The sequence below is a fragment of the Pseudophryne corroboree genome, chromosome 12, assembly GCF_028390025.1.
Source record: "Pseudophryne corroboree isolate aPseCor3 chromosome 12, aPseCor3.hap2, whole genome shotgun sequence".
NCBI lineage: Eukaryota > Metazoa > Chordata > Amphibia > Anura > Myobatrachidae > Pseudophryne > Pseudophryne corroboree.
The window spans coordinates 37,634,696-37,778,874 of record NC_086455.1 but is presented as its reverse complement, the minus strand read 5'-3'; the positions used below and the strand labels follow the sequence as shown (position 1 = coordinate 37,778,874).

Here is a 144,179-nt window from a genome sequence, read left to right as displayed (position 1 = left end):
GGCACTTAGAAATGTTTAATTATTTTGAATTAGCCAATAATCACGTCATATTTGGGGACAAAAAGTTCAAAGTGATGGAAATTGAAGTGTTTTTAGGCTTGCAGGTGGGAGAAAGCTTTTTTTTTTTAATGTGGACATCTGTAGTTCAGTTCCAGTAGTGGAACTTCCCGCAACCGACTACATCTACTTCTCCTGTCAGACCTGAGGAGATATTTATTATTTATTTATTACCAGTTATTTATATAGCGCACACATATTCTGTAGCGCTTTACAGAGACTATTCAGCCATTTACATCAATCCCTGCCCCAGTGGAGGTTACAATCTATATTCCCTACCACATGTACATGCACAAACTTAAACACTAGGGTTAATTTATTTATTTATTTATTTTGGGAGCCAATTAACCTATCCGTACTGCCCTAGATGCAGAAAAGAATGAAGCAGAAACACATACATCAACTTGACTTTCGATCTCACGCCATACGTGAGCTACTTCTTGTACCATCAACAACAAGACAATTCTCAGCCAGATTTTTCCATTTTCTCCTACACTTTTCTCTGGTTTTGACGGCAAGAATTATTTGTAAGAATCCAGTTTTTGCGTATTTGCAATAGGATAGGTTGAATTGTGGGAGTGCGCAAATCCATGATAAGTGGCATTTCTCGGTCATTTTATGTCAATGTCCATGAAAAGTCCAATCGCTGTAAATTACTATGTTATCGCAGATAATTAAATTCCCCCCAAATCAGTTTTTCATATTATGAACATTATTGAATTCATTGCTATGTAATATGTACGATATTCAAGAGTAGCTCTAACAGACTTCTCTGCTGCGTCCTGCCACATAACCGTTAGTGCTACTGTGCATTTTTGTATTATACGATAGTGTGATCTGTGAGATTTTCAATGTTCTAGTAGATTGGATATGGATGGGTATTTCCATAAGACTCTGACCAATAAATACATCAGTGAAGACATCAACTAAAACCAGAATGGGCAAATCAAAGCAAGCTGCTGAGAGGTCCAATACCCCTTCTCCATCTACTGACTCATCTGTGGATAATTCTAGAGTTGGGGGGGTGATTCCGACCTGAACGCTAGCAGGCTACTTTTAGCACTGCTGCGATCAGGTAGTCACCGCCTACAGGGGAGGGGGGATTCGCTGTGCAGAGAGCTGCACAAACAAAAGTTTGTGCAGTTTCTGCAGAGTTCAGGACTTACTCATCCGCTGCGATGATCTTATCCGGAGCTGACGTCAGGATCCCTCCCTGGAGACGGTTGGACACGCCTGCGTTCGCCCGGACACGCCTTCAAAGCGGTGAGTAGACACCCCCAGCCGGCCTCTTCCTGTCAATCTTCTAGCGTTCGCAGCTGCGAACGCTTTCTTCATCCATTTCGTCGCTGCACGGCGACGGCCGTCGCCAGACAGCGTCGCGCCTGCGCATTGCCGCCCGAGTGCATGCACAGTTCTGACCCATTCGTACGGCTGCAAAAAATTGCAGTGTGCAAACGGGTCCCAATGATCCCCTTGGTTCACTAGTTGAGGATGCCCTGGCAGGACATTCGTCAGCGGTGGAAATTGCCCAAGAAATATCTAAAATGTTAATGCTGCAAATTGATAAAACACTAGAAAATGTAAAAATGCTATTTTATATGGCCTTAGTAAAAACAGAAATTAATAACTCTTAAATTACCTCCCTAGAGCAAAGGGTTGGTGATTCTGATGAACACACTCTTGCCCTTCAACATTCCACCGATTATCAGGACAGGTCTCTTCAATCCTTACGCACTATGGTGGTCATTCCGAGTTGTTCGCTCACTAGCAGTTTTTAGCAGCCGTGCAAACGCAATGCCGCCTCCCACTGGGAGTGTATTTTAGCTTAGCAGAAGTGCGAACAAAAGGATCGCAGAGCGGCGGCATAATTTTTTTGTGAAGCTTTAGAGTAGCTCAATACCTACTCAGAGCTTGCGATGACTTCAGTCTGTTCATTTCCTGTTTTGACGTCACAAACACGCCCTGCATTCGCCCAGCCACGCCTGCGTTTTTACTGGCACGCCTGCGTATTTATGAACACTCCCTGAAAACGGTCAGTTGACACCCAGAAACGCCCACTTCATGTCAATCACTCTGCGGCCAGCAGTGCGACTGAAAAGCTTTGCTAGACCTTGTGTGAAACTACATCGTTCGTTGTAATATTACTTTGCGCATGCGCATTGCGCCGCATACGCAGAAGTGCCTTTTTTTGCCTCAACGCTGCACAGCGAACGAAAGCAGCTAGCGATCAACGTGGAATGACCCCCTATGGTAGATGATCTAGAAAGCTGACATAGGAGAAACAATATCTGCTTCATGACCAATATCTGCTTGAAGACCATATCGCTCAGTGACACCAGGCCGCAGCCGGGCCGTGCATGCAGTTTTTGGATGATAGTCCAAATTGAGCTGCATGCATGGCCAATAGCATCGCTCATAGTCGGCATATACACTGGCCAATAATGACGTTGCTTAGGAAGGGTGAAACTGAGAGACGTCGTTTACTTTCTCTGCAAGTGTGTATGCACCTATAGGCATTCCTTAAAGTGTTAAGGGTCCCCAACTTATGGTCTTCCTCTATATTACTGTCCCTAGGGCCTCATGTATTGAGGATAACCCACTGCCCCTACGTATTGAACCAACCCATAGACTAGGCACTGATAGACCTAATACCACCACTAGACCAAGACGACTCATAGCTAAGGGGCATATTTAATAACAAATGATTCTCTTGTTATTACTAATCTTAAATGTTTCTCCAAACAATCATTTTTCAAACACATGACAATTAGGAGCTGACTGGTTGGAGCACCATTTAAGATTAGTAATGAGTGATAATAAGAATAACACTCAATATTAAATATGCCCCTATGTTTCTTGATTTCCACATTAAGGAATACATTTTAATTGCTTATCATAGAACTCAATCCTTGTATTTTACTGGCTCTACTTTGGTTAAAAGTTAGGATAAACACCTACAAAACATTATACAGAGGAAAAACATTGTTTATCTAATCACTTGAAGCCTTAAAATCAGTGAACAAGCATCCTTATTCTCCTAACCCAAGCTTCAAGATCATTATATATATATATATATATATATAATATTTTTTTTACAATTGTGAATGGTTGAATGAAAAGTCCTCCCTATTAGTTTGTCAATATGAAGAGGTAGATTCAGGACTGTAGTGATGGCTAAACAGATTCCCATCATGGCTCTGAATGTGTGGAGTTTGTATATTCTCCCCGTACTTGCGTGGGTTTCCTCCGGGTACTCCGGTTTCCTCCCACAATCCAAAAATATACTAGTAGGTTAATTGGATCCCAACAAAAATTAACCCTAGTATTAATGTGTGCGCGTGTACATGTGATAGAGAATATAGATTGTAAGCTCCACTGGGGCAGGGACTGATGTGAATAGCCAAATATTATCTGTAAAGCGCTGCGGAATATGTGTGCACTAAACAGGTTGAGTATCCCATATCCAAATATCCGAAATACGGAATATTCCGAAATACAGACTTTTTTGAGCGAGAGTGAGATAGTGAAACTTTTGTTTTCTGATGGCTCAATGTACACAAACTTTGTTTAATACACACAGTTATTAAAAATATTGTATTAAATGACCTTCAGGCTGTGTATATAAGGTGTATATGAAACATAAATGAATTGTGTGAATGTACACACACTTTGTTTAATGCACAAAGTTATAAAAAATATTGGCTAAAATTACCTTCAGGCTGTGTGTATATAAGGTGTATATGTAACATAAATACATTCTGTGCTTAGATTTAGGTCCCATTGCCATGATATCTCATTATGGTATGCAATTATTCCAAAATACGGAAAAATCCGATATCCAAAATACCTCTGGTCCCAAGCATTTTGGATAAGTGATACTCAACCGTCTAAATAAATGGTAATAATAACATAGCCATTGCTGGGTATCCGGTCTCTATGTCTACCACTACTGGTCGACAGTAACTAGGTTGATAGCGTCTCTAGGTCGACATGTTATAGCTTGACAGGTCAAAAGGTTGACATGAGTTTTTCACTTTTTTTTCTTTTTTTTTACTTTTTCATACTTTACAATCCACGTGGACTACGATTGGGAACGGAATCTTGTGCCGAGCGCAGCAGGATCCTGAAGCATGGCGAGGAGACGGGGTGCACTAATTGGGGTTCCGGGTCACTGTACGGCAAAAACGGCACCAAAAAAGATTAAAAAACTCATGTTGACCTGAAGACCTAGACCATGTCGACCAAGAGACACTGTCGACCAATAGTAGTCGACCTTCAGTACCACACCCCCATTGCTGCACCACTTTTATCCCATTTATTTTAAATGGGCAATGCGTTGTTTGCATGGGTAGTACCTTAGTAAATCACATCTACATTCAGTGCAGGAACCTATGGATTACTCAGAAGTGCTGTACTCCTACTCCACAGCTGCTATACATGTACCCTTACGTGTCATGGGCCCCGGGCCCCAGGCAGGAGCCAGCTACACCATACATCCCTCCTGCAGCTATACACAGCCTGTGAGGTGTACAGCCTGCTCTCCCCAGTCCTAACCCCGGGCCCACGCTCTGCACAGGAAAAACACCAGTCGGGCAAGGCCTACGCTATTTCCGTAGTGACCCGCATGACGCAAGAGCGACACTTCCGCTCCATCGAGGTGGCGGTGCCGTAACCAGTGAGTGACAGTCTGAGCTCTGCGGCTGCGGAGGTCAGGAGCGCCGCACGCACTGACAGACTCCGGAGCAGAGCCGTGCGTAGCAGCGGCACATACAGCGTCCTCCCGGGAGATGGGGAGACCGTGTGACAGGGAGACCCCGGCGCGGCCGTGCAGCTGCGGGACGGGGTCGCGCCTGGATCGGTGCTGTCGCGATGTCGAACGCAGCAGAAGCCGGCTGTAGAGTGGGAGACGGAGCCTGAAACCCGGCCTGGCTGCTGTCACAGGACCGAATACGGGGCAGGTTAGTCTCCGAGCTCTCCCGCATTGCGGTCACTGCATTCTCCCCTGCCCTGTGTGGGCTACGTGCTCTGCACTGCGTATTACTCCGCATTGCCTGTCCTGTGTGTGCTCTGCACTGCATATCACCCCGCAATGCCTGTCCTGTGTGTGCTCTGCACTGCATATCCCCCCGCAATGCCTGTCCTGTGTGCGTGTGCTCTGCACTGCATATCCCCCCGCAATGCCTGTCCTGTGTGTGCGTGTGCTCTGCACTGCTTATCACCCCGCAATGCCTATCCTGTGTGTGTTCTGCACTGCATATCACCCCACAATGCCCGTCCTGTGTGTGTGCGCGCTGCACTGTATATCACCCCGCAATGCATGTCCTGTGTGCGCGCTGCACTGCATATCACCCCGCAATACCGGTCCTGTGTGTGTGCGCGCTGCACTGCATATCACCCCGCAATACCGGTCCTGTGTGTGTGTGCGCTGCACTGCATATCACCCCGCAATGCCGGTCCTGTGTGTGTGTGCGCTGCACTGCATATCACCCTGCAATGCCTGTCCTGTGTGTGTGCTTTGCACTGCATATCACCCCACAATGCCTGTCCTGTGTGTGTGCGCGCTGCACTGTATATCACCCCGCAATGCCGGTCCTGTGTGTGTGTGTGTGTGTGTGTGCGCGCTGCACTGTATATCACCCCGCAATGCATGTCCTCTGTGCGCGCTGCACTGCATATCACCCCGCAATACTGGTCCTGTGTGTGTGCGCGCTGCACTGCATATCACCCCGCAATACCGGTCCTGTGTGTGCTCTGCACTGCATATCACCCCACAATGCCTGTCCTGTGTGTGTGTGTGCGCTGCACTGCATATCACCCTGCAATGCCTGTCGTGTGTGTGTGTGTGTGTGTGTGTGTGTGTGTGTGTGTGTGTGTGTGTGTGTGTGCTTTGCACTGCATATCACCCCACAATGCCTGTCCTGTGCGTGTGCTCTGCACAGCATATCACCCCGCAATGCCTGTCCTGTGTGTGTGCTCTGCACTGCATATCCCCCCGCAATGCCTGTCCTGTGTGTGTGCTCTGCACGGCATATCCCCCCGCAATGCCTGTCCTGTGCGTGTGCTCTGCACTGCATATCACCCCGCAATGCCTGTCCTGTGTGTGTGTGTGCTCTGCACTGCATATCACCCCGCAATGCCGGTCCTGTGTGTGCGCGCACTGCACTGCATATCACCCCACAATGCCTGTCCTGTGTGTTTGTGCTCTGCACTGCATATCCCCCCACAATGCCTGTCCTGTGTGTGTGTGCTCTGCACTGCATATCCCCCCACAATGCCTGTCCTGTGTGTGTGTGCTCTGCACTGCATATCCCCCCGCAATGCCTGTCCTGTGTGTGTGCTCTGCACGACATATCCCCCCGCAATGCCTGTCCTGTGTGTGCGTGTGCTCTGCACTGCATATCACCCCGCAATGCCTGTCCTGTGTGTGTGTGTGCGCTGCACTGTATATCACCCCGCAATGCCTGTCCTGTGTGTGTGCTTTGCACTGCATATCACCCCACCATGCTGGTCCTGTGTGTGTGCGCGCTGCACTGCATATCACCCCGCAATGCCGGTCCTGTGTGTGCGCGCGCTGCACTGCATATCACCCCGCAATGCCGGTCCTGTGTGTGTGTGCTCTGCACTGCATATCGCATCACCCCGTGTTTCTTGTCCTGTGTGTTTGTGTACTGCATCTGCATATCACCCCACAGTGCCTGTCATGCGTGTGCTCTGCACTGCATATCAGCCCACAATGCCTGTCCTGTGGGTGCCCTCCGTGCTCTGCATTGTATATCACACCGCAGGTCCTGTCGTGTGCTCCGCGCTCGACACTGCTTATCACCCCACAGTGCAGGTTCCTACACGAAGTTTGGTTGCCAGGCTGTGCATGGGGGCAGTGTCTGACTGGGGCATGAAGGGCGCACTGGGGGAATTAGAGAGTGAATGGGCTGGAACCTGATCCCTAGAGGAAGGTTGTGGGGCCCATCGGGGGTTTTCACCAATGTCCCTGTGGGTCAGTCCAGCCTGCCCTAGGGTCATACAATGTGAAAATGGGGCAACCGATCTGTTCCCCGGCTGCATAACCCTTTACTCACCGTCCCCGCAGCCCCCTGGCCGAGTGATGCCTTCACCCTCCGTGCTGCCCCCAGTCTGAACAATGTGCAGAGATAGACAATCCTGCCGTGCGCCCCTGTCATTATTGGCGCTGCTATAGTACAGTATCTTTTGAAAGCTACAGGTGATGTTGCCCATTCACCGCAGCAGAGACAGCGCTGGCCGCCAACTCCGGGCTGCGTGTGAGATACCGCGATGCTTGCGACATCTCGCTCATGCCCAGTGATCCAGTTCAGGGAGAGACATACAACCTGGGAATTTCCCTGCTCAGACCCGGGGTTTTTCACTTCAGCAAAATCCCAAGATTTTGCTGGAGACCCCCTTTCACACTACACCTGAGAGCAGGGAAATTCCCAGGTCGTTCCCTTTCACACATAAACCGGGTCTGCCCTGGCATTCTACATGCCAGGACTGCCAGGCTGCATACATGTCATACACACACATACATGTCACACTCATACACACTCGAGCAATTGCACACATGGGACGCTGCCCCCCCTCCCTGTGTAAAGGACGCGGTTCTTCCCCCCCCCCCCCCCCCCCCCGTGTAAGGGACGCTGCCCCCCCTCCCCCCCGTGTAAGGGACGCTGCCCCCCCTCCCCCCCGGTGTAAGGGACGCTGCCCCCCCTCTCCCCCGGTGTAAGGGACGCTGCCCCCCCCTCCCCCCCGGTGTAAGGGACGCTGCCCCCCCTCCCCCCCGTGTAAGGGACGCTGCCCCCCCCTCCCCCCCCGTGTAAGGGACGCTGCCCCCCCTCCCCCCCCGTGTAAGGGACGCTGCCCCCCCTCCCCCCCCGTGTAAGGGACGCTGCCCCCCCTCCCCCGTGTAAGGGACGCTGCCCCCCCTCTCCTGTGTAAGGGACGCTGCCCCCCCTCTCCCGTGTAAGGGACGCTGGCCCCCTCCAGGCAGCCGGCCCAGCCTATCAGAGTGTGACCTGGGAATAAAATCCCGGGTCGCACCATTCACACTATACCCTGCTTGTCTACCCGGGACAAAAGTCCCGGAAAATACCCTGTTTAAGATAGCAGGGGCGCGTTCCCGGGTTGGTGCCTTTCAGACATACAAAAATCCCGGTTTGTTGCGCGTTCATGTGCAGAAACCCGGAATTTTAAAGTATGTCTGAAAGGAGAATCCGTGCCTCGGCACAGAGTTTATGCGCTGTGGGGGGCCGGTTTGCCAGAGGTGGGAGTCTTCACTACCTCTCTCTCCGGCAGCTGAGATGTTCTTGCATATCGGTGCTAATGCTTCCCGCTTTGTCTTTGTAAAGAGGGGAAGTGATATATCGCCATGATATGTGCTGGTATGCTATATCTGGCTCATAGGGTGATGAGGAAATATACTGCAGTGGAGCCCTGCACACGTCTAATAATAATATTTTTTAATATAATGGCAGGCATGTTCTTCTGTGGTGGAGGAAGGGCTGGCTTGATGATTGGTACATATCTAAACTTTTACATTTGTTTTGTTTAGAATATATAGTTAAATAAAGATTTTTGCTTCTGTTATGCAGTGTCCTCGGGGGCCGGGGCTGTGTGTATACCCCCTTCAGATAATATAGCCTCAGATGGAATCGGACCATGTGAACTGCGACGGCAGGGAGTCAAGGGACACAAAGTGTAACCTCGTGACCTCACTTTGCTCGCCATGCTTCAGGCTGGGCGGCTTGCTTTGCTCACCACGGGTTATAAAGGGAATAGGTGTTGACGTGGATAGTAAACCTGCTAGCTCACTGACATTGCTCTTCCCCCTGCCGTCTTATTAAACGCTGTGGTTTAGGAATGAGAAGTTCAACAAACATGTTTGGGTGTCCACGTACTTTTAGCCGTGTAGTGTATAAACGCTCCTTTTATTTCATGTCTGTTATTCTGCTCCGAAATCCGCAGCCTTTTGTGTAAATGTGATGTGAAATACTGGATTTACTTGTTCAATAATTACTGCTGCTTTGGGTATAATGACTGCTGCACAGCAATGTTTATAAACCTTGTCCAAGTCCTGCGATGTTCTGTACTGTAGGCAGCTCTCTTTTTCGTTTTGATCGTGGTTATAGGCATAGGCGCTGCAGAACCCATGCGGCAGCTTACTGCATGTCTTATAGATATATCAGCATCAGCTGTGCAGTATGTCTGTGAATGATGTTGTTTACAGACAAATCGGGTATACACACCCACTGATCCACTCGTGATGTATGCTTGGTCGATATGACGTACGATATATCGACTAGTGTGTACCCAGTCATCTGTATTAAATTTAGAAGGGGACTGATTGGTGGAAGACCTTGCTTTGTGCATGGGTATTACTGTGTTCCTGCTGTCTCCTCCTGAAGCAAAGCATGTCTGACAGCTCAGGCATAAAACTCCTACCACCATAGGCCGATGTCTGATGCGTCTGCATGATAATGAGGTAACTGACACGCAGGGATTCCTGACCAGGAGGATGAGAAGATGTATTAAAATGCAGTCCTTGCAGTAGCTCCTGATTCATTTACATTTCTTCAAGGTGCCACCCCCAACTTGCACAGATTTGTCCTTGCAAGCCTCATGGCCCAAAAAATATTTGCTTGATTGTCATATGGGCGCTCGCATCTACATTTACAATGCATACTGAATATGTTAATGCAATAATTGCGGTAGGAATTATGTGGCTCTGTACGTTTCGGGAGTTGTTGGATAAACTTCAATAACAATCAACCACGTTAGAGGTTGGCTGACGCTGCCTGAGCTGCACCCAACCTCCCCCCACTGCTTTTACCAGCTTTGGATATGGAGAAAATCTGTTTTGCTTTCTTTCCACGTCTTTAACTCCATGCTATTCCATCAAAAAAAGGAAAAACAAAAACCTTTTCTATCCTTTTCAAATGACATTGCAGCTATCGGCGATCAACAATTGTGGGTTAATACATTTAGCTACCTGAGAAGAGACGCTAAAAATAAATACCGCCGGGAGATATGGTGCGACTCCGCCTTCCCTTTGGTGTCTTCCTGCCGTGGGGATTTTTTCGGTGTTCTGGCTTACGGTTCCCGATGAGTTTGGATAGTCCCCGCAACCCACATCTGTGAGTGCAGGCAAGAACAGGGTTGGCGCTCTGGGATGCCAACTGTCACTTCTGGGTAGCACATATTCTCCTGGAGATTCATCCTTTCTCCTCTTCTGCTGATCCTGATGCTCACGAATACCTCTGTGCTTTCTACCTTCTTCCTCTTCCGCTGATCCTGATGCTCAGGAATACCTCTATGCTTTCTACCTTCCTCCTCTTCCGCTGATCCTGATGCTCAGGAATACCTCTATGCTTTCTGCCTTCCTCCTCTTCCGCTGATCCTGATGCTCAGGAATACCTCTATGCTTTCTACCTTCCTCCTCTTCCGCTGATCCTGATGCTCAGGAATACCTCTATGCTTTCTACCTTCCTCCTCTTCCGCTGATCCCGATGCTCAGGAATACCTCTATGCTTTCTACCTTCCTCCTCTTCCGCTGATCCTGATGCTCAGGAATACCTCTGTGCTTTCTGCCTTCCTCCTCTTCCGCTGATCCTGATGCTCAGGAATACCTCTGTGCTTTCTGCCTTCCTCCTCTTCCGCTGATCCTGATGCTCAGGAATACCTCTGTGCTTTCTGCCTTCCTCCTCTTCCGCTGATCCTGATGCTCAGGAATACCTCTATGCTTTCTACCTTCCTCCTCTTCCGCTGATCCTGATGCTCAGGAATACCTCTATGCTTTCTGCCTTCCTCCTCTTCCGCTGATCCTGATGCTCAGGAATACCTCTATGCTTTCTACCTTCCTCCTCTTCCGCTGATCCTGATGCTCAGGAATACCTCTGTGCTTTCTGCCTTCCTCCTCTTCCGCTGATCCTGATGCTCAGGAATACCCCTGTGCTTTCTGCCTTCCTCCTCTTCCGCTGATCCTGATGCTCAGGAATACCTCTGTGCTTTCTGCCTTCCTCCTCTTCCGCTGATCCTGATGCTCAGGAATACCTCTGTGCTTTCTGCCTTCCTCCTCTTCCGCTGATCCTGATGCTCAGGAATACCTCTGTGCTTTCTGCCTTCCTCCTCTTCCGCTGATCCTGATGCTCAGGAATACCTCTGTACTTTCTGCCAGGAAGTAGTGTGCATGCTGAGAAGTTCTGCGCCACAGGGTGATTCGTTATTATAATTATTCATAGTACAGCTGGGAAGCCAGGTGAGTGACAGAGTAATCAGCAAAGGGTGGAACCAGTCTCCAATAGTAACGACACGGATAGCAGGCGTATGGCCACTGGAAGAGATGAACGGCTGTGAGCCAGAGGAATTCCAGGCTGAATGGCCACTGAGTAAGTGAAGGTATTCATTGAAGTGCCAGAGAAGGGGGCCGTGAGAACAGGAGGGATGAGAACCCTGCTCCTAGGAGCTTACAATCTAGGGGGAGCCTGGGAACCTTGGAGCATTGACCCACCGTCTTAAAAAGCCAAATGGAGGATAGATAAGGAGGATGCCGTTAAAATGCCGGCTGTCAGGATCCCACTGTTCAGGATCCCAACGCTGATATCCCGACAGCCGGCATTTTACCGGCAGCCAGAATCCCGGCCCCCACCCAGTATTCACACTCGGTTGGTAGGTCCACGCCACCAACCAAGTGGGAAAAGAACCTGTGGCAAGTGAAGTTCGCAACCGGGCCCGAAGCGTGGTACAAGGCAGGACTCACTGCTGGGGTTCCGGCAGGTGAGATTCTGCTGTCGCTATTCTGACCGCCGGCATCCTGTCTTCCGGGATTTTCTACCAGATCCATATAAGGATGTGCAAGAGAAAATAGTATTTATACAGAGCATTGAGTTTATGCTAAAATTGATTAATTTCATTTGTGAAAGGTCTTTGGATAGAATTTTCTTTCTCATCTGAAAGTTTGGCTGTAGCAGCAGTTGCCAGGAGAGCCCCGATGATTGCAGACCTACAGAACATGGTGGGAAAATGGGCACCATGGGCTAAATGTAATAGCTGCTGGAGGTGCGGGTATGCACGTGTTTGTAAAGCGGCAATCATTTACATGGCAAAACCTACCTGGATTTGCATGTAAATGATTGCTGCTTTAAAAATGCCTGTGGGCTTATTTTGTTTCTTAAATCCTAAACATAGTTTAAAAATAAATAAATAAATCACTGGGTGTTATTTGCCGCACTCCAGGATGGTGAGGTCTTTGGCTGTTAGGTGGGACCACACACTGTATAGGGAGCATAAGCCAGGATCAAAGTGATTGTTTATACCAACCTGTGTGGAATCCTGTGGGTCACAGCACTTGGCATTATGGACAAGGATACTATGCTACACTGGCCAATAGTAGTTATCAACCTGATCTCTCTATCACTGTTGAAGTCTACAATCATCCCTACCCCACAAGCTCGCTGCCTAGGTGTCATACTTGACTCAGAACTGTCCTTTGTTCCCCACATTCAATCTGTCTCAAAATCATGTTACATACATCTAAAAAACATCCAAAATACGACCATACCTTACACAAGACACTGCAAACACTCTAATCCATGCTCTCATTATCTCCCGCATTGATTATTGCAATAGTCTTCTTACTGGTCTTACTAAGAAGAGACTCTCACCACTACAATCCATTCTGAATGCAGCTGCGAGGCTAATCTTCCTTGCTAGACGTTCATTGTCTGCAGATCCACTATGTCAGTCCCTCCATTGGTTACCTGTATTTTACCATATTCAATATAAAATACTGTTACTTACACACAAGGCCATTAACCAAACTATACCAACATACATCACTTCGCTTATCACAAAATATCTCCCAACCGGACCACTTCACTCTTCACAAGATCTGCGTCTCTCATCCACACTCATTACTTACTTCCATGCACGATTACAGGACTTTCTTCGGGCTGCACCTACTCTGTGGAATGCCCTTCCACGTACAATAAGATTCTCCTCTAGAGAGTCTTCTTCAAACGTTCCCTGAAAACCCACCTATTCAGACAAGCTTATCAAATTCCAGAACCGCTCACATTACCTTCATAGCTTCATAGCTTCACTCTCCCTTCCTCCTAACGCTGGTTCATCACTGCTGTGATGTGATACCATGCAGGCCACCAAGAACCTTTACAATCTGGTGGACAACTATGCAATAAATAGCACCTATCCTTGTGTATCAATGCCTATTTCCCCATAGATGGTAAGCTTGCGAGCAGGGCCCTCCTACCTCTATGACTGTTTGTTTTTACCCAGTTTTGTCTTCTAATTGTGTCCAGTTGTAAAGCGCAACAGAATTTACTGCGCTATATAAGAAACTGTTAATAATAATAATATGCTCGCCACTAAAAATCAAGTAAAAGGTAGAATTGCACTGTGTATCCAGAGGAAATATTTTAGTTGAATTGGAGGCATTACAGCGCAGTCTATAGACTCCAGCAATGCAAGCAAAACGCCAGCGGCTGTAAAAATACTGTAGATAATTATGGTTTTGCTCCAAATTGTGAAGTGTAACGGATTATGCTGGCGCTATATTAGTAAAAGTTAATGAATATGTTTTGGAAACCAGAGCACCTTTATAAGGGATGAGGTCATGTGACCGGTGCTCGGGATCCTGAACATTCAAAATGCTAGCAGACGGATTGCCAACCCACAGCCTCTAGTACCACTCGTGGGTGTCCACGACACCCATAGGGGTCAATTCAATTCGGCAACTTATGAATAGCGCCGGGAATTAGCTCCTGACGCTATTCAATTCAGCTCCAGTTAAGTCGGCGATGTCCCGTTCTCGCCGACTAAACAGGTTGAATTGTCGGGAGAACGGGCATTCTCCGACTTAACTCCCCGGCGCGAGGCAGCACTTTTGTCAGGTTTCTTCTCTCATCCCTCGGGGATGAGAGAAGAATTCCTGACAATTGCGGGTAACTAGCAGCTGAATTGAATAGCGTCGGGAGCTAATTCCCTGCGCTATTCATAAATTGCCGAATTGAATTGACCCCATAGAGTGGGAATAGAAACTTGTGGCGAGTGCAGCGAGCTCGCAAGGGACTTCGTTGTGCGGCGCCCTCCCGGTATTCCGCCACCAGGATCGCGGGGTCTGTATGCTGACCTCCGGTATCCCGACTGCTGCTCTCCCAGCCCCAACACCTTTATAATAATAATTACCGGTATATTGTTTATTAAACCCATACAAACACAGGGAAGATTGGGACATGCAAACTCCACACAGTTCCTAGTTCTGTGAGGCACCCATATCATCCACTGTGCTACCCTGTACCCAGAATCCTCCATGCCAGGTGCTGACACATTGACATGAATTGGAAACGCTCCTTCCGTCAAGATTACACAGGCAGCATCTATCTTCACGGTTTCATTTCTACTCTGTGACCACAGAGCGAGTGTTCCAGCATTCCCTGAAGTCTGTTACCACGGAGCAATGGCAGTGCTATTGATTCATGCGCGTTTCAGAACACCATTGGCCACATGCCTAACATTGTTTAATGTCCATATGGCCATTTGTCTGCAGGAAATGCTCTTCCCCCTGTCTCCATCCTATTTACATTGCAATATAATTTATATCCTGGAACAACAAATGGTATTGGAAGTGTGTGGGGTTTTTTTGTTTGTTTTTTTACGTAGAACAAACCATCTTAAACCTTTGTGTGTGATTGATGTAAAAAGCGAGCATTCGTGTTGCCGCATAGCTGCCAGGCCGACAGCCAGATAGAATCACGGCAGATTGTTTACGATCAATTTTATCGTTCTGCAAGTGAAATCCTTATTCTCAGACTGGTTTTCGCACAGAAATTTTTACTGTCCTTTAAATCTTGCATCCAGCTCTGTTTTTTGCTCTGGGGATTTGTTAGGGAATGTGCCGGCAATAGATGTAATGAGGAAGCTTAAATGATTAAAAAATCATATTATTTAGGGCACTGCGGACGTCCCCGCTGCACTGAGATATTTTCGCCTGGATGCATCCTCATTCACGGCACACACTGGCCTAGAAGTGGAACACCGTGTTAGATTCTATTTTTAATTTTTAGGTAATATTTAACCAACGGATTGATAATTTGCGCTTACGTGATATTACAGGTTTGATACACTTGTGTCTTTGGCGTGTTTTCTGCTTCATGCAATTTAAATTGTGTACGATTATTCCTTGATGCTTTGGATGGGGTTTTTAAAACCATTTTATTTTTTCCTGGATGCTTTAGCGTACAAACATACTGCTGCTGACGGTTCTCACAGGAGCTAGACTGAATCTGTGTTTTCCTGCAGGCACTGGTTTATAAGGAGCTTCCCATCCACCCTATATAAGAAGCAGAACAGGACAAAGTGTACAGGAAGGACCGCAGAGCTCCGTATGCTGGTGGACCTGACGGTGATTGATCCTGCAGATGCTTTGCTGCAGCATTTTGAAGGTCAAGCAAGATCAGAGGACTCTTAAGACCACACGGCTCTCCAGTGATTATTCTAGACTGGGATCAGTACCATAATGGTAAAGGCTTTGGTAGAAATGTTTAACTGTTACGTCAAAAGGCATTTACAGTGCTTTTGGGTTTTATTTTTAACTTTGCTTAACCGTATATGGGGATTGTGTGATTCCTGCTGTTTGTTTGTTTGTTTGTTTGTTTATATGTGTGTATGTATGTATGTATGTATGTATGTATGTATATGTATATATATATATATATATATATATATATATATATAATATAAAATTTAGATTCTGTTTGCTGCATTTTGCGGCCTGTTTCTATACGTTCTTATCATTATCCAGCTAAAGCTGGGGATGTTGCGTGGGTTAATCTTAATTTAACGGTAGCCCTTCTTGGCCCACCACTTGTTACCCACCTGGGATATAGCATAAGGAGTAATTTTTTTTCTGACAGTCCATGTCTGATACATACAACGCTACAAATGAGTTTGCTCTGCTTTAATCATATACACCCCCTTTTTATTGTTTGGAAATGTATTGATCCTTGTCCGTAACTTGGGTTTCACAGAAACGTCTGACTTAGACTGTATGTAACCGATGCAGCAAACTAGATAGAGAACGGTAGTTATAAGACTGCCCCCTAGGGCTCTTCTATAGTCTGTGGTAAATAGAAACACCACTAACGAAGATGGACTGTTCTTGAAGAGAATACTGTAGGATTCTCGATCCTGTACTGCTATGGGCTTGGAGATATGGGACTAAAAGTGGCATCTTACTGGATGGCTGCTGCCCATGTTTAATGGCATGTGGGATAGGGGTGGTTTCCTGAGGGTTTATTCTAAATGTAACTGTCTCTTTCATAGCGTAACATGAAAAGCGTAGGCCTTTAAGGGAACAAGGAGCTATACAGAAGTTTGTTGTGCCAGCTAAGAATTGTTGTAAAGTAATGCATTTGTCTTTCAGTGATGATTGCAGAGCACTGAATACAGCAGAAAAATATTGTTTGTAGACGAGGAGACCAGGTTCTTTATGTAACTTGCTAGGAGAACATGTAAAGGGTTGACGGTTTTCTAGTAGAACTGCCTCTAAATAAGTAAGCTGGCTCCTCAGGGTGAGCCTTGGAATCCGGCTAGCTGTAACACTGGTTGCCAGTTATAGGGGTATATTCAATAAGAGTCGGAAAGACGGCAGTTTCTGACTGGAATAGGTCGGAAGGGGTTCTGACCTATTCAATACGGGCAAATTTTTTCCGACAAGTCGGGAAACCCGACTTGGAATGCTGTCGGAAAGCAGGTGGATTGGCGGAATACCAGCCAAATCCGACAGGTTTTGGCCCCCTTTCCGACAAACGCAATCTGACTTGAAAACAAGTCGGATTGAGGTGAGGAGATGGGGAGCGGTGCGGCAGACTACGGGGATTGGGGATGAGAGGTACCTTGACGGCCGTCTCCCGGCCAGGCACCTCTCTCCCTGCAGCGCCTCCCCCGCTGCCATAGACATCACCCCCGCTGCAAGCTCCGGTCGCCAATCTCAGCTGCCCTGCCGGCCGCCACACTGTTTTCCCCCGCCGGCCGCCACACTGTTCCTCCTGCCGGCTGCCGCTCACTGTTTCCCCCAACCCCCTCCCCCCGCTGCAGTTAGCGCACTCGGCAGCGGCGGCAGGACAAGACACAGGGAACGGCCAAATCCGACAGTCGGATTTGGCTGCTCTTTTAATAGGGGTTGTCGGGTCCATTCTGACAACTGCATGTCGGAATGGACCCGTCTCTTATTGAATATACCCCATAGTGTGGGACCTATTTATGGCAAAATTAGGATGTGTGTTGTAATCACGTAGGTCGATGGGTTCGGAGCTAAGCAGAAAGAGCAAGTAACTTTGCACATTAGCAAAACCATGTTACACTGCAGGTAGGCATATGTAAAATGTGCAGAGTGTGTTAGGCTGGGCAGACATTAGAGTGACAGCCAATCGTCCCGACGGTCCTGTGGAGATTGGCTGTACACAGTAGCTGATGTAATGAACGACATCTGGTTCCGTCCGTAGTTACACTGCACTGGATCGCATGCGATATCTTCTGGTTTGCCGTGCAGCCGACCAGAAGATCTTGCATGCGACCCGTGGAAACACGCAATCATGAGTACACATTAGGCAAAATGCGCAATTTGTCATCTATCTGATGGTAACAAAAATCTGGTAATGTATAGGAGCAAATGACGATCAACCATTTGCTCCCAAACGCTGAAAAATATCCAAAAAACGATTGTTCGGATAAACGGATTTGACCAATTTGTCTTAACGATCGTCTGTTTTCCAGTGTTTGGGAGCAAATGGTTTATTGTCATTTGCTCCCATACAGCACCAGATTTTTATATTGTATAGGGTGTGTCCTAGCTCAAATATAAATTAGTGTAAAAATAATGCTATCCAGCATTTGCGGGCTACATGCAAAATCAGGCAGTATTTACCCTGCATGCAAAATAATAGCTGTATTTCCATTCTTGCAGTGCAAAGTGACTTTCTTGTTTTGCTTCCAACTTGGAATCAGTATTGTAAAGGTGGGTACACACTAGGTGATGTGCTCTGTGAGCGACATCGCCTAGTGTTTCCCCTCCCGCGCCGCCTGACGGCGGGCATACACACGGACGTCTTGCCGCAGCCAGCCACAGCATGCAGCTTTGGAAGACCAGTCCAAATTGAGCTGCATGCACGGCCGAGACTGAGAGTCGTTAACGACCTGCGGGGCCGCGCATCGCTCGTCAATGGCTGCATATACACACTGGGCGATATAGTAAACTATCGCTCAGGAGCGGAATAATGAGCGATATAATTTAGTATATTGCTAAGTGTGTATGCACCTTTAATCTCATTGTGCTCTACTTTGCTGCCTAGAGGAATCATCTCCATTCTGTTGTTGATGGGGGTCATTCTGACCCGCTCGCTGCTGTTTATCGCAGCCTAGCGAACGGGTCTCTACTGCGCATGCGCCATAGTGCAGGGATGCGATCGCCTCTGCCTGATTGACAGGCAGAGGAGGTCGCTGGGCGGGAAGGGGCAGAACGGCGGCGTTTGGCTGCCGTTTCGTAGGCGTGGTCCGGCCAACGCAGGCGTGGCCAGACCGAACGGGGGGCGGGCCGCGGCGCCTGCGTGACGTCACACGCAGCCGCTGCGGCCAGCAGCAGCGACAAACGACTCCCGGCCAGCCGCAGGAGCTATGCTGGCCGGGAGTTACTGCTGAAATACAAAAGCTTTTGTATTTGTGCGGGGGAGGGCGGCACTGACATGCGGGGCAGACTAGCCCTGTGCTGGGCGTCCCCCCGCATGTCAGTGAAGATGATCGTAGCTGTGGTAAATTTAGCACAGCTACGATCATCTCGGAATAACCCCCGATATGCCGCCTTTAAGGATTACTTTGTATTAATAATGGAAAAGTGTGTTTGTGTTTCAGTAAAACCTTTTCTAAAATGCATTCCGTCAGATCAATGCTATGATCACTTGAATAGCGCCAATGTGTAAAATCTTTATCTTCTATTTTGAGGGTTTTTTTTGTCAAGACCTAGTAACTTAGCTCTTTCTGTCGTGTTTTCTGTGGATGTGACGGGAAAATATTGCTAGTTCTCCTAGCTGGATGTATTACACTTATCCTAAGTAACATGTCAAGCAGTCTGTTCATTGGTAGAGTTTACTCTCCGATTGTTTCTAGAAGTAAAATATCTGGTAACGGGCTGTGTGTAGGCTTCGTAACTTCATGGTCATTACAGTGTCAGAATCCTTTAGACGAGACCGTGGATGTTTGTGAGTTGTGATCTAGGCTGTTGGTCCACACTCTTGTGTAATGCGATTTCCACACAAAGTGCAGCTGGCTGTAGAGTCGTTTATTCCCCCCCCAGTATTTAGAAAGGAAACAAGCCATCCTCCTTTATACAGAGTAGTCTATTAGCCTATAATGTAGCCGTGCAGCTCCCAGGTAATCCATCATCCCAACACAAAGCTGTCTCTGCTCCTACCCACTGCAGAGGATCATGTTGGAAATGCAGATACGCCGGCTTTTGAAGGACTGGCTCCTTTGTGTTCAGGGATACAAAAGGAGTTTTGAGACAAATGAACTCGGCCGTGTCTATTGACTAAACCACGATGCTAAATTAATTCAAACAATGCGCAAAACAGGTCTGTATCTTCGTACGGCGCAATTAAATCGGATCCTCTCTCGTTCCAGCATTTTATATGATAACAACAAAGTTTTTTCGTTTTTTCTCTTAAATGTTACATGTTAGTCTGCATACAACGCATTAATGACTGAACTGTATTTCTAGATAAAAACAATGTTAGCAGAATAACATATTCAGACTGATGAACAATACCTGGGGGAAAAAAAAGAAGAGTAGGATGTGTAGCAATCTCTTTGGCTAGGAAGACCGGTTATCCTTTGTACAATGTATGCCGCAGATCTTTGTCTCTCCCCTCAATTTATACTTGTCAGTAGATGAACAGGCAACATTAATTATTATTTTTTTCTTTCTCTTTTTTTTTTTTTTTTTATAGGTCTGTCTGGTAGAAGAAGACTCTCTAAAGAACAAGATTACGTTTCTCAATGTGTAATGGCACCTTAGGAATATTTATACACGCTCAGATCGTCCATCCATTAGGTATGTCTTGGACACCTATACGGACACGTATTCAGTCACCGTGGAATGATATTGCTTGTTTAACAGTCCATTTGTTTCATGTAGAGTCTCCGCATTGCCGATTTTTGTCCTGGCGTCATCTCTTACAAGCAAGACTATTAACAGCGTTTGACTTGAGGTGCGAACATGAAAAGTGACAATGCCGTAAAGCTGACATTTGTGTAGCCGCGCCGCTACATGTGCTGCGGATGGTTTTAAATCTTTTGGAGTTATCCTTTTTTACTAGCTGCTCAAGAGTCATCGACAGCAAAATAGATGATCTGTAATGAAAGTGAATCTGTTTACGCCAGTTCTATGCTGTTTCTGTTATGAAAAGAGAGAATTATGAAAGGAACAGATGTATCCGAGTCCTTGTATAACCCACATCTCCGGAGGCTATCTTAAACCATCTGATCAAAGCTTGCGGGGTACTCTGTAGTATTGTCAAATTTTACTACAGTGCTCTTATATATACTGTAAGTACTTTTTTTTTTTTTCATGCACACTCAAAATAATTTTGAGTATTCATTAAATTGTGTAGTTACAACCTTGAAGTAGAGAAAAGTACGTGGATGTATTACCTGCATGGAAAGAAAAAAATCTATTATTAGTTCCACATGACATTTGGAAGATGCAGATAGCAAGTTAATGAAGCAAACTGGGATACGATTTGTTTACAGTATCCACTTTTTTGATATGGATCTGATAAAGGGGCCTATCCATAAAAAAGCAAAGCTTCAATTTCAGATAAATGTCTGAAAAATAGGATTGCGTGCGCTGGCTTCTCGTCAATAAATCTGTGGACTCCAGTTAAGGATGTAGACCTATATTTTTGTGTTTTTTTTTAAATAGAAACACATTATTTCTTTTTGTAGGAATATGAACAAGCCCTTCATTCTTTGCCAGAGAGCCCAAGTCTGACACACACTGGTTTGCAATAATTTTTGCTTCACTTCTCAGGTTTTGCACAACGTTTAGGGTGTTTTTTTTTTTTTCATTTAATTATACTTTACTGGCAAAGTCCCATTCTGGAACTATGCTCTGTATTTTAAAACCTAGGCCCTCCTCTCTCTTTTTTTTATTTTTTATTTCTTATCACTCCCCCCTATCCCCCCCCCCCAATCCGCAACAAAGTGAAGAATGATTAACAGGTGGGCATCATGTTTCTCTGCTGATGTATGTGGCCATCTGTGCTGGGACTCCGCCATTTGGAACTCTTACCCTCCAAATGCCAAGAATGTTAGAAAAAGCTATTTTATTTGTAAGAATTTGAGCAGTTAACGCATATAGACTTTGTCTTCTTTCTGGATAATGTTAGGAATGTCCAAGTTACTTCTTAGCACACGGGTCCTTCCATGTCCAAACAGATGGACAATTATTTGGATTCCATAGGTTTTGATATGGACCATGGGGAATACCCACATTTAGTTTAATCATTACTGGTGTTTTTGTTGTTGTTGTCATTTTTAAACTTCAGAAGGATGTGTAGAATAGAGCAGTGGTTCTCAAACTCGGTCCTCAGGACCCCACACGGTTCATGTTTTGCAGGTCACCTGTAGATTATTAAAATGTGATAGTTGGTGATGCACGCACTGTGCTGGGTGACATGGAAAACGTGAACCGTGTGGGGTCCTGAGGACCGAGTTTGAGAACCACTGGAATAGACTGATGAGGAACAGGATAAGTCCTAGACTGGACAAGGCCCACCTGAGCCTTAGACTAGGTTCTTGATGCCGGAGAGCGTTCCCACAGTCCATGCACAGGTTACACCGTGGTATTGGTGATGAGCGCTCACCAGCTGGACAACTCGGCCATAAGTTAACCTCCTGCTTGGGCTGTGGGACCACTGTGGCATCTTATGTCATCATGCGAATAATGCTCCTCTGTGAAGGTTACATCCCTTATGTTGGTTACACCTGCCACAGTCCTACCTTTTATTTGTTTGAGCGAGCACTAGAATTTAAATGGATTTGTTTGCACAACGGGGAAAAAATAATTGAAATCTGAAAACCTCTGCTTATGTGTGTTGCGCGGCTAAAATTCTCCAGAATAAACTCGGCTGGTATGACGCCAGATCGTGAACCAACCAAAGCAAAAACATTCACAAAGAGTGTCAAAGCATACACTTCAAGCTTAAAAATGTGTGTGTGTGTGTGTGTGTCACGTGCAGGCAGTGTCTGCACCACTTTGGGCAAAGCGTAATGGGGCGGTTCAGCGAAACGCGATGCCCCCCCATCTTCATGTCCCCCCATACATATTGTAGGCCAACATCAGGCATTTTCCTGTGCACCACTATGGGGTGGGGGTGGGGGGGGGGGGAGCCTTAGTAAAATGTTTGATGTTGGAGTGAAGTTGTGCCTGCGTTATCAATATTCCATCGCTGTACCATCAGATCACGTGATTCGCTCAACGAGACGCAATGGGGCTGATGCAGAAATGAACGTCTTGCATTGCTTCTCTTTAGTGAATTCGCTCTTGGAGAATGAGCGCACCCATATGCGACACTCTGTACTATTCCAAGCGTATTTACCCTTAGGGCTGCAGAGGAGGGATGGGGGGGTGTCATGGCCTTCTCACATAAGCGCAAATGTGGCCCAAACTGACCTTCACGTCAGGAGATATATATAGATAGATATATAGATATATATATCTATCTATCTATCTATGTATGTACTCTGCTTTGCCGGCGACTAGTAGTAACCCATGTATGTATGCTGCCTGTGTAGCGCCGTCCGTATCTCCAGATGTGGCAGCTGAACTTCACCATCGCTTAGGCGTAGTCCGCATCAGCCCCAGTATGTCCAGGTGCTTTGTTTGCTTTTTTTTTTTTTTTTTTGGGGGGGGGGGCCTTATTAATGCAGGGGGACTTTTAATTAACCTTATTAGTTAAATATGTAAAATAGCAAACATTAAACCCGAGAATTAATATAGTGTCAATGTTGGATAGTAATCGCATTATTAATCCTTTTTTTGTTTTTGTTCTATTCTTAACCTTTCTAGCGTACTGTTTTGATAATGGGAAATGTGCAATATTGTCGTATGTAATGTATATCTTACTACTTGTGGACAAAATGATGTTGTCTGAGAACAACAAGATCACCAATGTCTTCCATTTTGAGATGTGTATAGTTCCATAAAGCATTAGTGCTATGTAGCTAATTGTAGTGCCACGTTCCGGCCAATGCATGCAATAGGACTGTCCTTTACTGTGTAAGAGTGACTACGAAGTTATTCTGTATAGACTAAAACCATTCCTTCACAAGAGTGCAGAAATCCTTCATACGTGACACCGTAAAGAATAAATTAGCAGCGCTAATAAGTAACTAAAACCTGGTACCATGGAAAAGATATACGTTTTTAATATATTCAAATTAAAACACTAATTTAAAAAGGTACAAGATAAAATTGGGTCATGCTATCACATTTCTCATGAAGGAGCCTTGTAATGTCCCTTGCAATTATGCAGATTTCAATAAGCCTACACAGATGATATGACTTTTTTTTAGACCTTTCGGACAATATTAATGGACACTGTTCGTGTAGCTAACGTGACCACAATGAATTGCCGCTGGAGGAAGATCTGTAGCTTAATCCAATAAAGCTGGTTTGGAAATGAAGCTGTACTCTCTATTGTGCGGGGTCCAATCCAAGCAAAAGCTTTCAAAGGTGCTGATGAGCCAAATTGCTGGCAGTGTCCATGAATGGAGATGTCCTGTATGGTCAGTTGGTAAGGCAGGATGCAGTTGTAGGTATCTGCTGACAGGATAGCAAGGATTCCAAAAGGCTGACGCGTTTCGCTGCTATCTAGCAGCTTTATCAAAGGTCAAATACGTGACACCGTGGTCAGTATAAATGTCACACACACAAGACTCCTATCTGGATGTATAGTGTGACTTTAGCCGTAATCCTAACCGTTCTCTTCTGCAAGCTGTCCTGCATCCAATAATTCTGCAGTGATTCCCACCCATTGCGTAGGGATTTGTCTCATTCCGGTTTTTGCCACAATACAATCTGCAAGTTGCACAGGAATGTAGGACCGATGTTGGAAGTGTTCATCGTTGATTTAAAGTTTAGAGTATACGCTGGAAGCTCCCCCCTTCCTAGACGAATGCGTATATTTCTGTATATGAATACTTGTTGTCCGTACACAAAGAAGTTGGCCAGTAAAATTAAGATGGTCCCCAGTGTTGTTCTTTCTTCATCTATGGCATGCACCAGTTGTAGTACTGGTCATATTTGAGCATCAATGTTTTCGGGGTTCCGGATGATAGGTCGACAGTCAATAGGTCAACCCCATATGGTCGACACGCATGAGGTCTACAGGTACAAAAGTTCTACATGGTCAAAAGTTCGACAGTGCTTAAGATTGTCAACTTTCTGCTCATTTACAATCCAAGTGGACTACAATTGTGGCACCTCGCCCGAAACGTGGAGAGCCCCTTGCCCGAAGTGTGGCAAGCCCACAAGGGTACACGTTTCCACTAATTTGGCTTGCGTGTGGTTAAACATAAAAAAAAGACACAAAAAAACCTGTGTCGGCCATTGCTAAGTCGACCACTTGATTATGTTGACCTATTGTACCTGTCGACCTTTTTCATGTCGACTTACATGTCAGCCATATGGGTTTGACTGTTGACCTATTTGTGGTCGACCCATTGATCTGCGCCAACGTTTCTGGTGGCAAATCCTCCTGTGTATGTATAGACCCATATTTAAAAAAAAAAAAAAATTCTTAAATAATTAATAAAATCATGAATTAGTCAAAGAACCAAAATGCTGCTGTTTTATAAAGTAGATAGGACTAAAGTATGAAAAAAACAAAAAGCTTCCTAAAATATAATATCTAGTAACCAGCGGGTGAAAGGATTCTGCAGCTTGTGAAGGAATGTAACCTTGCATCCTTTTTTATAAGGAACCCGTTGAATAATGTGCACTATATACTGTAGTGGTGGGTTTCTCTTTGCAAGAAGTGCATGCGTATATTGTAATATAATCTGTATATATAGTAAGAAGTAAGAGTGCTTAGCAGACTATACGACACGGGTTTAAACAACACTGAGCTCTCAAGCAGTTGTTGAACTTTGCAGGTCTGCTGTTGGCTGGCAGGGGTCCGCGTGTGTTACAGTTGTGCAGCACTCACGACGGGCCCGATGTAAAATCTGCCTAGCCGCATCCTCCGGGTATTTGTCATTATAATCTACTCCAATGGAGGAAGCAATAAGAGCCGAGCTTTGCTTTCTGTAGCATAGGATATAAGATAAACATGAAATACCTCTGAAACTGGAATGCAAAATAGCACAGTGTTACTGTGGATGCAAACAAAGCCATACAATGCGTTTAGATGTTTTGTAGCAATAACCGTTTTGCATGCTGCAGTATAGAGCTGTGTGAAGTAGCGATCTGACACTTGTGTAGAATCTTTTTTTTTTTTTTTTTGAGAGCTGAAGTTTTTCTCAACAAAGTTTATTTTGTATCCTAAATACATTGACCTTGCTCTGAAATAAGAAAGGATCCGAGCAATAAGAAAGGATCCGAGCAATGCTGCTCCTGTATTTAAGCCTCCCCGACGCGCGTAGGATTATTTTTGTATGTAACTCTTAGTATCCTATACTGATATAAATGATGTATAAATAAGTGTTGTTTGCTCTTCCTGTTAGAAGAGGTAAATTAGGCATGATCACAAGCTTGAAATTAGAATTTTTTTTTTTTTTTCTTAAGTACTTGTGATTAAATGTGGTGGTAAGCAGGTTTATTTAGATCATATGGTATAATGAGGCACCACGGTCATTGCACCAAAATGGCTGTACCAGGTCTGGCAACATCCAAGTGGGGTCCCTGCAACTTCAGCTGCTAGTTTGGTCAATCTTGGGGCTCTGTGAACGGATTCTAGGCTTGGATACAGTGGCACTTCCTGTGCCCACATATATACCAGCCTGAATGTATCCGCTTCTTTTATCTTCCACAATGTAGGAGGGTGAGCGCTGGGTTTCGGTCACTTGCTCTAAGAAGTCTGCCATGGTCAGAAAAAAATAAATATATATATATATATATATATATATATATATATATATATATATATATATATATATATATATATATATATTGTGTGACATGAACCTACCTGCAATGTGCTAGAATACAGAATAGATACATGTTCCCGTGCCAACATATGCAGCAGTGCCACCCATGTTCAATTAGTCACTTTGTTCTTTAAAAAACGTCATCTCATTGTTATAGGACTAATAAATAGTAGACCCTATATACCCACAGGTCTTTCAAACTTGCTTGAGTATGTATGTGTCTGTGTGTGAGTATGTATGTATGTATGTATGTATGTATATCGATTTAAAACCTTTCCCCCAAATATCTTAAATGAATTTATAACTATAGGGGAGACATTCCAAGGCTTGGAGAGAGAATGTAGACAGGTTGCCATCCAATAGTTGGCCAATGACTGTGACATATTTGGTTCAACCTCATGCCCTTGATTCTGGTTGTGATTTTCATGATATCCGATATATTGCAATATTTCAATGTCAACCCTCTTATTTCCTTTTCAGACCAGTCGATAATAATCATGACGTAAAAGTACGTGTGTGTGTGTGTGTGTGTGTGTGTGTGTGTGTATGTGTATATATATAAGTATGTGTGTGTGTATGTGTGTGTGTGTGTGTATATATGTATATGTATGTATATGTGTATATATATATATATATATATATATATATATAATGCTTGTCTGATAATTCCAGCATAATCTGATAATTACAGCGTATAGTCTGCATGGGTTTCCCCAAATATGTTGTAGAAGGTTGTATTTGCTGTCGCACATAGGACATTATAATGAGGGCGGGGAAACTGGATCTTCTGCTATTATTGCCGTGATAGCTGGATGTGTAACTATAATAATAATAATGGACATGTAACTATATCATTAGTGTGTCTTCAAAGGGCAAGGGGGTACTCATTTATTAATGTGGCAACATTTCAGGGTATATACCGATGGTTCTACAAGAATACTACATTGTTGCCAAAATAAAGCCAAATGTATGCAAATTGCTGTATGCCGGACTACCTAATTTACTGAACACAGAATGAAAAATTGTAATTAAAATGTTGATGGGGTTTTTTTTTTATCATGTTTCTTGAAAACTCCAAATTGTGCATGCCCTCCCGTTCAGTGGTGCATGCCTACAGTGAAAGAAGTGTGATCACTCTCGCTAACCGTTACATATAGCAATAAAGTATTTTCTCTATCGTCCTAGTGGATGCTGGGGTTCCTGAAAGGACCATGGGGAATAGCGGCTCCGCAGGAGACAGGGCACAAAAAGTAAAGCTTTTTCCGATCAGGTGGTGTGCACTGGCTCCTCCCCCTATGACCCTCCTCCAGACTCCAGTTAGATTTTTGTGCCCGGCCGAGAAGGGTGCAATCTAGGTGGCTCTCCTAAAGAGCTGCTTAGAAAAAGTTTAGCTAGGTTTTTTATTTTACAGTGATTCCTGCTGGCAACAGGATCACTGCAGCGAGGGACTGAGGGGAGAAGGAGTCAACTCACCTGCGTGCAGGATGGATTGGTTTCTTGGCTACTGGACATCAAGCTCCAGAGGGACGATCACAGGTACAGCCTGGATGGTCACCGGAGCCACGCCGCCGGCCCCCTTGCAGATGCTGAAATCAGAAGAGGTCCAGAATCGGCGGCTGAAGACTCCTGCAGTCTTCTAAAGGTAGCACACAGCACTGCAGCTGTGCGCCATTTTCCTCTCAGCACACTTCACACGGCAGTCACTGAGGGTGCAGGGCGCTGGGAGGGGGGCGCCCTGGGAGGCAAATGAGTACCTATAAAGGCTAAAAATACCTCACATATAGCCCTAGAGGCTATATGGAGATATTTAACCCCTGCCTAATTTTTCTAAATAGCGGGAGACGAGCCCGCCGGAAAAGGGGCGGGGCCTATCTCCTCAGCACACGGCGCCATTTCCTCTCACAGCTCCGCTGGTCAGGACGGCTCCCAAGTCTCTCCCCTGCACTGCACTACAGAAACAGGGTAAAACAGAGAGGGGGGGGCACATTTATGGCGATATTTTGATATAACAAAGCAGCTATAAGGGAGCACTTATTATAAGGCTATCCCTGATATATATATAGCGCTTTTGGTGTGTGCTGGCAAACTCTCCCTCTGTCTCCCCAAAGGGCTAGTGGGTCCTGTCTTCGTTAGGAGCATTCCCTGTGTGTCTGCTGTGTGTCGGTACGTGTGTGTCGACATGTATGAGGACGATATTGGTGTGGAGGCGGAGCAATTGCCAAATATGAGGATGTCACCCCCTAGGGAGTCGACACCAGAATGGATGCCTTTATTTATGGAACTACGGGATAGTGTCAACACGCTAAAGCAGTCGTTTGACGACATGAGACGGCCGGACAATCAATTAGTGCCTGTCCAGGCGACTCAAACACCGTCAGGGGCTGTGAAACGCCCTTTGCCTCAGTCGGTCGACACAGACCCAGACACAGGCGATGACTCCAGTGGTGACGGTGACGAATCAACCGTATTTTCCAGTAGGGCCACACGTTATATGATTTTGGCAATGAAGGAGGCGTTACATTTAGCTGATACTACAGGTACCACTAAACAGGGTATTATGTGGGGTATGAAAAAACTACCTATAGTTTTTCCTGAATCAGAAGAACTAAATGACGTGTGTAATGAAGCGTGGGTTGCCCCTGATAAAAAGCTGATAATTTCAAAGAAATTATTGGCATTATACCCTTTCCCGCCAGAGGTTAGGGAGCGCTGGGAAACACCTCCTAGGGTGGACAAGGCGCTAACACGCTTATCTAAACAAGTGGCGTTACCCTCTCCTGAGACGGCCGCACTTAAAGATCCATCAGATAGGAGGATGGAAAATATCCAAAAAAGTATATACACACATGCAGGTGTTATACTACGACCAGCTGTAGCGACTGCCTGGATGGGCAGTGCGGGGGTAGTTTGGTCAGAGTCCCTGATTGAAAATATTGATACCCTGGACAGGGACAATATTTTACTGTCGTTAGAACAAATAAAGGATGCATTTCTTTATATGCGTGATGCACAGAGGGATATATGCACACTGGCATCACGGGTAAGTGCTATGTCCATTTCGGCCAGAAGAGCTTTATGGACGCGACAGTGGACAGGCGATGCGGATTCAAAACGGCATATGGAAGTTTTGCCGTATAAAGGGGAGGAGTTGTTTGGAGTCGGTCTATCAGATTTGGTGGCCACGGCTACAGCCGGGAAATCCACCTTTCTACCTCAAGTCACTCCCCAACAGAAAAAGGCACCGACTTTTCAACCGCAGCCCTTTCGTTCCTTTAAAAATAAGAGAGCAAAGGGCTATTCATATCTGCCACGAGGCAAAGGTCGAGGGAAGAGACAGCAACACGCAGCTCCTTCCCAGGATCAGAAGCCCTCCCCGGCTTCTACAAAAGCCTCAGCATGACGCTGGGGCTTCTCAAGCGGACTCGGGGACGGTGGGGGGTCGTCTCAAAAATTACAGCGCGCAGTGGGCTCACTCGCAAGTAGATCCCTGGATCCTGCAGATAATATCTCAGGGATACAGGTTGGAATTAGAGACAGATCCACCTCGCCGTTTCCTGAAGTCTGCTTTACCAACGTCCCCCTCCGAAAGGGAGACGGTTTTGGAAGCCATTCACAAGCTGTACTCTCAGCAGGTGATAGTCAAGGTACCTCTTCTGCAACAAGGGAAGGGGTATTATTCCACTCTTTTTGTGGTACCGAAGCCGGATGGCTCGGTAAGGCCTATTCTAAATCTGAAGTCCTTGAACCTGTACATAAAGAAGTTCAAGTTCAAAATGGAGTCACTCAGAGCAGTGATAGCGAACCTGGAAGAGGGGGACTTTATGGTATCCTTGGACATCAAGGATGCGTATCTCCACGTTCCAATTTACCCCTCACACCAGGGGTACCTCAGGTTCGTTGTACAAAACTGTCACTATCAGTTTCAGACGCTGCCGTTCGGATTGTCCACGGCACCTCGGATCTTTACAAAGGAAATGGCCGAGATGATGATTCTTCTTCGAAGAAAAGGCGTATTAATTATCCCATACTTGGACGATCTCCTAATAAGGGCGAGGTCCAGAGAACAGCTAGAGATGGGATTAGCACTGTCTCAAGAAGTGCTAAAACAGCACGGGTGGATTCTGAATATTCCAAAATCCCAGTTAATGCCGACAACTCGTCTGCTGTTCCTAGGGATGATTCTGGACACGGTTCAGAAAAAGGTTTTTCTCCCGGAGGAAAAAGCCAAGGAGTTATCCGAGCTTGTCAGGAACCTCCTAAAACCAGGAAAGGTGTCTGTACATCAATGCACAAGAGTCCTGGGAAAAATGGTGGCTTCTTACGAAGCAATTCCATTCGGCAGATTCCACGCAAGAATTTTCCAAAGGGATCTGTTGGACAAATGGTCAGGGTCGCATCTTCAGATGCACCTGCGGATAACCCTGTCTCCAAGGACAAGGGTGTCTCTTCTGTGGTGGTTGCAGAGTGCTCATCTATTGGAGGGCCGCAGATTCGGCATACAGGATTGGATCCTGGTGACCACGGACGCCAGCCTGAGAGGCTGGGGAGCAGTCACACAAGGAAGAAACTTCCAGGGAGTATGGACGAGCCTGGAAACGTCTCTTCACATAAACATTCTGGAACTAAGAGCAATATACAATGCTCTAAGCCAGGCAGAACCTCTGCTTCAGGGAAAACCGGTGTTGATCCAGTCGGACAACATCACGGCAGTCGCCCATGTGAACAGACAGGGCGGCACAAGAAGCAGGAGTGCAATGGCAGAAGCTGCAAGGATTCTTCGCTGGGCAGAGAATCATGTGATAGCACTGTCAGCAGTGTTCATCCCGGGAGTGGACAACTGGGAAGCAGACTTCCTCAGCAGACACGATCTTCACCCGGGAGAGTGGGGACTTCATCCAGAAGTCTTCCACATGCTGGTAACCCGTTGGGAAAGACCAATGGTGGACATGATGGCGTCTCGCCTCAACAAAAAACTGGACAGGTATTGCGCCAGGTCAAGAGATCCGCAGGCAATAGCTGTGGACGCGCTGGTAACGCCTTGGGTGTACCAGTCGGTGTATGTGTTTCCTCCTCTGCCTCTCATACCAAAAGTATTGAGAATTATACGGCAAAGAGGCGTAAGAACGATACTAGTGGTTCCGGATTGGCCAAGAAGGACTTGGTACCCGGAACTTCAAGAGATGATCACGGAAGATCCGTGGCCTCTACCTCTAAGGAGGGACTTGCTTCAGCAGGGTCCCTGTCTGTTTCAAGACTTACCGCGGCTGCGTTTGACGGCATGGCGGTTGAACGCCGGATCCTAAAGGAAAAAGGCATGCCGGAAGAAGTCATTCCTACGTTGATTAAAGCAAGGAAGGAAGTAACCGTGCAACATTATCACCGAATTTGGCGAAAATATGTTGCGTGGTGCGAAGATCGGAGTGCTCCGACGGAGGAATTTCAACTGGGTCGATTCCTACATTTCCTGCAATCAGGATTGTCAATGGGTCTCAAATTGGGATCTATTAAGGTTCAAATTTCGGCCCTGTCGATTTTCTTTCAAAAAGAATTGGCTTCAGTCCCTGAAGTCCAGACCTTTGTTAAGGGAGTGCTGCATATACAGCCTCCTGTGGTGCCTCCAGTGGCACCGTGGGATCTCAATGTGGTTTTGGACTTCCTAAAATCTCATTGGTTTGAACCACTAAAAAAGGTGGATTTGAAATATCTCACATGGAAAGTGACCATGCTTCTAGCCCTGGCTTCTGCCAGGAGAGTGTCAGAATTGTCAGCTTTATCTTACAAAAGCCCATATCTGATTTTCCATTCGGACAGGGCAGAACTGCGGACTCGTCCGCATTTTCTCCCTAAGGTGGTGTCAGCATTTCATCTGAACCAGCCTATTGTAGTGCCTGCGGCTACAAGTGACTTGGAGGACTCCAAGTTACTGGACGTTGTCAGAGCATTAAAAATATATATTGCAAGGACAGCTGGAGTCAGAAAATCTGACTCGTTGTTTATATTGTATGCACCCAACAAGATGGGTGCTCCTGCGTCTAAGCAGACGATTGCTCGTTGGATCTGTAGCACAATCCAACTTGCACATTCTGTGGCAGGCCTGCCACAGCCTAAATCTGTAAAGGCCCACTCCACAAGGAAGGTGGGCTCATCTTGGGCGGCTGCCCGAGGGGTCTCGGCATTACAACTTTGCCGAGCAGCTACGTGGTCAGGGGAGAACACGTTTGTAAAATTTTACAAATTTGATACTCTGGCTAAGGAGGACCTGGAGTTCTCTCATTCGGTGCTGCAGAGTCATCCGCACTCTCCCGCCCGTTTGGGAGCTTTGGTATAATCCCCATGGTCCTTTCAGGAACCCCAGCATCCACTAGGACGATAGAGAAAATAAGATTTTACTTACCGATAAATCTATTTCTCGGAGTCCGTAGTGGATGCTGGGCGCCCATCCCAAGTGCGGATTATCTGCATAAATTGTACATAGTTATTGTTAACTAATTCGGGTTATTGTTGAAGGAAGCCATCTTTCAGAGGCTCCGCTGTTATCATACTGTTAACTGGGTTTAGATCACAAGTTGTACGGTGTGATTGGTGTGGCTGGTATGAGTCTTACCCGGGATTCAAAATCCTCCCTTATTGTGTACGCTCGTCCGGGCACAGTACCTAACTGGAGTCTGGAGGAGGGTCATAGGGGGAGGAGCCAGTGCACACCACCTGATCGGAAAAAGCTTTACTTTTTGTGCCCTGTCTCCTGCGGAGCCGCTATTCCCCATGGTCCTTTCAGGAACCCCAGCATCCACTACGGACTCCGAGAAATAGATTTATCGGTAAGTAAAATCTTATTTAAATCTACTCTAATATATTCTGGTCATAGGTAATTTTTTATTTTTTTAAGCATGCTAATTAAACTAATACTGGCAAATTAGTATTCACCTCTGCAATATATAACTGTGCTTTTGCTATTGCATCATTATCTAATTAAGAAAACCTCTAGATTCATGGATTGCTGTGGTACTCCCCCCCCCCCCCCCCCCCCCTTCCATTTAGTGTTAGTGATAAATGGCATATTTCACGGTTGCTTCACTAGGTGAGTGGAGGTCTTTAGACTTTACACCACTATTGTGATCTCTTCTGAACTGTTCCACTCACTCTTTTCAAAATCTCTCTGTTTAAAATAGGCCTACAACACTTTTTTAAGTCTTTTTCTGTTTAAAGTTGGACATTAGAAACACTGGATTTGACTGCAGATAAGAACCACTTGCCCCATCTAGTCTGCCTCTCTGCCTCTGGTGTCACTCTGATGATGTCTATGTAGTCGTTTTATCATCGAGCTATCCTTCCCGGTAATTGCACCATGGAATCTAACTGCTGACTAATGCTGTTTCAGTTTTGTAGAACATTGGTTAATTAGGGCAGTCAGTTAGATATAGTATCATTGTGTTCCAGATATTGTTTTCGCTCTTGGTTTTCCATCTATGTGTACATTTTATTTTTCACTGCAATACCTGTCTTTTAATTTTTCTCCTTTCTTAAGGAATCCTGACAGCGAGGTGTGGCTACTAAATAACGAGGCTGCTACAACGAGAAACGCTATAATTTGTGTTTAATTATATTAAGTACATTTTAACTCCGTTCCCCTTCTATGTACTCCCCTTCTGCATCCGTTGCAATCTTATTTTCCAGTGGTCAAAGCCGTGCTGTAGCTTATTATCTGCCAGCTGTCTCACAACTCTGTTGTATTCTTCTTTACCTCAGTAACCGATCCAAAGCGGGTTCCCTTGAGTACAGGTTTGACTTTAGGGAAAATAAAAGTCACACTGTGCTAGGTCTGACAAGTATGGAGGGTGTTCTAGCACTACTTCACAGAGAGATGTGGGGGCTGGTGCGTTGTCCTGATGGAGACCTTTTTTCCACAACTCTGGCCTCTTTCTTCTGATTCTTTCCTGAAAGGTTGCTTGAAACCTTTTTAGTAGTAATGTTGATTCACTGTTGTGCTCTCTTGTACCCAGTCTTCCAAAATAACACTCTTGGGGGCAGATTTATGAAGCCTGGAGAAGTGATAAAGCAGTGATAAGTGCAAGGTGATAACGCACCAGCCAATCGGCTCTTAATTGTCCTTTTTAAAACCCTTAATGATTGGCTGGGGCACTTATAACTGCTTTATCATTTCTCCAGGCTTGATACATCTGCCCCCTTGATATCAAACAAAACTTTATGGCTTTGAATATGGATTTGCTTTGACATGCTTATTTCATTCTTGATGATGATGATGGAGTTTTTATTTTGTCTCCCGATCTTACTGGAAGATCCGTGTTCCGTCACAGGTAATAACTTTATCTAAAACGTGATTCCGCTTGAATTTGTTGCAAAATGTCTGTACAACTTCGCTTTCGGTTTTCTTTCTGCTTATTGCAAATATTTCCCAACAGTTTCTCTGATAATGTGTACCATTTCTGCTGTCATGCGGATGCTGACACGTTGCTCTACTTTTGCCCTAACCGTTTTTTACGGTGCACGGGAAGAACGCAACTTCTTCGAACGAACGCTGTGACCGCAAACTGTGCAAGGGGTGAAACGTGCAAAACGTTTCGGATAGTCAAAGGTCAATGTTCTCCCACTCCCTTTTAACTTGTGCGGTGTGGTTTATTTTTTACAAGTATAGTATCGTTATTTAATAGCCACATCAGACCATTGTAGTCACATTGGACTCGGCTGCTGTTGAGCAGGAGAAGAACAAGCCTGCAATCCAGCTTGTTCTGATTCATACTCCCATGCCCCACCTACCTTCTAATGAAACATTGGACCAAAGATCTACTTTATGAGTCCTATGCAACTAAGCACAATCATGTTTAGTAGTTCAGAAAGATTGATTTACAGTGGAGGTGCTTTTCCTGTATTCTGTACCTACCAATGTGAAGCCTGTGTAATGGTTCAACCTCTTTTACTATTATTGTATAGAGTTCTGCAATTTACAGAATTGTTGCGCTGTTGGTTATAGGTAAGAATGTGCCGCAGCCATTGTGGCACCGAGTGCCAAAGCATACAAACAAACTAGAAACCCTTATCTTTATGTACAGTACTTAGTAGCCTATCCCAAGTTCTACTGACTCGTATTATATATAAACACGCACACATCTTATATGTACATGGGCGAGCTGACCGTTTGCTTACACCACCTCATACTCATATGATGCAACTGAAGATACTAAAGAATGATACTTTAGATACGGGCTCCGGATGATAGCTTGACAGTCAGTAGGTTGACCCAATATGGTTGATAGGTACAAAAGGGCGACAGGTTTGAATTGTCAACATGACAGTGGTCGCAAGACATATGGTCGACACACAAGTTTTTAAAACACAAAAATGTTAACTTTTTTCTTTTATCATCCACGTGGACTACGATTGGGAAAAGTAACCTGTGCCGACTGCATTGGTAGTGAAGTCTGTACACTAATTGCGTTCATGTGGTATAAATGGTAAATGGCAACCAAAAAAAACAAACTAGTGTCGACCTTTTCACGTGTCTACCTTTTACATGTGGACCATATGGGGTCGTCCTATTGACCGTCTACAGAATTATGGTCAACCCAATGATCCTCACACCTTTAAATACTGTAGCTCCTTTGTCCACTACAGCAACACCTGAATACAGTACACTGCGTAGTCTGCCAGTCAGCTGCTATGGAGAGATCTAGAAGCATGTTCAAAACACATTTCATCACCGATTTATTTGATGGAAAGTGATGTCACTACTTGACATTCTTTATGTAATTGAGTATTATGGGAGGAATCAAGGAATGAAATGAACAAATGTCTATTTATTTTAGCATTTCTAAACTATTGCTTGCTTATATTCCAATCCAAAAGAAGGGATTTCTGGGTGTTAGAGCAACCTGCCGTACAGTGATGACACTGAGCTGAATGAGGCCTGGTTATCGGTAGCTGGTATGGCAGGGAGTACAAAGGCTGCTATGTCCATTTTCCTTTTGGCCAAGATGTGTATATTTTCCTCAGGTATTGGAGGTTGCAATTCTCCCTAAATCATATTTGAGTGAGTGTCCTAAACTACTGGATAAGTACCTCAAGTATTGGTAGAGCCCACGCCTTTATATTGTTGTATTGCTGTCAGAGGAGCAGTTAGTGGTTTGTTTGTTTTTTTCCACTTTGAGAGCTAGAGTTGACTTTATAAGACACAGGTCATAAAATTAGACTGTCTGGTGACCCACAGCCAATATGGAGATAAGCTTTTAGTATAGGTACTCAGCATCAACTTAACAGCAGTGTCGTTACAGTATTATAGTAATCATTTACCCTGTCCCATGTGATTTTGCAGAAGTCCCACCTATACATAGCTTGAACTGCTGCATGCAGGCTGGTGACGCTCCAAATATTAGTTTTAAGCCGCACAGCATCAGGAATATGCGTACCAAGACCTTTTATTCCTTTTGTGGGCAAGTGGCCCAGTATACAGCTAATTCAGTATTGTCTGCCCATCGCCATTTACAATTTAAAGCAACAGTGTCTGCTATAAATAAACTACACCCCTTTTCTGTCTTTCTCTACTTACCTGTCACACTGTTGGCACTGGGGTCAAGCACCAGGTGAACCTGTGAATTGGGCTTTTCTGGATTGCGGTGTTTTCCTTGGCTGTATGCTCTCACACACTGTAGGCGTGTATATGAGTTTATGGAACCAGGGTTGTTTTTTGTTTTTCTCTATCGTCCTAGTGGATGCTGGGGTTCCTGAAAGGACCATGGGGAATAGCGGCTCCGCAGGAGACAGGGCACAAAAAGTAAAGCTTTAGGATCAGGTGGTGTGCACTGGCTCCTCCCCCTATGACCCTCCTCCAAGCCTCAGTTAGATTTTTGTGCCCGGCCGAGAAGGGTGCAATCTAGGTGGCTCTCCTAAAGAGCTGCTTAGAAAAGTTTAGTTTTAGGTTTTTTATTTTACAGTGAGTCCTGCTGGCAACAGGATCACTGCAACGAGGGACTTAGGGGAGAAGAAGTGAACTCACCTGCGTGCAGGATGGATTGGCTTCTTTGGCTACTGGACATTAGCTCCAGAGGGACGATCACAGGTACAGCCTGGATGGTCACCGGAGCCTCGCCGCCGGCCCCCTTGCAGATGCTGAAACGAGAAGAAGGTCCAGAATCGGCGGCAGAAGACTCCTCAGTCTTCTTAAGGTAGCGCACAGCACTGCAGCTGTGCGCCATTTTCCTCTCAGCACACTTCACACGGCAGTCACTGAGGGTGCAGGGCGCTGGGAGGGGGGCGCCCTGGGAGGCAAATGAATACCTATTTTGGCTAAAAATACCTCACATATAGCCTCCGGAGGCTATATGGAGATATTTAACCCCTGCCAGAATCCGTTAAGAGCGGGAGACGAGGCCGCCGAAAAAGGGGCGGGGCCTATCTCCTCAGCACACAGCGCCATTTTCCCTCACAGAAAGGCTGGAGGGAAGGCTCCCAGGCTCTCCCCTGCACTGCACTACAGAAACAGGGTTAAAACAGAGAGGGGGGGCACTAATTTGGCGTTAGAAATATATAAAAAAGATGCTATAAGGGAAAACACTTATATAAGGTTGTCCCTATATAATTATAGCGTTTTTGGTGTGTGCTGGCAAACTCTCCCTCTGTCTCTCCAAAGGGCTAGTAGGTCCTGTCCTCTATCAGAGCATTCCCTGTGTGTGTGCTGTGTGTCGGTACGTGTGTGTCGACATGTATGAGGACGATGTTGGTGAGGAGGCGGAGCAATTGCCTGTAATGGTGATGTCACTCTCTAGGGAGTCGACACCGGAATGGATGGCTTATTTAGGGAATTACGTGATAATGTCAACACGCGCCAAGGTCGGTTGACGACATGAGACGGCCGACAAACAATTAGTACCGGTCCAGACGTCTCAAAAACACCGTCAGGGGTTTTAAAACGCCCGTTTACTTTAGTCGGTCGACACAGACACAGACAGGGACACTGAATCCAGTGTCGACGGTGAATAAACAAACGTATTCCTTATTAGGGCCACACGTTAAGGGCAATGAAGGAGGTGTTACATATTTCTGATACTACAAGTACCACAAAAGAGGGTATTATGTGGGATGTGAAAAAACTACCGTAGTTTTTCCTGAATCAGATAAATTAAATGAAGTGTGTGATGATGCGTGGGTTCCCCCCGATAGAAAATATGGGCGGTATACCCTTTCCCGCCAGAAGTTAGGGCGCGTTGGGAAACACCCCTTAGGGTGGATAAGGCGCTCACACGCTTATCAGAACAAGTGGCGGTACCGTCTATAGATAGGGCCGTCCTCAAGGAGCCAGCTGACAGGAGGCTGGAAAAATATCATAAAAAGTATATACACACATACTGGTGTTATACTGCGACCAGCGATCGCCTCAGCCTGGATGTGCAGAGCTGGGGTGGCTTGGTCGGATTCCCTGACTAAAAATATTGATACCCTTGACAGGGACAGTATTTTATTGACTATAGAGCATTTAAAGGATGTATTTCTATATATGCGAGATGCACAGAGGGATATTTGCACTCTGGCATCAAGAGTAAGTGCGATGTCCATATCTGCCAGAAGATGTTTATGGACACGACAGTGGTCAGGTGATGCAGATTCCAAACGGCACAAAGGTGTATTGCCGTATAAAGGAAGAGGAGTTATTTGGGGTCGGTCCATCGGACCTGGTGGCCACGGCAACTGCTGGAAAATCCACCGTTTTTACCCTAAGTCACATCTCTGCAGAAAAAGACACCGTCTTTTCAGCTTCAGTCCTTTCGTCCCTATAAGAGTCATATCTGCCCAGGGATAGAGGAAAGGGAAGAAGACTGCAGCAGGCAGCCCATTCCCAGGAACAGAAGCGTTCCACCGCTTCTGACAAGCTCTCAGCATGACGCTGAGACCGTACAGGACCCCTGGATCCTACAAGTAGTATCCCAGGGGTACAGATTGGAATGTCGAGACGTTTCCCCTGCGCAGGCTCCTGAAGTCTGCTTTACCAAGGTCTCCCTCCGACAAGGAGGCAGTATGGGAAAAAATTCACGAGCTGTATTCCCAGCAGGTGATAATTAAATTACCCCTCCTACAACAAGAAAAGGGGTATTATTCCACACTATATTGTAGTACTGAAGCCAGAAGGCTAGGTGAGACCTATTCTAAATCTAAAAAAATTTGAACACTTACAAAGGTTCAAATCAAGATGGAGTCACTCAGAGCAGTGATAACGAACCGGGAAGAAGGGGACTATCTGGTGTCCCGAGACATCAGGGATGCTTACCTCCATGTCCCAAATTTGCTCTTATCACTAAGGGTACCTCAGGTTCGTGGTACAGAACTGTCACTATCAGTTTCAGACGCTGCCGTTTGGATTGTCTACGGCACCCCGGGTCTTTACCAAGGTAATGGCCGAAATGATGGTTCTTCTTCGAAGAAAAGGCGTCTTAATTATCCCTTACTTGGACGATCTCCTGATAAGGGCAAAGTCCAGGGAACAGTTGGAGGTCGGAGTAGCACTATCTCGGATACTGCTACAACAGCACGGGTGGATTCTAAATATTCCAAAATCGCAGCTGATCCCGACAACAAGTCTCCTGTGCTTAGGGATGATTCTGGACACAGTCCAGAAAAAGGTGTTTCTCCCGGAAGAGAAAGCCAGGGAGTTATCCGAGCTAGTCAGGAACCTCCTAAAATCAGTGCATCATTGCACAAGGGCCATGGTAAAAAAATGGTGACTTCCTTCGAAGCAATTCCAGTCGGCAGATTTCATGCAAGAACTTTTCAGTGGGATCTGCTGGACAAATGGTCCGGATCGCATCTTCAGATGCATCAGCGGATAACCCTATATCCAAGGACAAGGGTGTCTCTCCTGTGGTGGTTACAGAGTGCTCATCTTCTAGAGGGCCGCAGATTCGGCATTCAGTTTTGGATGTTGGTGACCACGGAGGCCAGCCCGAGAGGCTGGGGAGCAGTCACACAAGGAAAAAATTTCCAGGGAGTGTGATCAAGTCTGGAGATTTTTCTCCACATAAATATAGCTAAGGGTAAAATTATAATGCTCTAAGCTTAGCAAGACCTCTGCTTCAAGGTCAGCCGGTATTGATCCAGTGGGATAAAACATCACGGCAGTCGCCCACGTAAATAGACAGGGCGGCACAAGAAGCAGGAGGGCAGTGGCAAAAACTGCAAGGACTTTTCGCTGGGCGGAAAATCATGTGATAGCACTGTCAGCAGTGTTTCATTCCGGGAATGGAAACTGGGAAGCAGACTTCCTCAGTAGGCACGACCTCCACCCGGCAGAGTGGGAACTTCATGGGGAAGTTTTCCACATAATTGTAAACCGTTGGGAATTACCAAAGGTGGACATGATGGCGTCCCGTCTGAACAAAAAACGGGACAGGTATTGCGCCAGGTTAAGAGACCCTCAGGCAATAGCTGTGGACGTTCTGGTAACACCGTGGGTGTACCAGTCGGTGTATGTGTTCCATCCTCTGCTTTTCATACCTAAGGTACTGAGAATTATAAGACGTAGAGGAGTAAGAACTATACTCATGGCTCCGGATTGGCCAAGAAGGACTTGGTACCCGGAACTTCAAGAGATGCTCACAGAGGACTTATGGCCTCTGCCGCTAAGAAGGGACTTGTTTCAGCAAGTACCATGTCTGTTCCAAGACTTACCGCAGCTGCGTTTGACGGCATGGCGGTGGAACGCCGGATCCTAAGGGAAAAGGCATTCAGGAAGAGGTCATTCCTACCCTGGTCAAAGCCAGAAAGGAGGTGACCGCACAACATTATCACCACATGTGGCGAAAATATGTTGCGTGGTGTGAGGCCAGGAAGGCCCCACGAAGAAATTTCAACTCGGTCGATTCCTGCATTTCTTGCAAACAGGAGTGTCTATGGGCCTCAAATTGGGGTCCATTAAGGTTCAAATTTCGGCCCTGTCGATTTTTCTTCCAGAAAGAATTGGCTTCAGTTCCTGAAGTCCAGAAGTTTGTCAAGGGAGTATTGCATATACAACCCCCTTTTGTGCCTCCAGTGGCACTGTGGGATCTCAACGTAGTTCTGGGATTCCTCAAAACACATTGGTTTAAAACCAGTCAAATCTGTGGATTTGAAGCATCTCACATGAAAAGTGAACATGCTCTTGGACCTGGCCTGGACCAGGCGAGTGTCAAATTGGTGGTTTTTTTTCTCAAAAAAGCCCATATCTGTTTGTCCATTCGGACAGGGCAGAGCTGCGGACTCGTCCCCAGTTCTCTCCCTAAGGTGGTGTCAGTGTTTCACCTGAACCAGCTTATTGGGGTGTCTTGCGCCTACTAGGGACTTGGAGGACTCCAAGTTTCTAGATGTGGTCAGGGCCCTGAAAATATAGGTTCCAGGACGGCTGGAGTCAGGAAAACTGACTTGCTGTTATCCTGTATGCACCCAACAAACTGGGTGCTCTTGCTTTTAAGCAGACTTTTGCTAGTTGGATGTGTAATACAATTCAGCTTGCACATTCTGTGGCAGGCCTGCCACAGCCAAAATATGTAAATGCCCATTCCACAAGGAAGGTGGGCTCATCTTGGGCGGCTGCCCGAGGGGTCTCGGCTTTACAACTTTGCCGAGCGGCTATTTAGTCAGGGGCAAACACGTTTGTAAAATCCTACAAATTTGATACCCTGGCTAAGGAGGACCTGGAGTTCTCTCATTCGGTGCTGCAGAGTCATCCGCACTCTCCCGCCCGTTTGGGAGCTTTGGTATAATCCCCATGGTCCTTTCAGGAACCCCAGCATCCACTAGGACGATAGAGAAAATAAGAATTTACTTACCGATAATTCTATTTCTCGGAGTCCGTAGTGGATGCTGGGCGCCCATCCCAAGTGCGGATTATCTGCATTACTTGTACATAGTTACAAAAATCGGGTTATTATTGTTGTGAGCCATCCTTTCAGAGGCTCCGCTGTTATCATACTGTTAACTGGGTTCAGATCACAGGTTGTACAGTGTGATTGGTGTGGCTGGTATGAGTCTTACCCGGGATTCATAAATCCTTCCTTATTGTGTACGCTCGTCCGGGCACAGTACCTAACTGAGGCTTGGAGGAGGGTCATAGGGGGAGGAGCCAGTGCACACCACCTGATCCTAAAGCTTTACTTTTTGTGCCCTGTCTCCTGCGGAGCCGCTATTCCCCATGGTCCTTTCAGGAACCCCAGCATCCACTACGGACTCCGAGAAATAGAATTATCGGTAAGTAAATTCTTATTTTTTTGCTGAGTTTGCCAATAAATGTAAAATGACAGCTCCTTTTAAGGCAAAGACAGCCGTATACAGTAACTACTTGCTACTGTACTTTCAATTTAGTGGCGAACTCGCCGAAAACACGCCGGTTCCATAAACTCTGAACAGAATTTTTGGTCTGTCATATAAGCTTGTTTCTTGAGATCTGGTTCATTCTGCACACACATTCCAGTAGTAGGTTGCACTGTGGTGTGTAGTGAGCACACGGCTGTGTCTAAATGCCATATCACATGTACACTTAATTTGCAGCATAGCAATAATTCACTTTAAGGGGGGATTGTATCAAACCTTCTAAAGAGCGGAGAAGTGGACAAGTAAAGAAGATTCCCATAGCAACCAATCTGTTCCTACCTATCATATTATAGAATGTACTTGATAAATACTAGCTGGAGGCTGATTGGTTTACTCACTTGCATTTCCACCTATCCACTTCTCTCTTTAGAGGGGTTGATAAATTTTACTCTTAAGCCCCGAGGCGAGCTGCGGTGCAGTAGGCGGCGTTTCCATGTCTTAACAAAGGCTAATTAACAGGAATTGTATCAAACCTAAAGAGGACAAGTAGAGACATTTCCCCTCGCAGTCATTAAGTTTCTAGCTATCCTTCTATAGAACATGCTACGTAACTGGTAGCCAGAATCTGATTGGTTAATATGGGAAACGTTTCCACTGATTCTTTTTAGAAGGTTTGATGCATCTCGCCCCTGAGAAGACACGCTGTCGGTCTCTGTTCCTGCAGTTCAGTAAATACTGTTTGTGTGCACTGTAAGATGGGCTCAGTAAGATGTATGGGGGGAGCCTTACCATTGCAAAGGGGTGAAAACTGGAGCAACGGCATCTCCTCTCGTGGCCCAATCTCACCTTGCACTTGCAGTTTTTTGTATTCAGCCCTATGGGGCTGCCATGACAATAATCAGCAAATCCAGACTACAGTGTGAGTCTAATTGATCAACGCCATATTTTTATTTTTTTGATGGCTGTGGCTTGGAGTTGGTAAATTAGCAATTTAAAAGTGGACATGCGTATGTATATCTCTATCTAGTATTAATGGTTAGACCTGAGTGAACAAAATAGTATATGAAGGGCAGTGAGTGAAGTTTCAAACCTTGGGTTAAATGTAATAGCCTGTGAGAAGCAGGAGGTGCGGGACTTTGGGGGTCATTCAGATCCGATCGCTGCTGTGCGTTCAGTCATTCAGATCCGAACTGCGCATATGTCAGACGCACTGCGCCGGTGCATCAGACCAGTGCAGCGGGGATCGTCGACCTGCGTTGGGACTGTGCTAAGGATCCATTCGCACGGGCTTTCGCAAGGAGATTGACAGGAAGAAGGCGTTTGTGGGTGGCAGCTGACCGTTTTCAGGGAGTGTTTGGAAAAACGCAGACATGTGCAAGTGTTTTCAGGGAGGATGTTTGACGTCAGTTCTGGGACCGGACAGGCTGATGTGATCACAGCGGCTGAGTAAGTCCTGGGCTGCGCAGAGACTGCACAAAATCAGTTTGTGCAGCTCTGCTACACATGCGATCACACACTTGCACAGCTAAAATACACTCCCCCTGTAGGCGGCGACTATCTGATCGCAGGGCTGCAAAAATCGCTGCCTAGCGATCAGATCTGAATTAGCACCTTTGTGCGAGTCTGCCCGTTTTTTTTTTTTTGTTTGTTTGTTTTTTGTGTTGTTGTTTTTTTGTGTTTTTTATTTTTTATTTTTCAAAGCTGCAATTATTTGCAAGTTAACACCAGGTTGGTTTTGCCTTGTAAATGATTGTGCAAGCCTGCCAGTTTTTTTTTTTTTTTAAAGCCGCATAGTCCCGCACCTCTGGCAACTCACAGGCCGTTCCATTTAGCCCCTTGTCTGTATCGGTCTGGCCCCAAAATAGAAAATAAAACTGAACTATCTCTGTGCCTGTAACATTTACTCATAATAGCTATACATTGAGAATCCACCTGATTATATGGTGGCCCCAAATTCTTTTTTAGTGGCCCCGGCTTTCTAGAATGCTCAGAAGTTTTGATGTATGACTTTTTTTGTAATAGTATTCACGAGAGGGCCATAGTCATAACAGGACATCAGCACTATACTTGGACAGCGCTGGTATAGATGTAGTGAGTTACATAACGTAAGGCTGGGCACACACCACAGCGGCCATACACACTTACCAATCAGCCACTCTATATGTCTGTCCTGATGTCACAACTGGGAGGGTAGTCTCTGCAGCCAATGTATGGACGATTGGCCAAACACGACATGCTGCAAGACATATATGCGGGCCTAAATTGATTTGTCTGGGAATGATGCTGTTCACAGGCATATCAAGTGTACACACCTGCCGATGACCATATATATATATATATATATATATATATATATATATATATATATATATATATATATATATATGCATGCATACATACATACATACTCCGTCATTCGAGTGAACGACATATATGTAGTGTGTACTCAGCCTAATGGGCCTGATACGGCAGACAGGCGACGCGGCGGGGGGGAGGTGACGGGGGGAGTGAAGTTTCTTCACTCCCCCCATCACCCGGCTCCATATGCGTGCGTGCTAATACGGACAAGATTGTACATATTGTCCTGCATGCACAACCGACCCGGCACCAACGATGAACGACTGCGGGGCCGCGCAATCGTTCATCGTTGGTGCCTACACACTGACCGATATGAACAAGTACTCGTTCATTAATGAACGAGAATGTTCATATCGATCAGTGAAATCGCTAAGTGTGTAGGGCCCTTAAGACAGGAAGTAGTTGACCTGGGATTGTCATGGCAGACACATAGCTGGACTGTGGATCAAGAATAAGATGAACGTAACACAGCTCTTTAATAAGAGCTGAGTGTAATATGTCTGACGTGCAACAGGTGTATTTTTTTTTTCTTGTTTTAATTACTATCCTAGCTATTTCTATATAAAGTGAACCATTTCCAGTCTCATCCACAGTATGCATTCAGTCTCATACTAGCACACTTTGTACCAAAAGTATTTTTTGCACTACTTTTTCAGAGCAATAGTGGAAATTCTGTGTATGCCTAGATATAGAGATGTGAATTTTGAGTTAAGGCTTTGCTTACTCAATGTGACAACTGAAACGAAATGCAACACTGCTTATACAATGATGCTGCTTTCACATCGCAAAACCTGCTTTTGAAATGGTTCTTTAAACGGTTCTTAAAACGGGTCTGAGCAGTTAAACCCCCTTCACATCGCATGTTGTAACCAGTATATTACCATTTCATTACCGTTTTGGTACCTTTCACACTGAACCCGTTTCACCCATACAAAACAGTGGTTGTCATTTTAAATGTTTATTTCCTGCTTCTGCCTGGTGGCATCACACATGGAGACAGCCTATCACCTTCTGGGGCTTGCAAATACCGTTTCACACTGCACAATGAAACGGGTCTGAAACGGGTATTACCCTGCTTTTTTACCGTTTCAAAATACCGGTATTTTGAAAACGGTAAATTGAAGGTGACCCTTTCACATCGCAGCTCGAACCGTTTAGGAAGCCTTAAAAATCGGCAATTTACCGGGTTCAAGCTGCGGTGTGAAAGGGGTATTATATTGGAACCTCAAACCGTTTCTGTGCATGTGATTGTAACATGGTAGTCTATCGCCACCTAGTGATCACATGTAGTATGCCACAATAGAGCTTGAAATCATATCTAGTTTTTATTTTAAACTGCATTATTACTTTACGTAATATGACACACTATAGTGACCTAGTAATGAGATCCCTTTTAAAAAGTAGCAGGACATTTATAGTTTGCATGTAATGACTAGTTATTGCCTGCATAATAGGCAGATGTTATAAGGAGATGGCTTATTCCAGAGGCGGTGTGTATTGCAGGCTGCATTTATGCATCCTGCATGGTTAGATGAGGGAGAGAGAATGTTTCTCCGATATAGCACAACTAAATATGAGTAATTCAAGTTTTCAATATAGATTTGTAAATATTCTATCATTTACAAGTAACTTGACTTTTTGCTGTATTCTTCCTTCCATTACTTGTGTATGTTCCAAGAAAAACAAAAAAAATGAACGGGCAGCTTGCTTAATATCTATGCATATTTGGTGACCTAGGAGAAGTTATGGGTATAAAGTTTGAATTACCACTACTGTAATGATTGTATATTTCCTTGTTATACCCGGCTGTGCAAGTTGTACGTTTGTGTATCTTTTTAAAGCAATAAACTGAAAATGCAAGACCTGAGCAAGAAATTTATTTTGCTTCTGTATTCTTTAACCACTTAACTGTCTTTTTTTTCTCTCCAAAAACCGCTCCGAAATTATCGGATTTTATCTAAGTGAATTAGGTGAAGAACCTGCATTTAACCCTATCAAAAATTTTAGTGGGGGGAAAAAAAATGTATTTAAAATTAAATAAATAAAATATATATATATATATATATATATATATATATATATATATATATATATATATATATATATATATATATATATAATTTATTTTTTTCAAACATCGATTGGGAACATTGCTACCATCGGAAACATAGCGACCATCGCGGCTTTCATTTTGAAAGCTGGGACAGCCTCCAGGTACACGGGGGGCTTGGGAGGGTTAATTTACACTCCACCGTGGCTGCTACTGTCTGCAACCGCTGGAGAGGGTGGTCCTGCCGTGCTGACTGATCGGCAGCAGGGCAATCAGTAGGGGAGAGTGCAGGGAGGCAGAGGGAGCAGCAGTGGAGGGAAGTTTCCCTTCCCTGCCGCTACTAACACTGTTTATCTGACTGGTCGCATCCTGTGCGACCAGGTCAGATAAAGCACTTGCAGGCATGGTCGCATCCGATGCCACCATGCCAGGCAAGTGGTTAAGTCGTCCTATTTTTTTTTTTTTAAAGAGAATGTGTATTAGTAAACCAAAAGCAATTTCACTACAGTTTTCTGGCTTTTATTTTTTTTATTGTTTGGTTTATCTAAGGTGTTATTGTCGACCTACTGTGATCATTACTTACAATTTATCAAACTTCAAATAAAAAAAATACTTTAAGCACATTTTTTTTCCCAGAGCTGTAATCATTTAACGTTATGGCATTAAAATAGGATATCCGCAATGTTTGCCTTGGGCCTCCAAACACCATCAATCCCTCTCCAGTTCCGCTAACAGTTTGTGTCTCCCAATCCTATATGATAAAAGACTAACGCTTCTCCTCACTTCTGTCGGGAATTCAAGTGTTTGCGCTCGGCGACCACTAGATGGCGCCTGACGGAGCAATTCAAGTGTTGCATTGTACGGGCGCGCACAGCTGCCGGCGATGACATTATTGTTATGTTGTGTCGTCATTTTAATGGGCTGGTAACTATATTTACATATGTATATTTTCTTTATATAATTTTTTTGATCATTTATTTATATAGCGCTCTTTCTCCAATAGCACTCAAGGTGCTTAACACAGTGTGAACATAATACAGCGATTTAGATTACAAAAAATAAAAATGTCCAGAAGCCATGAACATAATACGAGGTTAGATTTGCATGACATACAGGGACCATGGTGGTAAAACACAGGGTGTGGCAGCCATTTTGTGTTACCAGGTGTAAGGAATTACTCAGCCTACCCATAAAGGATTCACGTGAAGCAGCCATTTTAGTGCACTGCATAGGATCACACACACTGGGCAGAACAGGCCATTCCTGGAACTGATTGTGCATAATGGGAGAGAGAAGAGTACTCTGTGAAGTCCTTGCAAGTTCATTTGAACCATTGTTCGTTCTACACACAGCATTAGGAGAGGCAGCCATTTTGGGCGCACTACGTTAGTTACAGTGTGCAAATAAGCAATACATGGAGATAAGGGGTTTAGTGTGAATACCTACAATCAAAATCCCGACGGTCAAAAAACCGACAATTGACTGAAGGTCAAAATACCGACATTTAAAATGTCAACACGTTTTTTAATTGAGTTTTTGTGTATAGGTCGACATGGACACGGTATAAGTGTACCGCATGGCTCGCTGCACTCTACATACTATTATATTCCCCCTCCAGGTTCACTGGGATGGTAAAGTATGAACGAGTTGGTTTCAATGAAAAACTCATGTCGACTTTTTGACCTGTCATCATTTTAAATGTTGGTATTTTGACCTTGTCTGTATTTTAAATGCCGGGATTTTGACCGTCGGTCAATGGTTGTCGGTATTCTGACCGTCAGGATTTTGAATGTTGATTGATGGAATGCATTTTATAAATGTTAACTCAACCCTGGTTGCCATGGCCTACTTCTCCACTCTATCCACTGCTTCATGAGTAGACCCCTGTATCTGTTCTCTGTAATTTCCCCCTGTATGTCGCTCTTCCGTGAGCTGCTCACTATATAGTGTCCACTGGCTCACTCCTCCACACTGTGCACTGCTTCGTGAAGAGACACCACAGTTGGAGTCCATGCTGCGGGAGCGAGGAGATTGACCTCAAAGGCGACATCATAAAACTGAGGACCAATACAAAAAAGCAAAACATTAACAACACATAATGAAGATATGCAAACTGTGACTTAACAGGTAACCTGCCCGGTTCTGCAGAGTGAAGGATGGAGGTGTACGTTAGAGAAGCCGGTCCAGAGATGTGGGGGAACCACAAACCAGCAATCTAACCCGAGACTCACAAATTCCCAATTACAGGTCCCAGTTCTTTCCAAGAGACCTTACTCATCATATGCCGTGGTTACAGTCTTATAGGGCCTCCACATTTTATTTATTAGTTGTATGTATTTAGTTACAGTTTCTTATATAGCGCAACATATTCTGATGCGCTTTACAATTGGAAACAACTATGATAGTACAAACTTAGTAATAACAGACAGCAGTACCGTAACTACCTATGTGCCTGACTCATTACATGCCGCCTCTGCTGGGTGCCGTGCGTCGCACTGGAGGGAGAGCAGTGGCGGAGGAGGAGGGAGGGGGACGTGAGCCGCAGTAGCGCTATGTTATTGGTAGCGGCGCCGCTGCAGCACTCCCCTCTCCTTTTGTATTGGCTGCCCGGCGCTGCTGGGATGCTGTTTCCTCATCCCAGCATTCTCAGCAGCGGCCAGCCAATATGTAAGGAGAGGGGAGTGCTGCAGCGGCGCCGCTACCAATGACATAGCGCTGCTGTGGCTCAAGTCCCCCTCCCTCCTCCTCCTTCTCCCCTGCGGCTGCCCGGGATCTCTGCCTGCACGAGGAGCCTGACTGCCAGCAGGAGATGGTAAGTATATCTCTCGTGTCTGTCTGCCGTAATATGTAAAAAGGGGGACGCTGTCTGCCGTAATGTGTAAAAAGGGGGACAATGTCTGCCATAATGTGTACAAAAAGGGGACGCTGTCTGCCATAATGTGTAATAAGGGGGACGCTGTCTGCCGTAATGTGTAATAAGGGGGATGCTGTTTGCCATAATGTGTAATAAGGGGGACGCCGTCTGCCATAATGTGTAAAAAGGGGCTCTACCTGGTGTAGTGGCGCTACTGTGCAGCGTAATTTGAATAATGGAGACTACTGTGCACCGTAGTATGAATTGGCATTATTTTGTGGCCACGCCCCTATATATTTTTCACGCGCCTGCGGCGCGCACTGCTCCTGTCTTGCGTAGGGGGTGGGCGCCAATGCCGTTTCTTGCATACAGCGCTAAAATACCTAGTTACGGCACTGACAGACAGTCATAGAGGTAGGAAGGCCCTGCTTACAATCTAGAGGGAATAGGAGGATCCAAGGATACACTATCCCATACTGGTCATTAATAAGGGGAGTTATTTATCTGGAACTGCTGTAAAAGGACAGTCCCTCTAGGAAGCAATCGCAGAAGCCACTCCAATACTTCTCACCATCATGTAGCAGTGAGTTTGCATTATAGCGCTGCAGTACTGTATCACTCGCCCCTCTTCCTTACGTCAGCCGCTCACAGAGCCAACAAGACAATGGGGGTCATTCTGATCTGATCGCTCACTGCAGTTCTTCGCAGCGATCAGGTCAGAACTGCACATGCGCCGGCGCATGGCTGACAGCCAATGGTTGTCGTTGCCTAGCAATCGCCTTTGCCTGATTGACAGGCAGAGGCGGAAGGGGTCGGCATGGCGGCATTTGTCCGCCATTTTGTGAGCGCGGTCAGGCCAACGCAGGCGTGGCAGGACTGTGCGGAGGGCGCCCGTAGCGGCTGCGTGATGTCACACACAGCCGCGGCGACCTGGGCAGCGACAAGTAGCTCCTGGCCAGCACGCAAAAGCTGCGCTGGCTGGGAGCTACTCCTGAAGTGCAAAAGCATTGTCGCTGTGCAATGCTTTTGTACTTCTGCGACGTGGCAGGGACGGACTGGGCGTCCCCCCGCATGTCAGTGTGAATGATCGTAGCTGTGCTAAATTTAGCACAGCTACGATCAAGTTGGAATCACCCCCAATAATCACAGACAGACTAAGGGGGGGGGGATTTAGTTGTTTGAAAAGTTGGTTGGGTGTCTGTTTTATCCTGTCTATCAGATGGGGGGGGGGGAACAAACACCTAACTGACTTTTTAAACAATTGAATACCCCCCTAGGACTTTGTCATCAGGACATCCTTTTGACAACATCAAGAGCATGAAAGGCCAAACCAGGGAGCATCAAAATGACTATTGCAACAATCAAAGAACTACTTTGAATAACCAAAAGTGTTGTACACAAAGTATATAGGAGAAAAAAAATCAGGACGTTATCTCAACTTTATTATAGTACATCACAGGGATAAAGGTTTGTGTGTCCTGTTATTACTTGTCAAAATAAACATTATTGTGCATTATGTTAATCTTTATGTCAGTGGGTCCCAAACCCTAGAGTAATCAGCATTTTTTTTTCATGGCACCCCTAAGACAAAAGTTTGATATATTTGGAAAAAAATATAAATGTAAGTATACTGTGCCTAGCGGTCATCCTGAGGTTCTGTTATGTGGTGCTGTACAAGCTGCTCTGATTGTGCACGTTTTATGACTGGAAGGCACCAACACTGGATTTGCATGTCACTTTGACCACCAATAATTTGATTTGGTCCTGGACCGCCAACCCATAGCACCCCTGCAAGAGCCTCGCGTCACCCCAGGGTGTCTAGGCAGTTTGGGAACCACTGCTTTATGTATTAAATGTTCTCATAAAGCCTGTGAATTATGGCATCAATACTACATTTACTAAGCACCGGTTTATGAAATCTGCTGATTCTCTGCCATTTTGACAGCACATTTTAAAAGGCAATCATATTACATATATACCCCATTGTGTTTGCAGTTAATATTGTTTTACATTTCAGGCTGAAAATAGCGGAGTATTCAAGTCTCAAATATCTTTAAATTGTTAAATTCTGGTTTGTTGCTACACTGCAGCAGGGATTACTGATAATAGCCTGAATCCCACAGCTTATTTCACTATCTCCAGAAACACCTGTAATAAGGAGAATGAAAGTGTCATCACAGAACTACAACAAAGTTATAGAATCTGACTATCTCAAGGAAATAAAGCGCCTGGAAGAAAGACATTTGAAGGTAAACCAATCAGTGCAATACCTTTATTAGATGTTAAAGAAATAGTTTCCATACAATGCAGAAAAGATGCAAAAGTGCCAGTCTGAGCAGCAAGAACGTGAAAATGTCTCTGTGTCGGTATCCGCACTATAGATCTACACTAAAAAGGTATACAGTCAATAAGTATACTACTAATGGTAGACATGTATTAGGACCTCATGTAAAAGGAAGACCGTTCAAAAGGTCGACAGGACAATGGTCGATACACAAGGTAGACAAAAAAAAAAAATCCATTTTTTTTTTTCTATTGTAATTTTTGCAACTTTTTCATACTTCACCATCCACGTGGACTACGATTGGGAATAGTAACCTGGGCCGAGCGCAGCGGTAACAGAGAGATGCACCTTGTCCGAAGCATGGCGAGTGAGGGGACGTGGTACACTCATGGGACTTGTTTGTGGCAGAAAAGTGACAAAAAAAACCAAACTAAAATGCAAAAAAAAAAAATTGTCTACCTTTTTTGTGTCAGGCATTTGCATATCAACCTTTTGATCCTGTCGATCTTATGACACTGTCTACCTTTTCTATGTCAACCTTTGACCCTGACGAACTAATGCATGTCTATCATTAGCGGTAGACCTATTGACTGTAGACCTTTGTAGTGTAGATCTAATAATCTACACCCCTCCTATCTATTAGCTGACATGAAAGAATATTTGTTTGTATAAAAAAAAAAAAACATTCCAGCAATAATGATTTCTACTTGGGAAAACCCTCAACTGATAAAAGTCTCCCCTTCATCACGTATAGGTTCTAGTATCAGGGAAGGAACTGATTTCTGCTGTTCTTCAGTATATTATTCTCCCAAAGAACAAGTAAAGGGCCCCATACACTAGACCGATAATGCTCGATTTCAAGCATTCGGACAGATATATTGGGTGAAATCGGGCATTTTCGGTGTGCTTTCCCCCCGATCTGATCCGATGCGCGTTCCCATGTGCATCGGATCGGATCCCCCTAGATCCGACATATCACAAGTGCTGCACTCGTTATATGTCGGATCCCGCAGTAAAAGGATAAGAAAGTAAAAGATACATCGTATGCAAAAAAACTGCATCCGATATATCTAATACTATCCTGCCAACGGGGAGGCTGCCGGGAGGTTGGAGGAAATCTTATATGACATGAAGGACCGTCATGTCGTATAAGTGTATGTATGTATAAAGATTGTTTTGTTCATAATCCTCTAATACCCGGGTTATTGCACATGAACGCGCATCAACCCGGGAATTTGCTCAGTTTGAAAGGGTCCTGTAAGAATATCCCGGGACGCTCGTCTCGACCAGGATTGAATCCGGGATGCGGTGCAGTGTGAACAGGTATACCGGGTCAAGGCGACCCGTCACCCGTTCTCTGCATAGGAGGAGGCGGTGCTTGGAGATGATTATCTCCCAAGCACCGCCTCCGGTAGCGTCAGCGGTGACATCACCAACCCGGCAATATGGCGTTTCGGGCCGCAAGTCTGAAGGGGTCTCAAGCCGGGTCGCACCTGGGAAGCACCCGTGTACACATTCCCGGGTGCCACCCGGCTATTGTCAGTCTGAAAGGAGTATAATGCACCTAAAGCATAACCCCCCCCAACCGTCCGGATTTTAGCGGGACACTCCTGCTTTTTGGGCATTGTCGTGTTGTGCGGTGGTGGGAAGGGGGTCATTCTGTGGAGTCTGCACACGTCCTTTTAGTGCTGGGAGAAGCTGGGGACAGCTCCGCAACTGCTGGAGTGCTGGACTCTCACACAGCGTGATGAGAAATGGTGGTGTGACATGTGGCCAAGCCCCACAAACATCACACCAAGGGGCTGTGGCCCTAGTGGACACAATGCCATAACCGTATTGTCATGCCATGGTATGACACTCCCAGAAAAGTCAGGCCTCTACTTCATCATCTAAGGGGCCGCTTCTTCGCCAAAAGCTATTTTAATGGTGTGTGTATATATCAGTGCCGTAACTAGGAATTTTAGCACTGTGTGCAAGAAACTGCTTTGGCGCCCCCCATGCAAGACAGGGTCAATGTGCGCACGAAAACTATATAGGGGCGTGGCTTCACAGGGAAGGGGTGTGGCCACAAAATAATACCAATTCATACTACGGTGCACAGTAGTCTCCATTATTCAAATTACACCGCACAGTAGCGCCACTACACCAGGTAGAGCCCCTTTTACACATTACAGCAGACAGTCCCCCTTTTTACACATTACGGCAGACAGGGTCCCCCTTTTTACACATTACGGCAGACAGGGTCCCCCTTTTTACACATTACGGCAGACAGCGTCCCCTTTTTACACATTACGGCAGACAGCGTCCCCCTTTTTACACAATACGGCAGACAGCGTCCCTCTTTTTCAGAATAGAGAAATAGAGAGAGGGGAGAGAGAGAGCGAGAGAGAGATACTTAACAACGCTCCTCGTGCTGGCAGATCCCTCGGTGCAGGCAGGGGAGAAGGAGGGAGACTGGAGCCGCAGCAGCGCTATGTAATTGGTAGAGGCGCCGCTGCAGCAGTCCCCTCTCCTTCCGTATTGGCTGCCCGCCGCCGCTGTGAATGCTGGGATGAAGGAACTGCATCCCAGCATTCACAGCAGTGCCGGGCAGCCAATACGGATGGAGGGGACTGCTGCAGCGGCGCTACTACCAATTACATAGTGCTGCTGCGGCTCCAGTCCCCCTCCCTCCTCCTCCTCCGCTGACTCCAGCGCTGCAGCTCTCCTCCCCAGCGCGGCGCACACAGCAGAGGCGGCATGTAATGGGTCAATTTGACTCATTACATGCTACTGGCCGTTGTGCCCTCAGGACAACTGCGCTGTGTACCTGGCACACACGTAGTTACGCCCCTGGTGTATGTATGTATGTATGTATGTATGTATGTGTATATATATATATATATATATATATATATAATGTGTGTGTGTGTGTATATATATATATGTATATATATGCACACCAGCAGCTGCATGTGATGTCACACAGCCGCCGGGGGCTGCCCCCGCAACGGTCTGGACACGCCTCATTTGACCAGACCGTGGCCCGCAAACGGCATTCTAACGCCGTTGGCACGCTCGCCTCTGCCTGTCAATCAGGCAGAGGCGATCGCAGCCCAGAGATGCTTTTAGCATCTCACTGGGCTCCCAGGGGCCGTGCGCACTCCACAAAAGAATTTGGAATCTAGTCTGAATTAGCCCCCAAGTCCTTTATCTTCCCTATTAATGATATTAATGACTCCAACCCTAGTCTTACTGCCCTTCCATGTCGGTTTTCGCTATGTAGGTGTCCCCATTTTCCCTAACCCAGTACACTTTGTACCTCTTAATGTCATCCCGTTACTGCCCACCTTAAACAGAAAATGCATGTTTAGAATAAGCTGCCTCTCACCGTTACAGGCCATATTATTTTTTATATGGAGGGAGGACACAGAGATCCCTCTTTTTTTAATACCTCAAATCCTGAGTTGGGCATTCACGGCTCTGTATCTGGCAGCTGCATGGTGTCTAATTAACTAATTACCTGCCCTTCAAAATGACGGAACATAACAGTAATGTCCGCGGTGGCGGCTGTGCGTGGCTGAACGGACCAACACTTGAATTCCCCCCATAGAGGCGAGGAGCAGCGTTAGCCTTTTATTATATAGGATGGTATTTTTAAATCTATTGTTCAGCTTCTAATTGTCATTTTACGGGCTGTGTTTGAAAGATGGCAGTAGCTGATTGGTTGGTACTTTATCTCTCTCCAAGCGGGAATAAATCTGCTCCTTAGTCTCAATACCTCCTCCATAGTCCAAGCCCCTGGGTCAGAGAGCGGATCCTACACCGCACACCCGGCACCCATATAATTATACGCACCCCTCCGGAGACCCGTCCGTGACACTTTTCCTGGAGATATGCGCATGTGCAGCGGAGATGTTTCTGGGAACATAGCACAGGTGCCATGTATCCGGAGACCAGCACATGCGTAGTGAGCCAGTCCACTGCGCTGTCAGAGAGGAGGTGGCTCACGTGAAGCCTTGGCCTGGGCCCTCTCCTCTCTTAAGATGGGTACACATCCGGGGGGATCGGACAGACTTATCGGTTACATCGTATAGTGTGTATCCGCTATGTTGCCGACGATGCGCGCTCCCGCAGGTTATCAATGCCACCCTCTGTCAGCCGACATTGCTAGCAAGGGCCATGCTGCCAAATGCAACACGGTCCCCGCTATCGCTCCTGGCACATTGTGTAGTGTGTACCCAGCTTTAAACCACCCCTGCTCCTTTAGTTACTGCGCCGATTACACGGTCATCAGGCGAGTGCAAGAGGAGGGATTGGGTCCGGAAAGAGGAGGAGTCAGGATTTAGGTGGACATGTACTAAGCAGTGATAAAAGTGGAGAAGTGAGCCAGTGGAGAAGTTGCCCATGGCAACCAATCAACATTGACGTTACATTTATCATTTGCATACTTTAAACATATACAGAGCAGCTGATTGGTTGATGGGGCAACTTCTCCACTGGCTCACTTCTCCACTTTTATCACTGTTTAGTACATGTCCCCCTTAGTGTTAACACCCCCCACCCCCTAAAATAAAAGTCTAGATTTGCCCCTGGATGTGTCCTCACTCATTGTTGCTGCTGTCATTTTAAACAGACCCTCTTGTCGTGCCTGGTCGTGAGCTCATTTACTAACACCGTGCGTTATTTTTGTGCATTTTGTTCCCCACCAAAAAATGTGTCTTATTCACACCGCTATGTGAAGAGAGGACGCACAATCACATACCTCCCAACTTTTTTCTCATCTGAGGAGGAACACTTTTGCGCGCCAAAGGCGCACGCCCAATTTTAGGGGGCGTGACCTAATGGAAAGGGGGCGTGGCCTAGCAGCAAGTGCCACGATCGCAAGCCACACCCCCGTTTTTGTCATTATGGGGGCATGAACAGCGCTGTGCCCCCTCTCCCTCTCTGCCGTGAATAGACGCTGTGCGCATGTGCACAGCATCTATTCACCGCTGCTCTGCTCAAAGCAGCGAGTGACAGGGGGGGATCTCCCAACTGCCCCCCCACCCGCAGGACACTGCGACCCGCGGGTGGGACAGCGGGACAGACCGTGAAAAACGGGACTGTCCCGCCGAAATCGGGACAGTTGGGAGGTATGCAATCACACTCTGCTGATTAAAATGATACGTGGCATGCCTGTGTTCTGTGTGCGGCTGTGTCTGCATACCAAATGTTACGTTACAGCAATTTCCTGGAAAACACTGTAATGTATCCAGCCATGGTCCTCCAACAGCCGCTGGTGCTGGGGGCCAAGCCTTGAACTGGGAGATATCTGGCCCCTGACGTCTGCAAAGCTACACCTCATGTTCTAATTGGCCCATGGGCCAGTCAGCGATAGAAAAGGGATGACCATCGTTTGTGGAAACCATCGATGGTCATCCACTGCATAGTTGGCAGCCATCGATGGCCATTTGCCATATCGCCATCGATGATAACCATCAAAGGCAACCACACCGATGCCCATTCCCTACCCTGGCAGAGAAACACTGATTTCTCCAGTACGAGAGCGGGACGGGGCGTGGCCAGACGGTGAGGAAGCAGCCGGTGCGGGCTGATTGGCTGACGGCGGCGACACACGTGCCAGCCTTAGCCAACGGCGGGGCTCGCTGGATGATTTTGAATTGCAGGCAGCCGCGCGCTCAGAGCGACGTTGTACCCCTCGGACATCACATCAGTTGGTTCCCTGGTAGCATCGAGCCGACCGTGTGTGCGCGCTGTACTGTTCCGGACCGGGAGCACTGCTGTCATGGAGGCGCCGACGATGCAGGAGCTGGACGCGCTGAGGTACTCCGAGCTGCAGAGACTGGCAAAGCGAGCCGGCCTCAGAGCTAACCTGAAGGTGAGACCCGTGTGGTGACAGCTGCTGCCGCCCGCTCAGGCACAATAGTCGGAACGGTCCGGGATACCGTACTGGCTCCATGCAGCAGCCCCTGCCACGCTGGAACTTGTAGTGCGCATCCCTATTTGGGGGGGGGGAGGAGTGTATATGTGACAGCTGTCACCAGGGAGATGAGGAGGGAAAGACTCGCGTGGGTCTTCAACCTGCAGCTGTTGTAGAACTACACATCCCAGCATGTCCTGCCACAGTTTTGGTACTTTAAGACATGCAAAAACAGCAGGGCATGCTGGGATGTGTAGTTCTGCAACAGCTGGAGGGCCGCAGGTTGATGAACCATGGACCGCCTCCCTGTGTGATCCGGGGATGGGATAAAAGCTCTCATTCTGAGTTGATTGCTAGCTGCTGCTGTTCGCTGTGTAGTGGTAATTTAACAAAACAGCAAAACTATGCATGCGTATGGGGGGCAAAGCGCACGCGCGGCGTGCGGGTACAAAGAGCATCTGTGTTTTGCACTGCTTCTAGCAATGATTCCATTCGCACAGCCGATCACAAGGAGATTGACAGGGAGTGGGAGTTTATGGGTGTCAACTGGCCGTTTTCTGGGAGTGTTTGGAAAAACGCAGGCGTGTTTGCAGGGCGGGTATCTGACGTCAATTCCGGGACCGTTGTCGTAGCAATCATAGCACAGAATAAGTAACTACAGGGCTGGTCTTGTACTGCACAAGATGTTTTTGTACCGCTCGGCTGCACAGGTGTTCGCACTCTTGCAAAGCGAAAATACACTCCCCCGTGTGCGGCAACTATGCGTTTGCACGGCTGCTAAAAGTAGCTAGCGAGCGATCAACTCTGAATGAGGGCCAAAATCCATAACGGTTCGGACCATACGGGAAGCCTGTAATCTCTCTCTATCCGGGGATAGCATTCTCTCTCTGTTCCCCCCCCCCCCCCCCCCCCCCTCCAGGTGGGGAAGCACACTAACAGCCCCAGAGTGCTAGTATTTGTCTTTGAGGGGACCGGTTCGGAGGTCGGCATCAGGACTGTTGCTGGTTTTGTCTAATCCCATCTCTGTGATCCCTAACACTGCTACAGAAGTAGTGGTGCTATGCCAGCCCACTCTGTATGCATGACCACAGTTCACCTCTGTGCAAGGCCACAGGAAAAACACTGCAGATGCGCTGGAGAATCCCATTGGATCCATTTTTGCAGCCCCGGACCTTCTTCTCTTATGCTGGGTACATACTAGGATGACTGACCAACCATCTGGCTGATCCGCCGACTTATCTGACAATTGGAAAGTGCATACACGCTTACCAATCGCCAGACCAATGTGTCGTGCCTGATGTCGCAACTGGGTGGGCGTTTACATGTTGTGATGTCAGTCACCTGGCGGCCTCTGCAGATATATGGGCCGTCGGCTGTGACATTCTCAGATTCATCACTGGTACACACCCGTCGACGCTCCCACAATATATTGGCTGTTCAGCCGGTATATTGGCCAGTGTGTACCCAGTATTAGGAAGGAGCTGGGATATTTTGAGTTTGCATAATACTAGCAGCCCGATCTGCCCCTAATAATGAATGGGTTGCTTACTTGAAACTTGCAGGAACTAGCGTTTCTGCGTGTGCAACAGGTCCATAAAGGAAAATAATTTTTACAGGTAAACCTCCTCTGTTCAAAACAGACTGGCTCATCTGCACTCTGATGCGTTGGGTGACTGTGCGCACCACAGGTCGTAGGTGTGGCCTGTGGCGTTTGCAAGAACATGACAGTGGATTATATGTGGGATCCTGACAGTCCTGCAATATGCTGCATAGGTAGAAATCGAGCTTAAGTACCATGTAGCCTTGCTGCATGTACCAGTGCTTGAGAATCCTGGATATATACATAATTATCGTGGATAGTCTGTCCCGTCTCTGTCATGTACAGTGTGAGCCCTCTTCTCTCCTGAAGGCTCCAACTGCTGTGCTGGATGGAAAAGAAAAGTTTGTGTGTAGGGAGATGAAAGGTGAGTGGTAGAGAGAGGGGAGCACCGGCCTTAATGCCTAACCACACTGGTCATGAGCTTTTCTGAATTGGTTCATTGGGGACGATTAAATTCAGTGAAATGTTAATAGTTCCGACCAGAGGTTTTCTTCTGAGGTGTGAGCAGAAATCCGACTAAACTGCTGTTTTCTGCCCTTGACGCGTGTATCGCAGCTGGCACTTCAGTTGGAGAATGCCAGTTACCGTGACATAACACCCGGTTTAAGGTGTGGAAATTGGTCATCTCCTGAATAAGTGCAGGGTGCGATGTTGACAATTGAATAGCTCTGGGACCTCCTTCCCAGCGCTATCAACATTGTGCAGAATTGAATCATCCCCTTTGAGTTTTGTCATCTCCTTTATAACTGCGGCGTTCTCGTCTGTCAAGCCTGTCGTATGTTGAATTGTTCTGTCTGCCTTCCAGTTTGGTTGTAATGGCATTCATGCATATTATTCTGAATAACTTTCAGGTATGTCATTTTGTCATCTTGATCTCCCCAGTCACCAACCCTATATTGTTATGTTAAGTTTTGTACTATAGTTGCTAAGGGATACGGTCATTAGGTCGACATGAGTTTTTTTCCTTTTATTTAAAAAAAAACAAAAACTTTTTCACACTTTACGATCCACATGGACTGCAATTGGGAACAGTAACCTGTGCCGAGCGCAGCAAGGCACCTTGCCCGAAGCTCGCTCGCCATGCGCAGGGACACGGTTCACAAACTGGGGTTCCCCGTCACTTTTCGAAGAAAACGACACCAAAAACAGTAAAAAAAACAAAAACCTCGTCGACCAATTGACCAGGTCGACCTAATTGTGCTTGACCTAATGACCCATACCCGTTGCTAAGAGGGGGGAAAGGTGCAGTGCTAGAATACAGTAATTGGTCACAGAAACTTGTAATACTGTTAAAACATTTATTCAGTCAATAACAGTTGCAAAAAATGTATTCAGTTATGGCAAATTGTGTCAACAAGTAGACTGACTGTAGTCAATGCTCAGATCAACCTGCCTGTGCAATTTCCACAATAAAATGCTGCTCGCAATCTGCGCTGATCACATAAAAGTAATCTAAAGGCCCCCATCCACTAGTGCGGTATTGCCTGTTTTTATGCGATAGAGACTGATTGCATGGAAAGGGATACACACTGCATGTCCTTTTCGTGCGATTGCAATATGTGTTCCCGTGTGTCTGCCATTGCAATCGCAGATCACACGGAAATAGGTACACATCACCGTGCAATTAGTTAGATTGTATGAGCTAAATCACATGATAAATATACACTCAGTAGCAAATCGCAGGGCTCCCTGGAAGCTCCTGGCCAGATTGCAGGAAGAAAGGATCCAACTCATTCCTTAACTGCACGGGTTCTTGTGCAATTTGCGAGTCCCTCCAATGTGGCATTCACAACCTAGTTTTACATGATTCAGATTTGTAATCCAAAGAGTGGCTTGACACAGGATGTCTGTTTGAACATACAGACACCCCTCTGTGTGTTCACAGCAGGTGTGGTTCCCATGGCGGAGACGCTGCTGTGTGTGTATAAACAGCTTGTCTTGATGTGCTGAGGCTGCTAGTACACTGACATCAGGTGGTATCTGGATGGTAGGCAGACCACTATTGGTCAACATGGGAAAAATGTTGATAAGACAGATCGACACATGAAAAGGTCTATATGGCTTTTTACAATTTTCAATCTGTACCTCTTTTATATTTTACCATCCACGTGGACTACGTTTGGGAATAGTAACCTGTGCAGAGCGCAGCAGTAGCAGAGTAAGGCACCTTGCCCACTGCTGCAAAGGCACACCGTTCACTAATTAGGGTTCATGGTCATGTTACGGAGAAACGGACACCAAAAAAACAAATCTCTCTCCACTCCAATCTATCCTCAGTGCTGCTGCCCGACTCATCTTCCTCACCAAACGCACTACGTCCACCTTCCCTCTCCGGCAAGTCTTTCACTGGCTCCCCTTTCCTTTTAGAATCCATTTCAAGCTTCTCACACTCACTTACAAAGCCCTCACCCACTGCTCTCCCATCTACATCTCTGACCTAATCTCCCTTTACTCTCCCACACGTCCTCTTCGCTCTTCTAATGCTCGCCGACTCTCCTGTCTTCTGATTACTTCCTCCCACTCCTACCTCCAAGATTTTTCATGTGCTGCTCCCTTACTCTGGAATTCTCTACCTCTACAGAACGTCAAACGGACTCTTAAGACCCACTTCTTTACCAAACCCAGCCAAATCTCATCCTAACCCTCTGTCCCACGCTCTGTCTACCCTTATCTGTGTCACCCCTGTCTGTCTTCCCCTCCTCTTTAGAATGTAAGCTCTCACTAGTAGGACCACAGTAAGTCACTGTTTTCCTGTCTTGACTATGTGCATATGTACTCTGTAATTGGGCGATGCGTAACCGTTGTGGCACCATATAAATAAAGGATGATGATGATGATAATAATAATAAATCATGTTGACCTGTCCCGTGTTGACCTTTTTCCCATGTTGAACAATAGTAGTCAACCTTATCCAGTTTGACCCATTGATCCATAACCAATTTGAGTAATGGGCTCTGATGTACTAATATATTAGTAGCTAATTATATAGCCCACACATATCGTGTCTTACTGCTTCAGTCACACAAAATACTACTTTCTCTAACGTCCTAGTGGATGCTGGGAACTCCGAAAGGACCATGGGGAATAGCGGGCTCCGAAGGAGGCTGGGCACTCTAGAAAGATTTATGACTACCTGGTGTGCACTGGCTCCTCCCACTATGACCCTCCTCCAAGCCTCAGTTAGATCTTGTGCCCGGCCGAGGTTGGATGCACACTAGGGGCTCTCCTGAGCCCTTAGAAAGAAAGTATAGATTTAGGTTTTTTATTTTCAGTGAGACCTGCTGGCAACAGACTCACTGCAGCGAGGGACTAAGGGGAGAAGAAGCGAACTCGCCTGCTTGCAGCCGGATTGGGCTTCTTAGGCTACTGGACACCATTAGCTCCAGAGGGATCGACCGCAGGCCCAGTCCTTGGTGTTCGGTCCCGGAGGCCGCGCCGCCGTCCCCCTTACAGAGCCAGAAGCAAGAAGAGGTCCGGAAAATCGGCGGCAGAAGACATCAGTCTTCACCAAGGTAGCGCACAGCACTGCAGCTGTGCGCCATTGCTCCTCACACACACTTCACACTCCGGTCACTGAGGGTGCAGGGCGCTGGGGGGGGGCGCCCTGAGAAGCAATTATAACACCTTGGCTGGCAAAAATACCACAATATATAGCCCCAGAGGCTATATATGTGGAAAATACCCCTGCCAGAATCCAGAAAAAAGCGGGAGAATAGGCCGCGGAAAAGGGGCGGAGCTATCTCCCTCAGACACACTGGCGCCATTTTCTCTTCACAGTGCAGCTGGAAGAAAGCTCCCCAGGCTCTCCCCTGTAGTTTTCAGGCTCAAAGGGTTAAAAAGAGAGGGGGGGCACTAAATTTAGGCGCAATATTGTATATACAAGCAGCTATGGGGGAAAATTCACTCAGTTAGTGTTAATCCCCACATTATATAGCGCTCTGGTGTGTGCTGGCATACTCTCTCTCTGTCTCCCCAAAGGGCTTTGTGGGGTCCTGTCCTCAGTCAGAGCATTCCCTGTGTGTGTGCGGTGTGTCGGTACGGCTGTGTTGACATGTTTGAGGAGGTGGCTTATATAGTGACGGAGCAGATGCCGATAAATGTGATGTCGCCCCCTGTGGGGCCGACACCAGAGTGGATGGTTAGGTGGAAGGTATTAACCGACAGTGTCAACTCCTTACATAAAAGGGTGGATGACGTAACAGCTGTGGGACAGCCGGCTTCTCAGCCCGCGCCTGCCCAGGCGTCTCAAAGGCCATCAGGGGCTCAAAAACGCCCGCTCATTCAGATGGCAGACACAGATGTCGACACGGAGTCTGACTCCAGTGTCGACAAGGTTGAGACATATACACAATCCACTAGGAACATCCGTGACTTGATCCCGGCAATAAAAAATGTGTTACACATTTCTGACATTAACCTCTAAAAATTGGTTTTTATGTTTGGGGAGAAAAAGCAGGCAGTGTTTTGTTCCCCCATCAGATGAATGAATGAAGTGTGTGAAAAGCGTGGGTTCCCCCTGATAAGAAACTGGTAATTTCTAAAAAGTTACTGATGGCGTACCTTTTCCCGCCAGAGGATAAGTTACGCTGGGAGATATCGCCTAGGGTGGATAAGGCGCTCACACGGTTGTCAAAATAGGTGGCACTGCCGTTTTAGGAACGGCCACTTTGAAGGTACCTGTTGATAAAAAGCAGGAGGCTATCCTGAAGTCTGTATTTACACACTCAGGTACTAGACTGAAACCTGCAGAGCGTGCTGCTGCAGCGTGGTCGGTGACCCTGTCAAACATACTAGTTTGCTAACATGAGAACATATTAAAGATGTCGTCTTATATATGATGGATGCACAGAGGGATATTTTGCCGGCTGGCATCCAAAATGAATGTAATGTCCATTCTATCAGGAGGGTATTAGAGACCTGTCACTGGACAGGTGATGCTGACTTTAAAAGGCGCAAAGAGATTCTGCCTTATAAGGGTGAGGAATTATTTGGGGATGGTCTCTGGGACCTCGTATCCGCAGCAACAGCTGGGAAGAAATATTTTTACCTTGGTTGCCTCACAGACTAAGAAAGCACTGTATTATCAGGTACAGTCCTTTCGGCTTCAGAAAAGCAAGCGGGTCAAAGGCGCTTCCTTTCTGTACAGAGACGAGGGAAGAGGGAAAAAGCTGCACCAGTCAGCCTGTTCCCAGAATCATAATTCTTCTCTCGCTTCCTCTGAGTCCACAGCATGACGCGGGGGCTCCACAGGTGTAGCCAGGTACGGTGGGGGGCCGTCTCAAAAATTTTCAGCGATCAGTGGGCTCGCTCACAGGTGGATCCCTGTTTCATTCAAGTAGTATTTCAGGGGTACAAGCTGGAATTCGAGATGTCTTCCCCCCGCCGTTTCCTCAAATATGCCTTGCCGACAACTCCCTCAGGCAGGGAGGCTGTGCTAGAGGCAATTAATAAGCTGTATTCCCAGCAGGTAATACTTAAGGTGCCCCTACTTCAACAAGGACGGGGTTACTATTCCACACGGTTTGGGGTACCGAAACCGCATGGTTCGGTGTGACCCTTTTTTATATTTAAAATCCTTGAACACATACATGAAAAAATTCAAGTTCAAGATGGAATCGCTCAGGGCGGTTATTGCAAGCCTGGATGAGGGGGATTACATGGTATCCCGGGACATCAAGGATGCTTACCTGCATGTCCCCATTTAATATCCTCGCCAGGAGTACCTCAGATTTGTGGTACAGGATTACCATTACCAAGTCCAGACTCTGCCGTTGGGACTGTACATGGCACCGAGGGTGTTACCAAGGTAATGGCCGGAATGATGATACTCCTTCGAAAAAGGGGAGTTTTTAATTATCCCGTACTTGGACAATCTCCTTATAAGGGCGAGGTCCAAGGAGCAGTTGCTAGTCGGGGTAGCACTATTTTGGAAAGTGCTACAAAAGCACGGCTGGATTCTAAACAGTCCAAAGTCACAGCTAGTTCCTACGACACGTCTACTGTTCCTGGGGATGGTTCTGGACACAGACCAGAAATAAGTGTTTCTCCTGGAGGAGAAAGCCAAGGAGCTGTCATCTCTAGTCAGAGACCTCCTGAAGCCAAAACAGTTATCGGTGCATCCTTGCACGCGAGTCCTGGGAAAAATGATAGCTTCCTACGAAGCAATCCCATTCGGCAGGTTCCATGCAAGAACTTTTCAGGGGGACCTGTTAGACAAGTGGTCCGGATCACATCTTCAGATGCATCGGCTGATAACCCTGTCTCCAAGGACCAGGGTATCTCTACTGTAGTGGCTGCAGAGTGCCCATCTTCAAGAGGGCCGCTGGTTCGACATACAGGACTAGGTCCTAGTGACCATGGATGCCAGCCTTTGAGGCTGGGGGGCAGTCACACAGGGAAGAAACTTCCAGGGACTTTGGTCAAGTCAGGTGACTTTCCTACATAAATATTCTGGACCTGAGGGCCATTTACAATGCCCTGAGTCAGGCAAGGCCTCTGCTTCAAAACCAGCCGGTCCTGATCCAATCAGACAACATCACGGCAGTCGCCCATGTAAACCAACAGGGCGGCACAAGAAGCAGGATGGCGATGGCAGAAGCCACAAGGATTCTCCAATGGGCGGAAAATTATGTGTTAACACTGTCAGCAGTGTTCATTCCCGGAGTGGACAACTGGGAAGCAGATCTTCTCAGCAGACACGACTTCCACCCGAGAGAGTGGGGACTTCATCCAGGAGTCTTCCAAAGGATTGTACACCATTGGGAAAGGCCACAGGTGGACATGAAGGCGTCCCGCCTCATCAAAAAGCTATAAAAGATATTGCGCCAGGTCAAGGGACCTTCAGGCGATAGCTGTGGACGCTCTGGTAACACTGTGGGTGTACCAGTCGGTTTATGTGTTCCCCCTCTGCCTCTCATACCAAAGGTACTGAGAATAATAAGAAGGCGAGGAGTAAGAACGATACTCGTGGTTCCGGATTGGCCAAGAAGAGCCTGGTACCCAGAACTTCAAGAAATTATATCAGAGGACCCATGGCCTCTGCCGCTCAGACAGGACCTGCTGCAGCAGGGGCCCTGTCTGTTCCAAGACTTACCGCGGCTACGTTTTGATGGCATGGCGGTTGAACGCCGGATCCTAAAGGAAAAGGGCATTCCGGCGGAAGTCATTCCTACGCTGATTCAAGCCAGGAAAGATGTAACTGCAAAACATTATCACCGCATATGGCGGAAATATGTTGCTTGGTGTGAGGCCAAAAAAGGCCCCAACAGAGGAATTTCAACTAGGTCGATTTCTGCATTTCCTACAAGCAGGAGTGTCTATGGGCCTAAAATTAGGCTCCATTAAGATACAGATCTCTGCTCTGTCGATTTTCTTCCAGAAAGAATTAGCTTCAGTACCTGAAGTTCAGACATTGTAAAAGGAGGGCTGCATATTCAGTCCCCGGTTGTGCCTCCAGTGGCACCTTGGGATCTCAACGTGGTGTTGAGTTTCTTAAAATCACATTAATTTGAACCACTAAAAACCGTGGATCTAAAATAGCTCAGGCGGATAGTGGTCATGTTATTGGCCTTGGCTTCGGCCAGGCGTGTATCAGAATTGGCGGCTTTGTCATATAAAAGTCCTTATCTGATTTTCCATATGGATAGGGCAGAATTGAGGACTCGTCCCCAGTTTCTCCCTAAGGTGGTATCAGCTTTTCACTTGAACCAACCTATTGTGGTGCCTGCGGCTACTAGGGACTTGGAGGATTCCAAGTTACTGGACGTAGTCAGGGCCTTGAAAAAATTATGTTTCCAGGACGGCTAGAGTCAGGAAAATTGACTCGCTATTTATCCTGTATGCACCCAACAGGCTGGGTGCTCCTGCTTCTAAGCAGACTATCGCTCGCTGGATCTGTGACACGATTCAGCAGGCGCATTCTGCGGCTGGACTGCCGCATCCTAAATCAGTGAAAGCCCATTCCACAGGGAAGGTGGGCTCATCTTGGGCGGCTGCCCGAGGGTTCTCGGCTTTACAACTTTGCCGAGCTGTTACTGGGTCAGGGGCAAACACGTTTGCAAAATTCTACAAATTTGATACCCTGGCTGAGGAGGACCTTGAGTTCTCTCATTCGGTGCTGCAGAGTCATCCGCACTCTCCCGCCCGTTTGGGAGCTTTGGTATAATCCCCATGGTCCTTTCGGAGTTCCCAGCATCCACTAGGACGTTAGAGAAAATAAGATTTTACTCACCGGTAAATCTATTTCTCGTAGTCCGTAGTGGATGCTGGGCACCCATCCCAAGTGCGGATTGTCTGCAATACTTGTATATAGTTATTGCCTAACTAAAGGGTTATTGTTGAGCCATCTGTTGAGAGGCTCAGTTGTTTTCATACTGTCAAACTGGATATAGTATCACGAGTTGTACGGTGTGATTGGTGTGGCTGGTATGAGTCTTACCCGGGATTCAAAATCCTTCCTTATTATGTCAGCTCGTCCGGGCACAGTGTCCTAACTGAGGCTTGGAGGAGGGTCATAGTGGGAGGAGCCAGTGCACACCAGGTAGTCATAAATCTTTCTAGAGTGCCCAGCCTCCTTCGGAGCCCGCTATTCCCCATGGTCCTTTCGGAGTTCCCAGCATCCACTACGGACTACGAGAAATAGATTTACCGGTGAGTAAAATCTTATTTTCTTTTATTCTATATAAAAAGTTGGCCAGTACAAGAGCAGTTTAGATGAACCCCTATGTCTGTCTTTTATGGAGCTTAGTCCAGTCCATCTTTTACACTGTACTGTCACTGTGTACTTGTTTATAGGGTGGAGGGGCACATCAACTATAGTACAGAGCTGACATGCGGAGTAGGACTGTTGCTGTCCCACCCAAGTCCTAGTTCCCAGCAGGCACTCTGTCCCCAGGGGGAAATGGGCATATGAGTTATTTCTGCTAATCCAGCCAGCCCCCTTGGCTGAACAATGAATACTGACTGCACTCTGACCAAAATAGTCATGTGACCCTCCCATGTCTCTCACGTTCCCTGAGGTCCTTCAGGGAATGGGTGCTGTAGAGCTCGCCACTGTTCTTCTGCAAAGAAACAACTGGAAAGATCGCCACACCCATTATCCTCCACTGAGGCAAGTTCAAACAGTGTGCCCCATAATTATATGTACTTCATGCGAGTGCCACGCACACACTCTGATGCTGAGCTACTGTTTAGATTTATGCCAGCTAGTATAATATTCCCTATGGCTTAAGCAGAGATCTCATAGTATGTTAAAGTTACTTAAACTATGTGGCTTACAGGAGTAAAATATTCACCCCTGGTTTGATTGGAGACACCCTCCCTCTCTCAGGGGATTAAAGTAACTTGTTCCTGCTCGGCTCTGGTTTGAGCAATGTGCCGCCTTTAATTACAGCCCGTTGCCCAGTCACCACAGGGTTGCTGTTCCCTGTAGTGCAGCTCCATAGCCATGCGTCCAGCTCCGCCTGACCAGTGCTCTGCAGCCAGTTCTCTGGCTCCGCACTCTGTAGCTCTGTGTTTGGCGCCAAAGTGCCTCCTTTTATGACTTCTTTGCTTGTTCCTCCTCACAGCAGCTCCCACAGTGGGTTAACACCTCATCAGAACAGTGCAGGCTCCAAATACATAGCGGTGGCCATCTTGGGATGCCCTGTATGGGCGCTGCCATTTGTATTGTTGCTGTCCCCTGGTGAAATCACACCAGGAGGAGCGGAGGACTACATGAGTAGCAAATATCTTGACTTGCGCACAAGGGTTTATAGACTCCTAAAAGTTGAACATTTTTAGCACTTGTTGATGATGTACAATCTTTCTCTGACGTCCTAGTGGATGCTGGGAACTCCGTAAGGACCATGGGGAATAGCGGCTCCGCAGGAGACTGGGCACAACTAAAGAAAGCTTTAGGACTACCTGGTGTGCACTGGCTCCTCCCACTATGACCCTCCTCCAGACCTCGGTTAGAATCTTGTGCCCGGCCGAGCTGGATGCACACTAGGGGCTCTCCTGAGCTCCTAGAAAGAAAAAAAAATAGGGTATTATGTTTGGGGAGAAAAAACTACCAGTGGTTTTTCCCCTATCTGAAGAATTAAATGAAGTGTGTGAAGAAGCGTGGGCTTTCCCCGATAAAAAATTGGTAATTTCTAAAAAGTTACTAATGGCGTACCCTTTCCCGCCAGAGGATAGGTCATGTTGGGAGACACCCCCTAGGGTGGATAAAGCGCTCACACGCTTGTCAAAGAAGGTGGCACTACCGTCTCCGGATACGGCCGCCCTAAAGGAGCCTGCTGATAGAAAGCAGGAGGCGATCCTAAAGTCTTTATATACACATTCAGGCATTATACTGAGACCAGCTATTGCTTCAGCATGGATGTGCAGTGCTGCAGCTGCGTGGTCAGACTCCCTGTCGGAAAATATTGACACCCTAAACAGGGACACTATATTGCTAACCATAGAGCATATTAAAGACTCAGTCTTATACATGAGAGATGCACAGAGGGAGATCTGCCGGCTGGCATCTAAAATAAGTGCTATGTCCATTTCTGCCAGGAGAGGCTTATGGACTCGGCAGTGGACAGGGGATGCAGATTCTAAAAGGCACATGGAAGTTTTGCCTTATAAGGGTGAGGAGTTATTCGGGGATGGTCTCTCAGACCTAGTTTCCACAGCAACAGCTGGGAAGTCAGCATTTTTGCCCCATGTTCCCTCACAGCCTAAGAAAGCGCCGTATTATCGGGTACAGTCCTTTCGACCCCAGAAAAGCAGGCGGGGAAAAGGCGGGTCCTTTCTTCCCAGAGGCAGAGGTAGGGGAAAAAAGCTGCAACAAACAGCCGGTTCCCAGGAACAAAAGTCCTCCCCTGCTTCCTCCAAGTCCGCCGCATGACGGTGGGGGGCCTCCTCAAAAATTTCAGCGATCAGTGGGCTCGCTCACAGGTGGATCCCTGGATCCTTCAAGTAGTATCTCAGGGGTACAAGCTGGAATTCGAGACGTCTCCCCCCCCCCCCCCCCCCCCCCCCCCCCGCCGTTTCCTCAAATCTGCCTTGCCGACAACTCCCTCAGGCAGGGAGGCTGTGCTAGAGGCACTTCACAAGCTGTATTCCCAGCAGGTGATAGTCAAGGTGCCCCTACTTCAACAAGGACGGGGTTACTATTCCACAATGTTTGTGGTACCGTAACCGGACGGTTCGGTGAGACCCATTTTAAATTTGAAATCCTTGAACACATACATAAAAAAAATTCAAGTTCAAGATGGAATCACTCAGGGCGGTTATTGCAAGCCTGGACGAGGGGGATTACATGGTATCCCTGGACATCAAGGATGCTTACCTGCATGTCCCCATTTACCATCCTCACCAGGAGTACCTCAGATTTGTGGTACAGGATTGCCATTACCAATTCCAGACGCTGCCGTTTGGGCTGTCCACGGCACCGAGGGTGTTTACCAAGGTAATGGCAGAAATGATGATACTCCTTCGAAAAAAGGGAGTTTTAATTATCCCGTACTTGGACGATCTCCTGATAAAGACGAGGTCCAAGGAGCAGTTGTTGGTCGGAGTAGCACTATCTCGGGAAGTGCTACAACAACACGGATGGATTCTAAACATTCCAAAGTCACAGCTGGTTCCTACGACACGTCTACTGTTCCTGGGGATGGTTCTGGACACAGACCAGAAAAAAGTGTTTCTCCCGCAGGAGAAAGCCAAGGAGCTGTCATCTCTAGTCAGAGGCCTCCTGAAACCAAAACAGGTATCTGTGCATCACTGCACACGAGTCCTGGGAAAAATGGTAGCTTCCTACGAAGCAATTCCATTCGGCAGGTTCTATGCAAGAACTTTTCAGTGGGACCTCTTGGGCAAGTGGTCCGGATCGCATCTTCAGATGCATCGGCTGATAACCCTGTCTCCAAGGACCAGGGTATCTCTGCTGTGGTGGCTGCAGAGTGCTCATCTTCAAGAGGGCCGCAGATTCGGCATACAGGACTGGGTCCTGGTGACCACGGAGGCCAGCCTTCGAGGCTGGGGGGCAGTCACACAGGGAAGAAATTTCCAAGGACTTTGGTCAAGTCAGGAGACTTCCCTACACATAAATATTCTGGAACTGAGGGCCATTTACAATGCCCTAAGTCAGGCAAGGCCCCTGCTTCAAAACCAGCCGGTATTGATCCAATCAGACAACATCACGGCAGTCGCCCATGTAAACCGACAGGGCGGCACAAGAAGCAGGATGGCGATGGCAGAAGCCACAAGGATTCTCCGATGGGCGGAAAATCACGTGTTGGCACTGTCAGCAGTGTTCATTCCGGGAGTGGACAACTGGGAAGCAGACTTCCTCAGCAGACACGACCTACACCCGGGAGAGTGGGGACTTCATCCAGAAGTCTTCCAACTGATTGTAAACCGTTGGGAAAGGCCACAGGTGGACATGATGGCGTCCCGCCTAAACAAAAAGCTAGAGAGATATTGCGCCAGGTCAAGGGACCCTCAGGCAATAGCTGTGGACGCTCTAGTGACACCGTGGGTGTACCAGTCGGTTTATGTGTTCCCTCCTCTGCCTCTCATACCAAAGGTACTGAGAATAATAAGAAGACGAGGAGTAAGAACGATACTTGTGCTTCCGGATTGGCCAAGAAGGGCTTGGTACCCAGAACTTCAAGAAATGATATCAGAGGACCCATGGCCTCTGCCGCTCAGACAGGATCTGCTTCAGCAGGGGCCCTGTCTGTTCCAAGACTTACCGTGGCTGCGTTTGACGGCATGGCGGTTGAACACCGGATCCTAAAAGAAAAGGGCATTCCGGAGGAAGTCATTCCTACGCTGATTAAAGCTAGGAAAGAAGTAACCGCAAACCATTATCACCGTATTTGGCGGAAATATGTTGCGTGGTGTGAGGCCAGGAAGGCCCCAACAGAAGAATTTCAGCTGGGTCGATTTCTGCACTTCCTACAGTCAGGAGTGACTATGGGCCTAAAATTGGGTTCCATTAAGGTCCAGATTTCGGCTCTGTCGATTTTCTTCCAGAAAGCACTGGCTTTACTGCCTGAAGTTCAGATATTTGTAAAGGGAGTGCTGCATATTCAGCCCCCTTTTGTGCCTCCAGTGGCACCTTGGGATCTCAACGTGGTGTTGAGTTTCCTAAAATCACATTGGTTTGAGCCACTTAAAACCGTGGATCTAAAATATCTCGCGTGGAAAGTGGTCATGCTATTGGCCTTGGCTTCGGCCAGGCCTGTGTCAGAATTGGCGGCTTTGTCGTGTAAAAGCCCTTATCTGATTTTCCGTATGGATAGGGCAGAATTGAGCTTTTCACTTGAACCAACCTATTGTAGTGCCTGCGGCTACTAGGGACTTGGAGGATTCCAAGTTGCTGGACGTAGTCAGGGCCTTGAAAATTTATATTTCCAGGATGGCTGGAGTCAGGAAAACTGACTCGCTTTTTATCCTGTATGCACCCAACAAGCTGGGTGCTCCTGCTTCTAAGTAGACTATTGCTCGCTGGATTTGTAGCACAATTCAGCTGGCGCATTCTGCGGCTGGACTGCCACATCCTAAATCTGTAAAGGCCCACTCCACAAGGAAGGTGGGCTCTTCTTGGGCGGCTGCCCGAGGGGTCTCGGCTTTACAACTTTGCCGAGCTGCTACTTGGTCAGGGTCAAATACGTTTGCAAAATTCTACAAATTTGACACCTTGGCTGAGGAGGACCTTGAGTTCTCTCATTCGGTGTTGCAGAGTCATCTGCACTCTCCCGCCCGTTTGGGAGCTTTGGTATAATCCCCATGGTCCTTACGGAGTTCTCAGCATCCACTAGGACGTCAGAGAAAATAAGATTTTACTCACCGGTAAATCTATTTCTCGTAGTCCGTAGTGGATGCTGGGCGCCCATCCCAACTGCGGATTGTCTGCAATACTTGTATATAGTTATTGCCTAACTAAAGGGTTATTGTTATGAGCCATCTGTTGAGAGGCTCAGTTATAGTTCATACTGTTAACTGGGTATAGTATCACGAGTTATACGGTGTAATTGGTGTGGCTGGTATGAGTCTTACACGGGATTCAAAATCATTCCTTATTGTGTCAGCTCTTCCGGGCACAGTATCCTAACTGAGGCTTGGAGGAGGGTCATAGTGGGAGGAGCCAGTGCACACCAGGTAGTCTAAAAGCTTTCTTTTAGTTGTGCCCAGTCTCCTGCGGAGCCGCTATTCACCATGGTCCTTACGGAGTTCCCAGCATCCACTACGGACTACGAGAAATAGATTTACCGGTGAGTAAAATCTTATTTTTGGCACCCTGTTAATAACCATAACATTTCTGTTTCTGGTGATTTAGAGATATTAGGGGCAATTCATAAAGATTCTCTTGCCAGGACAAAACATCCGATGAGAGGAAGTTTAGTGATTGCTATCAATATGCTTCATGGATTTTCCTATTGAGTACGTGCGACCTTCAGGCTGCTCATGTTCCTAAAAGGAAGGAGTGAAGGAGTGCTGGCGAGCAGCTTTGAAAAGCTGCTTATTAGAGCCTGTTAAATAGCCCCATATTGCTGTTCACATAGAACACTATGGGGGAAGTAGTTCTTTATTGAAAGCTGTTCTAATTTAGCACCCGGGATATATTTTCATCTGCAGGATGCAAGATCTATTGCTTAAATAAATAATAATTAATAAATACTCTTTGGGAAGGCTCACTGTTGATTTTAGTGACCTGTACACTGGTTTCAATATTTTTTTTTTTTTTTTTTTTTTTTTTTTTATACCCAAAGGTCAAACTGGTAACATACATAAATTGAGAGGTTCAACAAATAAATAAAGCATGCAGGTAGTATCAAGTGAGAAACTGCCTTTTTCTTTTTCGTCCACTAGGGGGCGCATGAATCATTACACTGGGTGTAGGCTGGATAGGGAGTGAGGCAGGCACCAGAGAGTTACTTTGTTCTTCCCAGCACGCCTAAGCCTCCCTGTCCCTTATATCCCGTCCCAAACCCAAGGGCCACCATTTTTGTCTTTGGTGCAGGGCAGGAGCCGGCATCTTTTTGTCATTTTAATTACACATTTTATGGAACACTTATACACTGAATTGTGTTAAGTGGTTTGACCCCCTAATATGGACGGGCTCGTTGCATGCTGGGAGACCGGAAAAGCTTTGACCGATTGGTGCAAATACGCTGTCGCTTCATCATATCCCATTGTTATCCAGTTGATCCTGTGGACTTAGGAGAAATACCGTTATACATTATCGTAAGAACTTACCGTTGATATTTGTGCCGCCCACGGCACCATGGGATTTACACGTGGTTTTGTCCTTCTACAGTCCTCTTGGTTTGAACCTCTGATGTTGGTGGAGGACTAATATATCTCACGTGGAAGGCTATTATGCTCTTAGCCTTGGCTTCCACTAGGTGCGTTTCAGAACTCGGCGGTTTGTCCTGTCAAAGCCCCTACCTGGTCTTTTGAGGACAGAGCGGAACTCCGGACTCTACAACAGTTCCTTCCTAATGTGGTATCTGCATTCCACTTGGATCACTCTTGTGGCTCCAGCGGCTTCAACCTCTTCCTCGATTCCTGAGTCATTGGATGTGGTACGAGCCCCGAGGACTTCTATCAAGAGAACTGCCACTGTCAGGAAATCGGAATACCTTTTTGTGCTGTATGATGCTCTCAAAAAAGGGTCGTCCTTCTTCAAAGCATTCCATTGCCTGTTGAATTAGGCTTACTGTTCACCAGGCCTACGCTTCGGCAGCCTTGTCTTCCTCGGTCTATCAAGTCCCACTTCACCAGGTCTGTGGGTTCTTCCTGGGCGGCACCCTGAGGGTGTATCTGCCCTACAACTGTGTTGGGCTGCTTCCTGGTCAGGGACAAACACATTTGTCAAGTTTTACAGGATTGATAACCTGGCTGCAGAGCACGTCCAATTTGGACGTACGGTGTTACAGGCGTCTCGGCACGTTCCCACCCGTTTTGGGAGCTTTGGAACGTCCCCATTGTAATAAGTGTCCCCAGTATCCCTTATGGATGATGGAGGAAAAAAGGATTTTAATTACCTACCGGTAAATCCTTTTCTCGTAGTCCATAAGGGATACTGGGCGCCCGCCTCTGTGCTGCAACTTTCCTGCAAGATATCATTCTTCTGTGAAGTTGTTTACAACCGCTGTTGGTGTTTGTTTTGCTAGCTGTTGGTTGTTTTGATGTGTGCTCGTTCGTTACCTCACCACTCGTTGTTTATCTTGTATCCTCCTCTCGAATATGTCCATCTCCTTCGGGCACGGTTTTCCTAGACTGAGCTGTGAGGGAGGGCATAGAGGGGAGGAGCCAGCACACCCTGTGGAAGAAATCTGAAGTGCACCGGCTCCTTTCGACCTCTTCAATACCCATCGTAATAAGTGTCCCCAGTATCACTTATGGACAATGAGAAAAGGATTTACCGGTAGGTAATTAAAATCCACTTTTTGCTTGCTGTCTTTAGGAGAAACTTTGGCTACCAAATTTGATATAACATTTTACTTTTTTTTCTTTTCTTTTTTTTATAGGCAGATCGACTGCTCAAGGCTTTGAAAAAACATTTCCATCCAGGTTCCGATGCAGACCTGACCAGCGATGTAAGTAGCCTAATATGATTTTTTTTTTTTATTTTTTTTTTTTTTGGGACAATATTTCCCCCCCTATTTTATAAAACCTTTGTTTCACTATGGGGATGTCGTGATCCATCACGTTGTCTTTTTCCCAAAAATTTTATTTTATGTTGTATCAGTGTATAGTCTGTATGGAACATGACATTTGTATAACTATGAACGGAGTCTGGGGACACTTGAATTGTTAAAAGAAAGCCAGCAGGGGGGCCTGTCCCCTGGCCGTCCACAGAGGTATCAAATTCTTTTAAAGGGAGCGATAGGAATTGCTTAAGAAGGCATCTGCTCACAGAAGCTCTAACTGGCCAAGTCAGGAAACCCTTGGGATGGGTACACAAAGGACGTTCAGATACCTAAGCACAAACCATTATGGTTTTGAAAGAGTTTAAAATCCCCAAGAGCGGGGGACGAGCAGCAGGCCTAGAGGTAAATTTGCTTGTTTAGCTGAAGCCAGTGTGCATTACCTAAAGAGTATGGCGTAACGGGTTCTGTATCGACCACTTCTAACGTGACTTCATTGCGACAAGAGCTCTCAACTTGCGTAATGAGGTCTCCGGGTTTGTTTTGTCCTTTTATTATTGCGGCTTCTGTAAATGCATTTAAAAACGAAACTGGACAAGTTTCTAACTGAAAAAGTATCCAAGGCCCTAGCATTTAAGATATTGCCAATAACTATCTGGGAGTGGTAAGAATCATAGTTAATTGGTACTAAACCATTACTTCAGCAGGCGCATTATAAGGTGCGCAATTTAACTCAGAATGCAGGTTGAACTCTATGTGCATTTTGCCTCTATTCAACCTCATTCAACCACTATCTTGGCCTTTAATTGGATTAAGTGAGCCAGGGCAGTCGGACTTAATCCCCTGCTGTAATTACTTAATCCCCTGATGTATTGTTCTCTTTGTATTGTATTACATCTGAGAATAATAGATGAATGTCTTATGCTAAAAAAACCACGGTGTGCCTAGGTGCAGCAGAGAAGCCAAGATGAGCCTGGCTCCATCTGTATGTTACTGTTCATTTTGTATCTACAGTGTTAGTGACAATGCTGCTGTGAGGAGCACATAAGTACTAGTGTGTCATTGGTTTACGTTCTGTGCATTTTCTCACACAGGACTCTGATGGCAACTCTACTCTCACTGATAAATTACAGAGCAGCCTGGAGATGGAAGAACAGATCTCTGTGTGTCACGTTATTCACCGAAGGGGTAGGGGTGGAAAAAAACTACAACAGGAGTCTAGTTCTAAGGAGAAGTCCAATTCTAGCAATGAAGTTCAGGTGTCTGAAAAGGAGTCTACGCAGGTATTGAATGGTTTTAGTGCATTGAATTATATTATTTAAATGGGTTCGGTATGAATGACCGGCAGATGGGATGCTGGTGGTCCAAATATAGACGTCTGCATCCGGAGGAATGAAATCCAGGCAGGGGCGATTTAACTAATCTAACCCCTGTCCCCTAACCTCCCTTCCTGCAGCCTAACTCTAACCTCCCCCCTGGTGATGGCTAGCCCTAACCTCCCCCCAACCCTAACCTCCCCCCTGGTGGTGGCTGACCCTAACCTCCCCCCAACCCTAACCTCCCCCCTGGTGGTGGCTGACCCTAACCTCCCCCCTGGTGGTGGCTGACCGTAACCTCCCCCCAATAAATGGGTTTGTTGCACGGTTCAGACTTGCCTGTCTGGAGAGACAAATGCAGATTTAACCTAAAGTAAACCTCTATTGTGGGGTTGTTGTTGTTGTTGTGAGAACTACGCCTAGCGTGGAGTCGCACATATCTGGATTCTCCGACTTGCGAGAATGGTGCGACCACGAGACATATCTGCAGTTTGTTAGCCAATTTTTAGCAAACTAGATCATGGAATAATTGAGCAGATCACAGGTCGTGAACTGACATGGGTTTGTCAACAGGGCTTTTAAAACCTAATCGGCTCAATTAGGAAACCAACCTTACACCCCTTCAATGGTTCCAGAAAGCAAATAGTGGATAAGCTTTAACAGAAAATTTACCCACAGAGTAGTCTGCATTCTTGGTGATTTCTTCAGCTGAATGCTCACGCTATTGCTGGAGTGGGAAGAACTCAGTCAGTCTGTAAACACCTAAAAGTGACAGCTTGGATATGCCACACACAATCAAATTATGTATGTGGATTAAACAGTAATAGTTACCATATCATATACAGGAAATCATAACACCAGTAACTGTTTTATACCCGAATGAGGTGCTGTCTCCTGCTGACTTCCCTTTACATGGACATACAGTAGATTGCTTATTGTGCTTTTCAGGAAAAGTACTTTACATTAACATTAGCGATTTGCTGGTCTCGGGATACAGTCATTTACACTATCTGAGACTGTCCCAAGAACACGCTCTACATGTGTGCAGTCACGGGGGGTAATTCCAAGTTGATCGCAACAGGATTTTTAACAGCAACTGGGCAAAACCATGTGCACTGCAGGGGAGGCAGATATAACATGTGCAGAAAGAGTTAGATTTGGGTGGGTTATTTTATTTCTGTGCAGGGTAAATACTGGCTGCTTTATTTTTACACTGCAAATTAGATTGCAGATTGAACACACCACACCCAAATCTAACTCTCTCTGCACATGTTATATCTGCCTCCCCTGCAGTGCACATGGTTTTGCCCAGTTGCTATCAAAAATCCTGCTGCGGTCAACTTGGAATTACCCCCTATAATTGTAAACATAAGTTTGTACAACTGCGAAAACTGCATTTTCATTCAACTTATTATAAAGTTTCCCAACATTTATTCTTTCATAACCGGGTTTCTCTAGTCCCAGCACCCACACTGAGAATGAATTCCCTTGGTGGTGCAGCCACCAGACACTGCTGTAGCGTACACAGCTAGATGCTACGGGTGTTATAACGTATACGCTACATCATTTCACAAGCTTATCACATTTAGTGCATAGTGCTATATATTTCTCTGATTGTGCCGCAGCACGAGAGTTTATGCAGTGGTGGCCATCTTAGCTGCATGCCTAGGGTCCCTTTAAAAAAGCCTTACTGGCACAGTGTACCAGATCCGAACTAAAGCTTGGAGAGGCTGGGGGGCGGAGCTTTGAGAGGCTTGAGGAATCCTCATAGGGATGCGCGACAGGTGCAGGATGTAGAAAGATTAAGTGGCGTTAAGGGGAAGGGAGGAGTGAGTCTGTGTGTGTTTAGAGGTTGGGGGGGGGGGTAAAGGGGTGCAGACACCTGGGAAAAGAGTTTTAAGGGCCCTACACACTTAAAGATTATCTGTCCAATCTGGCTGATTGAAAATAAAATCTGGCAATGTCTGGGAGCAAATGACAGTTGACTATTGGCTCTCAAAGTCCATTTTTGTCTGGAAAACAGACACAAATGGACTTTCAGACAAATTGGTTGTTTGTTTCATTAAACCAATTTATCTGAACAACTGTTTTTTCTATTTTCTTGATTTTGGGAGCAAATTGTTGATTGTCATTTGCTCCCAGTCATTGCCAGATTTTCTTTCCAATCAGCCAGATTGGATAGATAATCTTTAAGTGTGTAGGGCCCTTTAGAGAAAAAAGTAAATGAATTAAGGAAAAGGATATTTAACAGAGTAGAGAGAGTGAGAATTTCAAAGACCGGAAAGAGAAATGAAGGAATGAAATTGAAAATGACAGATGAGGTTCAGTCCTCTATATCCTCACCTCATCCAAAACCGACTCTTCCAGCTTCTATTAAAGTCTGACTTGTGCACCTTCCCATAGGAGGGGTATCTCTTGGTGATACCAGTTTCAATTATCAACTCTCAAGAAAGCTAAATTTAAAATCTCAGGTTAAATGGGAGTTGAATTTGGCCAGATCCTTTACGGATATAGCATGGAACACTATCTTTTGGCTCTTGTTTCAAGTTTTCCAAGTGTATTAACCATTCTGAAATGTTCTTTAAACTAATTCAGAGGGCCTGCTTTACCCCATATCGGTAACACAAAATCTGTACGTCCGTGTCCAAATTTTGTTGGGGAAACGGGTGATACTGTATCTATCATGTAGTTTGGACTTGTCCCCGTATTCAGCCCCTCTGAAAAGAAGGGTTTCAGATGATAAATACGCTTTTGGAAATTAATGAACCAGTTGACCCTGCTGTGGCTCTTTCATTTCTATCTGATCATCTTTCAGTAGGTGATAGATCTATACTGGGGCATGTTTTGACCGCCACTAAAGCTGCTATTGCCCAGTTATGGAAAACTGACAAAATCCCTTCATTACTAACTATAAGTAAGAATAAGATTCATACACTTCATGTTTGAGACGGCTGAGGCCAAATATTCTCCCTCTGCGACTTCCATACTTATGAAGTGGTTTAAATGGACCCTCTACAGCAGGGAAGGGGAACCTTCGGCCCTCCGGCTGTTGTTGAACCACACATCCCAGCATGCCCTGCAACAGTTTTAGCATGGCCAAATAGCAAAACTGTAGCAAGGCATGCTGGTATGTGTAGTTCAGCAACAGCTGGAGGACCGAAGGTTTCCCATCCCCGTTCTACAGGGGAATGATGGGCCATGCTACTAGTTACAATGCTCTCATTGGCCTGTCTGTGCTTCTATCTCCTCGTCTTGCTTTGTGATTACTTGTGAATTTAATCTGTTGTGTTATAAATGTTTTATATGCTCATGTTGCTATATTATAACTGGGTACTATTTTTCATTGTGGATATTTGTTCCTGGCTAACCTACTGTTTTTTTTGTTTTGTTTTCTCTAACGTCCTAAGTGGATGCTGGGGACTCCGTCAGGACCATGGGGTTTAGCGGCTCCGCAGGAGACAGGGCACAATAATAAAAGCTTTAGGATCAGGTGGTGTGCACTGGCTCCTCCCCCTATGACCCTCCTCCAAGCCTCTGTTAGATTTTTGTGCCCGGCCGAGAAGGGTGCAATCTAGGTGGCTCTCCTGAGCTGCTTAGAATAAAAGTTTAAGTTAGGTTTTTTATTTCTCAGTGAGTCCTGCTGGCAACAGGCTCACTGCTACGAGGGACTTAGGGGAGAGAAGTAAACTCACCTGCGTGCAGGATGGATTTGCTTCTTAGGCTACTGGACACCATTAGCTCCAGAGGGAGTCGGAACACAGGTCTCACCCTGGGGTTCGTCCCGGAGCCGTGCCGCCGACCCCCCTTGCAGATGCCGAAGTTGAAGAGGTCCAGAAACAGGCGGCAGAAGACTTTCAGTCTTCATAAGGTAGTGCACAGCACTGCAGCTGTGCGCCATTGTTGTCAGCACACTTCATACCAGCGGTCACTGAGGGTGCAGGGCGCTGGGGGGGGGCGCCCTGGGCAGCAATGTATTATACCTTTTTTATGGCTAAAATACATCACATATAGCCCTTGAGGCTATATGGATGTATTTAACCCCTGCCAGATCTCACAAACTCCGGGAGAAGAGCCCGCCGTTTTAGGGGGCGGGGCCTATTCTCCTCAGCACACGGCGCCATTTTCCTGCTCAGCTCTGCTGTGAGGAAGGCTCACAGGCTCTCCCCTGCACTGCACTACAGAAACAGGGTTAAAACAGAGAGGGGGGGCACTTATTTGGCGATGTGATTACATATGTGAAAATGCTATAAGGGAAAACACTTGTATAAGGGGTTGTCCCTGTATAATTATAGCGTTTTTTGGTGTGTGCTGGCAAACTCTCCCTCTGTCTCCCCAAAGGGCTAGTGGGGTCCTGTCCTCTATCAGAGCATTCCCTGTGTGTGTGCTGTGTGTCGGTACGTGTGTGTCGACATGTAGGAGGACGATGTTGGTGAGGAGGCGGAGCAAATTGCCTGTATTGGTGATGTCACTCTCTAGGGAGTCGACACCGGAATGGATGGCTTATTTAGGAATTACGTGATAATGTCAACACGATGCAAGGTCGGTTGACGACATGAGACGGCCGGCAAACAAATTAGTACCTGTCCAGGCGTCTCAGACACCGTCAGGGGCTTGTAAAAACGCCCATTTACCTCAGTTGGTCGACACAGACACGGACACTGACTTCAGTGTCGACGGTGAAGAAACAAACGTATTTTCCTTTAGGGCCACACGTTACATGTTAAGGGCAATGAAGGAGGTGTTACATATTTCTGATACTACAAGTACCACAAATAAGGGTATTATGTAGGGTGGGAATAATCTACTTGTAGTTTTTCCTGAATCAGATAAATTAAAGTGTGTGATGATACGTGGGTTTCCTCCGATAGAAAATTATTGGAGGTATACCTTTTCCCGCCAGAAGTGAGGGCGAGTTGGGAAACGCACCTTAGGGTGGATAAGGCGCTCACACGCTTATAAAAACAAGTGGCGTTACCGTCTCCAGATACGGCCGCCCTCAAAGAGCCAGCTGATAGGAAGCTGAAAAATATCCTAAAAAGTATATACACACATACTGGTGTTATACTACGACCAGCAATCGCCTCAGCCTGGATGTGCAGCGCTGGGGGGGCTTGGTCGGATTTCCTGACTGAAAATATTGATATCCTTGACAGGAACAATATTTTATTGACTATAGAGCATTTTAAGGATGCATTTCTATATATGCGAGATGCGCAGAGGGATATTTGCATTCTGGCATCAAGAGTAGATGTGATGTCCATATCTGCCAGACGATGTTTATAGACACGACAGTGGTCAGGTGATGCAGATTCCAGACGGCACATGGAAGTATTGCCGTATAAAGGGGCGGTCCATCGGACCTGGTGGCCATGGCAACAGCTGGAAAATCCACTTTTGTTACCCCAAGTCACATCTCAGCAGAAAAGGACACAGTCTTTTCAGTCTGTCCTTTCGTACCCATAAAGGCAGGCGGGCAAAAGGCCAGTCATATCTGCCCAGGGTTAGAGGAAAGGGAAGAAGACTGCAGCAGGCAGCCCATTCCCAGGAACAGAAGTCCTCCACAGCTTCTGCCAAGTCCGCAGCATGACGCTGGGGCCATACAAGCGGACTCAGGTGCGGTGGGGAGTCATCTCAAGAGTTTCAGCACGCAGTGGGTTCACTCGCAAGTGGACTCCTGGATCCTACACGTAGTATCCCAGGTGTACATTGGAAATTCGAGACGTCTTCCCCTCACAAGTTCCTGAAGTCTGCTTTACCAACGTCTCCCTCCGACAGGGAGGCAGTATTGGGAAAAAATTCACAGGCTGTATTCCCAGCAGGTGATAATCAAAGTACCCCTCCTACAACAAGGGAAGGGGTATTATTCCACACTATATTGTGGTACTGAAGCCAAACTGCTCGGTGAGATCTAAAAGATTTGAACAATTACATACAAGGGTTCAAATAAAGATGGATTCACTCAGAGCAGTGATAGCGAACCAGGACGATATGGTGTCACTGGATATCAGGGACGCTTACCTACATGTCCAAATTTTGCCCTTCTCACCAAGGGTATCTCAGGTTCGTGGTACAGAACTGTCACTATCAGTTCAGACGCTGCCGTTTGGATTGTCCACGGCACCCCGGGTCTTTACCATGGTAATGGCCGAAATGATGATTCTTCCTAAAAGAAATATGGACGCTTTCCTGATAAGGGCAAGGTCCAGAGAACAGTTGGCGGTCGGAGTAGCACTATCTCAAGTAGTTCTACGACAGCACGAGTGGATTCTAAATATTCCAAAATCGCAGCTTTTTCCGACGACACGTCTAATGTTCCTAGGAATGATTCTGGACACAGTCCAGAAAAGGATGTTTTCTCCCGGAGAAGAAGACCAGGGAGTTATCCGAGCTAGTCAGGAACCTCCTAAAACCAGGAAAAGTATCAGTGCATCATTGCACAAGGGTCCTGTGAAAAATGGTGGTTTCTTACAAAGCGATCCCATTCGGTAGATTTCACGCAAGAACCTTTCAGTGGAATCTGCTGGGAAAATGGTCCGGATCGCATCTTCAGATGCATCAGCGGATAACCCTGTCTCCAAGGACAAGGGTGTTTTCTTCTGCGGTGGCTGCAGAGTGCTCATCTATGAAAGGGCCGCAGATTCGACATTCAGGACTGGGTCCTGGTGACCACGGATGCCAGCCTGAGTGGCTGGGGAGCAGTCACACAAGGAAAAAATTTCCAGGGAGTGTGATCAAGTCTGGAGACTTCTCTCCACATAAATATACTGGAGCTAAGGGCAATTTACAAGGCTCTAAGCTTAGCAAGACCTCTGCTTCAAGGTCAGCCGGTATTGATCCAGTGGGACAACATCACGGCAGTCGCCCACGTAAACAGACAGGGCGGCACATGAAGCAGGAGGGAAATGGCAGAAACTGCAAGGATTCTTCGCTGGGCGAAAAATCATGTGATAACACTCTCAGCAGTGTTAATTCCGGGAGTGGAAAACTGGGAAGCAAACTTCCTCAGCAGGCATAACCTCCACCCGGGAGAGTGGGGACTTCAGCGGGAAGTCTTCCACATGATTGTAAACCGTTGGGAAAAACCAAAGGTGGACATGATGGCGTCCCGCCTGAACAAAAAAACTAGACCAATATTGCGCCAGGTCAAGGGACCCTCAGGCAATAGCGGTGGACGCTCTGGTAACACTGTGGGTGTACCAGTCAGGGTATGTGTTCCCTCCTATGCATCTCATACCAAAAGTACTGAGAATCATAAGAAGGAGATGAGTAAGAACGATACTCGTGGTTCCGGATGGGTCAAGAAGGACTTGGTACCCGGAACTTCAAGAGATGCTCACGGAAGAACCGTGGCCTCTACGTTTAAGAAAGGACCTGCTCCAGCAGGGGCCTTGTCTGTTCCAAGACTTACCGCGGCTGCGTTTGACGGCATGGCAGTTGAACGCCGGATCCTGAAAGGGCATTCCAGATGAAGTCATCCCTACCCTGGTCGAAGCCAGGAAGGATGTAACCGCAAAACATTTTCACCGCATTTGGCGAAAATATGTTGCGTGGTGTGAGGCCAAGAAGGTCCCTACAGAGGAATTCCAACTGGGTCGTTTCCTACATTTCCTGAAAACAGGACTGTCTATGGGCCTAAAATTAGGGTCCATTAAGGTTCAAATTTCGACCCTGTCAAATTTCTTCCAGAAAGAACTGGCTTCAGTGCCTGAAGTTCAGACATTTGTAAAAGGGGTACTGCATATACAGCCTCCTTTTGTGCCCCCAGTGGCACCTTGGGATCTCAATGTTGTTTTGAGTTTCCTAAAGTCACATTGGTTTGATCCACTCACCACTGTGGAATTAAAATATTTCACATGGAAGGTGAAGATTCTATTAGCCCTGGCTTCAGCCAGGCGTGTGTCAGAATGGGCGGCTTTATCATATAAAAGCCCTTACTTAATTTTTCATTCTGACAGGGCAGAATTGAGGACTCGTCCTCAATTTCTCCTTAAGGTGTTTTCTGTTTTTCACATGAACCAACCTATTGTGGTACCTGCGGCTACTAGGGACTTGGAGGACTCCAAGTTACTTGACGTTGTCAGGGCCCTGAAAATATATGTTTCCAGGACGACTGGAGTCAGAAAATCTGACTCGCTGTTTAGCCTGTATGCACCCAACAAGATGGGTGTTCCTGCTTCTAAGCAGACGATTGCTCGCTGGATTTGTAGTACAATTCAGCTTGCACATTCTGTGGCAGGCTTGCCACAGCCAAAATCAGTAAAAGCCCATTCCACAAGGAAGTGGGCTCATCTTGGGCGGCTGCCCGAGGGGTCTCGGCTTTACAACTTTGCCGAGCTGCTACTTGGTCAGGGGCACACCCTGACTGAGGAGGACCTGGAGTTCTCTCATTCGGTGCTGCAGAGTCATCCGCACTCTCCCGCCCGTTTGGGAGCTTTGGTATAATCCCCATGGTCCTGACGGAGTCCCCAGCATCCACTTAGGACGTTAGAGAAAATAAGAATTTACTTACCGATAATTCTATTTCTCGTAGTCCGTAGTGGATGCTGGGCGCCCATCCCAAGTGCGGATTGTCTGCAATACTTGTACATAGTTATTGTTACAAAAATCGGGTTATTCTTGTTGTGAGCCATCTTTTCAGAGGCTCCTTCGTTGTTATCATACTGTTAACTGGGTTCAGATCACAGGTTGTACGGTGTGATTGGTGTGGCTGGTATGAGTCTTACCCGGGATTCAATATCCTTCCTTATTGTGTACGCTCGTCCGGGCACAGTATCCTAACTGAGGCTTGGAGGAGGGTCATAGGGGGAGGATCCAGTGCACACCACCTGATCCTAAAGCTTTTATTATTGTGCCCTGTCTCCTGCGGAGCCGCTAAACCCCATGGTCCTGACGGAGTCCCCAGCATCCACTACGGACTACGAGAAATAGAATTATCGGTAAGTAAATTCTTATTTTTTCTTCCCCATCTCTTCATTCTGTACCCCCATTTATATGACAATACTGTTCATCAATAAAAAACCAATGTTTAAAAAAAGAAAGAAAGATGAGTGAACAACAAAAAAGCAGGGCTAAGACTTTTAGGGATTTTTTTCCGAAAACATGCCGAGCCCACGAGGAGCTGCCAGATATAAATTTGTCCTGCCCTCACTAAACTCTGATACGCTGTTTGTTTAACTGATATTATGCCAACCGACATAGAACAAACATTTAGGGCAGGCATGTCCAAACTGCGGCCCTCCAGCTGTTGAGAAACTACACATCCCAGCATGCCCAGACACAGCTTTAGCATTCACTGACGGCAAAACTGTCAGGGCATGCTGGGATATGTAGTTTCACAACAGCTGAAGGGCCGCAGTTTGGACATGCCTGATTTAGTGGGACATGTACTAAGCAGTGAAACAAGTGGAGAAGTGAGCCAGTGGATAAATTGCCCATGGCAACCAATCAGCTGCTCTGTATATACTTTTATAGTATGCAGATTATAAATGTTACATCAGTGATTGGTTGCCATGGGCAACTTCTCCACTTTTGTCCTCTAACACCTCTTACTCCTATGCTATATCTTCTGTAGCTTTAGGTTTATGCAGCCTTCAGGTACCTTAAGCCGTTAGTACCACCATCATTACATCGTAGCACAATCCATTACTTGTGTATAACCGTTTTAATAGCTTTCCTGCCCTTACTCTAAACTAGTTTGCTCAGTGTATGTGTTTGTATATTAGGAAGTTTAAACTAAGCCCAAATGGTTCAGGGAGTAATGTGGACATCTGGATACTTTCTGTACAGTCCTGTGTAATTGGTGATCTATAAATAAACGATAATATGTAAATTCTGTGTGTCCAGGTATGGAGCAATCTAGTTAGTGGTGATGGCCACAAAGTGGTGGAAACACTGTTGGAAAGCTGGTATCCCAAAGCCATCCACAGCCCACATTTTCTGTCTTATCCCATAGAGGTGTGCAGGGTACTATAGTCCTTGGTGTGCACAGATGGCAACTGCACATCAAGTATTCAATAGACCGTTGATAACTGGGGTACAAATTAAGCAAATGGGGGATTCCTCACCAGGAAACTACAGAAAATGATGCAGGAGTTAGGTTAGTGGTCAAAATATATGATTGAGCCATAACAATATACGTGAACATATTTGTATTAATCTTTAGGAAATCATTAATGAGAAAAAAGATTTAGAGGAAATGTCCGGGTCTGCAAACAAGCAAAGGAAACGAAAGAGGACGGGATGTGAGATTCCTGATGACGCTACAAAAATACCTACAAAAAGCAAAAGTTTGTTTAAAAAAAAAAAAAAAAAAAAATGAAAGCTTTGTTTTATATAAAAGTGATATTCTAGAAATGGTAGAAATCAAGGTCTTCTAGTTTTGTGTAGAGAATGTGCAGGGTGGAGGACATTCTAAAGAAAGATCATTGTGAATATCTGAATTGTATTTTGCGACCTAGAATACTTTTAAAACATGTCTAGTACAATCTGCTATCTACAATGTTATTTCTCTATCGTCCTAGTGGATGCTGGGGTTCCTGAAAGGACCATGGGGAATAGCGGCTCCGCAGGAGACGGGGCACAAAAGTAAAGCTTTCCGATCAGGTGGTGTGCACTGGCTCCTCCCCCTATGACCCTCCTCCAAGCCAGTTAGATTTTTGTGCCCGGCCGAGAAGGGTGCAATCTAGGTGGCTCTCCTAAAGAGCTGCTTAGAAAAGTTTAGCTTAGGTTTTTTATTTTACAGTGAGTCCTGCTGGCAACAGGATCACTGCAACGAGGGACTTAGGGGAGAAGAAGTGAACTCACCTGCGTGCAGGATGGATTGGCTTCTTGGCTACTGGACATCAGCTCCAGAGGGACGATCACAGGTACAGCCTGGATGGTCACCGGAGCCTTGCCGCCGGCCCCCTTGCAGATGCTGAAATAAGAAGAGGTCCAGAATCGGCGGCAGAAGACTCCTCAGTCTTCTAAAGGTAGCGCACAGCACTGCAGCTGTGCGCCATTTTCCTCTCAGCACACTTCACACGGCAGTCACTGAGGGTGCAGGGCGCTGGGAGGGGGGCGCCCTGGGAGGCAAATGAAAACCTATTTTGGCTAAAAATACCTCACATATAGCCTCCGGAGGCTATATGGAGATATTTAACCCCTGCCAGAATCCGTTAAGAGCGGGAGACGAGGCCGCCGAAAAAGGGGCGGGGCCTATCTCCTCAGCACACAGCGCCATTTTCCCTCACAGAAAGGCTGGAGGGAAGGCTCCCAGGCTCTCCCCTGCACTGCACTACAGAAACAGGGTTAAAACAGAGAGGGGGGGCACTAATTTGGCGTAAGAAATCTATAAAAAAGATGCTATAAGGGAAAACACTTATATAAGGTTGTCCCTATATAATTATAGCGTTTTTGGTGTGTGCTGGCAAACTCTCCCTCTGTCTCTCCAAAGGGCTAGTGGGTCCTGTCCTCTATCAGAGCATTCCCTGTGTGTGTGCTGTGTGTCGGTACGTGTGTGTCGACATGTAGGAGGACGATGTTGGTGAGGAGGCGGAGCAATTGCCTGTAATGGTGATGTCACTCTCTAGGGAGTCGACACCGGAATGGATGGCTTATTTAGGGAATTACGTGATAATGTCAACACGCTGCAAGGTCGGTTGACGACATGAGACGGCCGACAAACAATTAGTACCGGTCCAGACGTCTCAAAAACACCGTCAGGGGTTTTAAAACGCCCGTTTACTTTAGTCGGTCGACACAGACAGGGACACTGAATCCAGTGTCGACGGTGAATAAACAAACGTATTCCTTATTAGGGCCACACGTTAAAGGCAATGAAGGAGGTGTTACATATTTCTGATACTACAAGTACCACAAAAGAGGGTATTATGTGGGATGTGAAAAAACTACCATAGTTTTTCCTGAATCAGATAAATTAAATAAAGTGTGTGATGATGCGTGGGTTCCCCCCGATAGAAAATTATGGGCGGTATACCCTTTCCCGCCAGAAGTTAGGGCGCGTTGGGAAACACCCCTTAGGGTGGATAAGGCGCTCACACGCTTATCAAAACAAGTGGCGGTACCGTCTATAGATAGGGCCGTCCTCAAGGACCAGCTGACAGGAGGCTGGAAAATATCATAAAAAGTATATACACACATACTGGTGTTATACTGCGACCAGCGATCGCCTCAGCCTGGATGTGCAGAGCTGGGGTGGCTTGGTCGGATTCCCTGACTAAAAATATTGATACCCTTGACAGGGACAGTATTTTATTGACTATAGAGCATTTAAAGGATGCATTTCTATATATGCGAGATGCACAGAGGGATATTTGCACTCTGGCATCAAGAGTAAATACGATGTCCATAACTGCCAGAAGATGTTATGGACACGACAGTGGTCAGGTGATGCAGATTCCAAACGGCACAAAGGTGTATTGCCGTATAAAGGAAGAGGAGTTATTTGGGGTCGGTCCATCGGACCTGGTGGCCACGGCAACTGCTGGAAAATCCACCGTTTTTACCCTAAGTCACATCTCTGCAGAGAAAGACACCGTCTTTTCAGCCTCAGTCCTTTCGTCCCTATAAGATCATATCTGCCCAGGGATAGAGGAAAGGGAAGAAGACTGCAGCAGGCAGCCCATTCCCAGGAACAGAAGCGTTCCACCGCTTCTGACAAGTTCTCAGCATGGCGCTGAGACCGTACAGGACCCCTGGATCCTACAAGTAGTATCCCAGGGGTACAGATTGGAATGTCGAGACGTTTCCCCTTCGCAGGCTCCTGAAGTCTGCTTTACCAAGGTCTCCCTCCGACAAGGAGGCAGTATGGGAAAAAATTCACAAGCTGTATTCCCAGCAGGTGATAATTAAATTACCCCTCCTACTACAAGAAAAGGGGTATTATTCCACACTATATTGTGGTACTGAAGCCAGAAGGCTAGGTGAGACTTATTCTAAATCTAAAAAATTTTTGAACACTTACAAAGGTTCAAATCAAGATGGAGTCACTCAGAGCAGTGATAACGAACAGGAAGAAGGGGACTATATAGTGTCCCGGGACATCAGGGATGCTTACCTCTATGTCCCAAATTTGCCCTTCTCACTAAGGGTACCTCAGGTTCGTGGTGCAGAACTGTCACTATCAGTTTCAGACGCTGCCGTTTGGATTGTCCACGGCACCCCGGGTCTTTACTAAGGTAATGGCCGAAATGATGATTCTTCTTCGAAGAAAAGGCGTCTTAATTATCCCTTACTTGGACGATCTCCTGATAAGGGCATAGTCCAGGGAACAGTTGGAGGTAGGAGTAGCACTATCTCGGATACTGCTACAACAGCACGGGTGGATTCTAAATATTCCAAAATCGCAGCTGATCCCGACGACACGTCTGCTGTGCCTAGGGATGATTCTGGACACAGTCCAGAAAAAGGTGTTTCTCCCGAAAGAGAAAGCCAGGGAGTTATCCGAGCTAGTCAGGAACCTCCTAAAAACAGTGCATCATTGCACAAGGGTCCTGGTAGAAAATGGTGGCTTCCTACGAAGCAATTCCATTCGGCAGATTTCACGCAAGAACTTTTCAGTGGGATCTGCTGGACAAATGGTCCGGATCGCATCTTCAGATGCATCAGCGGATAACCCTATATCCAAGGGTGTCTCTCCTGTGGTGGTTATAGAGTGCTCATCTTCTAGAGGGCCGCAGATTCGGCATTCAGGATTGGATGCTGGTGACCACGGAGCCCAGCCCGAGAGGCTGGGGAGCAGTCACACAAAGAAAAAAATTTCCAGGGAGTGTGATCAAGTCTGGAGACTTTTCTCCACATAAATATACTGGAGCTAAGGGTAAATTTATAATGCTCTAAGCTTAGCAAGACCTCTGCTTCAAGGTCAGCCGGTATTGATCCAGTGGGAAAAACATCACGGCAGTCGCCCACGTAAACAGACAGGGCGACACAAGAAGCAGGAGGGCAATGGCAAAAACTGCAAGGACTTTTCGCTGGGCGGAAAATCATGTGATAGCACTGTCAGCAGTGTTTCATCACGGGAATGGAAACTGGGAAGCAGACTTCCTCAGCAGGCACGACCTCCACCCGGGAGAGTGGAAACTTCATCGGGAAGTTTTTTCCACATGATTGTAAACCGTTGGGAAATACCAAAGGTGGACATGATGGCGTCCCGTCTGAACAAAAAACGGGACAGGTATTGCGCCAGGTCAAGAGACCCTCAGGCAATAGCTGTGGACGTTCTGGTAACACCGTGGGTGTACCAGTCGGTGTATGTGTTCCCTCCTCTGCTTCTCATACCTAAGGTGCTGAGAATTATAAGACGTAGAGGAGTAAGAACTATACTCATGGCTCCGGATTGGCCAAGAAGGACTTGGTACCCGGAACTTCAAGAGATGTTTACAGAGGTCTTTTGGCCTCTGCCGCTAAGAAGGGACTTGCTTCAGCAAGTACCATGTCTGTTCCAAGACTTACCGCAGCTGCGTTTGTTGGCATGGCGGTGGAACGCCGGATCCTAAGGGAAAAAGGCATTCCGGAAGAGGTCATTCCTACCCTGGTCAAAGCCAGAAAGGAGGTGACCGCACAACATTATCACCACATGTGGCGAAAATATGTTGCGTGGTGTGAGGCCAGGAAGGCCCCACAAAGAAATTTCAACTCTGTCGATTCCTGCATTTCCTGCAAACAGGAGTGTCTATGGGCCTCAAATTGGGGTCCATTAAGGTTCAAATTTCGGCCCTGTCAATTTTCTTCCAGAAAGAATTGGCTTCAGTTCCTGAAGTCCAGAACTTTGTCAAGGGAGTATTGCATATACAACCCTCTTTTGTGCCTCCAGTGGCACTGTGGGATCTCAACGTAGTTCTGGGATTCTTCAAATCACATTGGTTTAAAACCAGTCAAATCTGTGGATTTGAAGCATCTCACATGAAAAGTGACCATGTTCTTGGCCCTGGCCTGGACCAGGCGAGTGTCAAATTGGTGGTTTTTTTCTCAAAAAAGCCCATATTTGTTTGTCCATTCGGACAGGGCAGAGCTGCGGACTCGTCCCCAGTTCTCTCCCTAAGGTGGTGTCAGTGTTTCACCTGAACCAGCTTATTGTGGTGCCTTGCACCTACTAGGGACTTGGAGGACTCCAAGTTGCTAGATGTTGTCAGGGCCCTGAAAATATAGGTTCCAGGACGGCTGGAGTCAGGAAAACTGACTTGCTGTTATCCTGTATGCACCCAACAAACTGGGTGCTCTTGCTTTTAAGCAGACTATTGCTAGTTGGATGTGTAATACAATTCAGCTTGCACATTCTGTGGCAGGCCTGCCACAGCCAAAATATGTAAATGCCCATTCCACAAGGAAGGTGGGCTCATCTTGGGCGGCTGCCCGAGGGGTCTCGACTTTACAACTTTGCCGAGCGGTTATTTAGTCAGGGGCAAACACGTTTGTAAAATCCTACAAATTTGATACCCTGGCTAAGGAGGACCTGGAGTTCTCTCATTTGGTGCTGCAGAGTCATCCGCACTCTCCCGCCCGTTTGGGAGCTTTGGTATAATCCCCATGGTCCTTTCAGGAACCCCAGCATCCACTAGGACGATAGAGAAAATAAGAATTTACTTAGCGATAATTCTATTTCTCGGAGTCCGTAGTGGATGCTGGGCGCCCATCCCAAGTGCGGATTATCTGCAATACTTGTACATAGTTACAAAAATCGGGTTATTATTGTTGTGAGCCATCTTTTCAGAGGCTTCGCTGTTATCATACTGTTAACTGGGTTTAGATCACAAGTTGTACGGTGTGATTGGTGTGGCTGGTATGAGTCTTACCCGGGATTCAAAATTCCTCCCTTATTGTGTACGCTCGTCCGGGCACAGTACCTAACTGGCTTGGAGGAGGGTCATAGGGGGAGGAGCCAGTGCACACCACCTGATCGGAAAGCTTTACTTTTGTGCCCTGTCTCCTGCGGAGCCGCTATTCCCCATGGTCCTTTCAGGAACCCCAGCATCCACTACGGACTCCGAGAAATAGAATTATCGGTAAGTAAATTCTTATTTTATACTGTGTGATTAATATTTAAATGTATTTTTGTAAACAGACATTCTTAAAATCCCGGGCAATGCCGGGTGCTCCAGCTCGTTTGTTATATATCCGTAGTTCATCATAGTGCAGTATTTTTATGCAGTTGATGGGGCAAAGATGTGGGATTTGTCAAAAGAGCTGGGTATTTTGGGGTTTTGGTTTTTTTTTTCACGATTGAATTACGGCATTGTCTGCTGTTCACTAGTAATTGTACAATTTGGGATTTTGGTAGAATTTGAGAGAAGCATTTTCATTTACACCTGGTTTGTTTTGCACGAACAGCTAAAGCCACCATCAGTGCACCACCAGGTGGGAAGATTCCAAGATACACGGGTCGGTTATCAAAGTCTGGATCAAAACCATCAACTCCAAGTAAGTACATTAAAACAAGGCGCTGTTGTTGAAGTAATTTTATATTAAGGAAAATGCGTATTTTTGTGTTTATTCTACAGACTTTAAAAAGCTGCACGAGGCCCACTTCCAGAAGATGGAGTCAATAGACAGATACGTGGAACGAAAACGGAAGCGTTTAGAAGCAGTGAGCATTAGCATTCAAGAAGTAAAGGTACAACTAAATGAGGATTATCTTCCTTTTTGTACATAAATCCTTTTCATGCAGAGTTTATTCTAAAATGGTCACATTAAAAAATGAAATAAAAATGAAAGAATGTAGAACATAAGAATAAGTGAAGGAAAAGTTTGTTGCATGGGTATTATTTATTCAAGGCTTTGTTCAGCTTGTGTTTTCTTTTGAGGAACCCCACTCTTTCAAATGAGGGCCCCCACGAGTATTGAAGCTAGGATGAGGGCAAATCCTCTCACCATACCTGGACTTCTTAATGACATGTATAGTGTAGGGGGCTATTGTCTGGTGATTTACCAAATAACTTCTTAAAGGGCACAGGTCAAGCTCTTTCAAACAAGCATACTTTGTTCTGTAGTTGGCAGAATGAGGTGGGATAGAGCAATTTCTGTGCGCCCCCTCCATTTCCAGACTTTCTACAACTGTATTTCACTAGGTCATCAAGCCACAGACTCTTCTCAGCTTCTGGTGGTCCTTAGCACTGAAGGGATTAAGAGGGGAAGAAGCAGACCATATGCTTTCCTCCTTATCAGTTGTGGAAGTTACTCGGCCAATCCTGAATCATACCTGACAGGAAATATCAATTTCCATGCAGAGTAGATGTTCTTTATCCTCTAGCGCAATATGGGAATCTTTGCCAAAGATGAATGAACCTTAAACACTGCCTCTGCCGATATTGCCTTGTTCCCTTTAGGGCCAGGCTGTACTTATTCTACAGATAGTTTTACTGATTCTGTAAGGAAACACCACCGCTACAAACTGTTGTCCAAATGACTGAACAGGCTTATTCCATATGCTCTTCTAGCTGTTAATGTGGGTCTATACAGGTACATGTTCCAACTATAGATCCTCTTCAGAGCTGCTTCACATTGCTGCCGTGTTTGTTGGGATGGGAAAAATGTGAAAATACCCAGCCATCATCAGTCAAACTGAAATCCTTTCACGTTACAAGTGGCCTTATCCAGTTCACTCCCATAGCTCACCATGGGAGTAATATGTATGAATGTTGAACATGTAATACCATTTCTGTCAAACTGATGTTCTACCAATTTTATTCCTTTCCTCCATTACCCTTAAACCCGATACACCTGTATTAAGGTCACATAACTATTATTTCTACAGCGGGGTACACTGTGTGTTCTGCAGGGAAAACATCAGGTGTAGAGTGGATCGTGAATCCAGAGAGGCACCAACAGGTTAAAGCTTTAGGCTGTCACAGGATGCATTGTGGGGCCTCATATATAACCCTGCCTCCAGGCACTGTGAGCTCAGTTTCGAGTTGGTGCCCGTAGAAGCAGGTCACTAACAGGAGGGTTGCGCTGGGCAGCACTGATATGTCATTCAGCGCTGCTTCTCCGTCACCTCTCAAGCGGCGTTGTATACTCCCGCGGCCTGTTCCCGGGTACTTGCGGCGGAGACCAACTTTAGTAACAGTGCAAAGAAGTGGTCACATATGGGCCGAAACATTGAAGTAAAGCACGTTACTTTTCACTAAATACGGAGTCCGGGAGTGACGCTTCTGTATATATATATAGATATAGATGCAAACCGATATAACAACTAGTACTGCGCTTAGAAGCCTTTTTTTTGTAGTTCTTATTCACTATAGTTAGTTCTCTGTACCAGATGTTATTTATCTCCTGGTGAGTTCGGCAGCTCCCCACAGAATGGTCCTCTGCCTGAAAGGGGGTCTATTGAATAGATATGGAAAAATGGTTTACTTGGGGGGCGCCTATTCATAAGCTTTCTATAGATTATTCCTTTTACATTTATCAGAAAGGGTCTTAAATTATTCTAGATACCACGGTAAGTGATTCATTGAGTACAACCAAATTCAATGGTTACAACATATAGACTATTAAAAGCATGTAGAAATACACATAAAATATTTAATAAAACATTATTCCATAATAATGGTATGAATAATAGGGATAATTGGCAGATGTATTAACTTGGAGAAGGCATGAGGAATTGATAAACCAGTGATATGTGCAAGGTGATGAAGGCACCAGCCAATCAGCTCCCATATGTAAATTAACAGTTAGGATCTGATTGGCTGTTGCGTTTATCACCTTGCACATATCACTGGTTTATCACTTCCTTATGCCTTCTCCAGGTTAATACATCTGCCCCAGAGTGTTTCCTTTTGTTTCTGGATCTTGGTAATCAATCCGTAAAGCACCAGATATATAATATTATATAGTTCAGTGCAGTTTTATTGTAATATAATAATTATCTGCATTGCTAATGTGACTGTGTACCTGTATCTGCTGTGAGGTTTCACTTTCAGTGTTTCCCAGAAATCTATCACTATATTCTGTACCCTAAGGGACTAGGTGCGTCAGGGTCGTTTATATAGTGCGTCACAGTATTTACCTATTACGTTTATTCTACTGTGTACTGGGTCACATAATACCGGATTTATTCGCAGGTATTATACTCTATCTGGCTTCATCGTACTAAACCTCTGTGTTGCATTTGTGTACAATATCCAACAGAAAGGGCAGTAAGTCTGTGTGGATGCTCCTGCATCATGCAGAGCATGCGCCAAGGATTTACCAGAGGGGGAAGCTGTGTATGATGGTCCGTGGCTCCTGTAACCAATTGAGCCACCCTGGGCCACGCTCTCAAACCTACTGGGTACTCTAGTGCAGTGGTTCTCAAACTCTGTCCTCAGGACCCCACACGGTTCACACTTTCCATGTCACCCAGCAGCTGCACTGTGTATCACCAACTGTCACATTTTAAAAATGTACAGGTGACCTGCAAACATGAACTGTGTGGGGTCCTGAGGACCAAGTTTGAGAACCTGTGCTCTAGTGGAACGCCTAACGCCCCCTATGGGACCACCATTACAGCCTCAAATAGTCCCTATGGTCAATCCGCCTTCGGTGGACAACCTGTCTAACCAGTTGCAGCAGTTGACTCATTCCTTGGTCAGACAAAAATCTACCCCAGGTGTGTCTCTGGGTCATCTAAGCGGGCTGCTTCCTCCTCAAAATCCACAAATCTCTCCGATGTTTCATCTGAAGAGGAGGGGGAACATACTGTCCTGTCAGACACTGAATCAGGCGTTTCTGATGAGGATTTTACATTGCAAGTTGACGTCCCTGCTCTAGTGGTTGCTATTAAGCAAATGCTACATATCACTGATGAGGATTTCACTACTGTCACCAAGAAAGCTGACATGTTTAAACGACAGAAGGTGGCTAAAAATCTATTACCCCATTCTGACCATTTGGTAGACATCAGGCAGGAACCCTGGTCTAATCCAGGGAAGAAATCCCCTGCTCTCCAAACGGGCCTTAGCTCGCAATCCTCTCCCGGCAGTTATGTAACAAGTGGGAAAATTCACAGCCGGTGGATTCAAATATCACTCGCCTAGTGGTGTCATCCACTCTGCCTGTCGCCACTGTCACTTCTCTGAAAGAACAGACATAAGCGTGTGGAGCGTTGCCTGAAATCTATTTACTCCCTGACAGGTGCTGTACATAGACCCACTATTGCTGCCTCCTGGGTTGCTAAAGATATTGAAGCATGGGTTCAGGCATTAGAGGAAGAGCTGCCCAAGGATATATCGGATAATACCGGTCTCATCACTACCGCCTCTTATATTCAAGAGGCGTCCTCTGAGGCGGGTGTGTTGGCGGCCAAGGCGTAGACTACGTCTGTCCTGGCTCGCCGCAGTCTGTGGTTGAGGTCATGGAAGGTGGACCTGGACTCCAAAAAGACCTTGGAGGTAATCCCTTTTACGGGAGACATCTTGTTTGCGGAAGAACTAAATAAAATCGTGTCTGATCTGGCGGCTGCTAAGACTGCCTTTCTCCCAAATACTAATCCTTCTGCACAGAAGGCAAAAGGTACCACCTTTCGTTCCTTTCGACCTCAAAGGAAAGCAAAAGGTCAGGCATACGCGAGACAATCTCGTGCTTCCAAATCCACTAGCCCAAGGCAAAACAGTCCTGGGCGGCCCGTCAGCCTGCTTCTAAACAAGACAAGCCTGACTCTGCAGCAGGTTGTGAGTTCCCCCCTGGACACAGGAGTGGTAGTGCCGGTGCCTTTGTCCCAAAGGGGCAATGGTTACTACTTGTCCCTATTTCTAGCTTTGAAACCCAATGGGTCATTCCGGCCTATACTCAACCTCAAATCACTAAACAAGTTTGTGAGAGTGTCCAAGTTCCGTATGGAGACGCTGCGCTCAATTGTGCTGGCGATGGAACCAGGAGACTATATGGTATCCCTGAATATTCAGGATGCGTACCTGCATATACCTGTTGCCAAGTCACATCAGCAGTATCTGCGGTTTCTATTGGCAACCTATACTATCAGTTCCAGGCTCTGCCATTTGGATTGGCTACGGCTCCTCAGATCTTCACCAAGGTCATGGCCATAATGACTGCACATCTCCGTCGCCAGGGAGTCAGGATACTGCCGCATTTGGACGACTTGCTGATCCTGTCAAACTCCTACGATGTCCTCAGTCATCTACAACTGACGGTAAGCTTCCTACAAGCCCACAGGTGGCTCATCATTTGGAAGAAAGCCTCGCTGGTCCCAGCTCGGGGCATGGTGCACCTGGGGGTACTTCTGGACACACACAGTCAACGTCTGTCCTTGTCTCCGGAGAAAGTCCTGAAGCTTCAGGACAGGATAAGATGCTTCCTCTGTCGCCTCAGAGTGTCGATACACTTGGCGATTCAAGTACTTGGCCTGATAGTGTCTTCATCCAACATGGTAGAGTACGCTCAATTTTATTCCTGCCCTCTGCAGAGGTTAATCCTTTCCAAGTGGGACGGCCTACCTCATCGGATCAGATCTCACATGATTACCTTGACTCCGGAGGTTCGTCATTAGCTGACCTGGTCCAGCAATTGAGCAGGGGTCATCTCTTCTAGATCCCCGACTGGGTCCTGCTAACGACGGATGTCAGTCTGCGAGGATGCTGTGCGGTGTTGGAGCAACACTCTTTCCAGGGTCGTTGAACCAAGGAGGAGTCCCTCCTCCCGATAAACATTCTGGAACTGCGGGTGGTGTTCAATCGTTAACTCTCGCCCTGCCTCTGGTACAGAACAGGCCTGTTCAAGTACGGTCAGACAACTCCTCCATGGTGGCATACATCAACCATCAAGGTGGCACTCGAAGCCGCATGGCAATGTTGTAAGTGTCAAAAATCCTTCAATGGGCAGAACGCCATCTACCAGCAGTATCGACAGTGTTCATTCCGGGGGTCCTAAACTAGGAAGCGGACTTCCTCAGTTGCCAGGACATACACGCCGGAGAGTGGAGTCTTCTTCTGAAAGTCTTTCAACTCCTAGTGGACACATGGGGCCTATCAGATGTTAACCTCATGGCATCTCGACACAATCACAAAGTTCCGACTTCGGATCAAGGACCAGGGATCCTCAAGCAGTGTTTGTGGACGTACAAGCCACTCCATGGAACTTTCGGCTGCCTTACTTGTTCCCTCCAGTGTCACTCCTGCCCAGGGTTCTGCGGAAGTTCAAGCAAGAAGGAGGAATACTACTTCTAGTCGCTCTGGCGTGGCCCAGACGGCATTGGTTCTCAGACCTGCAGGGTCTATCGACAGAGCGTTCTCTTCTACTTCATCTACGACCAGACCTCCTTGTACAAGGCCCTTGTCTCTATCCAGACTTGGCCAGACTGGCTTTGACGTCTTTGGCTCTTGATGCATTACTCCTGAGAGCCAAAGGATTTTCTGAGGCGGTCATTCAAACTGTTGATAGCCCGTAAGCTGACGTCTGCTCGGATCTATTATAGGGTCTGGTATTCTTACTTCACTTGGTGTGCTGATAAGAACTGTGATAAGTACAGATTCAGAACATCCAGAATCCGGGCTTTCCTGCAACAAGACCTGGACTTCGGCCTTCGTCTGGCCTCCCTCAAGGTTCACATAGCTGCCTTGTCAGTGTGGTTTCAGAGAAAAATTGCGTCTATACCCGACGTTCATACATTCACTCAGGGTGTGTTACGGATTCAGCCTCCCTATGTCCCTCCTGTGGCTCAATGGGCTTTGTCTGTTGTCCTAAATGCCCTGCAAGAGTCTACATTTGAACCTCTTGAGTCAGTGGACCTTTAATGGCTCACAGCCAAGGTCCTGTTTTCTGATGGCTATTGCTTCAGCTAGAAGGGTGTCGGACTTAGGCGCTTTGTCCTGTCGTCCACCCTTTCTTATATTCCATAGTGACCGGGCAGTTCTGAGATCTCGCCCAGGTTACTTACCTGAAGTGGTGTCTTCTTTCCACCTTCACCAAGAGATTGTGTTTCTGGCCTTTATCTCTTCTGACTTGACCCCCAAAGAGCAGTCTTTGGATGTGGTAAGGGCTCTCTGTATATATGTGGAGAGAACTGCCTCTATCAGGAGGTCAGATGCCCTGTTTGTACTACAGGTTGAGTATCCCATATCCAAATATTCCGAAATACAGAATATTCCAAAATAAGGAATTTTTTGAGTGAGACTGAGAAAGTGAAACCTTTGTTTTCTGATGGCTCAATGTACACAAACTTTGTTTAATACATAAAGTTATTAAAATTTTGTATTAAATGACCTTTTAGGCTGTGTATATGAAACATAAATGAATTGTGTGTACACATACTTTGTTTAATGTACTGTTATTAAAAATATTGGCTAAAATGACCTGTGTGTGTGTGTGTGTGTGTGTGTGTGTGTATATATAAGGTGTATATGAAACATAAATGCATTCTGTGCTTAGACTTGGGTCCCATCGCCAGGATATCTCATTGTGGTATGCAATTATTCCAAAATACGGAAAAATCCCATATCCAAAATACTTCTGGTCCCAAGCATTTTGGATAAGGGATACTCAACCTGTATTTGGTTTCCACATACGTGGCTAGCCTGCGAATAAGCAAACCTTGGCCAGATGGCTTAGAATGGTGATTGCACAAGCTTATGCACAGGCTGGTCTCCCAGCTCCTGCTGCTATCAAGGCCCATTCTACTGTCTGTTGGACCTTCTTGGGCGGGCCGCCGTGGCGCATCCGCAGAACAATTGTGCAAGGCGGCTACGTGGTCCTCAGTGAACATGTTCATCAGGTTCTATGCCTTTGATACTTCCGCCTCCCAGGATGCTTCCTTTGGACGCCGGGTTCTTATACCCGCTAAGGTGCATCCCCTCCCTGGAGGAACTGCTTTAGAACATCACCTGATGTTTTCCCTGTGTTACACAGTGTACCCCGCTGCAGAAAAGGAAAGTTATGGTAGACTTTACCATGTTTTTTTTTTTTTTTTCCTTTCTGCGAGGTACACTGGGTTCCACAGGGTGCCCACCCTGACACACCTAGCTTCTATGGGTTTGTATGGCATTAGCCGCTGGTCCCTTCTCCTGTCGTGAGACTGTGGTTCTATGTGACTAACATCTGCCTTCTCTCTTACTTGCTCCTACATTGGTCTGGTTAACGAAACTGAGCTCACAGTGCCTGGAGGTGGGGTTATAGAGGAGGCCCCACAATGCATCTTGGGACAGCCTAAAGCTTTAGCCTGTTGGTGCCTCTGGATCAAGATCCACTATACACCCGATGTTTTCCCTGTGGAACCCAGTGTACCTCGCAGAAAGAGTTAACAAATCTCCTTTTGTCTTATTTTTTAGAAGTCCTTACACAGCAAACCATCCCCTTCATCGTGGAAAAGTCCACTTCCTTCTGCAAAGACACCATCAAGTCAGAGACGTAGCGGACGTAGTAGTGTTGCCAGCAGGAGTATTCTGGTTGAGAAAACTGCGTTTAAGCCAACAACTTTTTCAACATCCAAAATGAATGTTCGGTAAATAAGCTTGAAAGCTGTTCTTAATTTAACGGAACCTAATTTTGTGTGTAACGGTTAACTGTGGAAAAAGTGTGTGTGATACAGATATAATAGATCTCTATATCCCTGTATAGCTATAGTCTAAAATGGGCGTGTCAAACTTATGTCCTTACAGCTGATCGGTGGAAGGTGTGCTGGTTGGTAAAGCATATGCTAGGGCTTTTAGTTTTGCAACCGCTGTAGGGCCACGAGTTTGACATGTCTGTTGTGAAATGTGTGTGGGTAGAATGTGTGTGTGATATAGACAGGTGTTTAGTCACTGATCTGTCTTCTGTTTTAAACAGGCTGATGAGCAGTTGCAGCTTTTTTTCTTTTAGATATTTAGGATTTTGCTATTTTATGGACTCTTTAAAATCCATTTGGTACCTGCTTCATTGACAGGTGTGGAATAGTATGGCTTGTTGGCCGTGTTAAGGTTATTGAGAAATGGTGACTAATAGGTTAATGTTGAGTAGTAGGCTTGCTGTATGATGAATCCCCTGGCTTTTGTTAACTGTGATTTCTAGTGTCTATAAACGCATGGAGGTAGCTTGTGTCTGGCAGATCTACTGATTGTGCAAACCAAATACGACTGCTTGCACACCTATTAACTTCACCTTTCCCGTAGCGCTATTCTGATTTCAGTGGATACATTTCTTAAGAATGCCATGTGTGGTTGATCTTCATGATATCCGGTCTCTAGGTCATCCACGCTTAGGTAGACATGCATTAGGTCAACGTGGTTACTAGGGCGACATGACAAAATGTTGACATGAGTTTTTCACAATTTTAATTTTTTTCTTAAAAATGTGTTTTTTTTTTTTTGTTTTTTTTTTTTACTTTTTCATACTTTACGATCCACGTGGATTAGAACTGGGTACGGTAACCTGTGCCGAGCGCAGCGGTAATGGAGCGAGGCACTTGTCCGAAGCATAGCGAGCCATGCGAGGGGACACAGTGCACTAATTGGGGTTCCCGGTCACACTACGAAGAAAACACCATTTTTTTTTTTCAACTCGTGTCGACCTTTTGTCATGTCGACCTAATGCTTGTGTCACCCTATTTCAGGTGTCGGCTTAGTTACTATCGACCATTAGTGATCGACCTAGACACGGTCGACATAAGTGTGGTCAACCCTATGTTCCACGCCCATCTACATTGTGGTGAAATGTTTCCTTAAACATGGATGGAAGGAAAGTAGAGGACATGGATCCGGGTTCACACCGTTAGTCTTCTTTCTTGGAGGACACCGTTGTGGACCGTGCTGTTTAATTTATTATATATCTGATAATTGCTCCCGGTGTGTTATATAGTATGCACCTTGAAAGTACTTTCATATATATTTGTTTTCAATAAACAAAAACAAAGTCAGAATTCCACATGTAGATAACGTAGAAGTGAAGTGTGGTGATCGGTCTGTTCCCACAATCTGTAAGCGTTATCAGTGACGTTGGGCAGTACAGAGCTCAGTTGAGCCTGGCGTGGTATGGCTTTCTAATAGTTAATCAAAGCGACCTCCCTGGTCCGTTACATTCCCACAATATTAATTCCACTCATGATTAGTATTTTAAAATCTGCCTCCACCACAAGGGAAGCTTCACTAGGAAGGTCTCCAGTTCTGCCCACTAATTCACATTTACCCGACTTATTAATATTCAAACAATTATGTAAAACATATCCAGTATGTAATATGTAAACTGACCAATACACATGCTTATGCATCCGTTTAAGAATCAACTGACACAAAACTAAATTAAATGAAAGTTTAATTTGAGTCTCATAATGCTTAATAGTTACAAAAATCTAATAAATGGACATACAGATTCTGATTATGTAACAAATAAAAATTGGAGAAATTTAAAGAAACAGGTCACTAAACCACTTAACTGACTATTTATTTCGCCAAAAACCGCTCCGAAATTGTCGGGTTTTTTTTACGAGTGAATTAGGTGAAGAACATGAATTTAACCCTATCCCAAATAATGATTTTAGTAAAAAAAAAAAGAAATCGATTTTGAAAGCCAGAACAGCCTCCAGGTATACAGGGGGGGTCTGGGGGTGGCTTGGGGAGGGGTTAATTTACACTCCCCAGCGGCTGTTTCCCTTTCCTGCCTCCGCTAACACTCTCTATCTGACTGGTCGCATCCTGTGCGACCAGGTCAGATATTGCCCTTGCAGGCATGGTCGCATCTGATGTGACCATGCCAGGCAAGTGGTTAAATAAAGAGAACTCTGCTTTTTGGACAGGACAAAGAAGTTCACGAGCGATCCCCATGTGTGATGGTGTGTCAGAATTGCACAGGTGCGTTACATATCTACAATATTACATAACTTACAACATCACACAAGCGCTTTTTACAGCTTACACTTACATTTGTGTCAGTATACAAAACTTATTGCTAAAATTGTGTGTCATAATAGAGTTCAGTGAACCACGTCTGTAAGTGTCTTGTTAAACAAATGTTGGTTGATTGTCGATTCCAGAATGGAAGGTTAGACAGTTTCTTACATTTTTGTTTACATTTTAGCTTTTCTGAAGGAACAAAAGATAATGAGCACAAACGCTCTCTGATAAAGACACCCGCTCGACGGTCCTCTCCCTTTGTGCCGTTTTCACCGAACGGTGATATTATCGGGAAGATTGTTCAAGAGCCTGACGCAGGTATGTGACGTGTTCCTAGTTCTTCCTTGTTTATTATATACAGATGGGGGCCACGCTAGTCGTGGCTCAGTCTGTTCCTGGGCGCGCCTAATGCAGAGAGCGTCTCCGTCCGGGTGGGTGCCCGTGACAGATGCGCCATATTCACTTGAATGGGAGAGCGTCTTTGTGCACTCCCAGCTAGGCGAACGGATAGCCTAGTCACGCCGGGAGTGCACGCCTGTGATGGAGGTGCACTGGATGATTGCGGCTCTATCTGTAGTGTTTGCAGTAAACTTGATTGTCATTGGCGATTTGTTCAACGGAACTAGAGTGCCATGGGCTACACTGGGCAACATGACTTTTTTTCACAACAGATCTGAATAGTGACTCTAGTGCAGTTTTAAATTCTGAATTCAAATATATGGTTACAATGTTTCCGGCAGACATACTCCGTCTGAGACGGGTACTTTTCTTGTTTTTCAGATTGTTTGACAGATCACAAAGAATACTACAATCTCTACATTTCCTGAAGTAATGGGCCCTACACACTGAAAGATTTCAGTGACCGATATGAGCGATAACTCGTTCATATCGTTCAGTGTGTAGGTACCAACAATGAACGGTGCGCGGCCCCGTGCTCGTTCATCGTTGGTGCCGTGTGCTTATGCATGCAGGCCAATATGGACAATCTCATCTATATTAGCTTGCACTGCTATAGAGCCGGGTGACGGGGGGAGTGAAGAAACTTCACTTCACCTGCCACCGGGTCGCCACTCTGCCGTATTGGCCGTCTGGCTGCTCGGCGGCGGGTCGCCGAGTCTGTAGGGCCCATAAGTGATGCAGAACTGAAAGAAGGAATTTTTCTAGGGCCGCAAATATGATGAGTTATAGATGAACATTTTCAGGAACTGTTAAATCCGCTGGAGAAAGCAGCCTGGTTGTCATTCAAAAATATCTTCATTTTTTTTTTCTTGGAAATCCTAAAGCAGAAAAATATTGTGATATAGTGCGTGATCTACTGAGTTCATACAAAGCTTATGGGATCTGGGGTCAAACTGGCCCACAGGGGCATGGGGATACCACCACTGCCTGAGGGCCCACCCCATCCCTAGGGATCAGGTTCTAGAGTGTGCACTTGAATTATACATACACTGTATTACACTGCAGTGTAATGTAGCATATTTTCTACAGTATATTGCTGTTATTAATCTGGTACATTACTATGCATAGACTAGCAGTATTTACTATATACATTTATCAAGGGACCAAGATCATGCACTCTAATGGTTAACCAGGCATTTATAGGAGCTGGCCACACACCAAAGCATGGGCCCCTACCACTGCGTTTTTTTCCCGGTGGTCCCTTCATGCCGCAGTTCAACAACGATGGGATGTCACATGTCTTTAAAAGTTCACTTCTTGGACTCCCACCTAAACTTCTTCCCAGAAAGTCTTGGGGCTGTAAGTGATGTGCATGGTGAGCGTTTCCATCCAGCAGATTTCTATGATGGCAAAGAGGTACCAAGGTAAATGGAGTTCCAGTATGCTGGCTGACTATTGCTGGACCATGAAGAGAGACATCCCAAAGGCAAAACATGCCCGAAAATCAACATCTACAACATCTGCAGCTTAATCTGTAGCGCAGGGCTACAAACATTAACTTTTCTTTTAACATCTACAACGGTTTAGGTCGGCCAGAGTGAGGTGTTTAGTGAAGGGCCCTACACACTTGGCGATAACTATGACAAATATGAACGATATCGTTAAGATATTAACAATACATTGTTCATATTGGTCAGTGTCTATGATTCAGCGATGAGTGGCCCCGCCGTCGTTCATCATTGATCTATCCTCATTTATACATGCAAGTCAATTTGGACGATACAGATGTATGTACTGTCATATCGTCCAGTGTGTAGGCAAAAACAGTCTGTGAAAAAATTGTTGGTTGCTAAAATTGCCTTGTGTGTAGGGCCCTTTAACGTTTAAACGTATGACAAAAAAAAATACCCTGACTAAAATCATCTGAATGCATATTTCAATCCAGCGCGAAAAATACACTTAGATTCAGTTTTATTTAGTTCTTGTGAATGAAAAAGTTTTTTATTTTTGTAGACCAGAGCGATCATTTAATTTTAGTTTTTCGGTATAAAGAAAATGTTGTATGTTTTCTATCTGCTCTGACATTTGGCAAAAACATAGCATACCATAAGCAGGATTGCTTATTACCCTTTATACTTTCTTGTTCTGATGTTGCACATCGTCATGGTGAGGTATATATGAGGTCTGAAAACTGTTTTCCTTATAACTGTAAACCACGCTCTAGCAATGGAGTCTATCGATCTACAGATAACATTTCATTTTCTTTGCGTTGATACGTTTTGACTTTTCTGTGTTATCTTAATGTTACCCGTTTGGATGAACATCCAAATTATTGATTGATAAATTAGGATGTGTTATTTTGCATTAGAAATGTGAATAGATATACAGTACTTTACACTAAGGGAAGAGGAATCTACAGTTAAGAATATACATGCTTGTTTCCAATTCTCTATAGAACTAGGAAGTTTTGGTCTAATTGCCTACTTAGAAGTGGAACCTTTACAGTCCCTAAGGAAGCTGACTGTCTGAATCCTTTTTAAAACGGAATAATTGTGTTGTATTTTTTATTTGCATCAATGGCATCATTGATTCATCAATGGCAAAAATACAAACTACCGAATATGCAGGTTTTTTTTGTAGCTTTGACAACGTTCCCCAGATGCACCAAGCTTCGGGAAGCTAAACATTCTGGAGCTTGGACACGATAAACAGACAGCAGATAGATGGCGTTGCCTAATAGAAGGCTCTGGGCTTCTCTCCACAACAATCTCCAAAATGGAATCCAAAAGTATAGCTCCTAATGTTCCTCGTGGCTCACGCGTATGCCGTCAGCCATACATGCGCAGGACTACTCCTGGGTCCTAAACCCAGAAGTCCCCACACCACGAAGGACAGTTCTTATCGGGAAAGCTGTCTTTTGCCTAAATCTACGTGCATACGGTGTTAATAAACACCGCTAAGCATGCGATCAGTTGCCTCTGGATTTTACATGCTCCTGAGCGTAACCACATCTTCTGTTCATTTCATCCTGGGCAGTAATAGGCTGATGCCATTGGCGCTTTTTTTGAACAAAAGCTTTCATTATAGCATCAATACTATGCGTTACTGGCAGTGACATAGCAATACTATTACTATACTACTCTGATTTGGGATCCGGTCTTTAGGTCGACCACTATTGGTCGACATGCACTAGATCAACATGGTCTATAGATCGACGTGGACAAGGTCGACATGGAAAAAGGTCGACATGAGTTTTTTTAATTAAAAAAATCATACTTTCCGATCCACGTGGACTACGATTTGGAAATAGTAACCTGTGCTGAGCGCAGCGGGGCACCTTGCCCGAAGCGAGCCATGCGAGGGGACACGGTGCTCTCATTGGGGTACCCTGTCACTTTACGCAGAAAACAACACCAAAAAGATGTAAAAACCTCATGTCGACCGTGTTCAGTGTCAACCTAATGACTGTCGACCTATTTCAAGTGGCTACCTAGTCACTGTCGACCGATAGTGGTAGATCTAATGACTGTCGACACTATGATCCACACCCATGTAATTTTATAAGTGACAGAGCATAGATGGAATAGAGTGACAGGGTAGGAGTAATAGTATATTAAATCTGTAATACTGTATACAGATGGGTCCATGTTTATCTTGGCCTTTAATAGGATTAACTGAGACTGGGCAGTCGGACTTAATCCCGTGCTGTATTGTTCTCTGTATTGTATTGCAGCTGAGAACAATAGATGAAGGGTTTATGTAAATAAACCATGGTGTGCCTAGGTGCAGCAAACTAGCCAAGATAACCGTGGACCCTTCTGTATTAGCTGAAGTACCTGCCGTTGCCCAGGTTTAAATTTCCCAGTTATGAAGTTGTCAGTTAGTTGGAGGTAACGTTCTACATATCAAAAATAGTAGCTTAGTAGCTTTTCCAACACACCCATGAGGTGTCTGCCCAATGTCATTTTTTTGGGGTGTCTCCAGTAGCCCTAATCCCCAGTTTTTCTGTTCAGTTTTATAATCCCTTTTCCATTGTGAGATGGGTTTAAAGTTGTTTCCTTCTATTATCAGTGTTGCTCTTCCAAGTCTTTCGGGTATACAACCTTTTTTTTTTTTTTTTTTTTGTCTTCCCACCTCCATTTCTGTCATTTGCGTTACTTGATTTATTTTTATGTCAGTTATTTCAGGTTGTTGAATTATGGTCCTTTCTGTCCGTTATTACAGTTCATTAAAGTTTTCATCCATATCCATCCAATGGAAGCCCCAGATCAGGCTCTCTGTGTCAAAGGTCTGACCGGGACACCAACCCCCCTAAAACCTGGGCAGGATCCAAGTGGACCAACTCGCATAGGGTTCATCTGAATCCTGCAGGGGTGTCAAAATGCATAAATGGGCAGACAAACAGTACAATTAATTTTATATACAAGATTGAACCTGATTGGTTGGTTTGTGCTTGGGTTTTTTTCTCCATTTTAAGACTGTCTGTCTGGTTTGTGTCTTCTGCATTTTGCTGGCATAAATTTATTTTATTTTTATGAAGTTTTTTTTTTAACTGTATACGAACAGAGAGTTGCTATGTCCTGTTAACTTCTGCTTCTAACTTGGTTATAATATTGGCTAGCTTTTATTTCTGAACTAGAATAGAGATCTGCGTGAACAGCTGAAAAATGTTACCCTAATGTTATATAAGTTCCTGACCATTTAGCAAGTACTAATTACTGGCTTGTTTGTTCTCATGTATTCCACCATATATATCTATATTTCTCTAACGTCCTAGTGGATGCTGGGGACTCCGTCAGGACCATGGGGAATAGCGGCTCCGCAGGAGACAGGGCACAAAAGCAAGCTTTTAGGATCACATGGTGTGTACTGGCTCCTCCCCCTATGACCCTCCTCCAAGCCTCAGTTAGGTTTTTGTGCCCGTCCGAGCAGGGTGCAATCTAGGTGGCTCTCCTAAAGAGCTGCTTAGAAAAAGTTTTTAGGTTTATTATTTTCAGTGAGTCCTGCTGGCAACAGGCTCACTGCATCGAGGGACTTAGGGGAGAGATTTTCAACTCGCCTGCGTGCAGGATGGATTGGAGTCTTAGGCTACTGGACATAGCTTCAGAGGGAGTCGGAACACAGGTCACCCTGGGGTTCGTCCCGGAGCCGCGCCGCCGATCCCCCTTACAGATGCTGAAGATCGAGGGTCCGGAAACAGGCGGCAGAAGGCTCTTCAGCCTTCATGAAGGTAGCGCACAGCACTGCAGCTGTGCGCCATTGTTGCTACACACTTCACACTGAACGGTCACGGAGGGTGCAGGGCGCTGCTGGGGGCGCCCTGGGCAGCAATATTTAATACCTTTGATGGCAAAGAATACATCACATATAGCCATTGAGGCTATATGTATGTATTTAACCCAGGCCAGATATCTCAAAACCCGGGAGAAAAGCCCGCCGGATAGGGGGCGGGGCTTATTCTCCTCAGCACACAGCGCTATTTTCCTGCTCAGCTCCGCTGTGAGGAAGGCTCCCAGGACTCTCCCCTGCACTGCACTACAGAAACAGGGTAACAAAGAGAAGGGGGGCATATTTTGGCGATATTTATATATTTAAAGCGCATATAACAAAAACACCTTTTAGGGTTGTTTATATACATTTTATAGCGCTTTTGGTGTGTGCTGGCAAACTCTCCCTCTGTCTCCCCAAAGGGCTAGTGGGGTCCTGTCTTCGATAAGAGCATTCCCTGTGTGTCTGCTGTGTGTCGGTACGTGTGTGTCGACATGTATGAGGACGATGTTGGTGTGGAGGCGGAGCAATTGCCGGTAATGGTGATGTCACCCCCTAGGGAGTCGACACCGGAATGGATGGCTTTAATTATGGAATTACGTGATAATGTTAGTACATTACAAAAGTCAGTTGACGAAATGAGACGGCCGGAAAACCAGTTAGTACCTGCTCAGGCGTCTCAGACACCGTCAGGGGCTGTAAAACGTCCCTTACCTCAGTCAGTCGACACAGGTACCGACACAGATGAATCTAGTGTCGACGGTGAAGAAACAAACGTATTTTCCAATAGGGCCACACGTTATATGATCACGGCAATGAAGGAGGCTTTGCAGATCTCTGATACTGCAGGTACCTCAAAAAGGGTTATTATGTGGGGGGTGAAAAAACTACCTGTAGCTTTTCCAGAATCAGAGGAATTGAATGACGTGTGTGATGAAGCGTGGGTTAACCCAGATAGAAAACTGCTAATTTCTAAGAAGTTATTGGCATTATACCCTTTCCCACCAGAGGTTAGGGCGCGCTGGGAAACACCCCCTAGGGTGGATAAAGCGCTCACACGTTTATCAAAACAAGTGGCGTTGCCGTCTCCAGATACGGCCGCCCTCAAGGATCCAGCAGATAGGAGGCTGGAAACTACCCTGAAGAGTATATACACGCATACTGGTGTTATACTCCGACCAGCAATAGCCTCAGCCTGGATGTGCAGTGCTGGGGTAGTGTGGTTGGATTCCCTGACTGAAAATATTGATACCCTGGATAGGGACAGTATTTTATTGACTCTAGAGCAATTAAAGGATGCGTTTCTTTATATGCGAGATGCTCAGAGGGATGTTTGCACTCTGGCATCGAGAGTAAGTGCGATGTCCATATCTGCCAGAAGAAGTTTATGGACGCGACAGTGGTCAGGTGATGCGGATTCCAAAAGGCATATGGAAGTATTGCCATATAAAGGAGAGGAATTATTTGGGGTTGGTCTATCGGATCTGGTGGCCACGGCAACTGCCGGCAAATCCACTTTTTTACCTCAGACCCCCTCCCAACAGAAAAAGACACCGTCTTTTCAGCCGCAGTCCTTTCGCTCCTATAAAAACAAGCGGGCAAAAGGACAGTCTTATCTGCCACGAGGCAGAGGAAAGGGTAAGAGAGGGCAGCAAGCAGCCCCTGCCCAGGACCAGAAGCCCGCCCCGGGTTCTACAAAGCCATCAGCATGACGCTGGGGCTTTACAAGCGGACTCAGGAGCGGTGGGGGGTCGACTAAAGATTTTCAGCAATCAGTGGGCTCGCTCACAGGTGGACCCGTGGATCCTGCAGATTGTATCTCAGGGTTACATGTTGGAATTCGAAAGATCTCCCCCTCGCCGTTTCCTAAAGTCTGCTTTACCAACGTCTCCCTCAGAAAGGGCGACGGTATTGGAAGCCATTCACAAGCTGTATTCTCAGCAGGTGATAGTCAAGGTACCCCTCCTACAACAGGGAAAGGGGTATTATTCCACACTATTTGTGGTACCGAAGCCGGACGGTTCGGTAAGACCTATTCTAAATCTGAAATCCTTGAACCTGTACATACAGAAATTCAAGTTCAAGATGGAGTCACTAAGAGCAGTGATAGCGAATCTGGAAGAAGGGGACTTCATGGTGTCCCTGGACATAAAAGATGCTTATCTGCATGTCCCAATTTACCCCTCACACCAAGGGTATCTCAGGTTCGTGATACAAGACTGTCATTATCAGTTTCAAACGCTGCCGTTTGGTTTGTCCACGGCACCTCGGGTCTTTACCAAGGTAATGACCGAAATGATGGTTCTTCTACGAAGAAAAGGCGTATTAATTATCCCTTACTTGGACGATCTCCTGATAAGGGCAAAGTCCAGAGAACAGCTGGAAGTCGGTGTAGCACTAACCCAAGTAGTGCTTCAACAACACGGGTGGATTCTGAATCTTCCAAAATCTCAATTGTCCCCGACAACACGTCTGCTGTTCCTGGGAATGATTCTGGACACGGTTCAGAAAAAGGTGTTTATCCCGGAGGAGAAAGCAAGGGAGTTATCCGAACTTGTCAGGAACCTCCTAAAACCAGGAAATGTGTCAGTACATCAATGCACAAGAGTCCTGGGAAAGATGGTGGCTTCTTACGAAGCAATTCCATTCGGCAGATTCCATGCACGAATATTTCAGTGGGATCTGCTGGACAAATGGTCCGGATCGCATCTGCACATGCATCAGCGGATAACACTGTCACCAAGGACAAGGTTGTCTCTCCTGTGGTGGTTGCAGAGTGCCCATCTGTTAGAGGGCCGCAGGTTCGGCATACAGGACTGGGTCCTGGTGACTACGGATGCCAGCTTACGGGGCTGGGGAGCAGTCACACAGGGAAGAAACTTCCAGGGTGTATGGTCAAACCTGGAGACGTCTCTTCACATAAATATACTAGAGCTAAGAGCGATCTACAATGCTCTAAGCTTGGCGAAACCGCTGCTTCAGGGTCAGCCGGTGTTGATCCAGTCGGACAACATCACGGCAGTCGCCCACGTAAACAGACAAGGCGGCACGAGAAGCAGAAGAGCAATGACAGAAGCTGCAAGGATTCTTCGCTGGGCGGAAAATCATGTCATAGCACTGTCAGCAGTGTTCATCCCGGGAGTGGACAACTGGGAAGCAGACTTCCTCAGCAGACACGACCTTCACCCGGGAGAGTGGGGACTTCATCTGGAAGTTTTCCACATGATTGTGAACCATTGGGAAAAACCAAAGGTGGACATGATGGCGTCTCGCCTCAACAAAAAACTGGACAGATATTGCGCCAGGTCAAGAGACCCTCAGGCAATAGCTGTGGACGCTCTGGTAACACCGTGGGTGTACCAGTCAGTGTATGTGTTTCCTCCTCTGCCTCTCATACCAAAGGTACTGAGAATTATACGGAAAAGGGGAGTAAGAACAATACTAGTGGCTCCGGATTGGCCAAGAAGAACTTGGTATCCGGAACTTCAAGAGATGCTCACGGAAGATCCGTGGCCTCTACCTCTAAGAAGGGATCTGCTTCAGCAGGGACCTTGTATGTTCCAAGACTTACCGCGACTGCGTTTGACGGCATGGCGGTTGAACGCCGGATTCTAAAAGAAAAGGGCATTCCAGAGGAAGTTATTCCTACCTTGATTAAAGCTAGGAAGGAAGTGAACGCACAACATTATCACCGCATTTGGAGAAAATATGTTGCGTGGTGTGAGGCCAAGAAGGCCCCAACGGAAGAATTTCAATTGGGTCGATTCCTACATTTCCTGCAGGCAGGATCGTCTATGGGCCTCAAATTGGGGTCTATTAAAGTTCAAATTTCGGCCTTATCAATCTTCTTCCAGAAAGAATTGGCTTCAGTGCCTGAAGTACAAACTTTTGTCAAGGGTGTACTACATATACAACCCCCAATTGTGCCTCCAGTGGCACCGTGGGATCTTAACGTAGTTTTGGAATTTCTCAAATCTCATTGGTTTGAGCCTCTCAAATCGGTAGATTTGAAGTATCTTACATGGAAAGTAACCATGCTATTGGCCCTGGCTTCAGCCAGGAGAGTTTCAGAGTTGGCGGCTTTATCGTACAAAAGCCCATATCTGATTTTCCATTCGGACAGGGCAGAACTGCGGACACGTCCTCATTTTCTCCCTAAGGTGGTTTCGGCTTTTCACTTGAACCAGCCTATTGTGGTGCCTGCGGCTACTAGCGACTTGGAGGACTCCAAGTTACTGGACGTTGTCAGAGCATTGAAAATATATATTTCAAGGACAGCTGGAGTCAGAAAATCTGACTCGTTGTTTATCTTGTATGCACCCAACAAGATGGGTGCTCCTGCGTCTAAGCAGACGATTGCTCGTTGGATCTGTAGCACAATTCAACTTGCACATTCTGTGGCAGGCCTGCCACAGCCTAAAACTGTAAAAGCCCACTCCACAAGGAAGGTGGGCTCATCTTGGGCGGCTGCCCGAGGGGTCTCGGCATTACAACTTTGCCGAGCAGCTACGTGGTCAGGGGAGAACACGTTTGTAAAATTTTACAAATTTGATACTCTGGCTAAAGAGGACTTGGAGTTCTCTCATTCGGTGCTGCAGAGTCATCCGCACTCTCCCGCCCGTTTGGGAGCTTTGGTATAATCCCCATGGTCCTGACGGAGTCCCCAGCATCCACTAGGACGTTAGAGAAAATAAGAATTTACTTACCGATAATTCTATTTCTCGTAGTCCGTAGTGGATGCTGGGCGCCCATCCCAAGTGCGGATTGTCTGCATTACTTGTACATAGTTATTGTTACAAAAATCGGGTTATTATTGTTGTGAGCCATCTTTTTTAAGAGGCTACTTCTTTGTTATCATACTGTTAACTGGGTTCAGATCACAAGTTGTACGGTGTGATTGGTGTGGCTGGTATGAGTCTTACCCGGGATTCAAGATCCTTCCTTATTGTGTACGCTCGTCCGGGCACAGTACCTAACTGAGGCTTGGAGGAGGGTCATAGGGGGAGGAGCCAGTACACACCATGTGATCCTAAAAGCTTGCTTTTGTGCCCTGTCTCCTGCGGAGCCGCTATTCCCCATGGTCCTGACGGAGTCCCCAGCATCCACTACGGACTACGAGAAATAGAATTAACGGTAAGTAAATTCTTATTATATCTATATCTCTATATATCTAACTTGGATAGATAGATAGATAGATATATAGATAGATATATATCTAAGCTAGAGATATTTTATATATCTCAAACTATATATTGCTCTTTCAATATCTGTATATCTTTCTATTTTCAACCTGGGATGGAGGCAGAACTTTAACAACTTCAAGGAGCATTACCATGTATATAAGAAAAAGGTGTGTTAATAAACATGGTGTTCGAAGCACTCAAAAGGTCTGTGGGGGCAACTCAAGTGTTATCATGCTTCGCCGTGTCCGCCCACTGGCAGTTATGCAATTGTTTCTGATGGTGGGCGTGCTAATTTAATTTTTTTGCTCCCAGCTTCTGAGGTGGTGATTAGAAATGTGCACAAAGTGTTCCGTTCGGGGGCCCAAATGGCACTTTTCACATCCCGCCCAGTACTTTAGTTTGGTTTAGCCATTTTACACGGCTAAACTGCACTTGGAGTGATCAGCGAGATAAAACAGTTGGCGCCCAAACAATTGCATATCACCCCGTCTAAAGTGACGAGGTAAATACAGTTATGGGCACTCATTAAACAATTGTATCTGCCCCACCTGTGCCTCCTCCATCCCGGATATAGAATAAACCTATTCAGTGGCTTCTTTCTTCTCTTTTTAGTTACTACTCCGATGAAATTTACTGCCCAGACAGTAACAACCCCAAACACTAACAAAAAATTGAAGTTTGACCTCCAGGCAAGTCTGACACGTCCACTTGGATATCAGCCACACAGAGGTGAGCATTACTTTATTGTGGTAAACTATAGGTAAATATGTAGTTTTGTATTCCTGAAATAGAATGTAGTCTAATTTAAAAAGTAAAGTGTACCAATAATAATAGTAACCACTTTAATTGCATTTTGGATATGAATCTTGTAGATCACTTTCTGCAGCGGGGTACACTGTGTTCCACAGGGAATACATTGGGGTGTAGAGTTGGATCTTGATCCAGAGGCACCAACAGGCTAAAGCTTTGACTGTTCCCAGGATGCATTGCATGGCCTCCTCTATAACACCCCCTACGGACACTGGAGCTCAGTTTGTAAGTTGGTGACTGCAGAGAAGGTCACTTAACGGGGGGGCTGCGCTAGGCAACCCTGAAAAGAACTTTTGTTAAGATTCTTCAAGGGCTGCAGCACTTTTAAGTCCTAGTGACATACTGTGTTGTGGCTCCAACACCTTCCCAGCAGCGCCGCATACTCCTGCTGGCCGAGTTCCCGGGTACTTGCGGCGGAGGCGCTCTGGTGCTCTCCAGGATCGCGTATCTGCTTCTTTGGGAGGAGGTAAGAGGCTCTCCCAAGTGGGACCCGCTGAAATCGTGTCACTGTCTTAGGAGACGGACCGCGACGCTGGCGTGGACACTGTGACCGTGCAGGGACCCCACTATATCCACCAGGGCAGGGAGCATAGGTCGTATTTCACACAAATCCTTTTAACAAGGGTCCACAGTACCCGGTGGTTAGTACTAGCACAGGGGATAAGGCGCTTGACCTGTAGCCCCTCCCCCAGCTCCGGAAGCCATCTACTGCATTGTATTTATATATATATATATATATATATATATATAATCTTTACTAGTCCAGTGCAGTTTTATTGTTTGTCTGAAATAATAATAAATCTTGCGTCCGCCAGTGCGACTGAAAGCGTCGCTAGAACCTGTGCAAAACCACAAAGCTCTTTGTACTTTTACGATGTGCCTGTGCATTGCGGTGCATACGTATGCGCAGATTAGCCCCGCTCTGCCATAATCACTGCGCTGCGAAAAACTGTAGCGAGCGAAAAACTCTGAATGACTCCCAATATTACAAAAGGCCTAAAGTATCCCAGCAGACCCTAGAAGATAATGGAATAAGAACGTATTTAACCATTATCTGTAGAAAGTGTAATGATTTGCTTTGTTTTTCCCGTGGAGGAAATATGACTGTATTCTATAATGCTGATTCCACACTTCAAAGGTAAACTTAAACCATGGAGAGAGGCTAAAGAAAATCAGGCTGCCGTAAAGAGCAGTGTGTCTGTGCTGAAGAATACTTACAAGCAGCCCCCGCTTCCAACCAGGTGAGTAAAGTATTTGATCTGTAAATGAATGTAAAAAGAAGTACCGCGGCACCCTCCGTAATGAGAAGCCAATGAGTAACGGGTATTTAATGTCTTCAGTTGCTGGGAGGCTTAATCTCCAGAAGTGCCAGTAACAATCTTATCTGAAAGATAAATGAATTCATCCATGGGCATATAATAATCAGCAACAGACTTATAGAAATGTGTTTTTTTAATAAAAGCATATTCGGGTTGCAGTTAAAATGTCGACAGTTGTGATCTCGGCATTCAGGATACAGACGCCGGAATCCCGCTGCATCAGGGCTATTCCCACTCATGGGTGTCCACGACACCCATGGACTGGGAATAGATACTGTGGTGAGCCGCCAAGCCCGCCCTGTTGCTAGCATGGTATCTGTTCATTAGGTTGACACTCATTAGGTTGACCACTGTTGATCGACATAGTCACTAGTTCAACATGGCAAATGTCGACACGTGATAAGGTCGACATGAGTTTCATGCCTTTTTTTTTTTTTTTCATACTTTACGATCCATGTGGACTACGATTGGGAATAGTAACCTGTGCCGAACGCAGCGAGGCACCTTGCCCGAAGCATGGCGAGCGGACACAGTGCACTAATTGGAGTTCCCGGTCACTTTACAAAGAAAACGACACCAATTTTTTTTTTAAAATCTCATGTCGACCTTTATCCAGGTCAACCTAATGACCGTGTCGACCTAGTCACTGTCGATCCACCGATCCACAACCTGCCGGCATTCTGGAGGGTGGAGTGCCGCTGTCTGGATATTGACAGCCGGCATCCCATCCACCATTAAAACATGCATAATCCGCATATTCCTCTGATCGGGAATCTGTACGATGTCTTGTAGTTTATTTTCCCAGCAGGAGTTTCTGTGCTTAAGCAGAATCTGTCACAGCAGATCAGAAGGCTGCTGAAAGCCGTGTTCTACGTGTGGCTACCCCCACTCTCCATGATACAGTTACCAAAATGCCATTTTCATATTCGTTTTTCAGGTTTTATAATTGGCAACAGTAATTATGGGGTGTGGTATGCAAGGTCTACAGTAACTAGGACGACCACTATTGGTCGACAGGGTCTCTGGGTCGACATGAGTTTGGTATTTTTGATGTCGTTTTCGCCGTACAGTGACCGGAAACCCCAATTAGTGCACCCATACAGGTTACCGGTCCCAATTGTAGTCCACGTGGATCGTTAAGTATGAAAGGTTAAAAAAAAAAGAAAAAAATTGTGACATGTTGACCTAGAACATGTCGACCAAGAGACCGGATCCTGTAATTATGTCCTTTGGAAATAGAGGTATTAGCCCAAACACATTTATTGTCCTTAAATGTAAATTGTAATAATGTGTATATAAACATTGAATGCTTCTAACCAGAATGCTAACACAAGGTCGAATGTTATCTTTTATTCCTGTGGCATTAGGATATTGCAGAGTCTCTGGCATATCTAGATGCACTGACCTAAAGTACATAAACTATAAAGTTGCAGCTGTGTGCCACAATACTTGGCATGCCAACATTCAGCATATGCTGGGAATGAATTCATTTTTATTAAACTTATATTTAAGATATATCTACATATCTAGATATCAAAGTTCAAGCATGTTATGTTACCTAAGTTTTATGCTAACCTATGGAGTCCTTCACTTAATGTTTTGACCTTTTATTTACCATCCGGTAAACATGTGTTGTGAATTATGTAAGGGCACATGGTAATTGATAAAATTAGATACATTTTTCTAGATGCAAAATAGTTGGTGATTTTTCCTGTACCTGAAACACTTTTTTTGTTTTCCTACAGAGACGATCGGCGTAAACAGCATGAAAAGGAAAGAAAGTGCAAGAGGGAGAAGGCCGTTGGAGCACGCAGAGGCATTGCTTGCCCTTAGAAATGAAAGTGTTTCTACATCATTTTTGTAAATAGTTTTTTTATAATGCAGATAAATACGGAAACTTTTGTAGTAATCGTCATGCTTGTCTTGTTCATATTTTTATGTGTGCAACTTTTAGCGTTCGCTAGAAAAAAAGAAAAAAAAAATATATATATATATATATATATATATATATATATATATATATATATATATATATATATATATATATATATATATATATATATATATTTTATAGAGAGAGATAATGGAAAGATATGTAGTCTTACAACCTCCGCACACTCCCTTTGGCAGCTGGTAAGAATAATACGCCTAGGCATACAAGTGAGCCATATGGCTACGTCCTGCTTTGTAGAATGTCTATTCATTATGGAAAAAATAAACCCTTTTATTACTGCTAATGCTATTTGTTTGTATTTGCTCCAGCAGCTGTTTCAGGTTGGTGTTATGTAATTGTACAGCAGAAGTGTTCGCTTTGTACAGTGCTGATACTTCAAGGCTTGTTACTGGCAATAGACACATTGGAATTATTTCATGAATTAAACAAGGATAGCAGTAGCTAATATAGTTTTTAACAGCAACTTATTTAGTGATACAGGTCGTGTATCCCATATCTGGAATGCTCCTGGGATTAGGAGCATTCCAGATAATGCAATTTTTCCGAATAACAGAACAACTTAACTGGATGTATTCCGGTGGTCTGCGGCGCATCAGCTGGGGGGAGGGGGGGGGGGGGGAGTTTGGGGGTCTGGCATATCCTGGCAGTAGTGAGGGAATGGTTGCAAATCCACTCCTCCCCCCCTACCCACCCTCCCTTTGTCTGATTGGCCGCAGACTCCAGTGACATCACCAAAATATTCAGTTGATTGGGATATATCAGTTAACGGGTATGCGGATAACTGATACCCGACCTGCAGCGGTTATCAGTGTAAGCTTCTGACAACTAAATGGGATAAAGCGCAAGCTTCAGAGCATAGGAAAATGGTAGAATGAATCGCATAGACACCGGTTGTACTCTTGAACATGGGTCTGTTGTATCTTAGAGCAAAGAGAATAGTTTCTAAATTCAGTAAGGGATCTAATTACTCTTTAAAACTGTCCCTTACTGTGAAGGTGCCACCTATCAGAGCTTTTATTAGGAATGTATTGGTATTGATTTAATGCCTTTTGTGTGTAATTTAATTACAACCGTATAGGATGGGTCTAGGATATACTTTTACACAATGCTGCTTAAACACAATGTCCAGGGCTGGACTGGCCATCTGGCAAATGCCAGGATGGGGCGGTTCAGCCATACAGAGCAGGGCTGGCCGAGCCACACAGCCTCCCGGCTCTCTTCTCAACTGCCTGCCGTTCAATTCTCCCTTCCCCCTGTTTGGCCGCCTGCTGTTTAACCCACCCTCCCCCCTGCCTCACCCGTTGCTGGTATACAGATAGATGGCAGAGTGTCGTAAGGCCAGCCCCCTCCCCAAACCCCCCCCTGACTCGTGGCATGCCCCCGTGGACACCCATAGAGTAAGGGGCTTTCTGCACTCGCCACCCACCCAAGATTCCGGGATACCTGTGTAAGTATGCTGACCGGAGGTCCCACATACCACACTCAGCACCATATTCGAATGCTCAATAGAAATGATCATAATTAGTAATGTGTGGTAAGGATTTGCTCTTCTCTATTATATTGTGGTTCACGCTTTCTGCTGCCCATTGGCTGATGCAAGTAATATATTATTTGGGGATATCTGGGCTTAGATCCATTCCTCATTCTCTGGCACAATAAAGTACATCATGTTGTAGAAAGAAACTGTTTACTGACACCTGCAGTACATTTTCATTTCTCTAACGTCCTAGTGGATGCTGGGGACTCCGTAAGGACCATGGGGAATAGACGGGCTCTGCAGGAGACAGGGCACTTTAAGAAAGAATTAGGAATACTGGTGTGCACTGGCTCCTCCCTCTATGTCCCTCCTCCAGACCTCAGTTTGAATCTGTGCCCGGACGAGCTGGGTGTACTTTAGTGAGCTCTCCTGAGCTTGCTGAATAGAAAGTGTTTTGTAAGGATTTTTTTATTTTCAGAGAGGTCTGCTGGCAACAGACTCTCTGCTACGTGGGACTGAGGGGAGAGAAGCAGCCCTACTCAATGTGGATAGGTCATGCTTCTTAGTCTACTGGACACCATTAGCTCCAGAAGGATCGAACACAGGAACGCACCCTTGGTCGTCCGATCCCAGAGCCGCGCCGCCGTCCCCCTCGCAGAGCCAGAAGCCGGCGTGAGAAGCAAGAAGACTTCAAAAGCGGCGGCAGAAGACTCCAGTCTTCACATGAGGTAGCGCACAGCACTGCAGCTGTGCGCCATTGCTTCCACATTAAACCCACACACTCCGGTCACTGTAGGGTGCAGGGGGGGGGGGGGGGGGTCCGGGGGCAGCAATTAGAGACCTCTTGGCAAAGTGGGCATATATACAGTTGGGCACTGTATATATGCATGAGCCCCCGCCATTATTTTACACAAAATCGCGGGACAGAAGCCCGCCGCTGAGGGGGCGGGGCTTCTTCCTCAGTACTCACCAGCGCCATTTTCTCTCCACAGCTCCGCTGAGAGGAAGCTCCCCAGGCTCTCCCCTGCAGATTCACGGTAGAAAGAGGGTAAAAAGAGAGGGGGGGGCACATAAATTTAGCGCAAAATCAGTATATACAGCAGCTACTGGGTAAACACTAAGTTACTGTGTAATTCCTGGGACATATAGCGCTGGGGTGTGTGCTGGCATACTCTGTCTCTCCAAAAGGCCTTGTGGGGGTTCTGTCTTCAAATAGAGCATCCCCTGTGTGTGTGGTGTCGGTACGCTTGTGTCGGCATGTTTGACGAGGAAGGCTATGTGGAAGCAGAGCAGGTACAAATGAATGTGGGATCGCCGCCGACGCCCGATTGGATGGATATGTGGAAGGTTTTAAATGATAATGTTAATTCCTTGCATAAAAGGTTGGATAAAGCTGAAGCCTTGGGACAGTCAGGGTCTCAACCCATGCCTGCTCCTACAGCGCAGAGGCCGTCAGGGTCTCAGAAGCGCCCACTATCCCAAATTGTTGACACAGATTCTGACTCCAGTGTCGATGGCGATGATGCAAAGTTGCAGCCTAAAATGGCTAAAGCCATCCGCTACATGATTATAGCAATGAAGGATGTGTTGCACATCACAGAGGAAACCCCAGTCCCTGACAAGAGGGTTTATATGTTTGGGGAAAAAAGGCATGAGGTGACTTCCCCCTTCACATGAGTTAAATGAGTTATGTGAAAAAGCTTGGGAATCTCCAGATAGAAAAATGCAGATTTCCAAACGGTTGCTTATGGCGTATCCTTTCCCGCCAACGGACAGGTTACGCTGGGAATCCTCCCCTAGGGTAGACAAAGCTTTGACACACTTATCTAAGAAGCTAGCCCTGCCGTCACAGGATACGGCCACCCTAAAAGATCCTGCGGATAGAAAGCAGGAAGGTATCCTGAAGTCCATTTATATATTCAGGTACCCTACTAAGGCCGGCAATTGCGTCGGCCTGGATGTGTAGTGCTGTAGCAGCATGGACAGATACTTTATCTGAGGAACTTGATACCTTGGACAAGGATACTATTTCTTTTTCATCCACTAGGGGTCACTGGAGTACTCTTGGGATATGGACGGCGTAGCAGAAACAAAGGCACTGAATATTTAAATTTAGAACTCTCCACCCCTCCATATCCCAGAGTACCTCAATGTACGACCTCAGTGTTTTTTCTGTGCTCAAAGCACTAACATCGGCTTGTGGGAGTTCCCACACTTTGTGGAAGATTTTATTAATTTCTCTAACGTCCTAAGTGGATGCTGGGACTCCGTAAGGACCATGGGGAATAGCGGCTCCGCAGGAGACAGGGCACAAAATAAAAGCTTGAGATATCAGGTGGTGTTCACTGGCTCCTCCCCCTATGACCCTCCTCCAAGCCAGTTAGATTTTTGTGCCCGGCCGAGAAGGGTGCAAACTAGGTAGCTCTCCAGAGCTGCTTAGAATAAAAGTTTAGTTAGGTTTTTTTATTTTCAGTGAGTCCTGCTGGCAACAGGCTCACTGCATCGTGGGACTAAGGGGAGAAGAAGCGAACTCACCTGAGTGCAGAGTGGATTGGGCTTCTTAGGCTACTGGACGTTAGCTCCAGAGGGACGATCACAGGTTCAGCCTGGATGGGTCACCGGAGCCGCGCCGCCGTCCCCCTTACAGAGCCAGAAGAGACGAAGGTCCGGTGAAAGCGGCGGCAGAAGACATCCTGTCTTCAAGACTAAGGTAGCGCACAGCACCGCAGCTGTGCGCCATTGCTCTCAGCACACTTCACACTCCGGTCACTGAGGGTGCAGGGCGCTGGGGGGGAGCGCCCTGAGACGCAATATAACACACATATACCTTAGCTGGCAAAAGGAATACATCACATATAGCTCCAGGGCTATATGGATGTATTTTTCCCCCTGCCATTTTACACAAAAAAGCGGGAGTTAAGGACGTCGTGAAGGGGCGGGGCCTATCTCCTCAGCACACTGGCGCCATTATTCCCTCACAGCTCCGCTGGAAGGACGGCTCCCTGATTCTCCCCTGCAGTACTGCATCTGATTCAGGGTAAAAAAGAGAAGGGGGGGCATTTTGGCAGCAAATAACTAGATTAACAGCAGCTATAAGGGATTAACACTTATATAAGGTTATCCCTGTATATATATAGCGCTGGGTGTGTGCTGGCAGACTCTCCCTCTGTCTCTCCAAAGGGCTAAGTAGGGTCCTGTCCTCTATCAGAGCATTCCCGGTGTGTGTGCTGTGTGTCGGTACGCGTGTGTCGACATGTATGAGGAGGAAAATGAGGTGGAGGCGGAGCAGTTGCCTGTGTTAGTGATGTCACCCCCTAGGGAGTCGACACCTGACTGGATGATTGTGTTTAAGCAATTAAGTGATAATGTCAGCAATTTACAAAAAACTGTTGACGACATGAGAAAGCCGGCAAATCAATTAGTGCCTGTTCAGGCGTCTCAGACACCCTCAGGGGCCCTAAAACGGCCGCTACCTCAGTGGGTCGACACGGATACAGATACTGAATCTAGTGTCGACGGTGACGAGACAAACGTAATGTCCAGTAGGGCCACACGTTACATGATCACGGCAATGAAAGAGGCATTGAACCTTTCTGACACTACAAATACCTCAAAGGCGGGTATTATGTGGGGTGTGAAAAAACTGCCAATCGTTTTTCCTGAGTCTGAGGAAATAAATGAGGTGTGTGATAAAGCGTGGGTTTCCCCCGATAAAAAACAGCTAATTTCTAATAAGTTATTAGCACTATACCCTTTCCCGCCAGAGGTTAGGGCACGGTGGGAAACACCCCCTAGGGTAGATAAGGCGCTCACACGTTTATCTAAACAAGTAGCGTTACCGTCCCCTGATACGGCCACCCTCAAAGAACCAGCTGATAGGAGGCTGGAAAATATCCTGAAAAGTATATACACACATACTGGTGTTATACTGCGACCAGCAATCGCATCAGCCTGGATGTGCAGTGCTGGAGTCGCATGGGCGGATTCCCTGACTGAGAATATTGATACCCTGGATAGGGACAATATTCTGTTAACTATAGAACATTTAAAGGATGCATTGCTATATATGCGTGATGCGCAGAGGGATATTTGTACCCTGGCATCAAGAGTAAGCGCAATGTCCATCTCTGCCAGAAGAGCATTATGGACCAGACAGTGGTCAGGGGACGCAGATTCCAAACGGCACATGGAAGTATTGCCGTATAAGGGGGAGGAGTTATTTGGGGCTGGTCTAACAGACCTGGTGGCAACGGCTGGAAAATCCACCTTTTTACCCCAGGTTACTTCACATCAACAGAAAAAGACACAGTCTTTTCAAACTCAGTCCTTTCGTTCCCATAAGTACAAGCGAGCAAAAGGTCACTCTTTTCTGCCCAAGGGCAGAGGAAGAGGAAAAAGGCAGCACCATGCAGCTGCTTCCCAGGAGCAGAAGCCCTCCCCTGCTTCTGCCAAGTCTTCAGCATGACGCTGGGGCTTTACAAGCAGACTCAGACACGGTGGGGGCCCGTCTCAAGAATTTCAACGCGCAAGTGGGCTCACTCGCAAGTGGATCCCTGGATTCTACAGGTAGTATCACAGGGGTACAAACTGGAATTCGAGGCGTTTCCTCCTCATCGGTTCCTGAAGTCTGCTTTACCAAAGTCTCCCTCCGACAGGGAGGCAGTTCTGGAAGCCATTCACAAGCTGTACTCCCAGCAGGTGATAATCAAGGTACCCCTCTTACAACAGGGGAAGGGGTATTATTCCACACTATTTGTGGTACCGAAGCCGGACGGCTCGGTGAGACCAATATTAAATCTAAAATCTTTGAACACTTACATAAAAAGGTTCAAATTCAAGATGGAGTCACTCAGAGCGGTGATAGCGAACCTGGAAGAGGGGGACTATATGGTGTCGCTGGACATCAAGGATGCTTATCTCCACGTCCCAATATATCCTTCTCACCAAGGGTACCTCAGGTTTGTAGTACAAAACTGTCATTATCAGTTTCAGACGCTGCCGTTTAAATTGTCCACGGCGCCTCGGGTCTTTACCAAGGTAATGGCCGAAATGATGATTCTTCTACGAAGAAAAGGCATCTTAATTATCCCTTACTTGGACGATCTCCTGATAAGGGCAAGAACCAAGGAACAGTTAGAAGTCGGAGTGGCACTATCTCAGGTAGTGCTAAGTCAGCACGGATGGATTCTAAATATTCCAAAATCGCAGCTGATTCCAACGACACGTCTACTGTTCTTAGGAATGATTCTGGATACAGTCCAGAAGAAGGTGTTTCTCCCGGAGGAGAAGGCCAGGGAGTTATCCGAGCTAGTCAGGAACCTCCTAAAACCAGGACAGGTATCAGTGCACAAGGGTCCTGGGAAAAATGGTGGCTTCTTACGAAGCGATTCCATTCGGAAGATTCCATGCAAGAACTTTTCAGTGGGATCTACTGGGAAAATGGTCCGGATCGCATCTTCAGATGCATCAACGGATAACCCTGTCGCCAAGGACAAGGGTGTCTCTCCTGTGGTGGCTTCAGAGGGCTCATCTACTAGAGGGCCGCAGATTTGGCATTCAGGATTGGATCCTGGTAACCACGGATGCCAGCCTGAGAGGCTGGGGAGCAGTCACACAGGGAAGGAATTTCCAGGGCTTGTGGTCAAGCATGGAAACATCTCTTCATATAAACATCCTAGAACTAAGGGCCATTTACAATGCCTTAATTCAAGCAAAACCTCTGCTTCAGGGTCAGGCGGTGTTGATCCAGTCGGACAACATCACGTCAGTCGCCCACATAAACAGACAGGGCGGCACGAGAAGCAGGAGGGCAATGGCAGAAACTGCAAGGATTCTTCGCTGGGCGGAAAATCATGTGATAGCACTGTCAGCAGTGTTCATTCCGGGAGTGGACAACTGGGAAGCAGACTTCCTCAGCAGACACGACCTTCACCCGGGAGAGTGGGGACTTCACCCAGAAGTCTTCCACCAAATTGTAAACCGTTGGGAAAGACCAAAGGTGGACATGATGGCGTCACGTCTAAACAAAAAACTGGACAGATATTGCGCCAGGTCAAGGGACCCTCAGGCAATAGCAGTGGACGCTCTGGTAACGCCGTGGGTGTACCAGTCAGTGTATGTATTCCCTCCTCTGCCCCTCATACCGAAAGTATTGAGAATCATAAGAAGGAGAGGAGTAAGAACTATACTCGTGGTTCCGGATTGGCCAAGAAGGTCTTGGTACCCGGAACTTCAAGAGATGCTCACGGACGAACCGTGGCCTCTACCTCTAAGACAGGACCTGCTACTGCAGGGGCCTTGTCTGTTCCAAGACTTACCGCGGCTGCGTTTGACGGCATGGCGGTTGAACGCCGGATCCTGAAGGACAAGGGCATTCCAGAAGAAGTCATCCCTACTCTGGTAAAAGCCAGAAAGGAAGTAACCGCAAAACATTATCACCGCATTTGGCGTAAATATGTTGCGTGGTGTGAGGCCAAGAAGGCCCCTACACAGGAATTTCAACTGGGTCGTTTCTTGCATTTCCTGCAAACAGGACTGTCTATGGGCCTAAAATTAGGGTCCATTAAGGTTCAAATTTCGGCCCTGTCGATATTCTTCCAGAAAGAACTGGCTTCAGTACCTGAAGTTCAGACATTTGTGAAAGGGGTGCTGCACATACAGCCTCCTTTTGTGCCTCCAGTGGCACCTTGGGGTCTCAATGTTGTGTTGAGATTTCTAAAATCACACTGGTTTGAACCATTGTCTACGGTAGATTTAAAATATCTCACGTGGAAGGTGTCGATGCTGTTGGCCTTGGCTTCAGCTAGGCGTGTGTCAGAATTGGCGGCTTTATCATGTAAAAGCCCTTACCTAAATTTTCATTCTGACAGGGCGGAATTGAGGACTCGTCCTCAATTTCTACCTAAGGCGGTTTCTGCATTTCACATGAACCAACCTATTGTGGTACCTGCGGCTACTAGGGACTTAGAGGACTCTAAGTTGCTGGACGTTGTCAGGGCCTTGAAAATATGTTTCCAGGACGGCTGGAGTCAGGAAAACTGACTCGCTGTTTATCCTGTATGCACCCAACAAGCTGGGTGCTCCTGCTTCAAAGCAGACGATTGCTCGTTGGATTTGTAGTACAATTCAGCTTGCACATTCCGTGGCAGGATTGCCACAGCCAAAATCAGTAAAAGCCCATTCCACAAGGAAAGTGGGCTCATCTTGGGCGGCTGCCCGAGGGGTCTCGGCTTTACAACTTTGCCGAGCAGCTACTTGGTCAGGGGCAAACACGTTTGCTAAATTCTACAAATTTGATACCCTGGCTGAGGAGGACCTGGAGTTCTCTCATTCGGTGCTGCAGAGTCATCCGCACTCTCCCGCCCGTTTGGGAGCTTTGGTATAATCCCCATGGTCCTTACGGAGTCCCAGCATCCACTTAGGACGTTAGAGAAAATAAGATTTTACTTACCGATAAATCTATTACTCGTAGTCCGTAGTGGATGCTGGGCGCCCATCCCTAGTGCGGATTGTCTGCAATACTTGTATATAGTTATTGTTACAAAAAATTCGGGTTATTATTGTTGAGCCATCTTTTCAGAGGCTCCTTTAAATTTATCATACTGTTAACTGGGTTCAGATCACGAGTTGTACGGTGTGATTGGTGTGGCTGGTATGAGTCTTACCCGGGATTCAATATCCTTCCTTATTATGTACGCTCGTCCGGGCACAGTATCCTAACTGGCTTGGAGGAGGGTCATAGGGGGAGGAGCCAGTGCACACCACCTGATATCTCAAGCTTTTATTTTGTGCCCTGTCTCCTGCGGAGCCGCTATTCCCCATGGTCCTTACGGAGTCCCAGCATCCACTACGGACTACGAGAAATAGATTTATCGGTAAGTAAAATCTTATTTTTTCATTTTTACTTTTTATTTTTTACTTTTTTCAAAAGCACATCCCTTCCCAGTTTCAGGAAAAACATGGGTCCGGGATAGTGCCGCTGCACGGGCAGCGCATGGCGTGTCGGTCCTCACAAAGAGCACCCTCACAGCCACAGGCAGCCCACTGCTCCTGCAACAGCTGGACGGAGCTTATACATAGAAGCCCCGTCGCAGCCATGACTGAAGAGCTGGACGGAGCTTACACATAGAAGCCCCGTCGCAGCCATGACTGGAGAGCTGGACGGAGCTTACACATAAGAAGCCCGTCGCAGCCATGACTAAGATCACTGGAGAGCTGGACGGAGCTTACACATAAGAAGCCCCGTCGCAGCCATGATCAGGGATACAAGCAAGGTAGGCTGGGGAACGGGGCGGTCAGCGCAGGCTGCCGCCCCGCTATGTTGGTTTTAATATGCCGCTTCCGCCGCTCATCCGCCCGCCACAGCCGCTACGTCTGCAAGCTCCATACAGCGCTACGTCCGCCCGTCCCAGCCGCTACGTCCGGCCGCCCAGCGCCATACGGCCGCAGACGCTCCCTCAGTTCTCAGCACTAAGACGGTGATAACCGGGCCGCCGCTCCGTCCGGCCGCCCAGCACCATCCACCCGCAGATCAGTGCCAGCGCTAAGAGGCTGCAAGAAGGCCTCCCTGCAAGTCTTCCTGGGCTTCCCGCAGAGACACAGGGGGGAAGAGGGGCGGTGGAATCTGGCGGATCACAGCGGCAAGGGTATGTAAAATACCTATATGAACAGCAGCACAGTGTATATGCAGCTATATATATGTGACAGGTATTTATAATGTATTGTAACCTGTCCTGTGAGTTTCACTGTATAATAGGCTATTGAGCCTATATTACTGTCTGTGATTATCACGGTATAATAGGCTATTGAGCCTATATTAATGTTTGTGATTATCACTGTATAATAGGTTATTCAGCCTATATATTAATGTCTGTTATTATCACTGTATAATAGGCTAGTGAGCCTATATTATTGCTGTATAATAGGCTATTGAGCCTATATTAATGTCTGTAATTATATTCATAGAGCATGTGTTGTACCCTGCCTGTGATTTATCACTGTATAATAGGCTATATTAACACGGAAACAATTGTAACTTGTTCTGTGATTATCAGGGTCAGCATGGCAAAGGGGCCATTTTAACCATGCTTCCTGTTGTTTTCCAGTTTGTAATTCTGGAACATTCCTGCCCTACATCTCTAAGCCACCAGAGGCGCAGGGGTGTTAGTGGGAATTTGGTTCGGGTTTCATATAGGCTGCCCATGTGAACTGCTTTTCACATAAAGAATACTCTGGTTTGTCTTCAGATCGAATAAATCTTTCGCCTTTTACTAAAGATTTCCGTGGAGAGGAACAACCATGAGTTTCATATAATTTTTTGATGCCTGCCTACGGCTGGGCTTAATATGCTTTTCAGCAATAAAAATATATATATGACACATAACTTCAATAAGTCGTGCAAGTGTCTGTCCGTTGCCTATTGTGGTGTCTGTCTGCATAGCGAGTAAGGCTCTAGCGCAGACTAAAAATAATTTTAAAGATCCTATGTTAAGCATTGGCAATTCAAATTAAAGGAGCGGTAACATCGGAGTCTCGGAAGTTACTCCGCCAGCTCTAACGAAGGACAGTCTTTCCAAAGGGCCAATTTCCCTTTGGGTACCAGGGTGTTTATTTAACTGGTCTTATAATTTAATGCACGATTCTATGTCAAATCTCACAGCGATAACTACGAGTGAGAAGGGTACATTAGTCCAGCACTCAGATAGTGCGGGGTTTTTGACAACCATACATTGCTAAATCCCAGTGAGTCAATGTCTCCATTTTTACAGAGACTGAGTAGACTCTAACCACTATTTAATCGTTTCCAAAATGACGCGATCCGCCATTGGTAAATGCGTCTGTGTCAAACATTATAAAGACCCAAGATACATTTGGGTCACTAGACTATGTATGGAAACAATGACGATCACTGTTAATGAGAAGCTGCAGAGTATATCTGTAAAGCTTCTGCTAACGCCGGTTACTTCGATTCTCACTTTTCATCGTCGCTAGTTTCAGCACGACAAGGCCAGAGCTTGTTTGGTCCTAAATTTGATATTCAGACATTACCGCATCCAGTATCAAAACGGAAATACTTGTGCCGGCGTTTAATCCCTTTAGACTTCAGTTTTTTTCAAGGCGGTGGTACAAAAACAGTCACGCCTTGTAACGACAGGACGCTACAGTCAACAAGCCAGTGGCTTGACGACCTATTAGGCCATCTCCATTTTCCAATTGTGGAAGCGCGTCTTTACACGTTACATTTGCGGGGTTTCCAGACATCAACTCATGGATGTCTCCGCTATTTACAGATTAAAGGACAAGACTGCCTCTGTCGAACGGTTTGGCAGGTTGCCATTTAGTCTCTGCTGGTTTCAGCTGTTTTTATTTCCAGGCATAGTACACCAACAGAGTCAGGGTTACTTATTCCCCTCTGTTTGGGGTAACAAAACCAGACAGCTCCGTCGCAGTCTCAATCAGCAAGTCACTTACTGCAGTTTGAAAATGGTTTTTCTGCGGTTAGTATTTGCATATTTGGAGCCACAAAATTGCATAATTGCACTTGATCTTCACAATGCGTATTTACCCATTCCGGTTTGGTCATTACAGGTTCTAGCGTTTGCAAAACGCCACAACCATTAACCATTTCAGGTTCTACCATTTGGCTTCTTGTCAACGCCTCGGGTATTTACCAAAGTGATGTTGGTGAGGATAGCTCATCTCAGAGCCCTGCCAGTGACAATCGTTCCATACTTAGACGATCTGCTCATAAGAACTCTGTCTCAACAGAGTTCCTCTAACTTGCGCTACTAATGTATACTGCGGTGGCAGGTCAAGTTCAAAAACAATCGCATCTAATTCCGTCTAAACGACGTCAATTCCTAGGTAAGATTATAAATACGGTAAATCAAAGACATTTACCTACTACACCAGCAAGAACAAATGTACATCTAGTAATTAGTGCAAAAGCCACGCACACTAGCGGTACATTGGTGTATTCGCCTGTTAGGAATAATGATGTGTTTTCAAAGCGCTTTAGTTCGCCGGGCTTCACTCGCGTTTCCCACAGAGGGGCGAGGGTGTATATACTCTGGACGAGAGTCTCAGAGGTTCAGGAGTTGTAGTTAAAAAAGATCAGCGACAGGGGTTCTAAAACGGATCACGACAGATTGCTGTCGATAAATGTCCTGAAACTCCGTGCAATTTACAATGCACTACATGCTTCGCTTTCACTCTGACCAAGTGCAGTCAGACAACGCAACGGCAGTTGCATACACAACAGCCAGGGAGAACCAAGAAGCCGCATGGCAATGCGGCAGGTAGCTCGAATCCTCAATTGCCCAGAACACCATTATGTGATGTCAACGGGGTTCATTCCGCGAGTGGACATCTGTTAGACAGATGATCTCACCCGTCGGGATTTATATCCTGAAAACTGGGCATTAAATCCAGAGGTGTTTCATATGTGAATCCACAGGTGGGGTTACCCTCAGGTATACATGAGGGCATCTCGCCACAATTTCAAACGCTCAGTATGTGTACAGAACGACAGATCACAAGGGCAGTGGCGGTGGAGTTTCTCACATTCGTGTGGTCATACAGCCTCGTGTATCTGGCTCCACCATTTTCCGCTGCTCTCTCCGTTGCTAAAACGGATCATAAGACAGTTCGTCACAGTCATACTAGTGATATCTCATGGGTTTCGGAGAGCTTGCTTCTCGAATCTCCAAGGTATACTTGCACACGATCTTGGCCCGCTCATAATACGTCCAACCTGTTACAACAGGGACCGTTCTGTTACCCTTATTTACCTATGTGCTGCGGTTGACGGGGTGGGGGTTCAGACCGCCCTCTTAAGAAAAGAAATAGGGCATTACAGTATTATACCAACCATGTTACGAGCTAGGAAGCCGCTTACGGCAGCTCATTATTACAAAATTTGGTGTGCCTATATAGGTGGGTGTGAAGCTCGGAAGTTTTCGACATCATCTTTCAAGTTACCCGTATTCTGTTGTTTTACAGACGGGGTGAGATGGAGAACTGAGTTTATCTGCACTGAGGGTGCAGGTATCTGTGTGGTCAAGTTATTTTCAAAGACGTTTGACTCTATTGCGTCGGTACACACCTTTTCTACAAGGTGTCATCAAATGCAGCCTCCATTTATCCCACCTACAGCGCCATGCGACTTGAGGCTGGGTTCAGATTTCTTACAGTTTTCATATTTTGAACCCTTACAACAAATGGGGATTAAGTTTCTCACTTGGAAAACGTTTTCTTCTAGCCTTAGCTTCGGCAAGGGTTTTGTTTTCATATTTGGGTGCCTTGTATTCCAAGCCACCGTATTTGAGTTTTCTCATGTCAAAGCAGAACTTCGGACGAATTCCGATTTCTTATTCTTCACATCAATAAACCAATAGTGGTTCCGGTGTTGACAGCACATTCTAGAATTCTGAATGTGGTACACGCATTACGCGTCTATATGTCCCGAACATCTACAGTACGTAATACGGATACGTTGTTTGTTCTCTATAATGCGGCCAACTGGGGTTAGCCAGTTTTCTCAGCAGACATTATCCAGTTGGATCAAAATGACTACAAGTCAGGCTTACTTGAAGGCTAAATTACAGTCGCCTTCGTCAGTAATAGCTCATTCCACAGGTTCTGTGGGAATGTCAGGACCAGCTGGTCGTGGAGCGGCTACATAGCCTTCAGTGCACACGTTTGTGCGCGTTTACACGTTATTAAACGGTTGCGGCATCAGCATCTAGCTTTGGCTGCCTACTGTTACAAGTGTCAAACAGCTCTCCCGCCCACAAGGGAAGCTTTGGTACGTCCCAAGAGTACTCCAGTGACCCCTAGTGGATGAAAAAGAAAATAGGATTTTGGTACTTACCAGGTAAATCCTTTTCTTTGAATCCATAGGGGGCACTGGACGCCCACCCAGAGCAGTTTTACCTGGGTTGTGTTAAGCTCACAGGAGCTTAGGGTAACACATTTTACCTGGTTTGTATTAAGCTCAAAGGAGCTTATGGTAACACATTTTCACCGATTGGTTCAAATTATAAAGGTCTATCGGTTATGGTGTCAACTGTTTAGTTGACAGTAACGTTATGGGTCAACTTTGTTGTTGTCCGTTATGTTATAGGAATTCTCCATTGTCAACCTCTCTATAGTAGTTCGCTCAGTAAAAACACTGAGGTCGTACACTGAGGTACTCTGGGATATGGAGGGGTGGAGAGTTCTAAATTTAAATATTCAGTGCCTTTGTTTCTGCTACGCCGTCCATATCCCAAGAGTACTCCAGTGCCCCCTATGGATTCAAAGAAAAGGATTTACCTGGTAAGTACCAAAATCCTATTATTACTGACCCTGGGGCATATAAAAGACGCGGTCCTATATATGAGAGATGCCCAGAGAGACATTAGCCTACTGGGCTCTAGAATAAATGCAATGTCGATTTCTGCCAGAAGGGTCCTGTGGACTCTGCAATGGATAGGTGATGCCGACTCAAAAAGGCACATGGAGGTTTTACCTTACAAGGGTGAGGAATTGTTTGAGGACGGTCTCTCGGACCTTGTTTCCACAGCTACGGCTGGGAAGTCAAATTTTTTGCCATATATTCCCTCACAACCTAAGAAAGCACCTTATTACCAAATGCAGTCCTTTCGATCACAAAGAGGCAAGAGAGTCCGAGGTGCGTCCTTTCTGTTCCCAGGAACAGAAATCCTCCTCGGCTTCCACTAAATCCACCGCATGACGCTGGGGCTCCACAGGTGGAGCCAGGATCGGTGGGGGCGCGTCTCCGAAATTTCAGCCACCAGTGGGTTCGCTCACGGGTTGATCCCTGGGCTATACAGATTGTATCTCAGGGATACAAGCTGGAATTCGAAGTGATGCCCCCTCACCGTTACCTCAAATCGGCCCTGCCAGCTTCCCCCATAGAGAGGAAAATAGTGTTAGCGGCAATTCACAAATTATATCTCCAGCAGGTGGTGATAAAGGTTCCCCTCCTTCAACAGGGAAGGGGTTACTATTCCACAATGTTTGTGGTACCGAAACCAGACGGTTCGGTCAGACCCATATTGAATTTAAAATCCCTGAACAGTTACCTGAAACGGTTCAAGTTCAAGATGGAATCGCTCAGAGCGGTCATTGCAAGCCTGGAAGAGGGGGGTTTTATAGTGTCTCTGGACATAAAGGATGCTTACCTGCATGTCCCCATTTATCCAACTCATCAGGAGTACCTCCGATTAGTGGTACAGGACTGTCATTACCAATTCTAGACGTTGCCATTTGGTCTGTCCACGGCACCGAGAATATTTACCAAGGTAATGGCAGAAATGATGGTGCTCCTGCGAAAGCAAGAAGTCACAATTATCCCATACTTGGACGATCTCCTCATAAAGGCGAGGTCCAGAGAGCAGTTGCTGATCAGCGTAGCACACTCTCGGGAAGTGTTGCAACAGCACGGCTGGATTCTGAATATTCCAAAGTCGCAGCTGATTCCTATGACGCGTCTGCCCTTCCTGGGCATGATTCTGGACACAGACCAGAAGAAGGTTTTTCTCCCGACGGAGAAGCTCAGGAGCTCGTAACTCTGGTCAGAGACCTCTTAAAACCAAAACAGGTGTCTGTGCATCACTGCACGCGAGTCCAGGGAAAGATGGTGGCGTCATACGAGGCCATTCCCTTCGGCAGGTTCCATGCGAGGACCTTTCAGTGGGATCTGTTGGACAAGTGGTCCGGATCGCATCTTCAGATGCATCAGCTGATCACCCTATCCCCCAGGGCCAGGGTGTCTCTTCTGTGGTGGCTGCAGAGTGCTCTCTTTCTCGAGGGTCGCAGGTTTGGCATTCAGGACTGGGTCCTGGTGACCACGGATGCAAGCCTCCGAGGGTGGGGGGCAGTCACACAGAGAAGAATTTTCCAGGGTTTGTGGTCAAGTCAGGAGACTTGTCTGCACATCAATATCCTGGAACTAAGGGCCATATACAACGCCCTAAGTCAAGCGGAACCTCTGCTTCGCAACCAACCGGTGCTGATTCAGTCAGACAACATCACCGCAGTGGCTCATGTAAACCGCCAAGGCGGCACAAGGAGCAGGGTGGCGATGGCGGAAGCCACCAGAATTCTTCGCTGGGCGGAGAATCACGTGCAAGTACTGTCAGCAGTGTTCATTCCGGGAGTGGACAACTGGGAAGCAGACTTCCTCAGCAGGCACGACCTCCGCCCGGGAGAATGGGAAATCATGAAGAAGTCTTCACACAGATTACAAATCGATGGGAACTGCCACAGGTGGACATGATGGCATCCCGCCTCAACAAAAAGCTACAAATGTATTGCGCCAGGTCAAGAGACCCTCAGGCGATAGCTGTGGACGCACTAGTGACACCGTGGGTGTTTCAGTCGGTTTATGTGTTTCTTCCTCTTCCTCTCATACCCAAGGTGCTGAGAATCGTAAGAAAAAGAGGAGTGAGAACAATACTCATTGTTCCGGATTGGCCAAGAAGGACTTGGTATCCGGAACTACAAGAAATGCTCACAGAGGACCCATGGCCTCTGCCTCTCAGACAGGATCTGTTGCAACAGAGGCTCTGTCTGTTCCAAGACTTACCACGGCTGCGTTTGACGGCATGGCGGTTGAACGCCGGATCCTAGCAGAAAAAGGCATTCCGGATGAGGTTATTCCTACGCTAATAAAGGCTAGGAAGGACGTGACGGCTAAACATTATAACCGTATATGGCGAAAATATGTTGCTTGGTGTGAGGCCAGGAATGCCCCTACAGAGGAATTCCAGCTGGGCCGTTTCCTTCACTTCCTACAGTCGGGAGTGACTTTGGGCTTAAAATTGGGGTCCATTAAGGTCCAGATTTCAGCCCTATCCATTTTCTTTCAAAAGGAACTGGCTTCTCTTCCTGAAGTTCAGACGTTTGTAAAGGGAGTGCTGCATATTCAGCCCCCTTTTGTGCCACCAGTGGCACCTTGGGATCTTAACGTGTTGAGTTTCCTGAAATCACACTGGTTTGAGCCACTTAAAACCGTGGAGTTAAAATATCTCACGTGGAAGGTGGTCATGCTATTGGCCTTAGCTTCGGCTAGGCGTGTGTCAGAATTGGCGGCTTTGTCACATAAAAGCCCCTATCTGGTTTTCCATATGGACAGGGCAGAATTACGGACTCGTCCGCAATTTCTTTCAAAAGTGGTGTCATCTTTTCAGTTGAACCAACCTATTGTGGTGCCTGCGGCTACTCGTGACTTGGAGGATTCCAAGTTACTAGATGTAGTCGGGGCATTGAAGGTTTACGTAGCCAGAACGGCTGTAGTCAGGAAAACTGAGTCGCTGTTTATCCTGTATGCATTCCACAAGGAAGGTGGGCTCTTCTTGGGCGGCTGCCCGAGGGGTCTCTGCATTACAGCTTTGCCGAGTAGCTACTTGGTCGGGTTCAAACACTTTTGCAAAGTTCTACAAGTTTGATACCCTGGCTGAGGAGGACCTTGTGTTTGCTCATTCGGTGCTGCAGAGTCATCCGCACTCTCCCGCCCGTTTGGGAGCTTTTGTATAATCCCCATGGTCCTTACGGAGTCCCCAGCATCCACTAGGACGTTAGAGAAAATAAGATTTTACTTACCGGTCAATCTATTTCTCGTAGTCCGTAGTGGATGCTGGGCGCCCGTCCCAAGTGCGGACTTCTTCTGCAATACTTGTATATAGTTATTGCTTAAATAAGGGTTATGTTATGGTTGCATCAGGTTTATCTGGTGCTCTGTTCTTGTGCATACTGTTAACTGGGTAAGTTTATCACGAGTTATACGGTGTGATTGGTGTGGCTGGTATGAGTCTTACCCTGGATTCCAAAATCCTTTCCTTGTACTGTCAGCTCTTCTGGGCACAGTTTCCTTAACTGAGGTCTGGAGGAGGGACATAGAGGGAGGAGCCAGTGCACACCAGTATTCCTAATTCTTTCTTAAAGTGCCCTGTCTCCTGCGGAGCCCGTCTATTCCCCATGGTCCTTACGGAGTCCCCAGCATCCACTACGGACTACGAGAAATAGATTTACCGGTAAGTAAAATCTTATTTTTACTCACTTACCTTAAGATAAAACTACCAGTAAGTGTGTGCACAGCATAGGTCCTTTACAGTTGGATATGACTCTGGTACAAAAAAAATTGAGCCCAAATCATTACAGCAAGCGCAGGGGTCAGATATTGTAGTAGGTATGGACATCAGAAGCCGATGGTTTTCAATCTATCGATGTTCCTGATTTAATGGAAGTACTCTTCCTATCAAATTGTGTGCATATGATTGTTTTCAGCGATCAAATGCAGCTGTCCAATGCCAATCTGAAGACTAGCTACTTCTGTACAGCTGTGGACACCTGGAAATTGTGTCCACAGTTCAGTTATACCCCTTTCACATCGCACAAATAACCCGGTACCGACACGGCATATTGCCGTGTCGAACCGGGTCAGTGTGCGATGTGAAAGCACACTGGGCGATTTAGCGGGTCGCCTGACCCGGTAAATCAACCCGGTAAAAAAGAAGGGTTTTACCCGGGTTGATTACCGGGTCAGGTGCGGTGTGAATGGGAGCCGTGTCGATGCGACACGGTTCCCATTCACAAGATAGGGAGAGGCGGCGCTGGAGATGAGCTCATCTCCCGACGCCGCCTCCACCCCCGCTGCGGCCTCCGTTGTCATGGCAACCGACCCGGTATATTGCCGGGTCGGGAAGCCTGCAACGGAGCGCAAATGCCGGATCCCACCCGGTAAGTACACGTTTGTCTTACCGGGTAGGACCCGGCATTTGCGGTGTGAATGCAGCATTAATGTACGCATGTGGAAACCTCCTAAAAGTTTCTGCACATATTACAACCTCTGGGGCAGATGTACAAACCTGGAGAAGGCATAAGGAAGTGATAAACCAGTGATATGTGCAAGGTGATAAAGGCAGCAGCCAATCAGCTCCTAACTTAATTTACATATTGGAGCTGATTGGCTGGTGTCTTTATCACCATGCACATATCACTGGTTTATCACTTCCTTATGCCTTCTCCAGGTTAATACATCTGCCCCATTGAATGGTGTTGGTTGCATAGGTACATCACCAGACTTAGATGGTCCCACTGGAACCTGCAGCATAAATTCTGTGGAAAGTGGGTTGACCAAGAAAATCTAAATTCCATACTCCTCCTCTGCACCAACTCTGGACTAAAGGAAAAACGAAGCAGATATTCTAAATTCAAACTATTACAGAAAAAGGATTCCGTGAAGTTTCAGCTGCGATTTTCTGCTTTATCTTTATTTGATCTTGTAAAGTTTGGAAGGTGGCAAATATATTATGAGTACGCATGTAATCCCACAAGTGTATTCTATTAAAGTGAATGACCATAGTTCTAATATAAAAACAGTGAAAACTTTTATATAGGTGTGCTCTTGTATGATTCATAAGCAAACTCCTCTGTATGTGATTGATCCTTGCACAACCCAATGAAATCAATTTCAAGTTGAAACGGTCCATCTGCTCTGTCAGCCAGTGTAAATCCAAGGGTGGTTATCTTAAAACAAAAAGAAAATGCATTAATATTCTACATACAAGATAAAGTAGAACTGAGAATGAACATGACCGTTGCACATACACTAGTAAGAGCTGGTATGTGCATGCACTACAAAAACTATTCTCCGGTCACAAACTAAAAGCAAGATGTATTTTTAGCATTTTAGCTTTTTAAAGAACACTCACAATTTTGTTATGGGCTATCTGATGCCAAAAATAACTGGCCATTGCCTGCCATTTTTCATGAGCACAGAGTGGAGCTCCGTTCTTTCCCGAAGTTATTGAGATGATCATGTAGAGAACCTTCCCCGCTGGGTCCATCTACTGAATTTGTTGTCTAGTGCTGGTTATTTTCTATCTGCCTCCGAACCCACTTGGGTTCTGTTATAGTCCAACACCCTCCCTTCCTAATGACAGAGCATCAAGGAAGGAACGTGGACTCACTCCCATAAATACAATATTGGATCAGTATGAAATAACTTGCATTAAAATCTGAATAAAACTGCAATAGTACTGCAGAGTAAATGTCTACATGAGGACTATATCTAGGCTGTTGCCATGGAGGATATCAAGGTAAGAAAAAAGAAAAAACACAGGTTCATGATTCATTACGAGTTTGCATAATCTCTATATTGCAGAATGCTGGGCAATACGCGACTTATTTCCCATGATATATGTATTACACACCTTATCCGGCCATAGTGGATATTGTCTGTCTTGAACTCTTCCACGGCTGGTCATGAAGAACTTGGACAACGGAATCTTTCAAAAAGTTTAGAAGATAAGTATTATTGGAATACAAAAAACCCAAAAACAAGTACTGTTGTTGCAAGCAGATATATTTGTTATAAATCAGATCAAATGATGCATTCAAAATAAATGCGATAAGTAAGTTAAGTTAGAATTGTAAAATCAGTCAAATATACATGAATTATACATGTAAACTTATAAAGTACAATGGTGCTAGAAAGTTTGTGAATCCTTAAACATGGAGTCTAAAGTAGAACTTTTGGACTCCAACACAAGGACTTCATCCCAAACATGACACAGGGTGGCGGCAGGATCATGGTTTAGGACTGTTTTACTGCCACATGACCAGGATGACATGCCATCGTTTCTATAACAATGAAATATGACCTGTACCAGCAGATTCTAACGGAGCAGATAATGGTTTCCATCTGAGAAAAGAAACTGAGAAGAAGGTGGGTCTTCCCGGATGAAGTCTGGGACAAACCAACAGTTACCATAAAAGTTTGATTTAAGTCATTGCTGCTGGGGGGGCAGGCTGAATCCTAGATGTCCACAAACTTGTCTAATCAATAAATTAATGAAAAAGTATATTATTTTGTGATTATGCAATTTTTTAGTTTTCTCTGACGTCCTAGTGGATGCTGGGAACTCCGTAAGGACCATGGGGGATAGCGGCTCCGCAGGAGACTGGGCACAAAAGTAAAGCTTTAGGACTACCTGGTGTGCACTGGCTCCTCCCCCTATGACCCTCCTCCAAGCCTCAGTTAGATTTTTGTGCCCGGCCGAGAAGGGTGCACACTAGGGGCTCTCCTGAGCTTCTTAGTGAAAGTTTAGTTTTAGGTTTTTTATTTTCAGTGAGACCTGCTGGCAACAGGCTCACTGCATCGAGGGACTAAGGGGAGAAGAAGCGAACTCACCTGCGTGCAGAGTGGATTGGGCTTCTTAGGCTACTGGACACCATTAGCTCCAGAGGGACCGAACACAGGCCCAGCCTCGGAGCTCGGTCCCAGAGCCGCGCCGCCGGCCCCCTTACAGAGCCAGAAGCGAGAAGAGGTCCGGAAAAATCGGCGGCAGAAGACATCAGTCTTCAACAAGGTAGCGCACAGCACTGCAGCTGTGCGCCATTGTTACTCAGGCACACTTCACACTCCGGTCACTGAGGGTGCAGGGCGCTAGGGGGGGGGCGCCCTGAGCAGCAATGTAAAACACCTTGGCTGGCATAAATACACCACATATAACCCCCAGGGCTATATGGATGTATTTTAACCCCTGCCAGAACTCACCAAAAGCGGCAGAAAAGGCCGCCGAGAAGGGGGCGGAGCCTATCTCCTCAGCACACTGGCGCCATTTTCTCTCACAGCTCCGTTGGAGGGAAGCTCCCTGGCTCTCCCCTGCAGTTACTACACTACAGAAAAGGGTTAAAAAAGAGAGGGGGGCACTAATTAGGCGCAGTATTAATAAAACAGCAGCTATAAGGGGAAAAACTTATATAAGGTTATCCCTGTATATATATATATATATATATAGCGCTCTGGTGTGTGCTGGCATACTCTCCCTCTGTCTCCCCAAAGGGCTAGTGGGGTCCTGTCCTCTATCAGAGCATTCCCTGTGTGTGTGCTGTGTGTCGGTACGTTGTGTCGACATGTTTGAGGAGGAAAATGGTGTGGAGACGGAGCAATGGCCTGTAATGGAGTTGTCACCCCCTAGGGAGTCGACACCTGAGTGGTTGAGCTTATGGAAGGAATATGTGACAGTGTCAGCTCTTTACAAAAGATTGATGACATGAGACAGCCGGCGACTCAGCCTGTGCCTGTCCAGGGGTCTCAAAAGCCATCAGGGGCTCTAAAACGCCTGTTACCGTAGATGGCAGATACAGACGCCGACACGGATACTGACTCCAGTGTCGACGATTAAGAGACGAATGTGACTTCCAGTAGGGCCACACGTTACATGATTGAGGCTATGGAAAACGTTTTTACACATTTCTGATAATACCAGTACCACTAAAAAGGGTATTAGGTTGGGTGAGAAAAAACTGCCTGTAGTTTTTCCTGCATCTGAGGAATTAAATAAAGTGTGTGAGTTTCCCCCGATAAAAACTGTTAATTCCTAAAAAGTTATTAGCATCATACCCCTTCCCGCCAGAGGATAGGGCACGTTGGGAAACACCCACTAGGGTGAATAAAGCGCTCACACGCTTGTCTAAAGGCACGGCCGCCCTTAAGGAACCTGCTGACAGAAAGCAGTAAAATGTATATACACTCACACAGGTGTGATACTACGACCAGCAATCGTCTCAGCCTGGATGTGCAGTGCTGGGGTGGCTTGGTCGGATTCCCTGACTGACAATATTGATACCCTAGATAGGGACAGTATATTACTGACTAAAGATTCAGTTCTATATATGCGTGATGCACAGAGGGATATTTGCCGACTGGCATCAAGAGTAAGTGCGCTGTCCATTTCTGCCAGAGAGGGTTATGGACAAGACAGTGGTCAGGTGATGCTGATTCCAAAAGGCATATGGAAGTATCGCCTTATAAAAAGGGAAGAGTTATTTGGGGTAGGTCTAACAGACCTGGTGGCCACGGCAACGGCTGGTAAATCCACATTTTTACCCCAGGTAGCCTCTCAACATAAGAAGACGCCGTATTATCAGGCGCAGTTCTTTGGGCCCCATAAGGGCAAGCGGGCAAAAGGCTCCTCATTTCTGCCCCGTGGCAGAGGGAGAGGAAAAAGGCTGCAGAAAACAGCCAGTTCCCAGGAACAGAAGCCCTCTCCCGTTTCTGCCAAGTCCTCAGCATGACGCTGGGGCCTTACAAGCGGACTCAGGCACGGTGGGTGCCCGTCTCAATAATTTCAGCGTGCAGTGGGGCTCACTCACAGGTGGACCCCTGGATCCTTCAGGTGGTATCTCAGGGGTACAAATTGGAATTCGAGACGTCTCCCCCTCGCTGTTTTCTAAAGTCTGCTTTACCGACGTCTCCCTCAGACAGGGAGGCAGTATTGGAAGCCATTCACAAGCTGTATTCCCAGCAGGTGATAATCAAGGTACCCCTCCTACAACAGGGAAAGGGGTATTATTCCTCGCTGTTTGTGGTACCGAAGCCGGACGGCTCGGTGAGACCTAATTTAAATCTGAAATCCTTGAACACTTACATACAAAGGTTCAAATTCAAGATGGAGTCACTCAGAGAGGTGATTGCAAACCTGGAAGAAGGGGATTATATGGTGTCTCTGGACATCAAGGATGCTTATCTCCATGTCCCAATTTACCCTTCTCACCAAGGGTACCTCAGGTTTGTGGTACAGAACTGTCACTATCAGTTTCAGAAGCTGCCGTTTGGTAAAGACCCGGGGTGCCGTGGACAAACCAAAGTAATGGCCGAAATGATGATACTCCTTCGAAGGAAGGGAGTTTTAATTATCCCTTACTTGGACGATCTCCGGATAAGGGCAAGATCCAGGGAACAGTTGGTAGTCGGGGTAGCACTATCTCAAGTAGTGTTGCGGCAGCACGGTTGGATTCTTAATATTCCAAAATCGCAGCTGATCCCGACGACAAGTCTTCTATTCCTAAGGATGATCCTGGACACAGTCCAGAAAAAGGTGTTTCTCCAGGAGGAAAAAGCCAGGGAGTTATCCGAACTAGTCAGAAACCTCCTAAAACCAGGCCAAGTGTCAGTGCATCAGTGCACAAGGGTCCTGGGAAAAATGGTGGCTTCCTACGAAGCAATTCCATTCGGCAGATTCCACGCAAGAATTTTCCAGTGGGACCTGCTGGAAAAATGGTCCGGATCGCATCTTCAGATGCATCAGCGGATAACCCTGTCACCAAAGACAAGGGTGTCTCTTCTGTGGTGGTTGCAGAGTGCTCATCTTCTAGAGGGCGCAGATTCGGCATTCAGGACTGGGTCCTGGTGACCACGGATGCCAGCCTGCGAGGCTGGGGAGCAGTCACACAGGGAAGAAATTTCCAGGGCTTGTGGTCAAGCCTGGAGACATCACTTCACATAAATATCTTGGAGCTAAGGGCCATTTACAATGCCCTAAGCCAAGCGAAACCTCTGCTTTAAGGTCAGCCGGTGCTGATCCAGTCGGACAACATCACGGCAGTCGCCCACGT

The 144,179-nt window shown here is 46.3% G+C and overlaps 2 protein-coding genes, 1 long non-coding RNA gene and 1 other non-coding gene across 4 annotated transcripts in view; 3 read left to right on the top strand and 1 right to left on the bottom strand.

The window, feature by feature from the left end:
• Window positions 1–4,596: 4,596 nt before the first annotated feature.
• Window positions 4,597–22,496, top strand: LOC134979900 (uncharacterized). Its single transcript, XR_010190301.1, has 4 exons — window positions 4,597–5,015; window positions 15,382–15,601; window positions 20,082–20,185; window positions 20,270–22,496. It is a non-coding gene; the product is annotated as an uncharacterized LOC134979900 (long non-coding RNA).
• Window positions 22,497–57,745: 35,249 nt separating this feature from the next.
• Window positions 57,746–119,576, top strand: NUSAP1 (nucleolar and spindle associated protein 1). The gene is made up of 11 exons (XM_063947347.1): window positions 57,746–57,976; window positions 76,130–76,198; window positions 77,344–77,532; window positions 87,728–87,851; window positions 93,895–93,984; window positions 94,065–94,177; window positions 101,823–101,995; window positions 104,545–104,678; window positions 115,823–115,939; window positions 117,159–117,261; window positions 119,085–119,576. Exons 1-11 carry the CDS (start codon window positions 57,884–57,886, stop codon window positions 119,170–119,172), a joined length of 1,293 nt encoding a protein of 430 aa, XP_063803417.1. The 5' UTR covers window positions 57,746–57,883; the 3' UTR covers window positions 119,173–119,576.
• Window positions 119,577–129,995: 10,419 nt separating this feature from the next.
• Window positions 129,996–130,110, top strand: LOC134981568 (U5 spliceosomal RNA). The gene has a single exon (XR_010190696.1). It is a non-coding gene; the product is annotated as a U5 spliceosomal RNA (small nuclear RNA).
• An 8,910-nt stretch (window positions 130,111–139,020) lies between these two features.
• NDUFAF1 (NADH:ubiquinone oxidoreductase complex assembly factor 1) overlaps window positions 139,021–144,179 on the bottom strand; it is a 42,775-nt gene continuing 37,616 nt past the window's right edge. The window contains exons 4-5 of the mRNA XM_063947346.1: window positions 139,991–140,065; window positions 139,021–139,304 (exon numbers count right to left, since the gene is read on the bottom strand). Coding sequence (XP_063803416.1) covers window positions 139,167–139,304; window positions 139,991–140,065 — 213 coding nt within the window. The 3' untranslated portion in view covers window positions 139,021–139,166. The remainder of the gene's footprint in view (window positions 139,305–139,990; window positions 140,066–144,179) is intronic.

Bases quoted from the DNA above. Each gene is read 5' to 3' on its own strand.
- NUSAP1 (XM_063947347.1), top strand. From the start codon at position 57,884: ATGGAGGCGCCGACGATGCAGGAGCTGGACGCGCTGAGGTACTCCGAG. The intron at 57,977-76,129 runs GTGAGACCCGTG...TTTTTTTTATAG, and splicing joins GCCTCAGAGCTAACCTGAAG to GCAGATCGACTGCTCAAGGC. The intron at 87,852-93,894 runs GTTTGTTTAAAA...TTGCACGAACAG, and splicing joins AATACCTACAAAAAGCAAAA to CTAAAGCCACCATCAGTGCA.